Genomic DNA, 114,586 nt, shown 5'->3' with positions numbered 1-114,586 from the left:
TTCATAACCAAGTTTTCCATTGGCTTTGTCCAAGGTTGTAAAGATGTATGAGGGAATACAATTATTTTAGTACATAGTATAAAATGCTTTTGAGCATGTCATAAAACATACTGAGAGAAATGTAAGTTTCCTAAAAATAAAAACAATAAATAAACTCAGATGTAGGTATAAAGCCAGCTAGTACTGTATATCTCAGGTGTTACAGAATTTTAATAAGGGATTCTTTTGAAACTTAAAGTGACCTTTCAAAAAAAAAAAATATCAACTATGTTGGTTTTTGCATTTTCTTTGACATCTAAATTAATTTATGACCTTAAAGCTGCAGTCCGGCGTTTTTCCTCTTTGTCGCCATCTCTGTTCGAAATCTGCAATTGCAGTCATTCGCAGAATTATCAACTTTACGTGAGTTGTACTTCAACACCCTCGACACGGCATGGCGCGGATGAACACAATGTTTGAGGAGAGTGTGCAGCTGTCAGTCACCGCGCCGATGTGGATACTGGCATTCAGAATCACAGATTATTCTTTTTGGAAGTATGACCAACATAAGAATTTTCACCGGAAAATGTCATCTGAACTAGTAAGAAACATCCACTTTTGTTCTGGTTCTGACATTGCAGTAAATCGCACTGATTAAATCTAACAATTGCTTATAAGTTATCATATCACGCAAAACCGTGCAAATTATACTTTGTTCTCAAATTGTTAATGTTAACAACGTAAGCAAGCATTGCGTGACTACATGTAATGTCCTTCCGATATGTATCCTTGTTTTCGCATGGGCCGGTTGCAGTCTCTTTTTTTCTGTAGCCACTCCGAAGTCCGAATGAAGTTATTTGCATTTTACAGCGGGTGAATCTGTTGTCACTGGTGATTGTCGTTTGAACCTTTCTGGATCCGCCATCAAATTGATAAGTTTAATTATATCAAGTGCTGTGAGAAAAGGCTATAAATCTCCACCTCCAACATCCTCACACCCAATATAGCCTACTAGCCGAGACTCCTTCTTTATGTGTGCAGATGTGACGTAATGACGCAAAGACATGCACGAATCTCCCGCGGAAATCCACCAGTACCACTGGAATTAAAAACATTATTACAAGCTTACCGTTTTGAATCGAGCTAAGGCAAGCAGATAGTTTTGAACACTGGCTGGTTATATATTTTCTCAAATATGTATTTTGGATAATTTTTAACCCCAAAAAAGCTACGGACTGCAGCTTTAAGAACAAAACAACAAATGCAAGTGGTTATTACTTAATTGTGTCATCTTGGATAATTTCTTACCACACACACTTTACGTTTTGCCAAATGTTAATTATTATATAATAAATTTGCATTCCTTATTATTTGTGTGTATTTTATTTAAAGTACATATCTCTGACCAGCAGAAATGAGTCATGCAAAAATGTATTTTGTCAAACGTCATACCCGTTTGCATGTTAAAGAAAAACAAAACTACACAAAAGCAAACATCAATGCAAAAAACTCTCAGGTCATTAAGTATTTAATATCTGTATTAATACCTCCCTATTAATATCATATTAATCATTTTCATAAAATATAATTACACACCTGAGAAAAAAAAAACATTTTAGTCAAGTGATTTTTTTTGCTTATTTCAACAATTAAGAAAACGAAATATCCAGATTCATGGTGCATCCTATTATCTTATTATGTTAATTTTATTTTATTTTTTGTAATCATCTTTATATTCTACCAACACCAACACCTCTACCCAATGGTATGTATTGTTTCTGTCTTATTAAAGGATGAAATGAATTGTGTGTTATGAAAGCACTGTATAATAGAATATATTATATGTCTCTAGTGAAAGAATAAGGGTGTTGTGTAATATGAAAAAGGACAACAAGCTCCCGCTAGTTGTTGCTCCAACTTTTATTTAACATAAGTGAATGGATAATCTGTGATTTACCAAGGTTATCAAGGAGCACATTAAATAAGCACTGATGTGATGCATAAATGATGAGGGGGCTTTAGGGACTGGTTTAAAAGAACTGTGTATTTTAACGTAAATCATGTGTTATTGTTCTGCAAAGAAAATAAGATTATATGATATAGATGTGTGCAACATGAAAATGCAATGCGATACAGACTTATTATAATGACAGATGACTGCTACAAACTTCAACACTGTGAATGATCAGGTCAAACATTGTAGATTGTTTCTGCTCTCTCTACCTGTCTTACAATATTTAAATTCAGTTCATTGAGATGTCTTATTCTAAACAAAAAATAGCTGAATAATATAAGACTATGGTTCCCATCCCATGTTTCCTGCTCATTTGAATGGTAACAGCATAACATTCATTTAATATTGTTTTGTTTTTTCTCGCTATGGAGTTTTATATTCTTTCTGTGAAAGATCTTGTTGCCTAAGTTGTGGCAGTTCAGTTTGTGTGTCATTATGTTCAGTGTTGAGATGTAAAACTACTGTTGTGTTTATATTTTAAGATGCCAAATCTCAATATGTAAATTAAAATCCCACTACATGAATAAAAAAAAGCTTCCTTGTTTGTCTTAAGCAGTACTAAAACCTACCTTTGTGTTCCTGTAGCTAACGGATTGAGTACAGTTTATAGTTTCTCGTCAGTACTACTACAATCACACTGAACAGCTTCTTCACCTCTTCAGATCTGATACGATGAGCTTCATTTTCCCTTTTCACTCAGATACCCGGCTAAAATACATGCAGAAACTATGATCAAAAACATTTAACCAAAGCAGAAAAGTTACTTTAGCTTTAGAATTTTAGCTTACCTAGTTTCTCAACTGCTTCCACACAGATACTTGGATACATGCTCTGTGAGTATGTAGCAACAATCACATACAGTGCAGTTCTCACCAATATCAGGCCATGTCCTTCCTAAACAAAGAAAATAAAGAAAAATCAGTGAATGAAAAAGTGATGATGTGGTTATATACAATTCATATGCATATATTTTTTTTTATCTCTGGATTTATTAAAGGTAGGGTAGGTAATTCCAGAGAAGCTAGCAATAGCAAGCTAGCTTTGAAAGCATCAGATTCCACCCTTTCTTCAGAGCGCTCCCAAAAGCCATGCCTCCTCTAAAAGACATGAGCGAGCAGAGCAGTCTGAGGATATGAACAGTTCCAGGCAGAACGTCACGGGTTGCCATCTCTTAATTTTGAAAACTGAGCTTCCCAAGTGGATAAATTTTGAAAACGCTGTTTTTGCATTGTAGCGTGGACTGTGAAAACGAAAACTGAGGCATTTGAAAACAATGACGGATGTTTAGTCATGTGACGCATGTTGAACCGATAGATATGTGTTTATACCGCTATTGTGCCTGTAATGTGGTATTCACTTTCACGCTGTTGCTAAAGATATGTTACTTTGTACCATCTTCATGTCACAAATTTACTCGCAATTGCTGTCCTGCGGCAAAACATGAGAGCAGTTGCGGGGTTTTTTAGACCAAACATACAATGTTGACTGAGTGCGACCTGGACGCATCAGTGAATGGTGAGATATTTTGCTAAATAAAATGATCCTGCCAGAAGAATAACATGAGATATTGATTGTCTTTTTCCGTCTGTATCATCTCAGTGAACTTTTATGCAGTAAGGTGAATTGAGCATTTTCTGACATCTTAGTGTGAATTAGAAACTTTTGGAAAACGCTTGGAAACGCCAATATGGATAGAGAGCGTTTTGAAATGAAAACACCATTTTCAAATATATCCGGTTTAATGTAGACGTAGCCTCAGGAGGAACTGTAAAAGGCGGCTGCTGTTTGTGGCACTCGGGCACGGTCTTGTCTACAATGACGTGATGTCTGCGTGGGCAGAGGTATGGAAATACATGTTGAAAGGACATAGTATTCAGACCGAATGCAATGATTGGGGAAAAAAAAAAATGGTCCTGAGACTTCCACAGAAGATATGTTTAGTGTTTAGTATAACAGTACACCAGTATAACAAAAAGTATTTATAATTTTTTTTTTGCCTACCCTACCTTCAAGATATATATATATATATAAAAATTATACATACCTCTTTTTAATTTCCAAATTAAAGTTACTTTTATGTTTTTTGAGGGTTGTAAAGTAAACAATTGGGAAACCGGAGTTGTTAATATAGCTGCTAACGTTACTGTCCGGAGACAGCAACAAACAAAAATGTGTTATTTTGAGCAGGTTTAATTAAACATGTAGAGTATATATAGTGTGTTACTTACACATTTTGTATATATTGAGTGTTTGTCAGCACGCACGCAGGTGTATAACTTGTTCCTGAAATGGAGTCCTCTCTGCCTCGTTACATCCAAGTGTTTGAACGAGTCTATCAACATCTGTGTTTGTTCTGGACAGACCTGTTTGAAGACATTAAACTGATTCAACTAAATGGCCTATTTGTCCTTAACAAATATTATAGATAAAACTTCAAATAACATGTTTATCTGTTAGGAGTACCCAGACTTGCAGTAAACTTACTGTAAAATTGGACGCAGCCGTTAGGTCGCCTGTTTTAGCCACAAGTATCACTGCACCCTCTACATGTTTCGTGTTAATGAGACCCTCTTCTAATAACTTTGGAAATGGGTTCATATTCAAATTACTTCAACAACAGTCCCCAAAATGTTTGTTAGCTATATGTCGAAAACTCAGCGGTTCGGTCACCCTTAACAACCGTCGGACTCATGAATATGAACAGAAGCTCCAAGGTTACCAATAAACATTTGCGATCCCTAATTAATATTCATGAGTGGGCGTTTGAATATGTATTTTATAAAGTAAAAAATAAACTAAATGCTCTTAAAGTTGATAAAATATGTAATCTGCTTTGAACAAAATCACCCATTATTCTTAACATTTTAAATTATTTTTATTTGTATCTGAAACCTGATTTTTTTGTGTGCATATTTGTGCTTAGAGGCCTTTCGTACAATACAATACTAGAGCTTTTTCCCTCCAAAACGAATACAATGAAGAACAAAACCTAGAAAGAGAGAGAAATGAAAAATGGAGTGGGAGAAAAACAAACATTTGCAGAATATTCAACGAACTTTATTACATGTATATTTAAAACTAAAACAAATAAACCTAAAACAAATAAACCTAAAAGACAAACTCAGTGACTCAGCCTCTTGAATGAACATTCATACTACTTCAACTTAGCAAAAATATACAATATTAAGACCTTATCTGAATGCTTTATGGCAATCCAGATATACTGGGCACTGGGCAGCGTAAAATGTGCAGATAGTCCAAGACGCATAAATTAACATAAATAAAACTCAGTCAAGCACACACAAATCAAGTTATTAGAACTTTAACCGATCATCCCTTGTTAATCACATCATTTGTACCTTCGTAAATTAAAAACTAGTAAGCTCTGCAAAATAAGCTCCTTTCTTGTTACACAGACAAATAAGCTGTTATAAGATTTTAAAGAGGATCAATTTTCTGGTGCAAATTAATTCTATAACGGTGAAGTTAAATGGAAGAATTGGCAGGTAAGATAGACAGATAATGAATTAAAACAACACCACTTGGTTAAGTGTTCCTGATGAAAAAAATTCAAGTTAAAAAAAAAAGTTCTCATTAACTTCAGATCTAGGCAAATTTCGATTATAACAAACATAGCTTTCAATACAGCAATAAAAGACAGTATATTTGAAGCACAATATAGGTCCTGAGATATCTCTGCATCCAGTGGTAAATTATTTAGGCAATAAAACAAACCTCAAATTTTCCTTTTCATTCCTGTCACTTGATAAAAAGCTAAACTTGGCAAAGTTGTGAAGGCTAACTTGTCTTCCCCATCATCACATATTCATTAGTATGTTCCACAGAATTAGAGAGCATCTTAAGGCAAAGGTCAGTCTTGATCTCGAGTTAGTGGTGAGACGCTGTGCTTGAAATGCCGTTTTGAAGGGTTATTTTCTCTCGTCATTTGGGAGCTTTGTGGTCAAACAGCTGCAGGTCAAGCCGAACCCAAACCTCTCCAGTGGGAACTTCGTGAAGCAGCAGCCTCCTGGTGGACGGACCTTTATTCTCAAGCTCTTTCTTAATAGTGGCTACAGGTACTTCAGTGCGACCTAAGAAGTCTATAGAGGGAGAAAGGGAAGTGGAACAATGACAGTTTAGGAAAAGTGTAATTATACATGTTAAAATATTAAGAGATCCGTTTAAGACTAATTAAATGATATAATTTAAGAAACAAGTCTTATACTCGCTATTTTTATACTGACCATCTGGTAAAAATTGCTCCCTCTCATATATCGTAATGCAAAGGACATCTTGATACAGATCTTTAATGTGAAACTGACAATTGAAGTTCCACTTGGGGTTGGGAGTGTCATTGATGGTTCGGGAAGTGAAGCCCTGAGAACCCATGGTCACTTCACAATATGAATTACTCTTTCCTAAAAAAACAAACAAATACAAAAATGATTAATATACTATAAGATGTTATGGAACATTAATGCATATATTTAGAATATATATATACATATATATGTTTTTTTAATGAAATCACCATTTGGTTTGGAGGATTTTAGCTCCGTTGCCTCCAAGACGGTGACAAGCAGGCGACCAATTCCACTTGCCTTCATTGATCGAGCTGTAAAAAAGTATAAAAACATGAACTTGGGCAACCTGCTGTAATTATTGTTTACATTTTTAAGACCATGACATACACTACCGTTCAAAAAAAAAAAGTTTTTGAAAGAAGTCTCTTATGCTCACCATGGCTGCCTTTATTTGATCAAAAACACAGTAAAAAAAAAACCCAGTAATATTGTGAAAAAAAAAATCATATAATTTAAAGAACATTTCTATTTGCTTATATCTTAAAATATAATTTATTCTTGTGAAGGCAAAGCTGAATTTTCAGCAGCCATTATTTTCCAACAGAAATCCTTCTAATACTCTGATTTGGTGCTCAAGAAACATTTCTTATTATTATCATCAATACTCAAAACAAATGTGCTGCAAAATATTTTTGTGGAAACCATGAAACCCTATTTACAGGATGAATAGGAAGGTCAAAAGAACAGCATAAAATAGAAATCTTTTGTAACATTGTAAATGTCTTTACTGTCACTTTTGATCAATTTAATTGCATAATTAAGTATTTATTTCCTTAAAAAAACATTACCCAAACCTTTGGACGGTTGTGTAAATAGTAAGCGAGTAGTCATATTTAATGTTCCCAAAAATTGTTTTTACACTGATAGGCCTTTTCCCGTTTTTTCTTCTCCGTCTCAAGGAATCCTTCTGATGCTGTTTTGATCTTCTGAACCCATGCAGTCCTAGCAGGATATTAGGCAGATGTTAAACATTTTGTGGCATAATGAAAACTCATGTATAGTTTCCTAGAAGCAGATCCAATAATTTGCATTAAAATTCTGTCAGTTACTCTTGCAGTGTAATTTCAGTAGCGAAATTATCCCCCCCCCCCCTTCTCGTACAGTGTGCCGATAACAACATTCCATGAAAGGTTCATAAAACATCCGATGTATGCAGTAAATAGTGGATTGCTGATAAGGCTGATAAAAAGAGTGATCGCTGAAACTGACCTCTCGTTAATGTTCTCGGTCTTCAGTGTGTACACACGATCTATGTGGGAAATGTGGAAGACGGGCTCATCACTGGACGGATCTGACGGAAGCTTCACCAGAACTTCATTGAGGAACACAGGCTGGGAACACAAATATACACATTAAACCAGTGTTTCTCAAATGGTGGGTTGCAACCCAAAAGAGGGTCACAAGTCCGCTTTGAGTGGGTCGCAGAGTGTGACAATAAAAAGAATACTACTCTATAGGGAGGAGTGGAAGCCTACCGTCTTATACATCTTGTACTGGGTGTTGGATTTGGGGCTGAAGAGCTTGTCCGTTCCTGAGGATGTGAACTGCCTGACAGCTTGAGTAAACAGCAGAAAGTCGTTGAACAGAAAGGCGTATAACTCCTTATTGCTCTTGGTCTTAAACACCTTCCCGCTGTGCAGCAATTTACGAGGACCCAGGCAGTTGGTTAGAGAGTTGAAGGTCAGATTCTAGACAAGTGACAGAAAACAGAAAAGTAAGAAATCTACTTCTACCTTCAAAGCATTATATATGAAAATCTAAGCCAAAGTCTTTCAGCCAATCAGCCCTCAGAATATTTTACACTACCATTCAAAGGTCTAGGCCAGTAAGATTATTAGGGCCCAAGCCTTGAAAAGGCGAAGGCCCTATTGTTTTCCTAAGGATTATTATTTATTATTATTATTATTATTATTATTATTTTACTACCTTTTGGGCACTTTTGGGGGCCTTAACGTGCTCGAAAACTCTTGAAACTTTGCACACATCTCAGAACCCGCGGCCATCAGGGCCGGGCTGAAGCTGGTACCCGGGCGTGGCAGGGGGGCTCGACAGCGCCCCCTGGAACGGGGTTTGAACACTTGGTCCATAAATCAAACACGCTTGCATGTAATAATATGAAACTCAGTACACATATAGATCTCATCGGTTCATATATACTTCATGCTCTTACTTTTTACCCCAGCCCAACAGGAAGTCGGCTATTAAGGGTTGTTTGGAAAACACATGCAATGGAATGTGAAATACTCCTCCTAGAGAATTCAAACACACGGCACGAAACTCGGTCAGCATGAAGTCAAGACACTGAGGATGAAAAATTGCCAGGGGATTTTTGATATCTCGAACGGTTTGGCCGTGGCGAGTAAACGAAATTATGGCGAGAAACGTGAAACAGGAAGTGTGTTATAACTACTGCATACATTAACTAATCTTGATGAAACTTCAGCAGTGTGTTCGTTGTAAGAGCCCGATCACATGGATGTGACTATTGTGAGTCAAAGTTATAGCGCCACCAACTGGCAGCAGGAAGTGTGTCACTTTCAAAATGCTTTTAAATCACCCTCTTATTTTTACCCGATTTGCTTCAAACTTCATGTGCATAATGTAGACACACGCCAGATGTAGACCTGTGAAAGGATTATTGATATCTTAGATACTGTTGCCATGGCAATGCATCAAACATTAATATTCCTTTTTTTAAGCTTTTTCATGCTTTTTTATGCTTTCGGGCACTTTTGGGGTTCTTAACGTGCTCGAAAACTCTTGAAACTTTGCACACGGGACAAAACCCGCGGCCATCAGGGCCAGGCTGAAGCTGGTACCCGGGCGTGGCAGGGGGGCTCGACAGCGCCCCCTTGAACGGGTCAGACAATTTGGTCCATATATCCAACACGCTTTACCCTATTTGCTTCAAACTTGATGTGTATAATGTAGACACAAGCCAGATGTAGACCTGTGAAAGGATTGTTGATATCTTAGATGCTGTTGCCGTGACAACGCATCAAACTTTAATATTCTTTTTGGATACTTTTGAGATTCTTAGCGCACTTTTGGGGCCCTTAACATGCTCAAAAACTCTTGAAACTTTGCACACGGGTCAGAAACCGCGGCCATCAGGGCCGGGCTGAAGCTGGTACCCGGGCGTGGCAGGGGGGCTCGACAGCGCCCCCTGGAACGGGGTCCGAAAACTTGGTCCATAAATCAAACAGGCTTTACCCGATTTGCTTCAAACTTGATGTGTATAATGTAGACACACGCCAGATGTAGACCTGTGAAAGGATTGTTGATATCTTAGATGCTGTTGCCGTGACAACGCATCAAACTTTAATATTCTTTTTGGATACTTTTGAGACTCTCAGCGCACTTTTGGGGCCCTTAACATGCTCAAAAACTCTTGAAACTTTGCACACGGGTCAGAACCCGCGGCCATCAGGGCCGGGCTGAAGCTGGTACCCGGGCGTGGCAGGGGGGCTCGACAGCGCCCCCTGGAACAGGGTCCGAAAACTTGGTCCATAAATCAAACACGCTTGAATGTAATAATATGAAACTCGGTACACATATAGATCTCATCGATTCATATATCCTTTGTACTTTTACTTTTTACCCCAGCCCAACAGAAAGTCGGCTATTATGGTTTGTTTGGAAGCGTATGCCCCTGGAATTCGATATACTCCTCCTAGAGAATTCAACCAATCGCCACGAAACTCGGTCAGCATGAAGTCAAGACATTGAGGATGAAAAGTTGCCAGGGGATTTTTGATATCTCGAACGGTTTGGCCGTGGCGAGGAAACGAATTTATGGCGAATAAAGGAAACAGGAAGTGTGTTATAACTTCTGCATACATTAACTGATCTTGATGAAACTTCAGCAGTGTGTTCGCTGTAAGAGTCCGATCACATGGATGTGACTATTGTGAGTCAAAGTTATAGCGCCACCAACTGGCAGCAGGAAGTGTGTCACTTCCTAAAGGCTTTGAAATCACCCTCTTATTTTTACCCAATTTGCTTCAAACTTTATGTGTATAATGTAGACACACGGCAGATGTAGACCTGAGAAAGGATTATTGATATCTTAGATACTGTTGCCGTGGCAACGCATCAAACTTTATTATTCTTTGTTGATGCTTTTGAGACTCTTAACATACTTGAAATTGCATGAAACCCGACAGACACATCACATTTATTAGACAGTAGACATGTGCAGAGTTTCAGAAACGGGCATGGTGAGAGCAATTAGAGAATAATGTTTAAGTTTAAAAACAGCCAGAATGGTTGTTTAGTCAAAAATTTTTTTTTTCCAAATCATACATAGTGTTATACTGCCCTCTTGTGTTCAAAATCAGGTAAAAAGCGAAAGTAAAATAAGGACGTCTGCACAATTCATTAATAATGGTGCAGAGTAGAGTGAGCTTTTTCAATTAATTCCTATGGAAGTAGGAATGAACTAAACAACGTTCGCTCTGTTCTGCTCGTCCCTCACCGTGGGCGCGCAGAGTTATGAATGCCCGTGCAGCCGTGAGCATTTTAGTTTCATTTTAAAATTAGCGCCATTTCGGGGGACGTATTACTTTAATTTATTTAACAAAAACACAATGTTGTGTTTTATTGCGAGTGTACACAAATATAAGTAAACACTTTGACGTTTGAATGATGTCCTGTATGAAGAAAATGACGGAGTATGTTTCACTGTTCAATCGCGCTGAGCCACCCAGACCCCCACACACACACTGACACACACACACACACACACACACACACACACACACAAACACACACACACACACACACACACACAATAATAAAACATTCAACCTAACATATACAAATTACACTGCTATGTTGAAATAGTCAGTAGTACAATTTGTATCATTCACAGTAAGCACCGCTCCACTGTGATTTTTCCAAGCACATTTTTGCACAAGTGAAGAGGATGATTTTTTCCGTCGATATTGGAACGTGAGTGAAGTACAAAGCCTGTAATAAAGAATAGTTTAGCATCCAAATACATCGCAAATGTTGCAACATTTAGATTCTAAAGAGAGATTTACGTGAGCCTAACACCACTTACTTTTACTTTTGTTTTAAATTATTTCGTTTTGGCTTTATTATAGTAATTTTTTTATTCGTGTTCTGTTCTGAATATCATTAAATTTAAAGGATTTGTTGTGGAATATTTTGAGTGTATAATCAAATAACACTAAACCGTCACTAGGTGTCGCCAGGCGACCGTCTTAATGAGCGGGTCATTGATTCATTCGTTCAAACGATTCGTTTGAACGACTGAGTCATTCATGAATGAGACAGATGTTTATGGATTGGTCATTGAATCTTTGAGTCAACCAATTTGTTCAAAATGCTGAATCATTCAGTAATGAGAAAACACGTTGCTGTGAGATGCAATGGTTCTGCTGTGATCTTTGTTTAACTATTTTCGCTGCTGAAACAGAAGAACAGTCAATATTGCATCTAAAATGTAAGTGACTTGACACGTGTGTGTGTGTGTGTGTGTGTGTGTGTGTGCGTGTGAGTGCGTGCGTTTTGCTGTGTTGATTGTTGGTGAGATGATGCAATGATGGGGTTTTGTCACTGACCTAATAAAAGTGTGGGCTAAGAAAAAAAAATCTCTCTCTTTCAGAACAATATATTTGTTTTCCTTGGTCATTTTCTCTCTCTCTCTCTCTCTGAGCCAATATGGCAAGCCGTTTTAACATTTAATCATTTTAACCTACTAGTCTCTAATTTCTTGCTACTAGTACTTTTTTTAGATACTAGTATCTATTCCATTAAGTACTAGTACTTATTCATTAGCGACTAGTGCTTAATCTTTAGTACTAGTGCCTATTCTTTAGATACTAGTGCTTATTCTTTAGATATTCTTTTGAATACGTATTAGTAGCTAATGAATAAGTACTGGTATCTATTTAATAGGTACTAGTATCTAATGACTTGGTACTAGTATTTATTGAATAAATACTAGTATCTATTAATAGGTACTAGTATCTAAAAGGTCATTTTCTCTCTCTCTGAGCCAATATGGCAAGCCGTTTTAACATTTAATCATTTTAACCTACTAGTCTCTGTTTTCATGCTACTAGTACTTATTTTTTAGATACTAGTATCTATTCCATTAAGTACTAGTACTTATTCATTAGCGACTAGTGCTTATTCTTTAGGTACTAGTGCCTATTCTTTAGATACTAATGCCTATTCCTTAGGGACTAGTAGCTTTTAAAAGATACTAGTACTTATTCATTAGATACTATATTAGTATCTAAAAATCAGTCAAAAGACAGTCAAAGCAGGGTTACGTTTTTGCACTTCGTGCACAATAACCCTAAAGGCACCAGGGTGGCGGTGCCACCGGCTTTTTATATATATATATATATAAATATATAAATATAGCTGCGAGCAGCGATGAAGGGCCAAAGCCGGCGGTACCGCCACCCTGGTGCACCAGGGTTGCGGTGCCACCGGCTTGGGCCCGTAATCGCTGCTCGCAGCTATATTTATTATTATTTTTTCAAAGAAATTATTTATTCAGAAAGTATAAGATAAAAGAGATTTACAATGTTACAAAAATTCTATTTTATTTAATACTATACTTAAATATTAAGTAGCATAACTGTTTTCAACATTGATAATAATAATAATTATTAAACGTCTGTATATTCAGACGTCAGCCTATGATCGATCTTGCAAAGCATGTTTTAATCATCAGCGACTTCTTGTATCAGAAAAAAAGATGATATAGAAACCATTTCAAATGTCACATGACTAAACGGCGTGCTTTCTGACCTCTATGATGCCTTCACACTGCACATGTGATTGGATCCACTCCAGCCTGTCGGAGTTCTCCTTCTCCCTGACGCCCTCGTTCACCTGAGAGCACAGCAGCTCTGCCTTTTCCAAAGCCTCTAGCAGCTGAATATGGTCCACATGAGTCTCTGGAGTACTTTCCAACATCTGGACACAAATACACACACGTATTGGTTAAAAAAACACACTAATCATTTGATTTCACTATCAATATCTAAGATGAGAGCTGTAGAAAAATAAAACGTTATTTTCACAGTACTCACATTTTTAATATGGAGAGGGTAGCGAGTGATTCGTTGCATAGGTTTGAGTAAAAAGCTGGACAAAGGCATTCCTTTACAACGGTAGTCTGTTGCAATTTTCTGAAAAAATATTAAATAGTGAGATTAACTAGGTACATTTTTTAACCAAAAATTCAAATTGAGGTTTTATTAAGTTGGAATAATAACCTCTGGAAAATCTAAATTAAGTTTTTAAATGAAGATTTTCAGGTTATTTTATGTGTATTTTAACATTTGTCTTTTTAGCCGTTGCAAGTGAAGTATGTGTGGCTACCTTAAGGAAAGTTTTGAAGTCTGGCTCCTGGTCGGTTCTCTGTTGCAGCAGCGCGGCACCATTCAGCTGGCAGCTGCAGAAGCGGATGTAGGCCTGCATGTGTGACAACTCAGAGGCCAGGATGTCCCCGATCATGTGAACAGGCATTTTGTCTCCTCCGGTATTTTTCCTTGTCTTCAGGGCCCTGCCAATACACACATCATGCATGATACGCTGCACACTGGAAAAAGAAAAACTATTTTCAAGTTAACCTCACATACTTGTGCATCTTGGAGCTGCACTGGATAAGCTCCCTCCAGTTGACAAATATCATGTTCATTTCAGCCTCAGTGAGACGGCCTGATTCAGACATGGGCTTGTAGAAGACCTTAAAAGAGACAAGGAAGTAAATATTTTATCATCCCAAAAAAAAAAAAAAAAAAAAAAAAACACATTTAAATCAAATATGACACAAAAAGCACTGCTGCGTGATTTTGCAGTCATAAAAAGTAATGTATTTAAATAATTCTTATTAAATAATTTAAAATTAGGGGTGTGCAAAAAAATCGATTCACATTTGAATCGCGATTCAATCTTTACCGATTCAGAATCAATCAATCAACATTTCAATCAACATTTATTTATACAGCCCTTTACAACACTCAAGGTGAACCAAAGTGCTTTCCAAAAACAACAACAACAATACAAAGCAAAATATAAAAATAAAATATATAATCAAGATATATAATAAATGTATGTCACAAAGAAAACAAAGAAAACAAAAAAGAAAAGAAAAGAAAACACAGAATGACTCAACCAATGCTACGATACAAAAGCCAATCTAAATAAATAAGTCTTAAGCTTCGCTTTAAAACGGCCTAAATCTGTGGTTATTCGTAAGTCGGCAGGTAGCTTGTTCCAAAGTCTTGGCCCAGCTACAGAAAAGGCCCGGTCACCCCAGAGTCTGTACCTTGTCCTTGGGACTTCCAACAAGAGTTGAGTTGTTGATCTAAGATTCCTGTTTGACTCTCGCAAAGTTAGCATCTCAGTTACGTAAGGTGGAGCAAGGCCGTTGAGAGCTTTAAAAACAAACAATAAAATCTTAAAATCTACTCTAAAAGAAACAGGAAGCCAGTGGAGTGAAGAAAGAATAGGAGTTATATGCTCACGTTTGCGTGTATTAGTTAAAAGGCGAGCTGCTGCGTTCTGCACCAGCTGAAGGCGCCTGAGCGAGGACTGTGAAACTCCCACGTAGAGTGCGTTACAATAGTCTAGTCTTGAGCTAATAAAAGCATGAATAGCTTTCTCAAGATCCGAACGATTTAAAAATGGTTTGACCTTGGCCAATAGGCGTAGTTGAAAAAAACTTGCTTTTACCACGCTGTCAATTTGTTTGTCAAATTTAAGGCTACTATCAAAAGTCACACCGAGATTTCTCACAGTCGGTCTAAGTTTTGAAATTACTGTATTTGGGTCAGCGTTTGCAGACTCGCCAAATAAAATATATTCGGTCTTATCTTCATTCAAATTAAGGAAGTTTTTTCCTAACCATAATTTAATGTCGTCAATGCAATCAATTAGTGACCCAGATGCATCACTATTTGTTGGACTCATCGGCAAATAAATCTGCAAATCATCAGCATAGCAATGATAAGCTATGTTATGCCTGGCTATGATGGACCCAAGGGGCAGCATATAGAGTGAAAATAAAACTGGTCCGAGAATAGAGCCTTGTGGCACCCCGCAGGAAAGAGAAGTAGTAGAAGAGGACGAATTCCCAATCACTACAGAATAGGTTCTATTAGTCAAATAAGACGAAAACCACTGAAACGCAGTACCCTTAATGCCAACATAGTGATTAAGGCGAGACAGAAGGATTGCATGGTCCACTGTATCAAAGGCCGCCGTGGGATCGAGAAGCACTAAAATAACGGGGCTCTTAGAATCAACAAACCGGGCAATATCGTTGTGTACCTTTAACAGTGCAGACTCAGTACTATGGCGCGATCTAAATCCTGATTGAAATTTCTCAAACATAGAGTTATTTTCTAAAAAAGAATGTAATTGGAAAAAAACAACTTTTTCTAAAACTTTTGACAGAAAAGGCAAGTGAGAAACTGGTCTGAAATTAGACAGAATTGAGGGATCCAGATTCGGTTTTTTGAGAAAAGGCCTAACCACAGCATGTTTGAACTCAGCAGGGACAGATCCTGAGCTAAGACATTTATTAATAAATACCAACAAGAAAGGCCCAACTGTGCTAAGAACCTCTTTTAGCAATTTAGTTGGAATAAAGTCCATGGGACAGTTTGTACTTTTCATTTGTTGCACTACTTCGTTAAAGAATGATAATGAGACTGGCTCAAACTCTTCAAGCACAGTGGAATGAGTTGCCGCAACAACTGAGTCAGTTGCAGAGCTATTAGTCGTAAGTTGTCTGACGGACTCCACTTTATTAATAAAAAAGCTAAGAAAATTCTCACAAGTGGAGACTGAGGCATCCGTCAGGGAACAAGAAGGCGGGTTTACGACAGAATTAATTGTATTAAACATCACCCTCGGACAATGCCCACTATTAGTGATAACACTTGACAAATATTTGGATTTTGCTTCCCTTACGGCCCCTTGATAATCAAGAAGACAGCCCCTTAATATTTCCAAGGACACATACAATTTGTCCTTCTTCCATCTCCGCTCAGCTTGTCTACAGCGCTGCCTAGCGGTGCGGGTGGCATCATTTATCCAGGGATCTGTTCTTAGCTTAGGAGCTCTGTGTTTATAAGGGGCAATAACATCTAAAATTTCAGAACAGGTAGAATTAAAAAATGAAAGCATGCCATCAGAACATATGGAATAATCAGATTCACTAAAGACATAACATTCAGAGTCCATAAAAATATCCGTAAATTCTTCAGCCGTTGAGGAGGTGAGAATACGACGATAACATGGCAAAACACTAGACTTACTGGCTATTGAAGGCAGGACTGGAAATTCAACAATAACAGGGAAATGATCCGAGATAGCAGTCTCAGATATTTCAGTAAGGGAGATAGAGAGCCCATAAGACATAATAAGGTCTAGATTGTGTCCCATAAGATGTGTGGGTCGGTCCACCAGTTGATTTAACTGGAAAGAGGACAAAAGTCGTTTAAACTCGGTACCCAACAGATCAGACGGACAACACACATGGATATTAAAGTCACCACAAATAAAAATTTGGTCGTACTTAGGGACAACATCAGCTAAAAATTCGGAAAACTCTTGAATAAAATTCTTATTGTATTTGGGTGGACGATAAACAACAGCACATAACACAGGGCATGTAAACTCGATTAAAAATAGCTGTAGTTCAAAACAAGAATAATTATTTGTAGATAAAAGTCGACATTTAAATTTGTCCTTAAAAACAGAAGCCACGCCTCGAATCGATTCATAGAATTCCAAAAATCGATTCATTTTTTTTTTTTTTTAATGGCGTGCACGGGTGGAGTGGCAATCGGATGAGTCGGGACTTTTACCAGTGGTCCGGTAGTGTTTCGAGGCTGCGAGGGCCGGTCTGATAAATAGTTATACATTGCAAGTTCTTGCCGCCCGCTGGTCAAACTGTGCAGCCTCTCTGCTCAACCCGTGAATAAATGCATCGATCCGCAGATCTTATGTTTGAGTTCTGTAGATCTGTTGCCAAGCGTGTCCGAGGTTACGGGTTCTAAAACCACACTCGTATAGTGTTTTCTCTCTCTCATCAAAACCGAATATGTTCATCACGTTTGTGAGCATTTTATTTTGTGATTTTACCGGAGTCTCCACAACGGCGATAGATTAAAGCGCGCGTCCGAGTGAAGACTGCGCGAGCCACAGAGAACACTGTATCCATGACACTGATAGCAGCGGCAACGAGCGCTCAGCTTGATTTCAAAAACAACAGATCTCTTATTTAATAGCGAACTAAATAAATGCTCTGCTAGTTAACTGGAGATACCCGCAAATTACGCCTATGAACGACTTCACTGGATCTAAACAAATCAATCTAACCATAGATGTTACCAGTAGCGGTGGCTTTTTTTTAATCTATTTAAAATAATTTCGCAAGGGTTCTATCGACATTAGTATATATTTTTAGGAAGTTCAATGTGCCCAGTCGAGTTCACATTTCAACAGTCAGCCTGGTAGCTGAAGTAGTCCTTAAACCACATTTAGCATAATTGTTTGTTTGATCTGACTACAGCACTTTAACCCATTTAATCCCACCGGTCACAATAGTGACCGTAAAAAAATGTTTCATTTCTAAGGCTATAAAAATGTTACTGAATGATCTATCAGTGCATTTCCAACAGATATTGAAATAATAAAGGGTCTCAATGAAATATGTGCAGTGTCACATGTTTACTGTAAATTGTCACATGACCAGAGCTGTTTATTTCCTGTTTGTGCCAAGAGAAGAGGATGGCAGCAAGAAAGCTCCCAAAGAAAAGATCAGTAAAGCATGTTAACATAAAGATAGGACTTAGATTTTTGATACACATCATGTTTAAGGTGTCTAGTATTGATATATGCATTGGCAATTACTCAACTTTGTTTAATGTGGTCATAGAACTTACAAACATGTCACCGGCAACAATAGTGACCGGTGGGATAACCCATTGTATCTACATGCTAATACACATAGGCTAACTGTTCTACCTTACTTTCTGCTGCTACCTAACTTTCTACCTAATTTTACACACACACACACACACAGACACAGACACACACACACACACACACACACACACACACACACACACACACACACACACACACACACACACACACACACACACACACACACACACACACACACACAAAGACTAGCTAGCTAACTAATTCTACCTAATTTTACACACACACACACACACACACGCAATTACAGGTAGGCACACACACGCACACCACACACTCAACACACGCACCCCGCACACACCACACACCCCACACACACGTACACCACACAACCCACACGCACCCCACACACACGCACCCCACACACACGCGCACCACACACCACAGACCCCACGCACCACACACCCCACACACACACCACACACCCCACACACACGCACACCCCACACACACACACACACCAGACACCCCACACACACACACCGCACACGCACGCACACCGCACACCACAGACCCCACGCACCACACACCCCACACACACACCACACACACACCACACACCCGCACAAACACACACAAACCAGACACCCCACACACACACACACACACACACCGCACACCCCACACGCACGCACACCACACACCACAGAACCCACACACACACACACCAGACACCCCACACACACACAACGCACACGCACGCACACCACACACCACAGACCCCACGGACACCAGACACCCCACGCACCCCACACACACACCCCACACACACACCACACACCCGCACACCCCCCACACACACAAACCAGACACCCCACACACACCCCCCACACACACACCACCACACATCCCACACACACGCACACCCCCCACACACACACACCAGACACCCCACACACACACCGCACACCCCACACGCATGCACACCACACACCACAGACCCCACACACACGCACACCACACACCCCACACACACACACCTCACACCCCACACGCATGCACACCACACACCACAGACCCCACACACACGCACACCACAGACCCCACACACACACACACCAGACACCCCACACACACACAACGCACACGCACGCACACCGCACACCACAGACCCCACGGACACCAGACACCCCACACACACACCACACACCCCACACACACACCACACACCCGCACACACACAAACCAGACACCCCACACACACACACACCGCACACCCCACACGCACGCACACCACACACCACAGACCCCACACACACACACACCAGACACCCCACACACACACAACGCACACGCACGCACACCACAGACCCCACGGACACCAGACACCCCACGCACCCCACACACACACCACACACCCGCACACCCCCCACACACACAAACCAGACACCCCACACACACCGCACACCCCACACGCACGCACACCACAAACCCCACGCACACCACACCACAGACCCCACACACAAACCACACACCCCACACACACCACACACACACACCAGACACCCCCCACACACACACACCGCACACCCCACACGCACGCACACCACACACCACAGACCCCACACACACACACACCAGACACCCCACACACACACAACGCACACGCACGCACACCACAGACCCCACGGACACCAGACACCCCACGCACCCCACACACACACCACACACCCGCACACCCCCCACACACACAAACCAGACACCCCACACACACCGCACACCCCACACGCACGCACACCACAAACCCCACGCACACCACACCACAGACCCCACACACAAACCACACACCCCACACACACCACACACACACACCAGACACCCCCCACACACACACACACCCCACACGCACGCACGCACACCACAAACCCCACATGCACACCACAAACCCCACACACACACGCACGCACACACACACACACACACACGCACACGCACACGCACACACAAACACACTGCACAGGTCCTATAGACCTATATTCAGTCTCTCCAATGGTTGATACAACACATTATCCCACCGGTCACAATTGTGACCGATCATAAAACTCACTTTTTCACACACTTTTCCAAGAAAATTAAAAAAAATTATGATTGATTGTTTCAAAGGGATACTAATGACACATGATTTGGATATTTTTATGTCTGGAAGTTTTATTTTAAACTTGAATTAAATGTAAGCTGGCCAAACCTTGGCACTTTGCACTTTTTAGTTGCAGAAGTTTTTATTTTTGTATGAAGTCATATAAAGTAATATCAAACTACATTTAATTTGCTGTGTTTTTTTTCTTTTAAATTGTGTCTACTGCAATCAATCACAGGAAAAAGTAAACTACATTTATATACTGCGAATCGTTTTTTGAATCGAGAATCGTTTTTGAATCGAAAATCGATTTTGAATCGAATCTTGAGACAAAAAATCGGTATCGAATCGAATCGTGACATTTTCTGAATCGTGCACCCCTATTTAAAATAATTATTTAATAAACCTAATTCTTGTATAATACCATTTTATAACACTATTATTAATTATTATACTTCATTATTACACTGCTTATGATTTTTTTAAAAGTCATAATGAAAGACCATGAACTGCAGAAAATGCTTAATATTATTCATAATAATTTAATTAATAAATAAACAAGTATAGATTTCCTTAACAAATATACTAAATAAATTATCAAAACATATGACAATTAAAAAAAAAATATATATTTGTTAAATAAAGCTTTGCATCATTTTGGTTTACTCTTTTTGATATTGCGGCACAAACTAAAACTGTCGGTGCCTTTTTGGTAAATTGCTTTTTTTACATTTCGAAAGTTGCTTTGGATAAAATGTGAATGTAAAATAGATGATTGTGTACCTCTAGGACCAGCTGTAGGTCTTCTATGTATTTCTCCTCAGTTTCAATGAGCTCATGGATGTAACCTTGCCGTTTCCTCTCCTGCGGGCTCGTTGAATCCCAAGTGGTCTGGTCAGCACACCCTATAAGAAAACCGTACAGGTGAACTCACCCAGACGCTTGAAGCCCAAAAACACAACAAAACACACAAATTGGAGGATCCATGAGATCCTTCAACAGTCTTACTCCAAACACACTCAAAACCAAGAAGAATAATGTCAGTCGCAGTGTATTAATGACACTCCAAACTGCTCCCGAGTGAATCCTTACCTGCTGGTGGTCTGTCCGTTTGACCATCCATGGTGTCTTCATCATTCACATCCCATAGCCGCAAAAACAGCAGTTTACCCCCTGAATGATCACTCATTTTCTTGAGCTGTTCTTAGTAAAACCTGCTCATTTACTGTTATGAATATTGCAAGCATGCAGGATTATTCATTCTGTTTCCACCCATAATACAACAGCAGGATAACCATAACTAGATGGCAGTGAAGATTAGCGAGATTAATTCTGTCAGTAAGTCCCCAGAAATTCATGGAGGAGGTTTCATATGAGATAATATAGCCAGTTTCTTTTATGTTTACTTAAAACTTTTAATTTGTTGATCATTTATTTAAGTCTACATAAAATGGAAGTTGCGTTAGTCGTTTCTTCCCTATTGTGATGTATATCTGAGTGAAATGGCTTCTCGAACAAGACAAATGTAGAACAGGACTGGATTTTTCCATCGATTGGATCATTGCATGGTTGTAGTTTGCTATTGCTGTGATCTCATGTGAGTGACAGGTTGTCCTGCCCTCGCATCATCAGAGAGGAGAAGAGATATTGCAAGAGGAAGTTATTTTGATTAAAGATTATGGAGGGCACATGAATTAAATAATAATCATAATAATAATGATGTGCACGGAAAAATCATTTATAATAAACAGTGCAATATTCCATAAATTGTCTATTTTGATTTCATGGTGACATTAACTTTATTTGTTTTTTATTTACTATTAATAATGATCAAAAAATACCATTTCAATACATGTTTATATTTTACAATAGATGATACAAGTTGGAATATTTATGGGCTATGTTTTTTTTGTTTTGTTTTTTAAATGTGTATCTGGAAGTATGTTTTTTTTTTTACATTGGCACTGAACTCTTATATTACAAAAATTAAAAGGGACGACGTTTATTTTTTTCAAAAGACTTTAATGTCTAGATTTCTTCAAATCAAATAAGTACAAGACCCAAAGTATTTGAAATATTTGAATAATTATTAACAACATCCAATAAAATGATATTAAGGCAAACATTCGTCCACAGTTTCACAACTACTTGCATAGCTTCCTGTATAATATTAACAAATCTGTATACAGAAGCGATTCATGCACAAAGAAGGCATAAAACGCAGTAAATATGTAACAATACCACCTAAGGTGAAAGCATTGTGCTTAAAATAGCAGCAGCAGCAGCAGCAGCAGAACTATAAACTATACCACTAAATACACCACAGACAGTAATACAAGTTGTCTTCGTTTTTACATTGATTTCAAACAAACTAAATACAAATAAAATGAATCAAAAGAGTGGAAACCATCTAAAGATTCAAAGTGAAAATGCCTCAAAAAAGTGACAGGTCTTTGTTCTTTAAAATGTCAAAGTGCCTTCAATAGCCGGAGATCAATAATACTAAGTTGTAAAATAACCAGAAAATGTATGTAAAGTGTAACATAAGTGTGATTGCGATGACATACAGAGGCACTTCCACACTTTGTAAGATGCCTTAAAAATGTAGCATCCCTTAAAATGACTGAGGTGCAACAGTTTTACTGTGAAGTCCTATCTTATAAATTAAGCTGCCACATATAAGAAACTTTAAAGCAAATTAAAATTTAAGAAAATTAAAAAAATGACCACCACAGAAAGACTCACTATCCCTCTACAAATAGGTTAGGATCGGTCCAGACTACCATGCAATTGAATGAGAAGCCTTGTTTTAGTTTAAAACAAATGAGATGGGTAAGGAGAGATAAAGGAGGGTGATTGGGTGAGTAAATGGTGGTTTCAGCAGGACCACCTCCACTGTGAGAGGGGGATAGTGGGTCTCTCATGGGCGAAGGGAGGGAAAGGTGTTACCACCCTACAGAGAAGGACACAAATGAGAAGAAAAAAGTGGAAGGGGAAAAGAATGTGTGACAAATGAATGTAGCTAATTTTGGAGAAGGGAAAAGAAAAGTCTAACATTAGATACTACATGTCCACCTGTAAATGACTGGAAAAAATACTTTCTACTATAACCCCCAAAAATAAAATGAACCAGAAAGGCACTATAAAATAACACTATTGATAATTACACTAAATTATAAACTAATGTCATTGTAATAAAAATAAAACTGTAATACACTGTCATAAATACAATACAAGCAGCATAAACTGCAACAATATATATATTTTTTAATAATATGAAGTATGAATAAAAGCCCAAGTTAACTTTCAAAAGAAACGTAAAGGCAATCAATAGCTTGCACAATAATTCAAAAACAGTCTGTTTATGGGTCTCTACTTACACTGCTGACTGGGGTCAGAATCTGAGGTGGTCAATTTCACATAGTTGGTAGGAATCAAGCCTGTGACCCCATTGAGTTCTCCTTTCCACCAGTCAGGATCGCTTTTGTCCAGCACATTGATGATTTGACACTTCGAGAAGCTTAGCTCGTCCTCGTTCGCTGCGGTGTAGTCGTATATGGCGATGACTTGGCCGACTAGAGAGAGGAAGGACAGAGAGAGCTATAAGGAGAGATACACAGAAATAAATCAACCCTGGATATTTTGTGCTGTTTCTCACTAGCAGCAGATGCAGGTGTAGATTTGCCGCTGTTTGAGCCCAGGAGCTTGACATGCGAAGCAGGGAACCAGCCCTTCTGACGCTTCTTCCCCCTGGCCTGAAGAGACAAAGAGACCATTTTTAGCTGTCTGTCTATCAAAGTAATTTTTTTATTAGTTTGTTTGCAAAATACATGTACAAAAATGACAATTATCCAGTTGGGGACATATCATGGAAATACATTTTAGATGTCTTATGACTTAAACTGCGATTTTAGTACCTTGATTAACGTAAGTGGATTTCAGGGGGGTAAATGCTACAAAAGTGTGGAAAATGACTCATTTAATGTCTGTGCATAAACAGCTCACTCACCTGCAGTTCCCCGAGCCACCAGCCGGAGGGGTTCTTGGTGAGGATGAGGATGAGCTGGCCAGGAGAAAGATTTAACTGCTCTGCTCCTGCAGCAGTGTGTGCAGTGGTCACCTGGGCCACTTCTACAAACAAAATAGCATGCTATAGGTTTAGATCACTATACATTAATTACTATGATTTTAATGCTGTCATAGAACGTTACACTGTTACCCACCTGGTTTCTTCACTAGCATTCCAGGTTTACCAGAGAGACTTGAAGTCTAATAAGAAAATAAAATAAAAGTTATATCACAACAAACAACATGTATAAATGCCAGTATCCCTGAATATAAAGATTAAATTACATCAGTCTCTTTTGGCTTGACGTAATTGGAGGGGAAGACTCCTGATCTGTCTCCGATGCTGCCTCTCCACCACTCCCCTTCTCTCTCTGATACCAGGACGGTGTCTCCCTCAGTGAAGGTCAGGTCTCCACGCTCGGGGCTCTCGTAAGTGTACAGCGCCACGTATTCTGATGACGGGACAAACATACAAACATGGTTCACAGAAACTCAGGACAATGCTGATGTCCATATATATCATAGGTTCTCAAAGTGCGGCCCGCGGGCCAATGGCGGCCCGCCGAAACATTTCTGGCGGCCCGCGATAACATCTGTAAAACTGTTAAAACTATTGCTTTGAAAAAATGAATATCTCCGTTTAGTTGTGTTTAGCGGCATCCATAGGCATAAGCGGTAATTACATGGTCCGACCGACCGATCGCACTTGACCTCACTCCCAAGGCCACCAGGAACAGTGGTTGTCTACACAGGAATAGGAATCGTGGCCAACCGAAACCAGCACCACAAATCCCATTGCAATTTAAAAGGGTATGTTGACCAAGTAATCAATATTCAATGTGACTTAATAATAATCTTAACAATGTCAAGCTTATTAATAGCCGCGTTTCCATTACCTTTCAAAATGTTCGCGGGCGCGAACACTTGCATTTTCCTATCAACAGTGGAAACAACTTAAACTAGTCTATCATTTCTGGTCATACAGAAAATAATAATCCATTATTCGCAACTACTTTTATTTGTGTAAACTCATAACAAGAAAACGTGCTTTTGTAAAATAAAATAAAACAATCAGTAGCCTAGGCTACTACGCGCTTTCATGATCTCCGTGAACTGGAGCGCGAGAACTGAAACAAAATATAGCCTATGTAGGCTAAAGCTTAAAATGTGCACTTTTAAACAAACAAACTCGAATCGAAAGCAAATACCTGATTATGTAATCCGTATGAAAGGTGGATTTCTCTCTAAAAGCGCATCTGCTTAACAGCGGAGATGGAGATATGTTTTTAGCCGACACTTAGAAAACAATAGTTTATTAATAAACAATTAAAATGCCTCGCTGTTTTTTCAGACGCATTTATTATCATTAGCCTATAACTCACCTATAAATCAGGCTAGATCAGACACGTACAGGCTATGGCTCTTCTCATTCATCACTGCGGGAAAAATATAAATTCCAGGTTCTAATTTGGCCTTAGAAAACCAGTAAAATCGACATGTTTTCCATATTAATTTGTGAATATTTAAAATGTTTAATAAAGGGGCAAAAAGTCATTTAAACAAAAATCTGAAAAAGTCTGTCGATATTTACTTTTTTTGCGCAGCAGTTGGTGAAGAAATTAAAAATTTGTTCAACTTTGCGTTTTAAAAAGACAACAACCGTTCATTTTTCGTTTTTCAGTTACGGGTTAATAAAGATAGATAATAATATGCAAATCTGCAATAATGGAAACGCGACTGACAAGCAATGATAGAAATGAATGATGATGATGACTTGTTTGGTAAGCTTCTATTTTAAAAGTTTCTTTCTCGCCCCCCCAAAATTTTCACAAGTTTTGCCAGGTTTAGCCTCAGTTATGAATTAAAATGTGTTTATTGCAACTAATGTAAACTGTAGAGATGCAACCTGGTCATTAAAATAATTTCAAATGGGATTTTCTTTTCAGTTTTTTTTTCTTCGTTTTCTCCCCCGCCACTTTGGCGGCCCTCAGTTCAATGTTGGGTTCCTAAATTGGCCCTCACCTATCAAAACTTTGAGAACCCCTGATATATATATATATATATATATATATATATATATATATATGTCCATATTCACAAGCATAACAGACACAAAACGTACTGGACATGAATATATATACACACACTCACACACAGGAAATTAATGTTTGGGCTGCCCACAAGAAATGTTTAGCCACCGTTTGGGGTCAGTGATTTTTTAAAATTTATTTTATTTAAATCAATTTATATTTTTCAGCAAATATGCATTAAATTGCTCAAAAATAACAGAACAGACATTTATAATTTTACAAAAGATTTCGATGTCAAATTAATGATATTCTTTTGGAAAAAAAATTCTTACCTTCATAGTTGGACCCATCTGCTGAATCAGATCCATCAGTAGAACTATGGAGGGGAAAGAAATAAACATCAAGAACCAAACAAGATGATCAAATGTGACCCTGGACCACAAAACCAGTCTTAAGTTGGACGGGTATATTTGTGGCAATAGCCAACAGAACACTGTATGGGTCAAAATGATCGATTTTTCTTTTATGCCAAAAATCATTAGGATATTAAGTAAAGATCATGATCCATGAAGATATTTTGTAAATTTCCTACCTTAAATATATACAAATGTTATTTTTGTAAGTGGATGCAGCACAATCGCCAACAGAAATGGAAACCTTTAAAGACGATTTTCTCAATATTTAGATTTCTTTGCACCCTCAGATTTCCGATTTCAAATAGTTGTATCTCGGCCAAATATTGTCCTATCCTAACAAACCATACGTCAATGGAAATCTTATTTATTCAGCTTTCAGGTGATTTTAAAAAATGGACACATAAGACTGCTTTTGTGGTCCAGGGTCACAAATAGTGTTTCAGTGTCAAACAGTGAAAGTGAAAAACATCTGAATTAGTGTCTTTGCAGGAAAACTGGCACCTCAGGACACTGGTGAGTTTTAGTATGCAAAGTTTGAAAACAACATTCACATTAACACTTTCCACAGACAAAGTACACGAAACACTCACAGCTACACACCCATCTATTATGTCAAAAAAAAGTAGCAACATCACAACCAATTTAGAATGGTGTGTGTATTTACTCTGCTTGTGCGTCACTGCCACTCAGCACTGTAACATAGGTTTTGGGGAACCACCCCTTAACCCCACTGAGTTCTCCCAGCCACCAGTTCTCCTGCTGCTCCAGAACTGTGATCACATCATTTTTGGAGAAGTTGAGATGGTTGTCCGTCTTTGCAGTCCAAGAGCACAGAGCCTGAGCTTGCACATTCCCCACCACCTGAAAACATGCAGCAAATGTCATTGTATTCCACTACAAGGAAGATGTACCTTACATAAACACTATGTGGTAATTCTTAAGGAATCCTGCATACCTGACCATGGTTGGAAGAGGCAGAGCCTGTGGCATGGGTTGGGGTGAAAGCAGAGTTCAGCCGAGATCCACTCTGTCCGTCACTCAGTTTACTGGTGAAGAAGGTGTTTTAGAAAATTCCACATGTTCTACTGTCACGCTCAACAAGACTTTGAAATTAAACAGAGCATCTCTATGAAATCTTTCACACAAAGTCCTTATTTCAACTGATAGTTTTTGAATTAGATGTCTATTTTTGAAATCAAAATAGCACAAATATTGCTTTGTGAAAAATTGTTTGGTAATATTTTATACTTTCAGACTTGGTGTGAACAGGTCTTGTACTACAAATGAATTTTGCCTCTTTCATATGAAAGACATGCAGTTTGTAGCTGTGAATGTTTTCTGTGATGGTTCTGTAGGCACATGCACTTTGTCTGTGAATGTACATTGGGAAAAGTTTGTAGAAATGATTGTGCTACAGGTGTACCATAAATGAAGCATTTGAACATTGTGAGGTATTCAGATTGGAGGCCGCACCTGACGGAAATGGAGACCTGTGGCTTCAGGGCTTGTTTGGCCACAGCCGGAGCCTCAGATTTGGCCTGCTTCTCCACGTAGCTCTCAGGGAACCAGCCCATCTTCCCTTGCCGACTGCCGTACAGCCAGCCCTGCTCTCGCTCTAAGCTCTCATCCACCTAAACAAACAAAACCTGCTGAACAAACTCTAACTCTTATGCTGTGAACATCAAGCAGTTTCAAAGCAACCTGCAGCCGAACTGCTGAGACCATACATCATTCAAGGATCAGCTGAAGACACACCTCTCCTGCAAGCACTTCACCACACCCTTTAACCAATGCACTTACACACATACAAAAAAAAAAAAAAACTTATTTTTCTTCTCTACATTTCTTCTGTCAAACTGACCTCAATTAGGTCATCGCTTTCAAAGGAGAGCTCATCATCGTTTCTGGCAGTGAAGGGGTAGAGGGCTTTAAATGTCGTCAAAGCTGCTGATCTTCTGTGCTGTGTGCCAAGAGGATGTTTGCTGCCTGAAATCACGAGGACATTCATTCAAATCACATCAGAGATGACTCGACTAGCCACGCTAGTTGATTTTAAAACTCATGGTACACTTTTTTTTTTCTCTTACCCTTCCTCTCCTCCAGGCCACGCAGAAGAGCAGCAACAATGTCTGATTTGAGAGTGGTCTTCTTGTTCTGTTCTTCGTCTCTCAGCCTCACAGCTGCGGCCTCTTCCTCCCGCTGTTTCCTCTTCCTGTCCTCATCCTGTTTCTTTTGCTCCTCCTCCCGACGCCTCCTGTCCTCCTCTTCCTGCCTTTTCCGGTCTTCCTCTTTTCTCTTTTTCTCTTCTTCTAGTCTCTTCCTCTCCTCTGCATCTCTCATGGCAGCCTCCTGTGCACGATGTCGCCTCCTCTCCTCCTCCTCACGTTCCCTTCTTCTTTCCTCTTCTCGTCTCTCCTCCTCTTTCATCTTCCGCTCCTCCTCTGCCCTTTTCCGCTCCTCACGCTTCCTCTCCTCCTCCTCTAATCTCAACTCTTCCTGCCGTCTTCTCTCCTCCTCCAGTTTTTTTCTTTCTTCCTCCAGTTTTCTCCTCTCCTCCTCCAGTTTCCTCCTGTCTTCATCTCGCCGCCTGCGGTCCTCCTCTTCCTCCTGCCTCCTTCTCTCCTCAAATCTCTGTCTCTCTTGTTCTCTCCTTTCTTCCTCCTCCTCCCGGGCCTTGCGCTCTCGTTCCGCTTGTTCTTTAGCAGCCTGTAAACGAGCTTGTCTCTCCCTCTCCTCTTCCTCACGAAGTTTGGCATCTCTCTCCTCCTGTATTTTCCTCTGTTTCTCCTCCTCATCACGCCGCAGTTTCTCCTGCCACTGCCGCTCCTTCTCCAGTTTGATGCGTCTGCATTAGGAAAGAAATTTTGCCTGTGAAATCCTGAATGCTTTTAAAAGGCTCTGTAAGTGTGAGTGTACTATGTGAAAGAATTTCTTACTTCTGCTCTTCCTCTTCTCTCCTCTTCTTTTCCAGTTCCTCCTGCTTGCGTTTCTTTAGCTCTCGAATCTTTTCTTCCTTAATGTTGCGAAGTTTTTCCAAAGCAGACTCTTGCATCCTCTGGCTCTCTCGGAGATCCTGATAAACAAACCACAAGATCATGACACACTGAACTCAATTCAGACAATTCGTGTAGCAGAGAGCCAAAAAGTCCTTAAAGTTAAAATGAAATCAAAATTTACCCAACTTAACACTGGTATCAGGTTTTATTTATTGGTACACATTAGCATATTTTTGTATTCATAATCTATAGTAAAAACAAGATGGTTTTCGTCTGAAATTACATTCCCTTTTTGCTGACGTCATTTAGACCATACAATAATATTAACCAATAGCCAAATAGTTATTTAGGCACTTGCATAGATGTCTGGCTCCATTCTGGTATGCAATTTCTAATTTTCATGTTCCAATTAAATTTTTTCCAAATCAATTTTTAAATATCATGTTTCAATTAGAAGTACGTTACAATTGAAGGATTCAAGGGGGATTTGACATGTATTCACACTGACTTTAAAGCCAGAATTTACTCCAAAAAAGGGTTATTTATAGTTACCCACAACTAAAACAAAAACCATAAAAAAACATTTCTGTACCTAAAAAAAGTTAACTAAAATAAAATAAATATAAAAGAGATAAACTTATTTCAGTTAGTTGTCAAGGAAATATTTCTCATTCTCATTTAGCTTAACTTTTAATGTACTAAAATAAGTAAAACTGAAATCAAATTAATAAAAACTATACAAACATTAAAAAAAACGAATAAAAAAGACAAAAACAAAATTACTACAACAAAATAAAAACAGATTTTTTTTAAAAAACAAAAGTGCAAAAAAGCAAAATATTAACAAAATCTATAAAGTAGTATCTCAATGATACTAAAATGACAAACTGACTTTTTAATAAATATTACTAGTCCTAATGTACACAATTCATCAACATATTTCTCTACCTCTGAAATTACTTCCAATATAAAGATCACATTGACAGAAAACATTGTTAATCATATAACATGTTTCTATTCAGTTTGATTCTTATGTATAAAAACCGAACATATATTATTTCTGTTTCACTAAGAAATGAGTCACAATATGGAAGTAAAACACACTACAAATGGAAATTTATATTGACTGTAATACATGCCTAATCATTTGTGCAGTAGGGCTGGGCGATATGACCAAAATCTCATATCACGATAGAAGTCATCTCATATCCCGATAACGATATATATCACGATATACTGTAAAACTTCAAATAATAGCCCGGGCTTTTATTTTCCCAAATCGCCGAACTGCACCGGCTTGTATTTGAGGCAGGCGTCTATGAGACAGGCCTTTCATTTAGTGTAGGCCTAGAGATAACGAAGATTACGTTTTATTTATAAATGTGTTTAACAAATCCGTTAATCTAAGAATTAGCCTAGGCTACTTTATTATGTCTAAAGGGGGTCGCTCACCGGACGAGAAGCGCGCGCGCCGTGTCTATAGCAACTCGAGGTATCGCACACAGGACACGCGCTGTCAGTTTATGGCCAGCAAATTGTTATGTTTAAGGACATTATGGAATTAAGATCATGTCTGTACTATGTTATGATAGTACTGTACAATTAAATACAATCGTTGCTTAGTCTGCAGTCTGAACACTTTACCTCAGAGCGTCCGTTAACTGAATGAATTGGGAATATCACCTGAAAATCCGATAATAACAGCATCAATTTGAATTCAACCAGCTGATTTCTGTAAATGAATGTACAACTAAATGTATGTTGCAGCACAGGGTGAAGTCAGTATATAACGATAATTGTACATTTAATATAACCATAGCTTTTAGATTATTGGCAGAATTAAAAAAAACGAAACGATGTGACAGCCATGGGCTGAACAATACATTACTGGTAATATCCATCGAGCCTATGAACTTGTTGCCCGAAACACATCAACAAGAAAGAATGAAGGCTATACCCTGTAAAACGATCTCCTTCTCTCTCCGGCCTCCGCTAACTCTGCTTGCGCTAACAACTCCGCCCAGATGCGCGCAATCTGCACCACAGAACTGGTTTAAAACAGACGATCTGACGGGTTTTAGAAGATTAAATACAAACCGAAACTAAAAAACAGACCAGGCCTCTATTTGAGACTGGCGTTTATTTATCCAAACCACCCTAAAATGGTCAATACAACAAATAGAAAGTTAACCAAACCATCTAGCCCCTCGTTTAGGAACGAGCTCCTCGGTTTGTTCTGGCTGGTTCTTCTCCTGCTCGGAAACACCCGGTTCTGTCACCCCTTCATTCATGCTGTTATTCACGTTTCTGCCTGCATCCCCATGGTGGCGTGAAAGATTGCAGTCATCCAAATTTTTGCCGTAAACAATGTTTTTTTGCGACACCACGATATAAACGATATGGCATAATATGAAACGATAGGCTTTTTATATCGTCCATCCGATATATATCGTCATATCGCACAGCCCTATTGTGCAGTAAAGAACCATTAGTAATGATCTAAAGGTGAAGCTGCTACAGTAAGAATGAGCAGGAGGAGGGAAAAAGAGATGTGCAACCTTCAGAAGGAAGAAGAGATTGCTGAGGCAACTCAGTAAAGAGAGCAGGCCTTTAAGCATGCAGTCATCCATTTCCTCAAACTGCAGCGAAAGCCAGGGAGAGACAGACAAGTAGACAGACAGACAGAAAAGCTCTACAGCTAGTGATAAAGACACAGGGACAAAAGCATAGGGGTTATTCGCATTAGTGTCATCAGTAGCAGTCTATATGCTGTTAGCACTGACTATAGAAATGCTACAATCGCTAAAGCTGGGGAATTGTATATTTTGTCAAGTTAAAATCTCCTGTGGTTTAATCAGTTTTGTTCTGTTCTGATTGGTTCACATGAATGTGTTAATCATGGCTGAGTGATATTAATGAAATTACCTGGATTTCTTTCTTATACTGATCCATGTCTGCTAATTTTACTGCAGTCTCTTTCTCCAAAGTATTAAGCTGTTCTTTAAGCTTTCGACAGGTAAGATCCTTCTCTTCCATATTCCTCTGTAAAATCTTTACTGTTGCAGCTGCAACATGGAGGAAAAAAACAGCAGAAACATTTAAACAAATTGTTGATGCTCTTAACAAGGTTAATGTTTTTTTGTTGTTTTTTTGTTTTACAATTCAACATCATTCATGCTCACTGCTCAATTCCAAATGCTTGTATCAAAAACATTTTTTTTTTTAAATAGCAATAAATGGGGAAAGGGGGGGGGGGGGGGGGGGGGTCAGAACAAACATATGATTGGCCAATGTATCTTACTAGGGAGGTTGTTGAGACTCAGGCTGCGGAGTCTGTCACTGAGTTGTAGCTGTTCTGTGGTTGACTGTGCCAACTTTCTCTTAAATTCCTGGGGGTAAAAAAAAGAAAAGTAAGTTGTAACGATTACCGCCATGCTCTTCTGAGGCAGCCTACATCTAAAATTGCATTATATTAAGAATCAATAAAGATTTTAGAGTAAATGAATAAATAGAGATAATTTTTATTATATGAAGAGTGTGCGCTGGTATGGACGTAGCACTCAGACCTCTAACTGTTTCTGCAGAGTGTTGATTTCAGTGATGCAGGAGTCTCTTTTCTGGTTAATCATTTCCAGCTCGTTTTTATGGATTCTCTTTTTGCCTTGAGCATCTCGGAGCTTGTCAGAGATTTGTTTCTGCTTGTTGCCCTAAAAGAAAAAAAGAAAAAGGGACGGAAAATAATTTATCAAGTATTCTGTCCATATTCCATTTTAAAAATAAGGAATTATTCAGTAATTGTGCACAGTAGAAATAGTGTTGTTAAATTTAAATCTCATCCCTAAAGCCTCACCACAGCCTCCAGCTCCATCTCCAGACTCCTTTTCTTGGCTCGGAGCTTGATGATCTCCTCCTGCTCCTCGCTCTTCTGGTTTTGGAGCTCCTGCTTTCTCCTCTTCTCCCACTCAATCTGTCGTTGACGCTCCAGCTCCTTCTTGGCTGCCTGTGAGGACCATCACAGTAGTGGTCAGTAAAAAGTCTGTGTTTTTTTATTTCTATAGATTACTAAAACATACTCTGAGACATGTACATTTGGTCTGAACCGGACACATTTTCACAAGGTCACCCCCTCACCTCCTTCCTCTCCAGCTCTCTGAGTCTCTCCTCCTCCCTCTGTCTCTCCAACTCTCTCTGTCGCTCCAGTCTGAGCTCCTCCTCCCTCTTCCTCTTCAGCTCCAGCTCTCGTGCCTCCCTCTCTCTCCTCTCTTGCTCCTCTCTGGCCTTCTGTGCCCTCCTCTCCTCCTCCCTGCGTTGCTGCTCCAGCAGGGCCAGTCGGCGCTTCTCCAGCTCAGCATTTCCCATCTCCATATTTTTCTTAAACTTATCTTCAAAAGTCACTAGATACACAGAACACACATTTCAATTATTAAAGTGAACTGGAATGTTCAAGCAACAATTTTGCAGATATATGGCATTTATATACCGTTTATAAACCGTTTGGTAATTAATAATGACTTTTTACATTTTATTGTAGGTTAAGTGTCTAAATAATATATAGGGAGGAAGGGAGGGCTACTACAAGTAAGTTGGATGTAAATCACACCCAGTAATGAGCATAATTCAATATTTAGGAAATTTAAACTAACTGTTTGCATATCCTACAAAAATCAAACAATTATTATACAATTGGTGTGCCTAATTAGAAGGCTTCTGTTTTGAAATACGCTGTGTAAAAGCAGGAGGATTTTTTGTAAAAGAAGCGAGTCATAGATATTTGTATTATGTAATAATGGGTATGGTGTAAAGCCGTACAATTGTTCCTTGATTTCTGTGGAGGCTCAGATTCATAGAGGTCCTCAGCCAGAGTTGCGTAAATCGAGGGAGTGGTTCCATTCAGAGAGCCACTTAGCTTCCCCCTAAAGGTTCATATATATGGAGAAAGAACATTGTTAAAACAGCTTAAGCAATTCATGCATTCATAATCAAAGTTTTGTATATAATAAAGATTTCAGCCAAAAGCAGAATACAATCTTTTCAGCAGTACCTCAGTGATGGGGGTACCAAGTCTGAAGGAAGTGCCATAGGCAGCGCCTGTCCCATTTTTGCCATGTCTACCAGATGCATGGCAAGAATAAACTCATCAGCCTTCAGTTTGCCATCTTTATCCACATCAGCCAGATTCCTGAGAAAAATAATTACTTTCTTTCTTTAATTACTTACTTTCCAATAATTCAAAGTAAGATTTGTAAAAAAAATGCTTCATGGAAATACTGGGGAATGAAAACACCTACCAGATGGCAGCTAGCTGAGTCTGAGTAAGCAATGTTGTAGCCATTGCAGTTCTAACTTGAGGACCTGCAGAAAAAAAGATTAAAGAAAGAAAATCTTAATTACCATATTCATAGACATATGTCTCTGCTTAACTTAAACAAATCCCTTTTAGAAACTGTCTTTTTTATAGTTGTTTTTTTTACAACCAGCTAGTTGATACTGTTGCTGTACTAACATAACTGGTCTGTCTAGCTGATGGATATTCTTAATGTGACAACACTGGAATCCACTTAAACCGCCAACATATTACCACATCTAGAAACTGTTCACACACATTGAAAAAATAAGCGCTCTTCATAAATGATGTGTAACAAAACAGCTTGCCCCTGAGATGTAGGCAGTGGAATTAAACTTGATGCCATAAACTTGTGAAAACGACCCCACAAAGTCATGCTTTACCCACTTCCTCATTCCTGAAATTCTCTAGTAGATGTGTCATTGTTATGAGGTATGCAAGTGATACTCTCATGTGCTATGCATATGAGCCACAAGGGTGTGGATTGTCATCTTACAGCACTACTACAGTAGCCTTCAGCTGAAGTCTCTACATCAGGTAAAGTCATCAAATTATTACAGTAATCACAGTGGCATTTCAAATGTTTTGTACCTAGGCATCATTAAGAGAATCTACAGTAATTTAGTACTAGCTGAACTATCCCTTTGGCAATTCTTAGCACACCAGTAAGACAACTGACCATTTTTTTCACCCATTATAGATTTGATGATTCTTTGAAAATCAATTACAATGAAGTACCTGTTAGATAACCGATCATTTGCTTGTCCAGGCTGTTAAACTGCTGCCTGTATTTGAGCCGTGATGCCTGTGGGACGGCCCAATCAGAAGGGCCGCCCTTAGGAGAGTTGCTGGCCAACGAAAAGGAGGGGGAAGAGTTTGAGCTGTAGACATAAGTACACAAGTCACTTTGTGTGTGCAGAGAGTTTTATATACACATTAAATGGATTATAAATAGACTTAAGTCCATGTGTGGAAGTTCCTGACCTGCTCGAGCCCAGGTCCAGCAAAGATGGAGTCTTGTTCATTGGAGTGGCAGAGAAGCCCAGTGGAGAAGAGGAAAATGAACTTGACAGCGGGAGAGCTACGTAAAAAAAAGCAAACAAACACATCTGTAAGAAAAATGTAGACTGTGACACTCTTTAAAATCTTCCAGAACAGAGTGTACAAGCCATTAATAAAGGAATATATGATGCAAGTCAAAATACTGCAATATTCTTCCGGTGATCAAAATCAGTATATGCCACTAAGTCAACATTTTGAGACTGTTTATGCATTAAGAGCTTCTTGGTAAATCTCAGTCTTATAGGTACAAGCTGAGCAAGTCATGACACAGGAACACTGAAGCAGAATAAATGCTGACTTCAGTAAGAGCAAAGAGAGAGATCAGGGTAATTTCACCTTTAGCACACTGAACACTCACAGAGGTTCTTGGCTTTTCAGCATTCACAATGACACAACATGTATGGATATATACACTACTAAAGTTTGGGGTCTGTAACATTTTTTAATGTTTTGTAAGAGTCTCTTATGCTCTCCAAAACTGCATTTATTTGATCAAAAACACTTTAAAATGTTACAGCATTTCTTACTGGAGGTGAGTGAGATGGGGGTCGGATGTAGAATGGCAATAGGTCCGTTAGGCAGGGCTGGAGTGCTGATGGTGGGAATCACTGGCATCGACAGACCTGTGCCCATCATGGGAGTCATGCCTGGCATGGGGCTCATAGTGGTCATTGGTATAGGGGTCAGAATGGGCACGTTGGGCATCATGGGTACATTTGGCATAGTTCCCATTCCTGAAAAGGCACAAAGGATAACGTTAAACAGACATAACACAACAAAATGTGATACATTCCTTTAACAAAGTGCTTGTAAAGTTTTCAAACCATTCATTCTTATAGCAAGACCTCACTAGTTTAACTCTAGCAAAATCTCATTTTTACAAGCACGAATTCAGGAGCTACTTCTCAAATCTCACAAGTTGTAGACACGTTTCTCTAGTTCACGTTGAAGGTCATGGTTATAGCCATCTGTTCCACATTACATCTCAACTGAATCTTGTGGCCATCAAGCTGTGCACCTGCTGTCATAAAAAGGACTTTCATGAGGAATGAGGTTTTCCCCGCAAATGGGGAAATATCTTTCTACACTTGTGTAGCATTGCTTAACTCTAAAATCTTCTAATAATGTTAAACTTAGCATTAAACAGGCTTTTGTTATTGTGCCTTTAAGACTTGAATGACCTCTACATAAATGACCTCCATAGAATGCGGGCCAGGTTGCTGAACACTGAATGTTGATGTTTGAACAGCATTCATGTGTAACTGCAGACAGTCATGGTAATAGAAGAAAAATTTGGCCTGTTCTGTTTTGTGGTACTGAGTAACAATTAGATTAACATAAATAATCTGTAATTACAACAACAAGATTTTCATTTATGTTACAGTGCAAGCGTGTTATAATCCCAATGCCCTCTCAGATCATTGCTCTGCTGGTAATAGTGTAGTTTGGCAGCGCACCAAGAGGTGTTGCTGGCATGGTTGGAGCTGGCACAGGTGGCTGCTTCATGATGATAGGCAGAGCTGTAGGAAGATTCTGTCCCTGCAGTTTCATCTTGATCAGCTTCATGGCTATAGAAAACTCCAGCCGGTCCATCCTACCATCTTTATTCATATCAGCCAGGGTCCTGCGATCAGAGCAAGATTTTTTTCATTAAAAAAGCAGTTTTATATATTTACTTTTAAACATATTGTGCATAGTCAGGATTTCTCACCAGATCTCAGCTAGCACAGACTGAGGAAGCCCAGATTGAATGAAGAAGTTTCGTGCCTTCTCCCCTATACACAAAAATTAATAATAGTAACAGTTTTAGTAACAGAAAATAAATTCATATGCAAATAACATTAATGCTTGTAAATAAAATGTAGCCTTTATATCAAAAAGTTTTGCATTTTAACACAAGCAAAGGTTCCCAAGCACATACCTGTAACGAAGCCCTGCACTGGCGAGAGGGTGTCAAACTTCTGATCATGTTTGTCCCTCTCCTCTGGGGTTATAGCCCAAATACTCCGACCACCTTAAAAGAAAAGTAGACACAAAAAGAATGAGGTATATGTGAGAGAGAGGTAGAGAAGGAGAGAGAGAAAAGAGAGAATTAAACTACTAATAATGCAGGCAACACCACAGTGATGCTGCTGACAGAGTACTCTAGTATCAGCAAGTACATTTATATGCACAGTACAGTTAGCTTTTGCAGAGTCAGGTTGTTTGAATGATAAATACGTAGCACATCACTTCTGTCTTTCACAGCAAGCACACAACACCAAGCCCTCACAATTTGAGTCAGACGAAAACATTTAAATGACTTTATAAAAAGACAAATTATTACTTTAGTCCGACTGAAATTGAACTTTTAAAGTGGATGTAAATCACTCTGATATTTATTGAAACTGAGTTAATAGACATAACAATAGACATAACACACTTTTAAGTTCAAAAACATACACACTCAACAAATACTCCATTTAAGTGTTTTTCAAGCTTAAAGTCGGCATGAAATCAAATTTGACAAATCTTCTTTTTATATGTAATATTGTAGTATTTATTATAAATGATTTATCTGTGCACTTCATTATTTTTTTAAAATTCATGTACCCTTATAATCTTTAATCAAATACATTACCCTTCCCTCCCCCCTCGGCCACGTGCAATGGCGAAAGGGTGCTATCGGTGCACCGCCTCTCAGAGAAGATACATTCAAATCTGCCTCCATTTTGTTTGCAACGCCCAACCTCCAACAATCCAATCAATTCCCGAAGGACGAAATCAAGCCCCGCCCTACATTTTTTTCTAATTTCAGAAGCCGTTTCACTCGGATATACGTCACAACAAGGAAAAAATGACAATCTCAACTTCCGTTTCATGCCGACTTTAAATACAATAAGCAAGCTTGAATACAATAATTAAAAATTATAAATGCATTTTATTGAAATGTCATTCCATGTGATTTTTTCTTCTTTTTTTTCTAAGTAGTATTTGCATTTGCACATTTCTGTGTGAGCAGTTACATATATTCCATTTAAACAATTTTGCAAAAAAAAAAAAAAAAAAAAAAAATAAAAAAAATTCTCTGCTTTACAAAATAACCCTTAATCAACCACACTAATTTATTTTTAAAAAAATAGTGAGCTGTCATTTTAAAGCTGTATTCCGTAACTTTTCTGGGTTTAAAATTATCTAAAATAAATTTGAGCAAGTACATAACCAGCCAGTGTTCAAAACTATCTGCTTGCCTTAGCTAGCAACCGACAATCACCAGTGACAACTGGAGATTCACCCGTTTTAGAATGCAAAAGACTTCGGAGTGGCTACAGAAAAAAAGAGACTGCAACCGGGCACATGCGAAAACAAGGATAAATATCGGAAGGGCATTAAATGTAGTCACGCAATGCTGATGTTGTTAACAATAACGGTGATTGACAGCCGCACATTCTCCTCAAAACATTGGATTCATCCGCGCTGAGCCGTGCCGAGGCACAACCCACATAATGTTGATAATTCCGCGAATAACTGCAATTTCAGATTTCGAACAGAGATGGTGACAAAGAGGAAAAACTACGGACTGCAGCTTCAAATGACATAATGAAGAGGAAGTGACATCATTTTACTGAGTTTTACTGTCACTTTACATTCACATTTTGATTCGCCATACATAAAATCACTCCATCACATAACATAGAAAGAAACATTTAATTTTTTTCTACCAACAAGTCATTGTTGACTCTTGATTGCTAAGGATAACAGGAAGGACAGCAGCCATTTTGGACTAAAAGTGTCTGAATATTCTAACAAATAATTTTTAATGATTTTATCTTGAGATAGCAAAAAAGAAAATCTAATAGACCATTTCAAAATAGACAGACCATAATCATAGAGAAATGTACTTTAAAACAACCGTTCTCAAATGGAACAGGCAGACATGTCGAAGAATGACTCATAAACGAAACTTTAATAAACAACATCCCTTGAAAGATTTACAGGGTGATCCGGTCCTGCTACTCGAATTTATGTCTAAATGCACTGAGAAAAAATATAAAAAATGTATATATAAAAAAATAAATACAAAACCCAAGTCAGTTATTAAATAAACAAAATCAATAAGCAATGACATGACTGTTTCACAGATGGGCCGCAGAGCGGACGGTCAGACCCGCTGGTGTGTGATCATGCTGCAGTGTCAAAGCAGTGTAACTCCTGCTATACCGATGCACACACTGCAAATATGAACGAGACATGATAAATGGGAAAGACTCATGTTCTAGTGCCATTATGGGGCTAAAGGTTCTCTGTGCGTGCGGGCGCGCACACACACACTCAAATCCTGTTGGTTCGGACACGTGGGTAAACACACACACATAGAAATATAAAGCAGAGCTCTTACCATTCATGGCTGCAGGTGGCAGGGATATGAGGAGAGCGGTCCTGATCTCCTCGTCTCAGCTGGCTAGCTCAGTCATCTGCACCACACACACAGACACACACACACACACAGAGAGAAAGACGAAATGTCCACCCATTAATAATGCAGGCAGGGGAGTGCAGGGCTGTCGCTATCTCCATCCTGCACTCTTAGACTGAAAGAGAGAGAGAAGAGGATGTGTGAAGGAAAGAGGAAGGGTGAGAGGGAGGGGATGAGAGCTCCAAAGTCCCCATACAAATGCTTTCAACAGAATAATGCTCTATGTGCAGTATCTTAATAAACAATGACACTTTTATTACACCATTTATGACTGACTGCATCACTATCCTCCTCCTAATGACATTAGAAACTTATTTCAAAGGCTATCCAGTTCATGCTGGAAGTGTAATGAGAGTCATACTTTGGGAAGTAATAATAATTCCTCTCAGAAACAAGAGTTTAAGAAGGTTAAAGTATGAAGATGCTCAAAACCAATTAAAAACACCTTAAGCCATAGTCCTATAATGACATGTCCTCTAGGTTTATCCCTGTAAACCTCACGTTGTTTGATAAAATCATGTACAACCCATGCAAATTTACTAAATAAATGTGGTTCTTCTATACTAGTAAATGTCAGTAGTGGGAGTCTGCCAAGAACTCAATTAGCCTGACATTATCTCTGCACACACACAAACTCACACACTCACACAAAACAAGCACTAAGCCACCATATCTACAGATCAAGTTGGCCAATGGCTGATAATTATATTATATAGGACTGATTTGGGTCAATAAAGACCAGTACTGACATGATGGACGATAATACCGTATACGTCTCTAATTCTATATATTGATATATAGATCTTATTTACATATACAAACACATAACACATACATAAATAACACAATCTTAAAATCATTTATATATCATGTATAAATATGTACACTACCGTTGAAAAGTTTGGGGTGAGTACGATTTTTCTATTTGAAAGACAACAACACTTTTATTCAGCAAGGACATATTAAATTGATCAAGGATGAAAGTAAAGACATTCAAATGCATGTTTTTTTTTTTTTTTTACTTATTATTAATCAAAAAATCATGAAAAAAAGAAGTATCACGGTTTCAACTAAAATATTAAGCAGCATTTAATCAGCATATTAGAATAATTTCTGAAGGATCATGTGACACTAAAGACTGGAGCAATTAGGCTGAAAATTCAGCTTTGCCATCACAGGAATAAATTACATTTTTAAAAATTATAAAAAATAATATTTTAACAATATTAATTTTTTTACTGTTTTTGATCAAATAAATGCAGCTTTGCTGTGCATAAATGAACTGTTTCAAACACATTTTAAAAAATCTTACCGACCCCAAACTTCTGAACAGCAATGTATAAATATGCATTTGGTTTATAAGCTTATATGCAAGCTTATTTGTGTTACAGAACCCTGTACAATACATTTTTTCTCTTACTTATAAGGAAAAAGGGCCACACAAAACTACTAGTCTATTTGTTAGAATACTAAAAGGCTGTCCCCATATCCCTGAGAAACACATCTGACTGGGGGCAGGTAGACATGATGATTGATGATGCAGCCTAATTACACAAGACTGCCCTACCACAGACTAGTCAACTATAGGCTAGTCACTCAGAACACCCACTTTATGAACATTTGTAGTTTTACACACCCCAATTAAGTGGCCAGCTATAGGCCAATCCAAAATGTCCAAACATCAGTCAGTCTGACTCTGGCTATATATACAATTACCATCACTAATCATGACACTCCTTTTACACACTAGTTGTATATCAGAGCAGATTTTGAAAACAAATCATGATAGCAGAATCAGTATAAGCACGTATAACAGTGAGAAAGTTGCTGACAGGAAATGATGTGTGGTAGTAACGTGGTAGGGCTGTGAGAGCAGGTCAGGTCTATAGATTAGGAGAATGTGGTCAGACAGGACAAGCTTCCAGAAGACTGCTCGGATGGGGCATGCTTGTCATTTGTGTCATATCACTCGCTTTTCTCTCACTCTCTCCCTATATGACACACTGGCAGTGATGGCAGCGGTTTCTTTTTGTAAAGATCGAGTGATTTTTTTATTTATTTGAATCTATATTTTCATGATGCAAATCTCTGCTAATGTTTGGTATGATGTTAGGAAATGGTAGCTACATATGGTGTGTATATATATATATATATATATATATATATAAAATATATATAGGCTATATACACTCACCGGCCACTTTATTAGGTACACCTGTCCAACTGCTCGTTAACACTTAATTTCTAAGCAGCCAATCACATGGCGGCAACTCAGTGCATTTAGGCATGTAGACATGGTCAAGACAATCTCCTGCAGTTCAAACCGAGCATCAGTATGGGGAAGAAAGTTGATTTGAGTGACTTTGAACGTGGCATGATTGTTGGTGCCAGAAGGGCTGGTCTGAGTATTTCAGAAACTGCTAATCTACTGGGATTTTCACGCACAACCATCTCTAGGGTTTACAGAGAATGGTCCGAAAAAGAAAAAACATCCAGTGAGCGGCAGTTCTGTGGGCGGAAATGCCTTGTTGATGCCAGAGGTCAGAGGAGAATGGCCAGACTGGTTCGAGCTGATAGAAGGGCAACAGTGACTGAAATAACCACTCGTTACAACCGAGGTATGCAGCAAAGCATTTGTGAAGCCACAACACGCACAACCTTGAGGCGGATGGGCTACAACAGCAGAAGACTCCACCGGGTACCACTCATCTCCACTACAAATAGGAAAAAGAGGCTACAATTTGCAAGAGCTCACCAAAATTGAACAGTTGAAGACTGGAAAAATGTTGCCTGGTCTGATGAGTCTCGATTTCTGTTGAGACATTCAGATGTTAGAGTCAGAATTTGGCGTAAACAGAATGAGAACATGGAACCATCATGCCTTGTTACCACTGTGCAGGCTGGTGGTGGTGGTGTAATGGTGTGGGGGATGTTTTCCTGGCACACTTTAGGCCCCTTAGTGCCAATTGGGCATCGTTTAAATGCCACGGCCTACCTGAGCATTGTTTCTGACCATGTCCATCCCTTTATGGCCACCATGTACCCATCCTCTGATGGCTACTTCCACCATGTCACAAAGCTCTAATCATTTCAAATTGGTTTCTTGAACATGACAATGAGTTCACTGTACTAAAATGGCCTCCACAGTCACCAGATCTCAACCCAATAGAGCATCTTTGGGATGTGGTGGAACGGGAGATTCGCATCATGGATGTGCAGCCGACAAATCTGCGGCAACTGTGTGATGCCATCATGTCAATATGGACCAAACTCCCTGAGGAATGCTTCCAGCACCTTGTTGAATCTATGCCACGAAGAATTGAGGCAGTTCTGAAGGCAAAAGGGGGTCCAACCCGTTACTAGCATGGGGTACCTAATAGGGGTGGAACGGTACATGTATTCGTATTGAACCGAAACGGTACGGGCGTCACGGTTCGGTGCACGAATTTGCACGGAGAATACACGGTACAAAAAAAAAAAAAAAAAAAAAAACTCTTAAATAGCGATAAATTTCGCTCTATTCGCTTTTGGTGTGACTGTGAACGCAGCAATGAACAGGCTGCGATCAAGATTGCAATGCGATGAACAGTGTGTGAGTGTGCGTGTGCGAGAGAGAGAGAGAGAGAGAGAGAGAGACAGAGAGAGGCGTGCGTGCGAATCGCGCGATCGAACAGTGTGTGTGTGAGAGAGAGAGAGAGAGAGAGAGAGAGAGAGAGAGAGAGAGAAAGAGAGAGAGGGAGAGGCGCGGGCGCGAATCGCGCGATCGAACAGTGTGTGTGTGTGTGTGTGTGTGTGTGTGAGAGGCGCGGGCGCGAATCGCGCGATCGAACAGTGTGTGTGTGTGTGTGTGTGTGTGTGTAAGAGGCACGGGCGATCGAACAGTGGAAACATAAAAACATACTCCGTCATTTTTTTCATACAGGACATCATTAAAACTGCAAACTGTTTACTTATATTTGTGTACACTCGCAATAAAACACAACATTGTGCTTTTGTCACACTCTAAACTCTTGTCAAACTGTAACCTACAACTGTTAACAAAAGTTTTTAATGGTAGTATTATTTTATACGGAAATCAATTATTTATAATTCAGATGAGAATAAAGTTAGGGTTAATTAAAATGAAGGAAAACAAATATATTGATCTGAAATAGCAAATTAATTTTAAATTCATTCAGGTACAATTACCAAACATACCTCATGGTCTTTTCGTCTTTTTAATAATTTAATTAATAAACTAATTATATAAAACTACTGTCAGTGCACTACAAATAAACTGGTTCTATGCCTTTATTAATAAAACTTATTTAAAAAATACAAGGCTTTAAGACATTTATAAAAAAGCCTTCTGCATTTTTGTTTTGCTATTCACTCCATTGTCCCGAAATCGTACCGAACCGTGATGTCTGAACCGAGGTATGAACCGAACCGTGACTTCTGTGTACCGTTCCACCCCTAGTACCTAATAAAGTGGCCGGTGAGTGTATATACAGATGTGCATACAAATGTGCTGCTTTATATTTTTTGTGGAAACCGTGACAATTATTTTTTGATGAATAAAACGTTTTTTATTTATTTGAAATAAAATTTGCTTGTATCATGATTGTGAATGTCTTTACTGTCAAAAGGAAACCACACAAAACCACTGTGTTTCTGAGTGCGTCAAGAGACCAATAGTATTTCATTGAGACTTTGCATGTGATTTGCAACTGGGGAAATTTTGCATAACCTGATTTATAGCGAATATCCAATATCCAGCTCTTTAATGGGAACAAAACATTTCCCTCCCCATTTTCCTTGTCAATAATTGGTTTCAGTAATTGGTACTGTGTGAACTCTTCGGAAATATTGAATCACCGACAAAGCACAATGTAATTTTGTCATTCTACCTTCACCCACTTTATACGAATGACGTGCATGACGTGAGAGATGGAAAGATAGACTGTGAGGTCATTGCGGGCTATGTCCTACCACCTCCTGCCTCCACCCTGTGTGTGTGAATAACAACCACAAAGGAACGAAGGAAGTGCAAAGGAAAGCAAAAACGAAACAGGATGTCAAGAGGTCACAAACAATGTTGTACAAATGCTCTGGGCCCACAGTCTTGTGGTCAGAGTGGACATTAAGCCACATTAAGACCAACACACCCTGTCTTGTGTGTCAGACCTTTCACTTTTGTGCTTGCAGAGGAATTCTCAGTTCTCTGAAAATGAAAGCATTGATTGTAAAAAAGAGCGTAGAGCTTTGATCGTGAAAAAAACCCATCCCTGGCAAAATTACCAGAGATGCTGAGGGTGGTTGGTACTGATTTCATTTCCCTAAACAGTTCTTTTATATTTGTATTAATTGATTAAATTTCAAAATAAACATTTTTATGCTGTGAAGCTTTAAAACTTTTTTTTTTTTAAATCAACCATCTACAATGCCAGTAAATCACTCGCATATGTGACCTAATTTCACACTAGGCAACAAAATTTTTTTTTATTATTCACAGGCGAGTGAAATCGTACAATTTACTTGTCATTGACCTGAGTTAGCAGTCAATGAAATGATATCGGTGCTAAACTTATTTTTTGCCTCTGAACTTTACCATGACTGGTATCGATATTTGATACTATTTGATACCATTTGATACTGTACCACGGGGAAAACTGCCATTTATATCGCCATACAGATAATTTGTTATTATCTCATAATTGTTTGATAATTTGGTTAATTTTGTTGTAATAGTTTACACAGCACAGGGAGGCTTCATTTGAATCGTTGAACTACATTTACAAAAAAAAGACAAGTAAACAGTCAGTAACAAAATGAGAACAAATAGCCTAAACAAATTGCAAATAATAGCAAATATAAATACAATAGAATAAAGTGACAAATTAAATAAACACAGCTTTAAGTTTTTCAGGTGGGTCTAACAGTAGTATTCAGGAATGAAATACAACAGAAATAAAAGTAATCAAAGGTAAAATAACTGGATGTTTTTCATTGTAAAAAATAAATAGGCTACAGATTAATGGAGGTGAAGTTTTTCAGTCAAGAGCAGCGAGTGATTTTCTCTGTCTTGTGTTCTTTGATTAACATGACAGACACCAGCAGGTTTATTAGGCTGCTGTCACTTAAGAGCTTATGCACGGATCCAATATACTTTTACACAACATGCGTTTTCTCTCAACTAGCCTAATCTTCCAAAACTGACAGTATTTAACTGAATACTCGGCAAGAAGGGCATTTTGAATTAATTATGTATGTATTCGACCATTTAAGCGCAATAAGCCCCGAAAAAGAAGTCAATTTGGTACTCGCAATCTGTTTCAGAGGCGGCTTTATGTGCGTGTCACTTATCTAGATCAGTGGTGCACCCGCTTTTGGTGTTATCGTGAAACATTTGCGAATGAGTAAAATTATGCAAAATACAAGCACTATTCAACCAGAGTGAATGAGATGAGTGAGTGAGAGGAGGCGGGTGTGTCACTTCGTCGTCAGAGAGAAGAGAGAGTGAGAACGCGCAGCTGGTATCGGTGTATCGATACTGCAGAAAAGGAGAATTGGAAGTTTCAGATATTTCAGGGGTGTAACAATACATCGATATGGATTGATGCATCGATCAAACGTCTAACGATACGATGCATCGATGCCACACGTAAAATATCGATATGAGGTACCTTTATTTTGACACTCTCCACATCCTCGCGTAACGTTCGTCTAAGCATTTCCGCCAAAGCACACATTTTCGTTTACTAACCATACGGTCTGCCGGTGTGTCTTTGTGTGTCCTCAGCGGTGTGTCCTCAGCTGAAATAGACGCCTGACAAGATTGACTTAACCCTAAACATGTTGTCACTAAAGCCGGTATTGTCCACTGTCAAGGCATCGCGAGTTCATGTTTTACAGCACTGCAGAAACCGACAAGCACCCTCCCGATAAGTCCGTTTTAGCGAAGCGGCTTTTTTTTAAAGTTATTATTACTTAATCAAAACAACCCAGCTGCAGTTTCATTGATAGTTATGTTTTTGCAAATTAACTCTTCTTTTGTAAATGTCCCAAATGAGAGAGAGTGTGCAATTTTCAAAGAGCTTAATTAAACGTTCATGTTATATATTTTGGTTGCATTTGTGAGTTAATAAAAATGTAACTGGTTGAGTAAACTTGGCACATAATATCTAAATATCGATAAATCAATAGATATAGCCCTGAATCGAATTGAATCGTAATCGTTTCGCAGAATTTTCACAGAAACTGTCCGATTTACACCCCTAATGGATACATATCGAAATATCAATTTTTTTGACAACACTATTAGTATGTTGGTTTCTTGTATTGTGTCTTAAAGTGACAACAGCCTAATATTCCTGCTGTCTGTGTTTAGAGTTAATCAAACAACAAATCCCTCACTGCTTAACTGAATAACTTTTGTAACTTTATACAGTGAAGAAGACCATGCAGTGTTATTTTACGTTAGATTACTTTATTCAATGTCTGTACCTAATCTGCATCTAAAGTTAGAGCTACCATAAAAGCACTGTTTATTTAATTTTTATCTTGGTTCTATTGTGTTTATTTGTGCTATTGCTTGTAGTTTGATTATTTGTTTTATACAGACTGTTTAGGCCTACTTGTCTTTAATAATGTTTGAAATGTATATTTTATATTTATATTTTATATAATATTATATTAAAGGTACAATATTTTCATTTGCATTGTTCTTGCATTCCATGTAAAAAGCCTGGTGAGTAAAATAAAAAAAAAGTACTAGCCAATGGCGTCTCAAGCTTCGATGTGTCCGTAGAGGGTTGTAAATGCAATTTTATTAATAATTTCTGGGGATTAAAATGTAACCCATTTAACTAGCCTAAATTACATTGATATTTTGATACTAAGATTTCAAGTCCCCAGAGTTCTACATTCTGAGAGACGTTGTCTGATGGCTTTATGCGCAGAAGGTCATGCAGGTGACGTCAGTGAAGCCTGAACAAACACACACACAGCTGTCAAGGAACATACACACTGTACATAAACCACCCTACTAAAACATCATTGGACCTTCTTAAAGACATCAGGGCTCAACAACAATTACTTGACATTTTTACCTGCCTTTTAATTTCCCTGGTTGTACTACAAGTATGATTAAAAAAACAGTGTTATTTTAGTATTATTTAAATACTATTATAGTAGGCCTATTTATAAAAAAAAAATTAAATAGCTTTTATTTATATTTTCAGTTTTCAATTTAATTTCTGTTTGTTTAGTAATTTTGTTATGAGGTTTTGTTTTTTATATTTCTATTTAGCTTTAATTTATTTTTATTTCCGTTTTAGTAATTTTAGTACTTCAACTTATTTAATTTCAGTTAGCCTAGTTGCCAAGGCAACATTTCAAATTTTTAAGTTAAGTTTTTCATCTAATATTTAATTTCAGCTATATTTAAATTAACAAATACATTTTTAACAGTGCTATATGCCATATGCTCTCAATGTCAGATGCAGAAAAGTTAGAATGCTTTCAGGACCTCAAGGCTAGATTATTGTAATGCTCTACTGGGTGGTTGCCCTGCACGCTTAATAAACAAACTTCCAGCTGGTCCAAAATGCAGCAGCTAGCCTAGATAGTGTACTTACTAGAACCAGGAAGTATGACCATATTAGCCCAGTTCCGTCAACACTGCATTGGCTCCCTATTAAACATTGCATACATTTTAATATCTTGCTAATTACTTACGAAGCTCTAAACGGTTTAGCTCCTCAGAACTTGAGCAAACTTTTAATGGATTTTAGTCCTTCACGTTTATTGAGGTCTCAAAATTCTGGCCAGTTGAGAATACCTCAATCAAAATCGACAGTTGGTGGTAGACCCCTTTACTATCTAACACCGAAACTCTGGAACATTTTTCCTAGCATTGTTCAGGAGCCAGACACACTCTGTCAGTTTAAATCTTAAAAACATCTATTTAAACTAGCATAACACACTATCATATAGGCTGAATCAAGTAGGTCAACCAGAACCATCCAATGTGTTACATCGTAAGAAGAATTGCATCTATCTATGCTAACATTAGTCTGTCTGTCTCATCCTTAACCCTAGGTTACCATAGTCAACCGAATCCGGGCCTTATCCAATCAGACTTGAACCTAGACACGACCACAACGCAGCCCTGAATGTCAGCAAAGGCCATGTCAACTAGGCAATCCCCTGTTAAGACCTCGTCGACACGAGAGCCATCGGCACAGATCCTCAGCAAAGACCACGAGAACCAGACAAGTCCATTGCACAGACCCCGATGGCCAGCTTCATCTCCATACCAGCATGATGAATTCGATCTTCAAACAGAAGGAAATTGATGAAATATTTTTTTATTATACTAATCCACAATCTGACTTCTGACTTGTGAACCAGCCTGTAATTAAACCACACCATGTTGCTTCGTTTGGCTAGAGTATAACTGGTCCCCAGACTGAGCCTGGTTTCTCCCAAGGTTTTTTTCTCCATTCGGTCACCTGATGGAGTTTGGGTTATTTGGGCCACTGTCTCCTCTGGCTTTCTCAGTTGGGTACACTTTCAACAATATTATTGATCTGACAGCACTGACACTATCTGATGAGAACTGAACAGAGCTGGACGATGACATCACTGTTTTCTACAGAGCTTTTTCATAGCCAAATTTAACTAATTTAATAATTAATGCTCTTTAAAATGGAACTGAATCAACTAGTGCTGGAACAAGGTGTCGACATTATCAATGTAGTGTCGTAGGGATGAACACTGATTATGTTCACCCCTAATCCCTGGTAATGCGTCGCTCAAAACAAAATTGTAGAGCAGATGCTAATGGCTTGTATGGCAGCACCACTTAATACAAGCCTGTACATTTTCAGGACACACAACTGCATTCAGCGACAGACAGTATCAAAAATGCCGATTTCCATAACATCGGGAAGTTGTAACACAATTGACGGGAGTAATTAAAGAGTCCAATCGAAGCATAAGTTCATCCATCATATATTTTAAACAACCAACAAGGACTGTTTAAATGCTTAGTAACAGAGTGCAGTGAGTATGTTTGAGCTCACTGTAGCTCCAGTGGATCTGCGGATGAACGCAAATCATTTCTCCATCTCCATGAGTAAACTAAACTTAATATACAGTTCACTGTGGCTCTCACATTATATGACGTGGCAAACAAGTAGTTGTGCAGTGCGGTTCCGTTCATTCTTGTGAGTGCTGAAAATGTGCAGGTCAATACGGTTATAGAATAGGGTTGTCACGCACGCTCGTAAAAAACAAAACGCTGCATGAACGCAACCGTACGCATGTACGCTGTATAAAAAATGACAGGGGATTAGGGATGAACATAAACAGTGCGTAATCTAACTGATTGTATCGACGTGTCATTCCAGCACTAGCACTAACTTCAGCTGAATGACACTTTTTCTTTTTAGGGCTGTTTTACAACCGAATTGAACTGTTACTTTGCATCATTGAATCATTATTTTCCTGTTGATCAATGTAAAGCTGCTTTGAAACAATCTGTTTTGTATAAAGAGCTATAAAAATAAAGGTGACGTGACTTGGCTATATTAGGCTGCTGTCACTTTAAGACCTAATGCACGGATCCTATTGACACAAATCCGATTTTTTCCCAACTCTTTACATTCACTTAAGTTTTAACCGACTGCGTTTATGTAAATACTAGCCAAAACAGGCATTTTGCTGATCGCATGCAGTCTGGGAGGCGGCTTTCTGTGCGCATGCTTCGGGTGTATGATAGTTAGGGCTGGGTCTCATTAAAAAAGATTAAAAAAAATTACGATACCTTGACGATACTTTTTTCGATTCCAATTTTATGAAATCTGTTTTAACAAGATTACATGACATATTACCTAAATAAATAAAAAACTTTGGTTTTATTTTTCCAATTTGTTGACTTTTTTACAGACTCAAAGACTGTAATATATGCCGGAATATATGCCTCGCGCTCAAGCACATCCAACACTTTATTTTCTCATTCATGCGTGTTTCTTTATCGCTTTAATGTGTCAATGACTAAGCAGTCCCACGGATATATAACGTTTTGCACAGCCAGTGTGCCTGCTGGGGAATGGATTGCATTGCAATGGATTGCATGCTGTTGCATGTCGACGCAATTTAGGAGATTCGCTCTTATTAAAACACTGTCATTATTAAAGTACTGGTACTAGTAAAATGAGGAATCATACATAGTTTTTAAAAGCAGGGTATCACAATAACTTTCTAGTACCAGTATATCGTGCAACACTACAATGATGCCCAACATCCCCAACTGTTTCTTTTTCTAAATGACCAAATTTTGGAGTTCTTTTCCCAGCAGGCTCGAACACAGTAACACACTCAGAATGGATCGGTTCATTAGTCTGCTTAGACAACATGAGCTGTTTTGAGCATTTGTGATGAAGGGCAGATAAGGTCCTAGCAATGAAGATAAACATGAAAAATAAGTGTGATCTTGAACAACTATGTAACCCAATCTATTTCTAATGTAAAATATGAATTGGTAATTTGGTAGATAAGCATAATGCCTGTGGTTAACCGCAGAAAATAAGTCTCTGATCATTCACCTGAAATTAGAGGACAAAAATCAAGTCATTATGGCTTAGTTAGGCTAATCATTTCCTTTCACTGACCCCAGGTTTGCAAGGACATTTCTTTAAAAACTGAGGGAATTAAAGAAATCAACTACATAAATAGTAACTTAAAAGAGTCATAATTCAAAAGCTCAACATTTACGATGTTATAATGTTATATAATGTTGTTAACAGCACAGGGTAACAGCAGCTTATAAAGAGAAATGCCAGGTGCAAACTGATCAATATGATAACCAATCTATACTACAGTACAAAAATGATGACAAATTAATAGGAACCAATGAATGGATCTGAAACACTGACCTGCCTCATGAATATCAGACAGAGACACTGACTATGATGCCCAAAAATGCTGTCCATACGCATTACGTTTTGAAACAGCCATCATCACCATCATCTAGATCATGTTCCAGTCATTGTCATGTATGAATCATTGTTGAATTATAATAACCCAGATAAAAGTAAACAAATCTCGTTCCTTTTTGTTGTTGAGCTCCACTAACGTTAGATATTACACTGCTCATAGAGATTCATTTTTGCATGAAATGCAGACAGACGAGTTTGCCACTTGTCCGGCAGGTTTGTGAGAAGAATGTACCGGTATGTTTGAAAGGACTTTGAATCGGTTCTTTAACATGACTCACAATGAGCTCTAAATAATAGTAATATGAAGCTCTGAAGGACTTTGAAGAGTGTGAAACTGGACACTTTCTCAACTCATCACACACAACTAAGTTACTGTAAAACCAAATGATAACCACCAGACATTATATGTAACATAAATAATATATAATATGTGTATTGTAACTACACTATAGCCAGTTATAAAGTATGATTTAAAGCACATAACATTAAAGCGAGCATTCATTTGAACAGTATTACAGGAGGTAGGCTACTCACATTACACAACAGCATTACTGACTTTGCGAAATCTCCTGGGAGGAAAACATATCCTTTTCCATTGTCCTCTGCATTAAGGTGACGATAATCGGCTTTCAGTGTTTCTTTAAAGATTTTATGTAGTGTTTTATTGAGAATCTTTGACAACCTGTTGCTGTACGCTGTCATACAAACAACATGGCTGACGACGGGATGTGCGCGAGCGCTGAGCGCAGAAGAGCCTTTAAGAGGGAGGGGCTGAGTGTGGTTGTTTCAATGACACTCTGCTGCCCCCTCACTAGCTAAAAAAACATCACAGTGAGGCCCATTTTCTTTCTTTCTTTCTTTCTTTCTTTCTTTCTTTCTTTCTTTCTTTCTTTCTTTCTTTCTTTCTTTCTTTCTTTCTTTCTTTCTTTCTTTCTTTCTTTCTTTCTTTCTTTCTTTCTTTCTTTCTTTCTTTCATTCAAAGTAGACTCGTCTTTATTGCCACAAGACACGGCTCATGAAAATAGTTGTAGCCTACACTGTAAAAATGTCAGGTAGGTTCAGCTAATTATTATTAAGTAACTAGTTCCACAAATAAAATTAAAAAAAGGAAATTGTCTCCGACTTTAAAAAATATGTTTGCTCAACTAGTTCATTCAACTAAAATGTTTCAATCAGGATTTACTATTTGGAAATCATCAATTTATTTGAATGAGTTATTGTATTAATTATTCATAATTTTATGACGAGGTTAACAAATGTATTAACTGGTGTCTATCAATCAGACAAAAACACAAATCAAAATAATCTGCATTTATACTATTTCCATACAAATTAAATTTATAGCTCCACATAATTTTTCATAAGCTATTATTTAATCCAAAGTTATTATTGCAAGATAAAATTGGTCTTATGAGGAATAGAGCAAAAATAGAAAAAAAATTACATACATTCAAAAATACTATTCTAGAATACAAATACATATATTTTACATCAACATATTTTATATTCAATTGACCTACTTAAACACAAATAAATAAACAAATAAATATTATTTTCAATCATGTCCCAAATAGATCATAATCTAAACCTTAATCATGATTATGGTGTCCTCCTGCTCCTTTTCACCGCAGCACAAATTAATTTTTAGAAAAGAAAATTCTAGAATGACTTATTGCTAATTAATTAAACCTAAACCTTAAACCTACAGAAAACAGTAACGTAAATAGCAACATAAAGACTAGTGTCTAGTCAGTCAAAGTAGGTAAGTGTGTTATTCTCACTGGTTCAGAGGAGAGAAGTACATTTAGAAAGAAAGAAAGAATGAAAGAAAGAAAGAAAGAAAGAAAGAAAGAAAGAAAGAAAGAAAGAAAGAAAGAAAGAAAGAAAGAAAGAAAGAAAGAAAGAAAGAAAGAAAATATAACATTTTCAATGAAACGCCACACGAGGGCGCACTTTACCAGCATTACATTGCTGTTTTCCCTTTCCAATTATTTTTCCTGCTAAATAAATAAAAGAATGAACTACTTTACATATAGTTTTTCTCAGTCTCTTGGTAAATTTAAATTTCTCAGGTCACAACTGAAACTTTCAAAACTGCTTGTTCAATGTCAGGAAATCACCTTCTCGATCTTCATTTCATTAGTAAAATAAGCTCTGTTCATTTAATAAAAATTGATTAATCCTAAATAGAATTGTTAAAAAGCAATTCACAATTAATTAATTCAAGTTAGGCTATGCTATTAGCTATTGTATAAAAGTTCATCTGGAGCTGGCGTGAGATCCACAATCCAGATCCGCCTGATGCTCCAGATTCCATGTTTTTGAGTTTGCCCTGAGAACCGATTCCCCAGAAGAAAGTTTGAGAAAGCGCTCTTCCAGAATCCTTTGAATCATGAGGCGGGATGTCAGGATGTTTGCACTTTGCAGAACAGGTTACAACACCTGACTGGACAAGAACAATTCACACTTCTAAAGGACAAGTGGAATAATTCAAATATAACAAACAACTGGATCTTTCCCATGAAAAATGCCGTTTCATAAGAGAATAGTGGAGCCCCGGAGCCTGGGCAGAATAAACAGAGGACGACTGGGAGTTAACAGGGATGTATTTATTTCCCTGGATGCTGTGAACTGTCAAACTTTGATCAACATCCTCCGTCAGCTGTCCGACCTGTCACGGCACGCGAGCAGCATGTTTGTGGAGATCCAGACTGAAGCAGAGCTGGTGATCAATAAAGCTTCTGCGCTGCAGAACAGACTGGATTCACTGCAGGACACTGTACGAAATCTCAGCCATAAGAGGACCACGATCCGTGAGTTCATGCCCTTCATGTAGTATTCAACCACAATGTGGCAAGCATATTGCTTAACAACGAACTTTTATATTCAGGTTATAAAACTTATTTTTAAACGACTAGTAAGCAATCTAAAAGTGATTATTATGCATACTATACTATTAACTATTCATACATTATTCATACTATACTATTAACTATTCATTAAATAAGGAGGCCTACTTATTCAAATGTGTGATACAATCTATTCAGTTATGTGGAATAGATAGCCTAGCCTAACTAGAAACAATTATAGCTAAATAAAGAAAATCTACTAAAAGGGGTGTTACACATGAGTGCACTTTAATCTAAGAAAAAATCATTAATATGCAAACCACAAATTGCAATACCTGTAATTCAATGGCAAAACTGTGCAATTTATCACCAGTACAGCAATGGAATAGTTGCTACTGAGACAGTAGAAAATAAATAATAAACTAATTGAATGTAGTTGCTACTAGATTATTACTAGTATGTAATGAATACCACTATGAACATGAATAAAAACAAGTACTATTAAGATAAAATATATGTGAGTTAATTTTAAGGAATAAATGTTAAAATGGCTTGCCATAACGCCAGTGCATGATTCCAGATCATTAATTCCAAATTCCTATCTAGATGCTTGGCTTTGACTGGATGTGGAATTCAGGCTTGTAGTGTTGCACTTTTATCTCATGGCACCTGTGGTTTCCCGCTGCTTTTCACGCTCTGATAGTGAATTTCTTCTCCAATTAGAACAAATAAATAGTTATGTCAATAATAATGGTTGGGACATCGATCATTGAGGTCTTCTGGTACCTGTATCCACCATTGGATGAGCATGTGAAGGCGGTTGTCGTTTTGGTCATAATGGATTATTTTGGAATGTATTTCTCCTACATATAGTGTAAGTCTGGTTGATGATAATAAGCATATATTTTGTCATTCATTACAATATCAGTGTCTCCAATGTAATGCAATCCTTGAATCCTAAGGATTTGACCAAGTTGGCAGTAATGAGTCTTCTTTATCTCCTTTTTCTCATTGCCTTCTCTGCGTCCACATATTTCGGTGTATCTCCATGGTCAATATGTTGCACTTCTGTTCAGCAATTCCCTGCAATGCTTTCACCTCCAAAGAAAACAATGGGTGTTTTCACTGGCTCTGCCTCCAGAACTAAGCCCAGAGTAAGGTGAGTGGAGTGCAGGAAACAGCGCATAAGTGGATACATGTGTGCTCCAGACGTCCAGCCCTGGACGATATATTAAAAGGTACTAAGAAAGAAAAAGAGAGTAATTTCTTTGTCTGCTGCATGCTGACACAGAATCTACGGTCTACAATAGAAAAAAAACTAAAATGATCAGACAAATGACAAATAACATGAGGCTAATCTTCAACAGAAATAGAAAAATCATATTGATCTCACTACTGATTTTCCAGTCCATTTTTGAATAATTAAAACATATCCTACAGGTAAAAATTGTTGATGTTGATATTGATATTGATCTTATGCAATGGAATTGATTGAAAAGTATAGTTAGAGGCAAGGATGCAACAAAATAAGACTGAGGGTGACCAAATGTCATCATAAAATCAAAATTGACCCTATTTACTTTTTTTTTTATCACACATTACTAGTCTTGTGGTGAGCAATTTATCAGTGCAAGTTAATATACAAAAAAAAAATTGTTTGTCATGGTAATCTTTAATCAAAATCAGAAAAATAAATTACGCTCTGGAATGGCACTTCTTCTCTGATGATGTCAGTTTGACAGCTTTGGTTGAATATCCTTAAAATCCCGCCTTCAATATTTTGTTTCACTTGGAAATACATCACAACACTGAAGTAATGTCAGTTGCAACTTCCGGTTCACAGCGACTTTTAAGTATCAGTTGAGAGGAAAAACAATATTGGATGACCATTATTCTGAATGGGATATTCTCCCACAATGTCTATGGTGGTGATGTCAACCAAAGCAGAACAATATATTTCATTTTGATTAAAGAATAAATACATGCATTAGGTTTTAATACAACACAAAATTAAACATTTTGCACAAACATTTTCTGGGATTGTTTCAATACACCAGTCCCCCTTATTTTGTTTGTTCTGACAATAGCAACTACAAAGCATAGTATATTTACTGCTGGGTCTGAAATGTATAAACCACACACATATCGTGTCACAATATGCAATCCAGCTGTTATATTCCAACCCACTCCTCCCTCCTTCCCCCAGAAAGCTCCTCCAACCCATTCCTCAGAGTTCGTCTGCAGGGGGAAAGCATGTCGAAACCAGATGTTGGTCCAGCCCTTATGAAGTCTCTCACTGACACTGTGTTTTTATCACAGCCAGATGAATGCACACCCTCTTTCTTTGTCTATTTATGATATTTCCCTCATTATAATTGGGGAAATATCTTTTTTTCTTGCTGTATGTGTGCTTATATTCTTTCCAAATTGCTTTTCCTTTTCCCTCCTACTGTCTTTCTACAAAAGGAATAGACGTTGACCTGTTGTGTTTTTTTATTTTCTGCTCAAATGGGGAATAATTGAATATAAGCAGAGAGCTGTGAGTTCCTAAGAGTTGAAAGCTGGAACCTTGGTTAATGATTCTATTCATAACCATGAAAATCTGGTATCAGTTGAGAATCCTCTGAAGTCCATATTGAAGGAGATACGGACTGTTGCAATCTGATATATAAAATCTGGCCTGCAAATGGTTGAATGCTTAATATTTCAAAATGGCTTGACCAAAATACTGGATAGTTGTCCAACAAATGAATCATTATTGGATCAGGAGCATTTTCTTTGAATATCTTTAATTTATTTACATCGATAAACTTCAAATTAACTTACTAGTTAGAAGTTCAAGTCTTTAATGAATGCAATCGAGTTAAAATAGCAATACTCGAGTCTCTCCATGATAACAACGATGCAAAATTCACACCTTGTGACTAATATTTTTGGTGCATTGTAGATTTATACTTGAAAAATGCAGAGTTCATATCAACTATTAGACTGCAGATGATGAAGATTTTTAGACTTTAAGACAGTTTAAGTTTACATGTACTTTCACAATGTATCTTGTTGAATATGTTTTTTTTTGTTTTTGTTTTTTTGTTCAGTGACTAAAATACAACTTGTGATCACTCTTCTGTTTCTCTCATATGGGAAAGTTTTGCACTCTTGACTGTTGTGACATCATGTTGTTTAGACAGTTGTGTCACATATCTCTCCCATCCAGACAATAGATGACTTACTGGAACTGCTGTAAAGTCCATCTTGGTGGAACTTGTGGGCTTGTTTTTATTTCATGACAGATTTTTATGGACCCTCTGGACTTACTGTTTCCTTTCCTTTTTGTTGGGAAATGGTTCTCTGTGTAAATGGCTTCGTATTTTCACACCAATTACTTCTTTTTTCTATTTTAATTTAAAGGTACAATATGTAAGAATTTTGTATCAAAATATCCAAAAACCACTTGCACAGTTTTACGTATATATTTCTTTCAATTATGTACTTACATTATCCTAAATGTTTCCAAGAATTTGTAAATTCAGAGAAATTCACAATTTTAAATAGTGCCCGTCCCTTGTCGCCTGTCAATGACGTAATATCCGCGTTATCCCTGGTTTCCGCTTGTACTGCCATAGTAACCATGGCGACAGATGTGGACAACTGCGTAATGTTTAGTGGCACACTGTTGTTGTTTCGTTCAAACATTATGTATCATGGCAAGCAGACTTTGGGACAAAAGGAGAACTAAAACGAGGATCAATATGTGTGGACTCGCATGTGGCGCTGATATATGATATGACGCTTATGATGGAATTGTCTGAGTCCAATATCAAGCCTCTGTGTGTCATGGTTGGTTGCAGCAAAGAAAGAGTAGAGGCAGGATCTAAACAGAACACTCACATTTTTTAACAATACTTGACTAAACTGAAAACACACAGGAGTAAAACTGCAGGAGAATAATTTTAAGTACTATTATTAGTTTATAAATCTTTAAATGGCTTAGCACCAACTTATTTAACTGAACTACTGACTGAATATAAACCTGCAAGATCACTCCGCTCATCAAATCAGGCTCTATTGTGTACCCCAAAATCGAGGCTCAAATGTAGGGGAGATCGAGCTTTTTACATCGTTGCCCCAAGGCTTTGGAATACTTTACCTATTAGCTTAAGACAAGCTCCATCTCCTCTGACTTTTAAATCCAGACTTAAAACTTTTTTATTTTCGAAGGCTTTCGATTAACACTGTATCTTGTGTTGTAAATGATGTGATCTTATGTGATTTTTAAGTTTTTCTTATTATGTGTTTTAATGTTGTGATTTTGTGCTCTTTATGTTCTTGTGTGATCTTTAGGTCTTTTTCTGTCATTCTGTCTCGTCTGTTGGTTATTCTTTAAATGAACTTAATTACATTGTGGAAAGCACATTGGTCAACAGCTGTTGTTTTAAATTGTGCTATACAAATAAATTGTCATTGTCAATAACAGTCAACTCAACATAGATGAGAATGGACAAAGAATGACTAAAACTAATGGCTATAAATACACAGAAACCAAATAGCTAAACAAGGAGCAGGCGAATCAAATCAATTAAACAATGAGTTGCTATGACAACAAATGAAAACATGCTAAGAAACCATGAGCTGTGTCCCAATTCAGAGGCTGCATCCTTCGAAGGACTCTGACTTGAGAGTCTGCATCCTTCGAAGGCCAGAAAGGTTGGAACGAGCATTGCTAAATAGGAGGATCTTGCCTACTGTGGATTGTTCTTGTCACCTAGCAACTGTGACAGCTGCCATTGATGAGTGGCAGTAACTTTTGTACTGGACTTTTTTAAAAAGTTATATTAAACTGTCTGAAAACAAAACAGGGTTCACAAACTGTCAAAATATGTTTCTGTATATAATAAAGAGTATAAACTATATATAATCGCAGAAAGATATAAGTCAACATTTACACCGTGTTAAAAGTTTTTTTTTTTTTTACATTTTTATCATTAGATATTTGAGTAAGTTAAAACCCAATACTTGGCAATATTTCTCTCAAAAAAAATCCTGTCATCACTGGCGCGCAATGAATTCTGGGGTAGACAAGGCCGCGAAGGATCCATCTCTTTTTTTCACAGGAAACGAAGGACGCATTTGGAGGCCATATTTTAATACGGTTCAATACAGTTCATTTAGGATACAATTGATCATGTTTAATTTCGTTCTAGATATATTTCATGTAGTACTCTAGCGGTCCAAAAAAGAACAAGCATAGTTTAGCCAGCCACACACTCCATCGCGTCTTCTTCAAATATATAGGCTATTTATACAAATAACATCATAATTTTTACATCTGATCATGGGATGACTGATTGGCTTGTTCAGATAAACCCTCAGCTATAAATATGTACAAATTTTCATTCATTTGTAATAGGCTATCTCTAATTTGTGAACTGTTGTGTTTTTACACCTGCACATAATTTAGACTTTTCTTTCTAAGATTTACATGTGAAAGGCCAGGGTTTCTATGCCACTGTTTCACATTTTATTTCTTGCTGAAAGAAGTTTGATTTTTAGTAACAGTAGGCTATTTATGAGCTGGACTAAAAGCATGCTTGCTGTGAAAGGCTCTAGTGAGTAGATCATGTCTGGTGAGATTTTAACTTTCTCAAAGAATCTAATTTGATGGAACGAAAGTAGGAGGTCTAATATAATTACAGTAATGGAAGGAGAATGGCATGCAGGTACTTCTTACGTAGGCCAAAGAACTATGGGAACGAGGAGTAATAATGTAAGAGATGGCAGAGTAGTAGTGCAATAATGTGGTTCAAGTTTGATTGCACTTCCATGCCTCTGATGTAAAGGTGTATTTGAGTTTACCATGTCAGAATCTAATGATCCAGCAGACTTTCCTTTTTAAGCTGAAACTTTACTGTGCATTCAGCGTCATTAAACTGACTGGCCTGACTGGCCTGCTTCTGCCTTAACAATAAGTGTCTTGTGCTTGGACGAAGCGGCCCTGAACTTACATCCAGCTTGGCATTGAGAGCAGTCTCTGTGATTGAAGAGCTTTTGTTATTGAGTTTATTTAGTCATGGCAGAGTTGAGTAAAGTACTCTTACGGGTTAATGCCAACGTGAATCACAGAGGTCAGGGCCTAATGCTTTCATTTAGATTAATTCTAGTTGTTTTGGCCTTTAGTCCCCATTTTCAATGCAGAAGCCTCTCAGTCTCTCCTGTTCCAGATCATTTGCCTTCTCATGGCCTCAGTCCAACTTTCTGCCGAGGCCGTTTTGCATGACTAGCTCAAGATAACATTGTAAGATGTAAAAGCTGGTTGTCAAGCTGGTTATGACAATCCCTCTAAAACCAGCCTGGCAGACCAGCAATCTTAGGATAGTTTCTTTTCCCAGTAGAGCTTTTTTCATTGTTTAATTTTGAAATTGCTCATTATGTTTTGGGAATTCCTAAACTGTAGGCTTCAGCCTAGACTGAATTCTAGTTATTGTTTTCCAAGTAATGGTATCTGTGAATTGTTCTTCTTCAGCACGTGGGTGTCTTTTGTGTAGATTCCCCTTCAGTTTGCCCTTCACTTCAGACTAATTAAAAGATCTCATGGGGATGTGGAGAAGTAGGTCAGTGTGGGATGCTTATTCGGGCTAAAAAAGAATTATGATTTTCCTCCTTAGTGGAAAAATCCAGCACATTCCTAAATCCCTCAGTCGTCCAGCAGATTCACACCTGGAAGTCTGAAACCGAAGAATCGCCCCCCTGCCTCGGTGGAGTTTAACCAAGCTTGAGTTATTGCTTTCCGACAATACTCCCATAGCATAAACACACACAGGCATAGACTATCCAACTTTGTTACAAGGTGGTCTTATCAAATGTGCCTCACACAGTAGCAAATATAACAGAGATGTTTTTATGAACATTCTTTTTCCTTGTTTATATACAGATAGGCTTCATTCCTCACAAGGAGCTGTACAAATCTGAAGGCCAGTATACTGTATATCAACAGGATTTTTGAATCCTGAATCCTCACATTTTATCGGAAAATTTATTTCATCATATGCCTCATATGTTTTGGCTTTTGACATGGTTGAGAATCTACGTTTTGTATGGCCCACCTGTATACCTGTACTGTCCACCTCATGTTAATTTCGATTTCATATCTCACAACTGTATTTCTCTATTTCTTTAAAATATTACTGTAAGATTTCACTATGATATACTATGCTCTGGTCAAGCTTGCTGATGCAAATGGTGACCATATGTAAAGTTTGTGGTGACAGCTGTGATACTGGAATAACACAGATATGATCATTTAGATATAAGAGAGAGGATGAGTGAGATACAAATGTGACAGACTTCAGGATTTCCTCTGGTTTTGTGAATATTTCCTCTCTGTGACGTCTCTCTGGCTGAGACTATAGAGTGAAAGGAACCATATAACAACTGGAATGGCTGCTGCCAGTAGATGAAGAAAATCTGTTAACAAGTTTCCTATTGAACTTGAAATTAAGTACATTCAGCCTATTGTAGACTTTGGTTGGCCTATATAATTGAAAAGCCACTTGTCTACAAGGCAAAGTGAAAAGAACTCTTCAAGATTATGTCAAGTGCATGAATAAACTTGTTTAATACTCATTGGGATGGTCTTTGTTTATCATTTATTGAAGATTCAAGCCGTTTTGCTAGATGCATATACAAATCAAATCTAATTGATTATTTAAAGGCTTTCAAGTAGGCTCTGGGCAGAAACACCTAAAATCATCTTCATCTTAAAGTTTGTTTTATCGAGGAGGCCAGAGATGTGTGTGGGGGCCCATCTGATTGTTTGAGAGACTTTAGTTTAGAGGAAAACAGCAACAGATGAAAATATAAAGGCTTGAAACAAATATGTTTTATAAGTTATATAAAATTAAGCCAAATTTATTTTATTGTGCTCAGTAGAGGTCAAATCATAAATGTATGGCTACTGAGAAGGAAAAATGTGAAAGGTCGTAGGCCTATTGTTTTCAGAGAATTTATATATTTTTACCCCTTTTCATCCAATTGTGAATGCCCCCCCTCCCTCCTTGTTTTAAGCATAAACCACACTAAATCAAATCGATTATTATCGACAATGAAAATAATCGACAGCGAATTTGATTATCGATTAGTCGCGTCTGCGCGCTGTGATCGGGAAACTACCAGCCAGTCACATCGGAATAACACATTTATATGGACAAAACGCATATGGAAAATAGCGGAGGACACAGGGCGAGCTGCCTCGAGAAAGGTACATGATCCAAGTTGTCGAAACATGAGAATGCTCTATTAATAAGCGCTTCAAACAAAAGTATTTAAGCATTTACCGCGTCTTGCCCTGTCGTTCTTTGACAGATGCGTGTGAGTCACACGTTTAATAACAATAACATTACGATGTCCAGCAATCGATTTAAATAGTACATTGGGTTTAATTGGTCGTATAATGAGATGTAATATATGTTGTTAGTGGCGAGAATTTTCACGTGAATACATGAACCGACTATTGTAGCCTGTGCTACTGTACGTCAATGGTCCAGTGGCTCAACTTCATGCCAAGCGTGTCAGAGGTTCTGGGTTCTAATCCGCACTCGTATAGTTTTTTTTTTTTATCATCAAAACCGATTATGTTTATCAGTGGTTGAATATCAAGCAGGGACACGTTTGTGTGCATTTGTTTTGTGATTTCACCGGAATGAATAGAGTAAGAACCGCGTGTCCGAGTGAAGACAGTGCGCGGCGTGTGCGCGAGCCACAAGAGAACACTATCCGCGCCACTGATGGCAGCGGCAATGAGCACTTTGATCACTTGATTTAAAAAACAACACATTTCAGCGCTAGAACGCCTCTTATTTAACAAACGAACGAAATGATTGCTACGGGCACGAGTAAGTGCAGTGCCAAGTTTGACGTTGTTTGGATTAGAAATTCAAAAGATATCGTTGAATATAATCGGAAATAGAAGCACACTTTTAAGTTGTGGTTTAAAAACAAACATTCTGACATTAGAGAGGTTTGTGGTTTAAAAATAAACATTCTGTCAGCTAAACATTAAGTCAGCTACACTGTTTACTTCTGAATATTGTGGTTATTCAATGCCGCGAGATGTTTCAAAAGTGGTGGGGGACAATATCGACCCTGGCAAAAAGTGGTGTGGGACACCCTATGAATGTAATATTATTATATGTTCCTACGAGTGAATGTGTTCCTCATAGCCTCGTTAACATTTTGTGCGTTAGTTTTTGTTTCTTATCATATTTTATTTAGTCGTTTTAATTTCTGCTTTAAAATAGTAAGCAATCAGTTGTATTTAGGTTTAGAATGTAATGTTTGTATTTTAAAACTTTTTGTTTGTTGCTAATGTAGGCCTACAGCATCCTGCATACATTCAGCATTCACTAATTGTTTATTTGTTTAACCATACTTTAGCCATATTACACATTGTTGAGGACAGCATTGGGACAGGATTTGCAATAACATTGTTTAAAATAATGAATTAAAATAAATTTTTAATAAAAAACATTTTTTATAATATTTTTTCATCCGATTAATCAAAAAAATAATCGACAGATTAATCGATTATCAAAATAATCGTTAGCTGCAGCCCGCAACAAATTTGTCAGATAAATGTATTTTGTTTTAAGTATTTAGATCTTTTTATTGGAAAACAAGATACAACTGCTGATTATTAAAATTATGTTTTGCACTTTGCAGTGAAAATTACAATAAACACATTATATTATAGTATAGTTTGTAATGGATGCATTGTAAGGCAATAAATATGTATATTCCATGGTATTGATGAATGAAGTCACATAATAATTTAGGCTATAGAAACTGTTGTGACCGGTTTCCAAAAAGAGCTTTTTTTTTTCTTTCTTTTTTTACAAAAACAAACAGAATCAACCCAGAGAAACAAAACAAAGGTGGATGACAGGTAAAAGTAGGGGCTCGGGGGTAAATTTGTCAGTTGAGGTCATTAGTTATGGTTTAACAAGTCCCCTTAATGTGGTTTTAATGGCTTATTAGTTTGCCAAGGCCATATGACTGGACTTTATGGTTGAAATATGCGACTCCACTGCTGTTGCTGCTCCCTTTTTCCAATTTAATCCTAATTGAAAACATCTGATCCTGGGGTTGTTTAGTCCTGCTTTAGTGAGGAAAGTGCCTTTCAAAATACCGCCAACATAAATTTTTTGGAATGTGTATGTGTGGATGGAAGGAGAGATTTGAATTCACTGGTTTATTTGGGTGGAGTCGACCAGCTCATAAGTAAAACCGCAGTTGTGGTCTGTCTGGAAGAGATTGCATTTCCATTTCATTTAAACTTTGCAGTCTGAGCACACACTCATTGTAGAGATTCCAATAGTTACTGAAAACCATAAGCTTTATTACATTTTATTCAATGCTTCTTTATGCACTGAAATAGAAATCCAAACTAACTGGATTTGCTTTTATTTGTTTATATGGAAACCTTCTTGCCAAAACTATAACCTAAAAACAAAATTAATATTATTCTTATTTAAAATGGATGTTGTTATTGAAAATTATATCTAAAATTGTATAATTAAAGTCAAGGACACTGATGTGTTTTGTAGCAGGGTTCCCTGTCTGTCCCTGAAGGAAATATGGGGCAAAATGGTACAAAAACACTGACCAAGAGTGAAAATCTTGTGTAAACAGGAAGGTAGCTAAGCGTGTCGGATAAGCTTCTGAATCAGGTATCTGTTACAGCTCTGGCTTGATAGTTTTATGTTTCCCTCTCTTTATTTTATCATGCCTTATCTTATGTTTTTAAAGGCTTGAATATCATCCCTGAATATGAGGAAAGGCTGCCTGTTAGGGACGTAATGATGTCTTGAGTTAGTGCTTGGGTGACATTAACAAATGTATTGGCTAAAATGAAGTATTTTTTTAGGCAAATATTAAATTCAATGTTTGGGTCTATAGCGCCCTCTTGTGGCTGAAATATGATGTCTGCATAGTCCTGATGTAAGGTAGATGATTAGCAGCTAGACATGGTGTACTTTTATGTTCTCTGTCATAAACAGAAAATATTCTAATAGTGCCTAAACTAATTAGCTATATTATTGTTTCAGGTTTTTATTCTGACATTATCGGAAATTCCTTCAGCAGCAAACAGAAACTAGACATTAATTATCCATCTCAGCATACCAAGAGGACATAGGCTAACCAGTGTCATTGATTGAATAGATGTAAATACAATTAATGTATTCATGTGAATTAATCTAAGGAATTTTAAAGCCATCATCAATTTATATGCATTACTGCTGAATTATGCAGTACAAAATCGTGGCATTTAAGACTTTGGAACTGTTTTGGCGCCATCACAGAGTGTTTTAGGGTCAGCATGTATTCCAGATTAATGCCATGTAAAGCAGTCTGGAACATTTGGATTGCTCTTGATGTCAAGGCTTTTGGGAAACATTTGACTATGGGCGAGCTGATTATGCCAACTGGCTCACATGTTCTCACCATATCAAACATTCATCTTATTGGTGGCGCAGATATGGGTCAATAGGAACATATGACCTAAGAAACTTTCCACCAGCAAAGAAAAATTATTCATTTAGATGAAGTTCACAAATGTAACTAGTTGATTTAAATATGTTAAAAAATATATTATTTGTGCAATATAAATGTCACTCTGTTTTCTGCACCCCCCCCCCCCCCCCCACCCCCCAGAATATAAAAAAACAAACAAATATTGTCTTGATTATAGTTCAAACCCTCATACAGTAAAGCAAATATTATTTTACAATTGATTCAACAGTTGCACATCATGTGCATAGCCAATAACATATTTTTGAAAAATTCAGTTTTTTTCTCCGTATTTTTTTAGAACAAAATTGGAAATAACAACAAAATGACTCATGGTTTGGTCATGGAGTCAGTAATGACTCAAACTGCTAATTCATGAGCAAATCTATGACTGTTACATTCAAATTCACTTTTGACTTATAAACAAAAACTGGTTCAAGAGACCTGACGAAAATGCATGGGCTTACACTGTGTAATCTCTGCTAGATCTTAAATTATTGCTGCATTTATTTTTGTCATATTAGCGACCATTTTAGTCGCCGCTTGGATCTCTGAAATGCATGTTTTATTGTGGCATTAGCTGATTTATGGATCACATAAATATTTAATTTCTCTGTAGTTTTGGGCCTCCTAAAAATGTATTTATGCCTCAAGAGACTCTAGAACAAAGAGAGATTGATGTATATTTTTCTTCCCGAAAATCTAATCAGAAAGTGATGCATAGTACCATCAGTGCAGCTTATCAGTCACTAAACAAGTAACATTAAATGTCTTCTTTGCTTTTTAGCCTGTTCTCTGCTGTATTTTCATAATTATGCTTATAATTATGATAATTAATCATGCATAATTCATTATAAGTCAGGTCTAAGAGCTTGTCACCTGCAAGACACTCTAAAGCAATTAATCTGCTTTATCTATTTATAGGGTGCGTGTGGACCACGCCATAAGTGTTGCCTTTTGAAGATTAGACAGAAGGAGTTTGAGAATCGTGTGGTTTAGCCAGGAGCTGTTCAGTTCAATATTACTTCAAATCGCCGTGTTCATTGAGCAGCATAACAGATGGAGTTTATTTTTCTCCACCTGAAGAAAGAGCATGCAAAAACCCTGCTGGAGCAGAAGCAGCCGTGCTGGAGGAGCACATGAGTATATGCACACACACACACACACTTGCTCACGCCAACGCACCGACGTGTCACAGCTGGGGAGCAGAGGAAGTTCCTCACTTTCTGTCCAAAGTTTCGCTTCGGACTTCCTGAGACTGCACTTTACTTGTTTGGAGTCAAACTCATTTAGACAAAGAAAGAAGAATGTATTTTTGGAGCTTAAAGGCATGTTGAAAACCAGCACTGCTTGTAGTGGAGCGTATGAAGACAATTTCAACATCATATTTTGAAGCATGGATATTCCAGAAGGACCCGCCCTTGGTTTTTGCAAGCATGTTTATTATAAATCCCTCCATGTTAGAGTGATCTAAGCTGCTGTTTGCGTTTCTTAAGGAAATGTGGGCCATTTGGAGACGTGCCTGACACTTCGGCTCAAGTCAGGCTTTTTGTTGGCGCTGATTCTGGGAGATGTGGGGAGAGAGGAGCTTTCTGAGGTACAGGGGAGAGTGGGCAGAGGGCAAAAGTCACCCTATACCTCGAACCCTTGGTGGCCTGGGTCTTTCTTCTCTGTCCGAGCAGCGTGGACACTTCTTCCCCTGCCACAGAGAGCAGCTGGATGCTGATGATGAATATGATGAGTGGGTTTATGCACCTCTTCATTGCAGAGGTAAGTAGAGGACACTCATCTTTCATTGTGTTTGTCTGTTTGTGATAGTTCCGTAATATAGCCTTTAAAATACAAGAGAACTTCAGCAGGATGTAAAACTAAACGTTCCCAGCAACATGATTGTATTTACCTTGTGATAGTGTGGGATTTCCTTGTGAGGAGTCCAAGATTAACAGTTTGATTGAATTAGTCAAGCCATCTGATTTAATCTCAGTCCACAGTCAACACCAGCTTTTTAGTTAAAGTAAAACTGAAATAGCATTGATAACGGTTAACTTTACTGCAATGACCTTCTAAGTTATTGTGCTTGAATTCGGTTTGATTTGATAAATGTTGCTTGAGGAAGCTACATCTGTAGATATGAATCTGCTTTCAGGTCTATTTGCACTCATATGCTATAATCAGAATCACTAACTGCTATCAAAATGCATCACACAAAGCATGTTTTGTGTGTTTTAGCTATTAGTCTAAGCATTAGCGGCAGATGACAGTATGTAGGACAATGACCTTTTATTTCTGTAGCAAACAATTGAGTCGAGGGGATTTGGCTATATTTAACTTTGTGTGTGTCAAAAGCCGTTGATGGCAGAACTGCTGACAGCTAAGTTAAAAACAATCAATGCTCTGCAGCGCTGCAGCTGAGGATGGAGAGAGAAAGAGAGAGAGAGAGAGAGAGAGAGAGAGAGAGAGAGAGAGAGAAAAGGAGGGGGTCTCCCTGACTGAGTCAGTCTCTCTCTCCCGCAATCTCTCCACCTCTCTGTCCTTTGTCCTGGAATAGTGTCAGTCCTGTGGAACGGCAGGAGTATGTTGGGATTGGATAACACTTTTCCAGGGCGCATGAGCTGGCTGGTTGCCACCGTGTGTGTCTGTATACGTGGGTGAAACCGAGGGAGGGGGTTACAGATAGTGTCTATGAACCTGTGAGTGTTTGTGCTCTGGAGGGACGGGGGGCTGTGTGAGGACAGTGCGCTCCAAAACTCTTGACACACTTCCCAGAAAATACCAACACACAGTGGGAGAGGCAGGAGACCATGTTCTGTCTGAGAGGTAAGTGGCAGACCTTCAAAACTGTAGGAAAGAAAGACAAAGAACTGCTAGGAGGCACAAGTTATTGCAGTTTCATAGTGTAACAGTTCCCTGATGAAGAAGGGGGGGGTTAAGCTCAGCTGTTAGTTAAACGTCCTGCACAGTTTCAAAGCGCTCCTCTCTCCTCTGGTTCCTTTGTTTTCTTGCTAGGAAGTCCGGCTCGCAGGCTGCCGGGGGAAAGAGTGGGAATATGTCAGAAAAGTTACAGTGACCATGCCAGACTGAGAGTTTTGAGGTGATGAGAGAGAGGTTGTTTATAAGGAAGGAGGAAACTTTTATCTGATCTGTCTTTCATGTGAGCTCTACTGAGCAGTGATTGTATGGCATATTTTTCTTTAGAAATGCAAGTTTGAGCTGCAAGTGTTGCAGCTTTGTCATTCTTTGTGGTTTTGTCTCCGTGCTGGTATTTTGTGATCCTCATTTGACCTTTAAATAATGTATACAATGCTTGGTGTTTGGTTGAAAGGAATTGCACAGTTATAAATGGAAATTAGTCATCATTTGCTCACCCTCGTTGTTCCAAACCCGTATGACTTTGATCAGCGGAACACGGAAATGTTTAAGAAATGTGCTGGTCTCTCTTTGCCGTGGAGTTATGATGAATGAGTACATTTTTAAGCTTTAAAAGTATCATAAAAGTTATTTTATTATGTTATTTTTATCAGTTTGGACTGGAGCTTCAAAAATGCATCTTTTGTATTAATCTGAATAAAGAAAGTTATAGAGGTTTGGGACAACATGAGAGTAAATGATGACAGACTTTTTACTTTTGGGTGAACTATTTATTTAAGAGTTTCTTTTTTTGTTGAATTATCACTCTTGAATTTAGTAGCTTTTTGTTTTGTGATGTGTGTGTTTGTTTTGGATGGATGATCTGGTGGCTTGTGTTTTTGTTCACCCTCTTTCTTTCTCCCTTTTCTTTTTACTTGTCTGCTGTTTTGTGACTTTTTGTTATCCAGTGTATTCTTCATATCAAGCATAAATAGCACGGTGACCTGATTTTCTTTGCCAGTGGTCACCTCTTTCATTCACCAGTGACCTGAAGGTCATGTTTTGAATGGTCACATTGGTATTTTGGCTTTATGTCATGGCTGATTAGTGCCAGTGATTTTCAAAGCGACTTTTTTTCAGTACTTTTTCTGACCTTTGGTAGTATTTTGATAGCAGGGTCAAATGAAAGTAGACTAAAATTGGACATTCATTTAACAATTCTCAAGCTATGCTGAGAAGGTGTGTTGTCTCAAGTGTTGTATCTCACCATCTGTAAGGTTTTAGGTCAAACATTCAGCTGTACAATATTTTAAACAGTGATTTGGTATCTTGGTTTCAAACTACAGTACCTGTACTTAAATTTAAATTTAACCCACTTAAATTAAATTCTATCCCAAAACTATGCTTTAAGTGAAGGCATTTTTTCATGCTCTCACATTTTAATTTTATTTTAATGGAAACTATTTTATTTCTTGTAATCTTTTTGTCATAATTGTCTTATGGTTTAAATTTAGCTGAAAAGTCAATAATAATGGCAGGTTTGTCACAATCCCTATACTGCTATTGGGGCATGTTGTCACAAAACTAAATGTGTGTTAATTAACTTTATTTTTTTAATTGTGGACTTGAGTAAAAAAGTGTGACAACTAGCCTCAGTCTCCCTACTAAACTTCATTACCTTACTTTCAATCATTTATGTTGGCTTATTTGGTTCAATTATGTGTTTTCTTTCAGTATTTTCTTCAACTGATGGATTGAAATAGATATGTAATTGATAATATCCACTAAACTGGCTTCATTGTTCAGAGTTGTTTACAAAAATCTGTTGTTTGCAGCAGCACCATGAACTTGGATGCATTCATCCTGTAGCTGAGGGCTTTTTTGCAGGTTGAGACAGGCTTCTGCTTTAAAGTCAAGCTCCAAAACAAGTGCATTCATATCACACCGGCAGCGCTCCTTCTCTTCCCATAAAAACCCTTGTGGATTTTCCTTTTTAAGCTAATTGTAGACCAACACACTGCACACTTACATCCAAGTACGTCTGCTCTCGTAAAGTAAAGCTGCTTTATGGAATGACTACTGTTGTCAGAGGTGTAATCGCCGGGTGCAAATGCATGCGGTGACCCACAACCCACAGGCTTCTCTAAAAGTGTCACATGATGGAGAAACGGTTTTGCAGCTCCCTAATGAACAGCTAAAAGAGCATTCTGTTAGTCAGCTGCTCCTCAGGTCTTGAATAAGATCAACGTCCTTCTGTAACTTAAATGAGAAGTGGAGACGACTCGTGGGAGGCAGGGATGGGTATTTTGTGGAGTGTAATTTACTTTAAGAGCCTGAAAGCGCTCTTCTGTGTAAGCTTTTTTTAAATAAATGAAGCTTCCTTGACCTAGATAAATGTACCCGCCTCCATCTCTCCCCATTTTACTCTTTTCCAGAAGAGCCAAAGCAACTGATTGGATGTAATCCAATTATTGTCTCGCTCATTTTTGCGATCCAACCCAAAGGACCAATCATCCCATCCTATCTGTTCAAGTAGGAGGATTTTACGTTGTTCTTGCTTGCTTTGGATTGAAGATGTAGAAGTCTTATGAGCATCTCAGCTGTCAGAATGATGATTTTTCCAAATCTCAAAGTCATTATCCAGGGTAATTGTTAAAACACCTGGATTTGAGTCTCATGCGAGCATGAATGTCTCATTATACACTTTTTCCCGTTTCACACAAGGCATTCACAGTTCCTGTGACAGTTATGAATCGTGAACATTAGCCAGGGTTGGCTTTGAGCCTGAAGAATGATGGCCATTCCACATATGTCAGCCCCTCATGAGGGTCTCAGTCACTAGGCGTGTGCAGAGCCGACCCTCCCTTTCACATTAGTGGAATTCTGAGTCTGATCCCTGTAACATCGTGTTTGGCCTGCACATATTTTGAGGGTGGAGATAAGCAAAGAAAGGCCATTCTTCATTCATAAACGCCATAGCGGACGATTCTAAGATGGAACCGTTCAAGGGAGTTACGGTAATGATTTTAATGTTGAATCAAAGTCTCTGGATGTTTTGGCATTCTTTAAGATTCTGTGGAAAGAATGAGGGGCATTCAAAACATTAAGAGATTGACAGATGGGAATATTTGGAAATGTAGCCCAAAAGCACCCCTTAAAGCTGAAAATGGGTTCCTCCTCTATGATGCTTCTTTGTAGGAGTGTGTGATACACAGCATCTGCACTCCACAGATGTCTTTTGAAATCAAGTTATTTATTGGTTGGAAGAATGCTGTGCACTACTGTGTAGTAGTTAGTTACGACATTGAATGTTCACATCAAATATTTCACAATACTGTACTGTACTGCATGTTGCAGTCTAGCTGGGAACACTGGTGGTCTGAATGCTGGAATTGAGAGAATGCCATTAACAGCTCTAAGTTGGTATTCCAATAACTATAGAGGGAATTTTTGCACATGGATGTATAGCTGGCTATATATAAACAAGTGGTATCTGAAATATGTGCATGTGTGCGATCTCCTTTTGGTTTTAATGACATAAGCATATAAGCTGACATAAAACCCGATTTGAGATTAGGGATGTAACAATCTTTAAATTCTGGCCAATGAGATAAGCCAATAATAATTTTCATGTCATGGTCGATATTGAATTTTTACAGTTTTTTTCTTCTAAATAAATAAATAAAACATGAAAAACTAAAACCCAATCATTTTAAATGCTACATGAATTTACAATGGTTTAAAAAAATATTCATTTTGAAGATTTAAAAAGTAACTTTATGTAAACAGCAAATGTATCTATATGGAAATCTTTTTTTATTTTACACCATATTTTTATTTTTGTGTAAAAAAGTTTTATTTCTGGTTTTAAATAAATAAATAAAAAATCCTCTTTGTGTTTTCAGATTTTTAGACATTACCTTATTTCCGGTACACTTTTTTGGGCTGTCCCAGACGAAAGATGACCAATTGTGGCGATATCTGTGGTCGTGTCAGAACTTTAGCATGATCATCTCACAGTGTGGTACTGTATATACGCAGGTGCTGTGTGTATGCTTTTATTCACTTGTAGTATACAGGATATTAAATGATGGGCAACTTCCCACACAACAGCTCTGTCTGATTAAAGTCACGTCCACTGAGTCATGACAAAGGACAGAAATTACCCAAATGGACACAACAATGGAGCCGTGCACACTGAGTTGTGCACACTGTCTGCTCCAGCAGGTGCCTTTGGCCGAATTACAGGGGCTCCATAGCAACCATTGTTGAAACCCTCCAACCTTGTGGTTTTTGCACCCAAACAAGCAGGGGTTCGGGCAGTGCAGACTTGCAGCTAGTGGGGGCGCACAATCTCTATTCAGAGCCACTGGTTTGTGTGATTCCTTGGAGGAACTAATCTCAGGGGCTGTTTACACATCGTTTTCAACTAAAATGGAAAAAGTTTATGTGTTTTGGACGTTCATTTACATGACAATGGCGTTTTAGGGGCCTGAAAACGCAAACTTTTGGAAAGGGGTTTCAAAGTGCAAGTTTTTGAAAACAATACCATTATCTACCGTCATCGTCTCCGTGTAAACTACAAAAACGATGACGTCATGCACATGCTTATTACGTGTTCAGTCTATTATAGGCGTGTAGTGTTTCTTTACAAAATGACATCGCCAACTACTGGCCTGACCTGCATAATGCAGCATCCGGGTAAACGGGGCTCGTTTTGACAACGTTGTCATCTGTACGTGAAAAACGCAAAGGAGAAATTTTTCTGTTTTTGTTACATCATTGTCATGTATACTGTCCTAAGTTTACTTTCTTCTGTAGAAGGAAAACAAAATTTGGAAGAAAGTGGGATTATATTAGGTTCACTGTAAAGTGATCAGTTGACTTAACTTAAAAAAAGGGAGGAAACCTGTTGCCTTAAAATTATTGGAACATAACTTAAATTTTTCAATTACACATGAAGTTTATTAACTAATATTTTAAGGCAACGGGTTTCCTCATGCACTTTTTTAAAGTTAAAGGTGCATTGTGTAATATTTAGGAGGATCTGTTGACAGACATGCAATGTAATATTCACAACTATGTTTTCGGTTGTGTATAAAGACCTTATATAATGAACCGTTATGTTTTTATTACCTTAGAATGAGTCCAGGCATTTTGTGCCGACATGTTTCTACGGTAGCCCTAAATGGAAAAACTATTACAGAGCGTGTTTCGTCACTATGTTGTTCTTCGTGCAAAGAAGCTAGCTAAAGTCAGCGAATAAAACACTGACACAATGATGAACAAGTAACAATAATTTTAGCAATGAAATGACATATCGTGTTTATCGTTTTACTGAATAATTAAGTAAACTTCATTTCTTAATTTATCTTTGTAAAGAAACCTTATTGCTTAACTGCTACTCGTCTCAGACGACGACAGCCACCGTAACTTCAGTTGGTTGCATTTCGCAACCTCACCACTAGATGCCGCTAAAATTTACATACTGTACCTTTACAGTGTAACTGATCACCTTTTACAGTGTTGCTAAGTATGTTTAGCTGCCTGATTCTCTTGCTCTTATTCATAATGTACACAAAAATGTATAAACGTCCTGCCGTTTCATATTTCTTCTGTCACAAAAAGTACTAGATTTCTGAAACTCTGGTATCTCTAAGCTTAACAATTTTGCACTGCATCTTCACAAATGCTTGATAACTGTTCATTCAATTAAGTGGATCCAGATGCTTTGCAGACCTCACAAACACATACTTTACTTCTTGTGAAAAGTCTCCACGTCACAGCGTAAACCTCATTGAAATGTGCGTGTTACTCATTTAGGTTAACACAGAGCCCAGGACGGACATTTATGCAAAATTTCCTGCCAGGCATGTTAAACGATAGGCCTACATTTATGTGGATGTGATAGTGTTTCTGTGAAAAGCTCTCTTTGGGCCAGCGTGGTGGTAGTATGTAAGTCTAAGCTCTTGGCATGACAGATTCTGGTTGCAGGAATTCAGTGGCGGTTCTAGAGGGGGGGCCAGGGGGGCCCGTGCCCCTGTGACAAAAAGCTTGGCCCCCCTTGTGGCCCCCCTAAATGTGGAGTTTGAAATAATTTTTACAAAACTGTTTTTTGCTATCGTTGTATGCGTATTATTTTTTATTTTTCTATCTTTGTGGATTTGCATTTTCACGTGACAATTCGCATCACATTCGCGGGAATCGCGGCAGAATAACGCCTGTCTCCTGCACGCGAGAGAGGAGAGAAGAAGAAAGTTGGTAAATGTCAGTTCAGTTGTAAGTTCATTCTTTATGTGCGTATGGGGTGTGCGATGTGTATTGTCTATTATGATATTGTAATCGTTGTTTTAACTATGTAGCCTACGAGGCACTTTGAGCTGACATAGCATTTGTCTATCGTCCTTTCACTGCTGTGTGCAGTTCATATAGGCTATGTCCCCAAATTAGTTTTTGTCTTATATTTATATCATATTATGTTCTTATATTAGAATATCACATCAGCAAGAGTGCCGTTTTCCCGTGCACAATTGCAACTGTGATATTTATGTTATACAACAGTTAAATTAACAATAAGTTAACATTGGGAGTTACTTTTTAGACACAATATTGTTTGTTTTCCCTTTATTTCGCCGACTAGAATTTCATAATGAAACCGTAGCAGAGTCTCAATGCAACACAGCGATGATTTATTGACTGAAATCCGCGTTTTGAACGAATCACTTGTTCTTTCCCGAATAAATCGGCCGTTTGAACAAATCGTTTGAATGAATGAATCCCTCTTACAGGGACTTGCCGCCACCTACTGGCGGTTTTAGTTTCATATTTAAAGTATCCTTTAATTAAAACGTTAAAATTAGAAATAATTTCATATTTAAATATTGATTTTAAAAAAATCTCATAGCTTTATTTATGCAATTGTAAATGGAGTGTAAATATATTAATGCCACTTCTGTGTCACCTCTGCACTGCAAAGATGGATTTTGATTGAATTAATTAATTTGACTGGTAACAGTGGTACTGTATAATTATTGCATAATTAAGTATTATTGTATAAATAAGTATAATTACTGTATAATTTGAACGTTAGTATTTGACATAAAAGGTGATGCATAACTCTAAATAAGTTTAGAAAAAATGTCCATATATAGGTGAAAATGCCCCTGGAAATCAATTTAAGGTGGCAAATATTGCCCCTTAATTAAAAAAATTTATTTCTGTCACTGCTGTGACAGAAATAACCCTAACCCTAACCCTAACCCTGACCACTGCATAGAATATGAAAAATATTAATATCTTCGTGAGTCAGCTGTCAACAACAGGCCTAAACCAGCCATGGCACCAGCACAAAAACACAATCAGTAAAATATTATCTAATTATTAACAAAATGTTGAAAATATTGAAATATATTTTTGTCAATATTGCACAGCCCTAATGTACGGTATTAATTTTGATTTCTTTAGGTCTTAAAAAGCCTTAAATTTGACTTTAAAAAGTGTGCAGGAACCCTGTAAACGGTTAGACATATCAAGTCAGTTATTTTCAGTAAATGAATTAATAAGCTTCTTGGTCCCCATTGCTTTTGCTCTATAGTTCTCAAAATGAAGAGAAAGAAGGACATCATGTCTATTACAGTTACTGTGACTAATACTGAATATGTAATGCAAATGTAAAAATATAATGGAAATGCAAATACATTGTTGAATGATTATAAACACGGTATTTTGCCTGTTAATGCCTGCAGGAGTGCAGAAAATGATATGACAACAATAAGGTCTAAATGTAACTGGCCCCTCTAACAGTACAACTGGCCCCAGCTTGGCCCCCCCAGTTGAAATGGGCTAGAACCGCCACTGCAGGAATTCTCATCTGGTCCAGTTCTCGCCTTTGGCGGTCATCCAAAGAATTGAGCTCAAGGGTTTGGATTAGCCTAGACCACGGATGGAGTTTAATCAGATCTCATCACGATAATATGCATGATTATATTATATACAGCTTGTCCATTCAAAGTGCTGAAATACAATATAGGAGTGTTTTGTTGATCTATTTGGGTGACGGATCATTTTCCAGCCCCAGAGTTTTCACCCATCCTGGGGCTCAACAAATTATCTGGACTTAGACAGTTGCATTTGCTAGAGATAACCAAGTACAATACCCTTTCTGTCTGACTATCTGTTGGTCATACTGTATTTCACTCCCTCTCTAATTCTCATGTTTTCTACTCAAACAGCTGTGCAAGTGACTCCAGATGGTTTTAAGAAGATAGGAAAGACTAGTGCTGATCATTTATTAGCTATTTTAATTATTTCTTGCTATTTATTTATTAATCTGAAACTTTGATTTCTTACATTTATATGCACCTGTTTTTTTTTCAAAACAGGTGATTCTGCAGAGGTTTGAGATTTAATGTCCTCATGTCAATCTTTTTTGCTCGTTGTGACAATGAACATTTTCTCTATTTATGGATATGACGAGTTACATATGTATGCAGTTTCTAAAATATAAACACTTAGGCTTACCATAGTGAATCAGGGTAAGACAAAAACACGTTTGGAAGAAGGATTAATGATGTATTTACTCATTATTTAAATTTAGTTAATTCTGAACACAAAACTTACATAGTGAACCTATAAATTACATGACACAAAGGTTGGGGTGGCTTGTAACACAAAATTGCACTTATTTTGAAATATTATTTTAAATTAAAGAATTATATTAATACTTATTTTATGCCAACCCGCATTAACCTCTTCCCTCGACTAAATTTTAAATATTTTATTCTAAAACCGCAAACAGGTTAGTATAATTATCAAGCAAATGCATAAAACATAGACAGCATATGTGCTTTGTAGTTACAGTTGAAGTCAATGGGAAATATAGTGTTTACAACCCTCCTCATCTGCTCAACCATGGCATTTCTACATTTCAAGTGCCTTGAAACACACAGCATTTTCAATTTGTTGATGTAATTTCCACTGAAACAAGAAGACAGGGCGGAACATATCGTTCAGCTCCTCCCCTTTAAAAAAAACAGCCAATAGCGTTTCGTTTATATCACATCTCGGCCAGAGTAGTTGAGCTCAGTAAAGCCGCAGTTTCCTACTAATTTCGAACCGTTTCTCCTAATCTCCTCGATATCGCTTTAAAATATAGCATTCTGTGCAGAATTCAAATGGATACGTTTTCTGGTATGCGCCGACTCGTGCATATGATGCGCGATATGGTGCTATCATTTTCATTTCATGGGGACTTTAAAGTGAATGTTTTGAGTTGTACCACCTTCTCTCAGGTGACCATATGTAGTACAAAGCCTGCCTTCAGCAGCACTTGATGTGAAGGGATAATCCTGGTTTACAGATTAGATAAGGCAAGCTAACTTGAGTAGTGAAGTATTCCCTCAGTCTAATGCTTTAGGTAGTTAGTGAGAGGACAACACTAGACGTGTTTTCTCCGATTCTTGTGACGAACCTTTGATCCTTTTGTTTATGGTGAACTCAGATTTACTCTTACAGATATTTACCAACTCTGGCATGATTAGTGACTTTTGGAGACTTAATATTTGTAGTGGTTTCTCCGGACACCTAGTTGTATGAAAAGGATGGATGTGGGAACCTGTGGTTGAACGTCCCAAGCTGGGGACGATAGTTGAGATACTTTTGTCAAGCACAGGATGATTGCATACGTAGACTGTCTCTCCACCGAACCAGCTGTGAAATGCTGGAATAGGACCTACTACGAGGACGAAGATGAACTTCTTCCTCTATATACTCGTAAACTGAACCTCCAGCCCAAGACGGAGGGCAGCCTTCGCCGCAGACTCCTCACCTCCAAAATTCACCAGCAGCAGGACGCCCTATGGGCGCCCAAATCCTGGGCAGGTCCACCGGCTCGAAAGAGCGCCACACTGCAGGGCCAGCCCAACTACACCTTCAGCCCGCCGCGCAACGACTTGAGAGGTAGCACTTAAAATCTAGTTTGCTTTTGTTCATCAGAGGAGCTTTTGTTTTGCAGCTTAAATGCAAAAGCTGGTGCTCAATGATTAATTCTCTCACTTTATAATTTCTGTTGTCACAACAAAGAATAGCTGGTGGTATTAACAGGTGTTAAAACTTAAGAACTAGTCCCTTGAAACTCTGATGGGTTTTGACAGGTTTTTGGTGGTGAGTAGTTGAAGCGCAGTGATTAAAGTATAGTTTAATGTGTTGGCCAGTTTGAAGGTTGGTGTCTGAAGTCTGGTATGAGGCAGGCCATGACAAGACTAGTGCTGGGATACACAATAACAGCAAGTGTTACTGAACTAAAGAGAGATTTGTAGATAATCTGGTGAGGAGAATACAGGAATGTTCGAAGAGAAGTTCTTTCAAACAATTTAAGTTGTCTTTTAGCTGTCTTGAGTTTAAAGGGATATTTCCCTTTGGTCATCATTTACTCACCCTCATGTCATTATAAACCTGTATGACTTCTTTCTTCAGAGGAATACAAACGGAAAGATGTTGGAAAATATACTGACACTTCCATATGACTGCAATGTCAAAAGCACCAGTAAAGTCAAAATGATCTGACTCAAAAGAATGATTCTTTCATGAATCAGGCCAGTGATATTTTAGTATGATTTATCTTTTATTATAGGCTAGTGTTTATTTTGAATTAGCTTTTCTTTATAGATTTTCGATATAAATGTCAATATTCATGAAGTTTTAGTAATTTTGATATGTGCTTTTGTACGTTTTATTAGTTTTGTTGTTGTTTGTAGTCATTTTAGTGCCTCAGCTTTAACTTAATTTATTAGCTACCATGCCAACAATTCCAGTTTTTTATCTAATATTTAAATGTTATTTCAGCATTCAGCATTAACAAAATAAAATTGTAATAGTTTTAGGTAACAAAAACAACACTGAATCAGGCATCTCATGAAGTTTTTCAGTGATTAACAACATAATTGTTTGTCTGTTTTTCACACAAAGTTTTCGTTTAACTTGGAACATAGTTTACAATACCACTTTTATGATGCGTTTGTGTCCTTTTGAAGATTGAAAGCTTCTGTCATCATTCATTGTAATTCCATTAAAAAGATATTTCGAAGTTTTGACATGAGCGAGTACACGATGACAGATTTTACAGATGAACAATTTACTTAAAATTTGTGATTCTTTGATACATTTGCAATCTGCATTTACTGTACCCTGTACAGAAATACCTCTTACTGTAATTACAAACTAAATACACACTGTACTTCTGCAGCCGTAACAAAGTTGTCTGATTTCCCAGAAGCTAGTTTTATCAGTGGGCCAATTCGCTCAGATTAAACCCAGTTATTTAAAAGACTTATCCAGAACTAAATATGTACATTTTGCATGTAATATTAATCCAGAGGCTTGTTTAGAGCAGAGTTTTGGTTTGGGCCTTACATTTGAGAGAAGAGTGTGTAATGTGGACTAAGCCTCAGGTTCTTGGCAGACAACATAGCTGATTTCTTTGGACCGTGTTAAAATATCATGCAATGCAATCCAGGCAAGCTGCTCCTTACATCAGATGTGGAGACAGATGTCTCTGAAAAACCATATGTGACCTATACAGTCCACTCCAATCAAAATTCAGTTCTTGATGCTCTTTGAATAATTCTCAAATCATGCTGGAGACCATGATCAGGTATCACACAAACTTGTGAAGTTCACAAAATCCAGGCACTACTGTTATTAAAGCAAAAATATGATTGTAAATACTGTCTATATTTATTATCAAATCAAATGTCCTTGTATTATAATGATGGTTTGTATTTGTGTTGAGGCATCCATTTGTTTTAAAATGCTTTGTTGGATTCAGCTTCTCTTCAGACGCGTACTAGTTTAGCACGCACTTATTTAGCGAGGTGGCCTACAGTCCATACGGTGTGGTAAACACTTCTAATGCGGTCTAATTAAGGTAATTACTTTTTAAATAGGCTTTGTGCTACACACAGCTGCTCAGGGAAGCACGTACATGACTCGCACACACAATCACGCACACCTCTTTCTCCATGAATGTCAATACAACAGTAGGCCTACAGTGAACTTTACTTCCTAGTGTTATGTTTTTGTCATCATCGTTTTCCCAAGAGCCCCTCCCTTCCCTCCTCTATTCTCCATTGTTAGTCCATTAAAGGCTGAGATACTATGTTGTGCCACAAGATGGCACAATTCTTTTACATTGCAGATTCTTCAACTATTCAGTGTCATTATTTATTTTCAATTTGAATGTTAATTATTTTTTCCTGAAGTAATAAGAAAGGATTCGGACCTCTGTTCACCCAAAAATGAAAATGATTTCACCCTCGCCCTCACTGTGGAACACAAATCGAGTATTTCTGCAGATTGCTGTCTTCCATACAATGGAAGTGAATAGACACTTAGGCTTTCAAGCTAAAATAAAAATAAAAAAATTAATTAATTTACACTACCGTCCAAAAGTTGGTGGTCAGTAAGATAAAAAAAAAAAAAAAAAAAAACTTTTCAGAAGAATTTTCAGCAGTCATTATTCCAGTCTTCAGTATCACATGACCCTATGATGATTGCATATACGGTTAGTGTAAGGGGATATAATATACAGTTATAGTACATTACAAAAACCATTACGTCTTTGGGAAGTCCCCATAAAACATGGAAAACTGTGTGTGTGGTTTTACTTGATTTCTATTTCATCATAAAGATATAAATGTGAACAGTCACTCTGATTGGCTGTAGCTTATGGCAGTCTCTGATTGGCTGCTCTGTCTATACAAACCAGTGATGATTAGTCAAGCCAAATAGTTTGTTTGAAGCCTAATTGAGAAGTGTGTCACTGAGGAATTTATCAGGAATGTATCATTTCTATAAAATGACTTCAAATGCAAAACATCTAAGATCAAAACGTTGATAAGTCTGGGATGTTTGGGGAAAAGTCCCACATTGTCTCTCATGTCTGCACATGCAGTGTCCACAAATTTTGATTTTGACTTGCCAATATGGCTCATAAAAAATGGCCACTACAAAACTCAGATTTTGTAATAAATACAGCTATTCATAAAAAATAAAATAAAAACATGAATCACCATATTTAGTATTCAATGAGATGAGTATAGCAGAGAATGGTTTCTTTATGCCAGGTAGTAAAAATACCATCCCAAATCCCAATATGGGCTCAGTAGTCTCTGCTGATGTGCTATAGAGGATCATATTTCTCATTGTGCTGGAGCTGGCCCAGTTTTCTGACACAGATATTGGCACACTTTGTAGCCGATGCTGGGGCAGTCATGTTACAGATCAATATGCCACATATGTCTGAGCAGACAGAGTGGCTAACTGCTGTATTATTTATCAGGCCAGTGTCTGGGTCTGACTTTTGTAATATTTGAATGCTCCTCACTTAGAAATCTGAATGTCTGTTCTTCTTCGCTGTTCTCTAAAGGAGAGAAATACTGTATTGTTCACCACAATAATTTGGGTGATCCATAGAAAGAAAGATCATTGTCAGTCTAAACACATGTATATTCTATTCATGTTTGTATATATCCATGTTGTCAATAATATGTTTATAATACATGTGTAAATATTGTGTGTGTGTGTATATATATATATATATTAGTGCTGTCGAATCGATTAATTAATATAATCGAAATTATACTTACTCAAAATTCTGTATATATTAATATAAAGATTAATATTACTTAAAATCACCCTTTTGCCTCCATGCATTTCCTTTACACTGATTAGGGGGTTCATATGACAAAAGAAATCATATAGTAACATCATAAAAATCACCCAGAATACCCTAGACATCACACGAGAACACACAAAAATCAAGTTTTTCACAGCTAAGCACCACTCACATTTTCCTCGGACAATGTAAAAATCAAGTTAAAAAAACCCCGATCAGATGCGGTATAAAGTGCATCCTTAATAAGGCAACTTAATGTTTATGTATTGTGAAAGAATGATTGGTCCGTCTTGCTTGAATGGTGATGGTGTTTTATGAGCATGTTGTGTGTGTAGTTAGGCTTTTATTGGGGCTGGTTTGCTTTGTGCTGAGCTAAGAGTTTCTTTACGTTCTGAGCCAGTGTGCTGATCACACTTACAGCTAGAGGTGAACCTGTGGCTCTGCAGTGAGCTGACGCTGACCTTCTTGCCATCAAATGATCACAGACGCCATGCTTAGTTCAGTAGATGACATATCTTTACATTGTCTTTAATCAGCAAAGGAAATTTTGGATGCTTGACTTGCAAGTCAGTTAATGTATTGCTTTCCATAGAAACATGTAAAGAAGCATTTACACATCAAGTGCCCTTGTAAAATCAGCAGTTCCTCTTCACATGCCCCACTCAGGCAAATTGTGTGTGGGTCTTGTTGATTTAGAATGTAGTGCTCTTGTAAGCCCTTGATGGATTGTATCACCAAATTCACACACAGCTACCCAAGCAACCATAACCAGGTCATGTAAGAGTCAGGCACAGGCTTTTATGTGTGTAATAACCAGAGAAAGACTTGCAGTCAGACTCGGATTCTCTTGCATATCTTTTTATTTTGTTTACTCTGTTTTACCATACATACAATCTTTTTATTGTTTAGATTTTGTTGCCATGTGTACTTTGTAATTATCATGAATGTTAGTAGATAATATTATTGTATTTAGATGATCATATAGGCACTCACCCATAAATAAAGCAGTAAGTTGGTGGCAAGAGCAATATGATAAATGGAATGTATTAATGATGATAATCACTATAATCAGTTCTTCCACCAAGTAATGTAGTCCATTAGCCTAACTGTTTGATGTTTATGAAGAAATCTAGCAATGTTTGGCCATGCAAATATATCAGCTATTTTGCAGTTTAGAGGCAAAATTTAAATGTAACAGCCTTTCTGAGGAAAAAAGCACTTAAACTGTAAAATAAACTCCATTAGCACAATACTAGGTGCTTGCCAGGGCTATTTCTGCAGCTGATAAGGTGTTCTCAGTGGTTTTCAGATCGTTGCTACGCAGTTACTAGGGTGCAACTTTGTATGCTATTTTTGTCCCTATGCTACAAACACTTTTCTTACTTAGTTTTTTTGTTTATTTTCTTTTTTGTAATGTCTCTCAGCTATCTCTTTTTCTACAGATACTGTCTTTTCCTTCAAATCTACAGCTTAGTGCAAGTCTATGATTTTTCTTTTTTCACCCACTAGATGAAAAACGTAGAAAAATAATATTACACATTACACACTTGTCTGTGTCAGTTGCTCATGAACAGTGAGCATTATGGTATATTTTCTTTCTTTCTTTTTTTTGACCATCTTGTAACATGACACTAGATGACATCATGCAGTGATTGCTGATTCATAAAATATGTTAATACCAGTTTCATGAAGCATCAGCATTTTTAGAAGTAACATTTTTACATTGTGATCAATGCTCACATACTCAGTTTAATTCTGTCTAATTGTCCTGCATGCTTGTTTTTGCCAGTGAAATGTGGGCAGAGGCTGTTAACCTGCAGACACTGGACTGAGTGGGTCCATTGTGTGGACCGTAGCGTGCAGGACGAATGATAAGGGCTGTTGTGCAGGTGTGGGCACTCACGTGACTCGCTTAATCACTGAAGTATCTCTTTCCTCTACTGTTGCTAGGGGACTCATTTCTGGATTCGCTCTAATCAGCCATGTTTTTGTTCACTATGAAGGGAACGTAGGTAGTGGGATGGCTGCTTTGATTAAAGGTGATAGAACAGACTAAGCTTTTCAACAACTATTATCTCGCTTATGAATACATGAATATGAGAGTGATTGCGGTGAATATTTATTTGCATTTGTTAAGGCTGTTTAATCAGGGAAGATTCTGATTCAAGATTTAATAGTTATTGCAAATACTGGGGATCTTGCACTGCTGATCTGCAAAAGCATCATGCGGTAAATTGATTTTAAATAGGGATGCACCAATATGTACATTTAAATTTTCAAGCAGATAACAGATATATTGGACAAACTTTCACAGTGTTACAGGTGCATAACGCCCTTGCACATTTGAACTAGATTTTGTACATATACATTATACATTCAAGGCAAAGCCTGTCTACAAACCCATTCCTCATTAAAGTTCAAGTGCTTTGTCTGTTTCCTTCCTGTCTTTTGTAGTATATTACGTTTTTCCGTCTGTCTGGCATTTTCACACAGCGACACACAATAGCTGAGATGTCTTTGAGGGAGTCCACACACTGCTGGAGTTTTGTTTAGAATCCCCATTCTGTCTCATTATGGTCCTATTCATTTCTATTGTATCAGCACAAATGCAGCATTAAAACCACAACTGGACTATATTTGTATATCGGTGCAGGTCATTAAGAGTTGTTTTCTGCATGCAGTTTTCCATATGTTCTTTGAGTATGTGGTGAGTGAACAACAATATTGCATTATATAGGGGTATATTAGTTTAGCTGTTGTTGATCTTTTCAGGCTAGTGTTTAATGGGCATTTCTTTTGGCCCTCCAGCTGCTTTACATGGAGAGGTTTGTATTCTTTAGTTAATGTCTTGTCTGGGCCATGGAAAGGAGAAGTGCTATAGTTTATGTGTGTGTATATGAGTTTGTGTGTTTCAGGACTGGTAGTGCTGGAAACCATTAAACACAATAGGATCAGTCAGGCATAACGTTTTTAGCATTTTAGGGGGCTGTTTCCCAATCTCATTATGAGTGTGCCCTTTAGCTGAGCCAGGGTGAGCCAACGGAATACACAACATTAACCATGAAAAAGACAAGCGAAGCAGCTCTAGGATCAGTTACTACTAGTGCAGGGAACTGAGAATTTATTAATTTTTTTCTCTTAAATATCAGAACCAAATGATGGTTCAGTTAACGCTTCTCTCAGACACATTATTCTTAATGCGGATGGAACATTTTATTAAAATACTCTGACAGTGTTATACTATTCAATTGCTACTGCAACATTAATGATTCCCGAATAAATAACTCTTAACTGATGGCCAGGTCTTTTTTTGTTAATCAAACATGTACAACTTACAGCTTTCTGTTATATTGTATTTAAGACTTAGTTTGTTTGCTGATATGACAACATGTAGTTAAAGAGGCCTTTTTTAAAAATAAAATATTTTACCACATTTTTTAATTATTATTTTGTACTGTTTAATATGCAGTTAAGACGTAAAGACCTGATGCCCCTAAAAAACTGTGAAAGGTTATTAAATGTCTGTTAAAATCAGAATGAAATGAAAATTCATTACTAAATGCAAGTAATGACTTATTGAGAACAATTAATCTGTGCATTTAAAAAATACCTTGTAATTTTTTTATCAAAATGTCATGATCTTCTGGAGAAATTGAAACCCACCCCTTTCTTTCAATCCAATGCAAGCTCACATAATTCAGCTGTTCTGCCTTCATCCAGTTAACAACCGATGATCTGTTTAAGTCAGATGTATTTCATAATACATAAAAAAGACCTGTCATTACTTCTGTTTCATTGCAACTTTAATACACCATTTGCAAGAATTGTTTTAAATTTATTAGCCTAATTATTAAAATCATCTCAGATGGCAATTGAATTGCATTGTTTTATTTATTTAATTTCAAAAGTATTCTAAGAATCATTCATGGAACTGTTAACTAGTAATTGTTGAGAGAATCATTAAAATTGCATTACAGCATTATAATGCTGCTATTTTAAAATACATTTCGCACAATATTTACACGACAATTCGCCCGGAATTAAAAATGGTTTATCATCTATTGACAAGGCTTTCAGTAGAATTGAATTTGACATTAGTGGTAACTACCAAATCTGTTTATTAGCTAAGTGGGCAATTAAATGTTTTACCACTGCTGTAAAGTCACTCTTACAAACTGTTACAGAATGCTTCAGATTTTTGTACTCAATTCTTATCCATAAAGTGCATAAAAACCGGGACAGACATTTGCTGTGCTACTGAGTGGTCGTCATGCTCTATATAATGGTGGGTAAGTTGGATCAGTGTCAATGCATCATGGCCATCTGTGTGTCATCTTAGTGTGCTATGGTGAACAGAGGGCTCTAATTTACAGCATCACTGATTGGCACACCAGCATTGGTAAATATGAGGTCAAAATCTCCTTTGCACAAGAAACCAAACTTGAAGGTCTGAAATCGCATACTTCCCCACTATATATACTGTACAATACACTGTAAAAAAATGACTGTTGGTTTAACTTCAAAAAAGTAAGTTTTCTGGTTGCCTTAAAATTTTGAGTTCATTTAAATTAAAAATTTTAGTTAATACAATAAAGGAGATTGTTTTGATAAAAAGACACTTAAAATATGTTATCTGAACCACATTCATTATCCAAGTTGATTTGACAAAAGATAAAACGTTGCGATAACAAATCATAAAAAAACGTTTTACAGTATGGGCGAAAAATGACAATATATGTATGTCCAAATTCACAGTACTCATAAAAGAGTATAGGTAAAAAGTACCTGGATGACATAATTTTTTCAACGAGATTCAGACGTGTGCATACGATGGACACTACTATCCCATGAGGCCACAGGAGAGTATTTATGAATGGAGGTGAAGCGACGCAACTGACGCTGTAAGGTCACATGAGAATGACACCATTGCGAATGTAGTGCGTCCGGATTACATTCATACTATATAGAACATAACATTTTTAGCGTTCGTGAAGTAATTACTTATTCAGAAAAAGTACCTACTCAAGAGAGTATGCGATTTCGGACGCAGCCTATGTCTTCTCTGCCCCAAAGATTAATGACAATGTCATAGACTTAAAGTGATATCGAAAACATGATGTGTGAACTGAATCTATATGTAGTTCTGACCAACCTCATGTGAGAAAATGCTGAGTGGCCATTCAAAAAAAGGATAGCGAGAGAGAGAAAGAAATCACACTTGCTTCAACTAATGAAATACTGCAGCAGTGAGCCCCTAAAAAGGAGCTGGGTGGGTAACCACCACCTTAATCTCTGCTGAATGCGCTAGGATCCTTTTCAAACTCGTCCTGGGCCCCCCAGCTCAAAAGAAAAAAAGGACAGAGCAAAAGGAGGAGTGGCAGGCGCTGCAGCGGTGTAGAGAAACACAATAGTCAGTGATCCATAGTGTATGGCATGGATCCAAGTCGGTTATACCTCCACAGCAAGGCAAGGTGAGAGAGCCTTAAACCTATGCAATGCGACAGAGAGACATGCACTATAGCTAGAGACACAAGGAGGGGAGGGGAGACTCACAATTGATAGCCGGACGAAGAGAGAGAGAGAGAGAATGACTCAAACAGCAACTGAATATCGTCTAGGGTGGGCAAATGTGTGTGAGAGAGAGTGATAGAGAAAGGGAGAGATAGAAGAGGAGGGGGAGTGTTGCATGCTGTGCCAGTCAGCGTAAAATGAGTAAAAAGAGAGTGTCGTATGGGTAGTGCCGTTTTTCCCTCCTTTCTCTTCCTCTTCACACTCACTCACTCCAATGGTGGACTAATACATCCTTATGCACGTATCTCTCAGGGGATCGATCGCCCGTCACAATGGTGTTCATCGGGACTACTCTTAAATCTGTCATTAAGTACTTCAAAAAGAAGGGTAAGCTCCTCAAATCATGTTTTGGGTTTCTCTTATCACTCGTGCAGCTCAAGGTCAAGTAGACCGAAGTAGTTTTGGGTGTGGGGTTATTCATCACTGCTGCTGTGTTTGCATGTATCTGATTCAGAGCGCTGTGCTACATTTGCTTGCGAGTTTCTTTTTATAGTGGGGCATCAGTCTCTTTATAGTGACCTTGTTCTGCAACTTTGAATGATTTTTATTGGTGATGTAAAGCTCTGATGCCCTGTTTTGTTCATTTTTTTTATATTCTACCTTTAGTGTTCACCAAACGATGCAAATTATTACAATTCAATTTAGAGAGATATATTTCAATTAAATTATATAGGATTGTAATGTCCATATGACTTCAGCTGAACAATGACACTATTTTCTTTTAGAGTTGCTGTACAGCCGAAAATGGATTTTCCCGTTATCACTGTAAAGCTGCTTTGAAACAATCTGTATTGTATAAAGCACTATATAAATAAAGGTGACTTGACTTGAATTATTGTTATGAATTATATTACTGTAAAAACTGTACAGTTAAGATTAGATTACACTAATACTGTACTTACTGTATTTACACATTTGAATTAGCCTTGGGGTATTTTCCAACAGAGCCATTGACTTTTTGGTGGACTAGTGAAATCTATCTCCATGTGTTTTGAGCTCATGACCTAGTACTCTCCCATGACCTCTTGCAGAGGAAACTGATTGTGAATAATCTATAATCACTGGCATACTTTTTTGTATGGAAAGAAATGCATTGATAAGGATGACCTGGTTAATCTTACCCAGAGGAACTTGGGATAATTGATCGTTTAATCTGGGTTGTCAAGGCACCAGCCGGAGACATGTATGTCTCCAGTGTCTTTAGACGCAGTGGTGCAGAAGTGTTTGATTGGCCCGGCCCCTCGTGCAGTTTTTCTTGTGTTCTCTCTGATGGAGCCTAAGAATCCTCACATGACTTCAGCTCCCAAATCTATCTCATGTGCCCAATGGCTGTTTTTCTTTCTGTTTGAATTGTATTTCCTTCTGCTGACATCTGAGTTGATTAGTTAAAACCAATTTGACTAATTTTCTAAATTTTATCTGGCTAATACCGATAAGCCAATAATTGTTTTATTGGTATGACCAATAGTAAAATTCTGTACTATTTTGTTGTGTAAAATATATCAATAAAAGTAAAATACACAAAACTTAAAAAAGTGAACTTGGGTATCATTATAATTGAAAGTATGAAGATGGATTTTTATATTGAGATTTATTTATAGAAATGTAGCATTTTTTAAAGATTAACTGTAAGTGAGTGTTAAGTGTACAGTGGCTGGGTACTGTATATGCACCCCTAAATAGTTCTAAAAGACAATGTTATTTTGGATTATGCTGTGGAAGAGACATGCATTCCTGGTCACATATGTTGTGTCCCCAAACGGGCATCTTGGTCAAATACTGTAGCTTCACCACAAAGACCTTGCTGGTCATGGTAAACCAGCACTAACCAGCATAAACCAACCTGGACCATCATGGAAGTTTGGTCAAAGCCGGTCTTTCCAGCCTATATAGAGGGTAGAGCAACAAAAATGCATAGTCTGCTTTAATCTATTGTCTGCCATCAGTTATTTAGGAGAAAAACACTGTAAATCTTTTCACATCTTCCAGTCTTATAATCCTAAATAGGATTGTTGTAGATTTTTTACACAAACAACTGATCTTCTTCCTTCAAACATTTCAAATTTGAATGTGTCCTTGTTTCTTTTCCCTCTAGCCGTGTCCAGTCTCGATGAGGAGAGCAAGTGGTCGGTGCACTACACAGCCCCCTGGCACCAACAGGAGAATGTCTTCCTGCCAGGGTCCAGACCAGCCTGTGTCGAAGACCTTCACCGCCAGGCCAAAGTCAACCTGAAAACAGTCCTCAGAGGTCAGGGACAAAAAACACAGTACTTTCCTTTTTTTTTTTCAAATGTAAAACACATTTATAATATTCTGAACATTACAACACATGATTAGTTATTTAAATAGAAATCCCATAGAAGATTCATAATTGCTCCATATAATCAGCTAATGCAAAATGCCCTCCAGCAGAATACCTGATTTCTGTTACAGACCATTGCTTATAATGACGATAACATTACCACTGTGCAGAAAGTTACATTTATTTTTAGAAATTATTATATATAAAATTAAACTATTACTCATTTTAAAGTTGCCATAGTCTTTTCTTCCTTATTGTGGCATATATCCAAGATAGTAAAACGGCTTCTGGAATGAGAAAAATGTAGGGAAGGATTTGATTTCTTCCTTCGGGAATTGATTGGATCGTAGGATGGATTGTGAATTGTGTTTCATGTTGTTTCTGAAACTTCCTGGTTTTATATCTTTGTCTTGTTTTTGGTTTATGTTACTTTGGATCAATTAACTCCCCACAGGGATTTTCCTGAACCAGCTCCTGTAGAGCCTAATGGCATAATGTCATCATCATTTGACCTTCTGCTGCACTTTGGTATATTATCCTATACTAGAGAACAACATCACTTCCTTTTGTATCTGGAAACCAGATACATTTTACTTTCATGACTCTTCTTAATTTCCTTCATTTGACCTTGTTGTTGCCTAAATAACTAGTCCTCTGAGGTGTTCTGGAATGCTAATGTACCGGTGTGTTTGTGAGCTGTCTTGGCCCCAGCGGGGGCAGCAGGTGGCACACCAAATGTCTGTTTTCCCTCTTTTCCCAGTGAGTTTTGGCAGGGTCATTGCTGTTGTCCTTCTATTTGTTATAGTTGTGAATTATTTATATTATATATATATATATGTATCTAATTTACATTAATTGACCACCCACATCACAGCTTTTTAATGATTTTCCTCTCACCCTCTGAATCACAATGTGACAATTAAGAGTCGACTCTGCCACTGCAGCTATACAATAACCTCTTTGTACCTAACAACATTATAGGTTTTGGAAACTAATTGGTTAATGGTTACCATGCGAAAATCAGTTGCTTTTATCCACTGATACTTTCACCAGTATAACCTTTTTCTTTCTAATGAAGATCAGCACAAAATTAGATGTTTTCTGATTGTCTATGGCGCTACAACAGAAGAAAGTTAGTCATACGGGTTAAATTGGAACCATAGAATTTTCCTTTTTTTTTTTTTTTGCTGATCTACTAATTTAACGCCTTCTTAGATGGTAGACGTAGCTGCTTATAGAAACGTACTAAGAGGTTAAAGTATTTGCTATGGGCAATGAACAGCATTTTTGTGCATGTTGCCTCCAGTAAGATGAGAAATGAGAGGTAAAATGAAAGAATTGAGGTGAGAGCACAAGTCAAGTCCTCTTAGTTTTAGGATTAAGACGACATCCCTCACACGTGCTCTGTCTCTCGCTCTTTGAGCTACTAACATATTAACCTGCACTAGCCTCTACTCACTATTCATAGCTCAACATGCACAGATAATTATAGTTGTTGACTCCAAGGGAGTTTAACTGATTGAAGTAATATTATAAGCCTCCTAAAACAAACCAACACACTTGTATACTATAATAGTGTGCTTCTGACAGTATGCAGCATGAGAAACACAAAGCTTATTCCTGCGTTTGGTGATGATTCACTGTGCTATAAAAATTCATGTAATTTAATTGAGTAATCTAAATGCCTCGGTCCAGTATACTGTGTAAGACATATATAAATATACTTTTAGAATGTAGGCCAAGCTGTTCCTAATTGCATTATATGTTGTTTGTAAGCTTGCTGACATTACAGCTTTGTGTTACTGAACTGTATAATCACCTGGTCAGTGCCACATACTGCCACATATACGTTTTTATGTTTAACATAGACATTTACAGTAAATTCATATTTATTTACTGCATGTAGTAACTAAAAAATCGTTTGCCATGAAAAAAAATTCTGTTTTTCCTCTCTAGGCCTCCTTCAGTGAAATGCTTTCCTGTGCTTACATATTACAGATGATAAGACGCTGAGATATTGTGCATTTTGGGCATACTGCAAACTACACTGGATGAGGTGTCGTGTCTTTCGTGATTTAATGCAGGAAGGATTAGGTGATTACACTGAGCTCTGCAAAAAGACAAGAGAGAGAATGGTTCATAGTGTTTCTCAGCAGGCACTCATTATGAAGGTGCCAGAGGAGGTGATCAGCTGAAATAAATGGATATGTCAGTGGCATTAGGTGGAGGTGAAGACCCCCTGCTCAGGCCATTCATAACCCGACAGTCAGATCTGACATATTCAGGTTAAACTCTCAGTCCTCCTGCAGTAAAAACTGACACTATTTTATTTGGTTGGAGGTCTTGTAGATATCTATCTATCTATCTATCTATCTATCTATCTATCTATCTATCTATCTATCTATCTATCTATCTATCTATCTATCTATCTATCTATCTATCTATCTATCTATCTATCTATCTATCTATCTATCTATCTATCTATCTATCAATGAGCATACGTCCACTTATCAGTCTGTAATTGCCCTCTCTCTGCACCGAGGGCAAAAGGACACTGTGGCTCTGCAGTGGTTCAGTAATATGCTGAGTGTGATAGAAGACTCATCAGGCTTTGTGGAACTAAAAATGTCTTCATTGCACTGTGCTTATCGGGATGCATTCTATGCTGGCTAAAAGTACATTAATCATTCTCATTTGCTCTCGTGTTTTATCTATTTAAATTCTGTTGATGTGTCGCCAGCTGTTTCTTCCTTCCAACTGGAGAACATAAGTACTGCAGTTATTTTTTCTGAAGAAATACTTTTTACATTTCCTTTTTATTGCTTCATTTAGTTCCTGTCCCTACTGGGTGATTTTGTTTTAAGGAAATAAAGTTTTGATTTTATAGCCACTTTGATTAATAAAATATTTGTTTAAGCAACCTGTGCACAAGCATGTAGTATGACTTGATGTGTAAATGCCAGGGTACCCCCAGGATCCTCCAACTTAAATTCAAGGCTTTTTAACTGTTACTAATGTAGGCTAATTCAAAATGTATGCAGCGTTGAGTGCACCTCGCGCTCCACATCATAGCAGAAAAAGCGATAGCGTGCGCACCCTTACTATGGTTACTAGGCAAGTGAGGTACAGAACAAGATAGCCTAGTTTAATCCGCTGTGGCCACAAATGACAGAATTTAAACCCCAAATAAGAGCTTTTCTGTTAAAAGAACATATTTTCTACCCGGTCTTTTCAATAGTATCTGGCAACCATGCGCGCGCGTTCTCTCTACACTGCTGAAGAAGCGCGGATGATCTGAAAACACAGACAAGCTGGAGTTCAGCGATCTTTATTTAAGATTTTCTACTTAAATTCAAGTGTCATTCAGTCGGTCTGTGTTCTGTCACGAGCCGCTTGCGCTGTTTGTGCGACTAAATCTGCGATCAAAATGCAGGCTGATATCCACCAGTGTTCATACGAGCAAGAATGCAATGTTTCCCGAATATCCACACGATTTCAAACGTGACATTGATTTTATACAACAGTAAAAAAAGAAAAGAAAAAAGGGTAACATTAAGTGATGTACTACATTGAAAACAGCATTGTCAGGCTTGCTCTGTTTTGCAGTTTTGCAACGAAATATGTGGCTTTGAACGAATCGTGAGATTCAATGAATGAATGACTCAAAGTCAAAGACTCACTCATAAAGATAGTGAGTTACTGCCACCTACTGGCGATTTTAATGTTTTTTAACATTGCAAATTTATTGAACATTGTTTTATTTAAAGCATTATTTCTTTTTTTCTTTTTAAGGTATTACAAAGGTAAAAAATGAAATGGAAAAATGTATTAAAGGGGGCAAATCTTGTCCCTTAATAGAAAAGGTGTGACTGCACCAGGGGGTACGGCACTCTAAAACATTGGAGAACCAAATTATGTAGAACTGCACAAGTGCTACTGCTAAAGAGTGCAATGTCAATAATTTCTCATAAGCTTAATTGAATTGGCCTAGAGAGAATAATTATTATTACATTTTCTGTCTAAAGACTACATAGCTATAAAATAACTACCAAAAGTAAAGTAACTGCAGTTTGACTAAAAGTTGACAAAAAATGCAAAGACTTTTCGTCAACTACAACTATAAAAAACAGGATGACTCAAATGTGATTAAGACCAATAAGCATTTTCGTAAATCAAAAATGGCTGCCAAAATTAACACTGGCCTACATACACGTGCGCGCTACAATGCTGTTGCGTATGTATTAAATATGACTGATAATTTAAGTAAAATGTTTTATTTAATTCAAGTAGCCTCCTTGTACATAATTAGTTTCTAGGGTTTAAAATGCATACAGATTTGACGTTTTCCCCTCATACTTCTGTTGGAATGGGTACGAAGTTGGCATTGAATTTCATTTGAAATGGTATTAAAAAGGTCTTAATTTTGTTACGGTATGAACTTAATCCTAGCAAAGGCAAAAAAATATATAAGACCTTTGTAACGAAATCCAAGACTTTGTATAGCCTACTAAATTCAAGGCTTTTAAGGCCTTAATTTGAGATGATCAAATTCAAGACTTTTTCAAGGCTTTTAACTTAAGACCCGCGGGTACCCTGAAATGCTCGCTATAGGCCTGTGATCTGCGTTAAATGAGCTTTGCACACTTATTACCACAACAAATTGTTCATGATTGGATATGCTTGCCTCTCCAGAGTGCGACAAGCTCAGGAAAGATGGCTTCCGCAGCTCCCAGTGCAACTCCCAAAGCCCTGCCTTCTCTGCAACCAGCCTTTGTGAAAGTGTGCACCTGGATGAGGAGAAGACAGAGAAGAAAAAGAAGGTAAAGCCTGACCTTAACACAGATTTGGAAAACTGTCCTTACCTTTGCATTCACATGTATGCTGTTACTAGAGAAAAACAACATTTTTTGCAATATGTTATATGCAGTATGGAATGCAGTTTATAATCGATCTCACCAGATTATCACCAAAATCCTGTTGGCTTTTAATTATATAGGTCAAGCTGGTATTCAGGCTTTGTTTTCAAATCTGAGTTGACATGAATAAAAACAAGAGCTCTAGTTAATTTCAAAGATTTTTTTTTCTTGTTGTTAATTGTTATATTGTATAATGAGAGCTAAGTATGCTCACATCAGTCACATGTCCATGATGAAACAGACAAAGGCCTGGTTTTCTCCCTAAATACTTAGGAACATGATTTGGGTGTCTTGTTTTGCACTGCCCCCTAGTGGCTGTGAGCTTGCTAGCAGTGTAGTCCAGTCGTTCACCTATCCGCTACAATCAATGATCAAACTAGAGAGTATTTGTTCCATATTCTGTAATACCAAAGAAAAGTATTGTCTCACTTCACTTTTGTTCCTTTATTTTCCACAATTTCTTTTCTCTCATCAAGCGGTTTAAAGTCCTAGACTGCCTATCACAGTCTTGCCTGTCTCTCTGCTGTCATTTGAGATCTTGGAAAAGAAAGGTACCTCTCTCACTGCAGTTGCTAGTCAGTGGTAGCACTGTGCTGTGTGAAGGTTGGCTTCAGATCCTAACAAGTCCTCATAGCGTCTCCATATACAACCTACTAGTGCTAGTCACCCGCCGTGAGCGTTTTTTCCCCCCTCAGCAACTTAGAGACATTGAGTATGGTAATTACACAAATTAGGCATAATTAATACATAATTAGATTGTGTATTTCCCTCGAGCAATCTTGCAAATTTATAAGAACGGTTTAGGCAAAGCAGAACAAAAGAATGTCTAATATGTGTTTTGGGCAAAAAAAAAAAAAAAAAAAAAGTATCTTGACACATTATGGTTGAAAAACCTGGCTGTAACACTGATCTCAAATTAGCATGAATAATTTAGAGAGCAGCTCTCCTCCATTCAGGGCTCCCTTGGGCTTATTGCTCAGAGAAATATTTCAGTCACACAATGTGAGGGAAATGCACTCCAAGAGTCTTTTTTACTCTGCTCTTTTTGGAAAGCACTTAATTGAATTAACAGTAGAAATGACCAAGTATCAGACAATACCTGTCACTGGGCATTGGCTAGGCTATCATTCACAGAATCCTGATCTCACTAAATCAGTCTGTTTGTGTTGTGTTCAGGCTTCAGATTCACCTAATGAAGAGGAGAAACTCGTGTACTCAATGCCGCCTCAGACCCCTTTGCTGGATTACGGCTCTGACATGGACATCCAGAGAAGCTGGACCAACTGTCTACCTTTGCCTACTCCTGAGGAGAAAATGAGACTAGAGTCTCAGTCGGTGGCCACTGATGTCATTCCCATCAACATTACAGGTACCTCCATTGTTAAATCATGAAGTAACACTTGACTTTAACAACTCTGTTGATAATCACATATATATTTTTTTAGGAAATACTTATTTTACGAGAAGAATTTATGACAGATTTAAGATTAGGAGAGTGGGTTCCTCTAATAATTTCAGTTCTTCTCAGCTGCAATTAGGGATACACCAATATTAAAACTATGGCCAATATCACTTAGTCAAATATTATTTTCACGCCATTAAGTGGGCATATTCTATACTATATATTTTGTCTAAAAGAATTTAAAATAAAACATTAAAAACAAAAAATCATAATAAATGCAACAAGTGAATTTAGGCATCACAACAATATAATTTAAGTAAAGTAAAATAGATATTGATTTGTGATCAGTGTTATTAAATTTTTTGTGTTTTTAAAGATTAACTTTAAGTGAGCATTAGATGACAGCAAAGGTAATCTTAACCCTCTATGGTACGCATTATGGTCTAACCATGAAATATTTTTCAAATAAGTTTTTATTACATGAAATAGCTTCAATCTTTTTGGATTGCTTAGGGAAACATTGAAAATGGTCAAAAAAGTAGTTTTTCTATAAAATTATTATTTTCTTTTCTATTTAATTGCACATTTATTTTAGAAATTAATAAATGTATATACTTGGAACTCATGCATACCAAAAATAAGTAGATCCCTATTATTTAATCCCTATCATTCCCAATAATTTGGCTAACTCATCCTCACTCTCATCACATGGAAGAGCTAACTCTGCACCCTTTCTGTAAAATATTGCTGTATTCATTTTCTGAAAAGAAGAAATCAATTTGTTATTTATACATAAATACAACTATACTACAATAAACACTTCAAATAAATAAATAAATAACTGCAATCATATTGTTGATGCTACTATCTATAAAAAATCCCAATAGGGAAATACATTACTGCAATTCCACTGTGGTACAGCGTTGCCATATGGAAACATTGATATTTTCTCAATTTTACAGTAAAACTATGTTAGACAAGGTTGATTTTTGAATAATACAATCTAATTTACTTATCAAAGATGCTGCAAAAAAAAATCCCCCTTGAGAATTAGGTTAATAGAGCAATTTCTGGAGCACTTCAACAGGTGTCTTCCGTGTGAGGGTGACAGTGGGAAAGAGAGTTTTGGAGGGACATTCAAATGTCATGTGACTTAAAAACAGCACATCATTGGCTACCTAAAGGCATGCCCTTTCAATTAAATTGTATTTTTTTCTGAATAATAAGGAAATGAGTAGAAATTAATTGTTGCCATATGGCAATGCCGTAACATAAATTAGAAAAAATAGGAAAAACGAGCATGCACATAATATTGACCAATATATACCCAAAATGGACAAAATACTGATAAAAAAAAAAAAAAAAAAAAAAAAAATAATAATTTGTAGATATATCGTGCATCTCTAACTACAATATAGTGCTGTGAACTCTGCATGAGGCATACCATTAATGAACACTGGTTTTCTATGTTCTTATATCTTTAGGAGAGAACTTTGACCGCCAGGCCAGTTTCCGTCGCTCCTTAGCAAACACGGATACCATAATACGAAGACCCAAGAGGGTGCAAAGAAGGAAGACAATAACAGGAGTTCCTGACATTATCCAGACTGAATTAGGTATGATTCCTATTCATATAGCATTCATATACGTCACACCCTTCTCAGCCAAATTAAAGGTGCACTTAGTAATTTTTCCCACATTAAAAGTTTTACACATGAAGGAATGAATAGTACTTTTTAAATAATGGTTAAAACAATTTCCTACAATTAGTCCAGTCATATCAGTAGCCTAATAAGAGTTGTTGTATTATACATTGAGTGTTTAACCTCATAGGGGCTGACATGACCTGTTACATGACCTGTACACATTAAATCTGGTAAATTACCGTAATTACCAGAATAACTCCTCAGGTGAATACAAAACTGTCCTGTGCACACAAGCAATGGTGTTTTTACCGATAAGATCCCATTCATATTTCAGTACCTAAATACTATTAAACACTGTAATGTGATTGTGAATCACTGGAAATTACCTATAAACGCTACGCTGTTTTCTTCATCCACCTGGATGAAAAGCGCTTTAGATTCACTATCTGTCCAAGTTGACAACATTAATTTTTTGGTGACAGGTGCAAAGGGATGATCACACAGAATGCAGGTTTGTTCTTAAAAACATGAGATGAATAATAGTTAGTATAGTACAGAAGTTACTAGGCTATAGTACAAAAAAGTAACTGCAGAGCTGCAGCGCTGATGAATGGAAAAAAAGGCAGGGTTTCGAGCGTGAGACATGGCGCAATTAGTGGTCAGACGTCCGTCTAGCGCATATTTACATAGAAACAGTTAAAAACAATGGAACACTGTAAACAGCTCCTACAGAGCTTTATGACTGGCCCAAAGCATACTTCTTATGACAACACATCCTGCCCTTGTACAATCAGACTGGTAATTTACTGGTAATGTAAAGCAAAACTTCTCATACAGGAAAATTGCCAGCACTGATTTACTGGTATTTCTGAAAAGTTGATTTACCGGTGATTTACTAGTAAAGACTGTATGTGTGAAAGGCTACTGTTTGAAATTTTTGGTGGTCGAAATGCAGGGTCGAAATGCAGTGGTCGACTAAGGCTGACTGTTAGTAAAGAACTAGACATTGGTAATTGAAAAAGGTTTGCTTTTTCAGTGCGATGCTATATTTATGTCACTAGGTGTCAGTACAGTCCAAGATGACTGCCATGTTAACACAACACTAAAATAAAATTACTGAATACATTAGGTTAACGTAAATGTTGGAGCTTAAAATTCTATAGGTTTATATGAATTAGTATTATTATTATTTAAAATACTAAAATATATAGTATATTTCTTTATTGTATTTTAATCCTTTTTTGATATGTATAAATGTTTTGTTGGAATAATTAAGAAAGAAAATCAAACAAACAAACATTCACCATGCATCTATAATTCCCATTACTGTTTTCTTACAGCAAATAAAGAACAAGCTGACTCCAGAATTCATTCCATGTGTATGGCAGATCAGTACTCCACCCTCAGTCGAGTGGGAAGTGTAAACTCCACCCTGAGACGCTCAGACACCCGAGACTCAAGTTGCCAAACAGAAGAGTTGAAGGTTGTTCCTCCCTCAGTACGCAGAATCAGAGCACAGAGAGGCCATGGAATTGCCGCCCAAATGGCCAGCGTCTCCTCCTCAAGCAGCATTTCCACCATAAGTGACTGTAATGGTATTGGCTACACTCAACTTAATGACAGTGATCAGAGCTTTCGCAGTTTGCCACGACAAGGTTCTCGCGTCTCGCATCAACACTGTGAACCAGAGTACAACAGCTCCCCCTACAGAATGAATTCTGGCTCTATAAGCTCTTTGTCCTACCAGTTTGACATGCAGCATGGCTCTTCATCATCACTGCAAATGCTGTCTGACTCCAGAAGCAATACTTTAAACAGCCCCAAGCTTGCTGAAAATCCAAATTACCAAGGCTCTGATCAAAATAATAGCCCAAGCTTGTTCAGTCTCAGTGGTGCTCTACAGAACTCCATTCTTTATGGACACAAATGGGCAGAGGATAACCAGATACAATCACCTCATTCTTTAGCCCAATTGCTTAGTTCTCCTGAAGCCCCGTTGTCAGCTGTCTCCTCCTGTTACGAATCCACAGCTTCACTCTGTACAGGGTCCCAGTGCAGCACACTTGATGGTAGAAACTGCAGCAGTCCTAACTGTGTCCGCAGGGATTCCAACTTCTCAGAGAGCAGCAATCAAAGCTGCAGCACACTAACCACTGACCAGTGGACATATGAAGTTTCTCCAAAGGACAACGTCACCTCAAGTTGCTCCTCACCTGTTAGCCATATATACAACAGTGAGGAACATTCTCCCAGCAAGACGGACACAAGCTCATTGTTCTCTGTTGACAATGAAGGTTACTACACCTCCATGCGCCTGGACTCTGGTTTGAAGTCACATAGTCATGGCTGCATCAATAAAGCAGGGGATGCAAGGCACAGTTTGTACGAGTGCAAGGACCACCACAGCGAAGGTGACCATGCAAGTCTGCATAGCAACCGCTCACTGACACGTAGCATTTCCCTGCGGAAAGCCAAGAAGCCTCCACTCCCTCCTGCAAGGACTGACTCCTTAAGGCGCAAGCCCCAGAGGAAGCCTCATCACAGTGGTTCGGTGCTTAGTGAGCAGTTTATCTCCAGTCTCCAGCAGTCCTTAGAGCTTAATCTAAAAACTCATAGTTCATCTTGCTCCGAACAGACACCCTGTGGTAGATTTGAAGACCCTTGGGTGCTCAGACCCAGAAGCCAGAGCACCATAAGTGCAGCAAGCAGTGGGATGTCCGCACCAGCTGCTGTATGTCCGGTCACACCCACACACAGCGACAGCAGCAGTCAGCGCTCGGACTATGCAGAGTCATGGGACTTCTACATGGATTACCCTGGTCCACGGCCCGACCAGGGTCTCTCGCCCCAAATCACAAAATCTGCAAGTGTTGAAGAGAATCAAGGGGTCATTGGCAATGTATCCAACAACACTGGATTCCCATCGTCCCACTTCAACAATAGTGGTATTCAGTCAAAATTGGCTTCCTCACCTGATAAGGTTCATCGCCTGACGTCACCATCAAGTGGTTATTCAAGTCAGTCCAACACTCCGACTGCAGGCACTCCCGTTACTTCTCTAATAAGAGCAAAGTCTCCGGCAGGGAGGCCAAAACCAAAAGTGCCTGAAAGAAAGTCCTCCCTGCGGTCTTCTGTGTCATCCTCCTCTACATCCCTGTCCTCCAACACATCAGATTCTATCAGGAACATCCCGCCACCTCCACCTGACATGACTTCTGAATCATATGGGTCATCCAGCCCTGCGTCTTGCTCTCCAACAGCACCTATGATAGACCCAACCCCACCTCTACCTGACGTATCCTCTGCCTTGGAAGAGAGACATAATCCACTTTCAGATTCATCCACAACACCTGAAGAATGTGACTTTCTTGATTTCCCCCCTCCCCCGCCAAATGTTTTTGAATCTCTGTCAAGCAATGAAGGTACAAATAGTCCTTCACCTCCTCCACTTCTTTCTCCCGAACCATCATTGTGCACTTTATCTTCTCTTCCTCCTCCTCCACCTCCTCCACCATTACTTAAGATGAATCTTAAAACTCCAGCCATTTTGAAGACAGAGAGTTGTCTTAGACCTACGGAGGCTGTAGAAATTGAAAAAGGACTGAACAATCACACTGGAGGGCGAGAGAAGAGACAGAAACCAATAATCACTGCCCAAGCTCTTCAGATGGTGCATCTACGACCTGTCAAGCCCAAACAAATAGAAAATATCTTTCCAGCAGTCCGTTTTGATAGTTTTGATGACCAAGCACATAACTATTCTGAAACAAACTCAGGAAAGTCTCCAGAAAGTGAGACTACAGAGCAAACAGCAGAAAATGCCATTGAAATATTTGAACATGAATATTCAGTGAACAAATTTATACAAGATTTTCCTGAGTCATTTAATGGCTCTATACCCCCTGTCCCAGATGAACATATCAGCAATACTGGGCAGAATGTTCCAGAGTACCTTTCTAAGACATGTGCAGTTTTATCTACCAACAAGCTTCTGCAGTGCACAAGCTCCACAGCTTCTCCTCAAAGTCCTCAGCTGCAACAGAAGCCTCCAATATCACCTAAGAAGCCCAATCTTTCCCTTATTATATCACCGATTATGCACCCACCTGTTTCTAATGTATTCAAGCTTCAACAGGTTCATGAAGCACAAGAGACACTTGAGTCATGGCAAGTGAATGATACATCTCCAACAAAGACAGTAAATTTGCAGGCAGTTCCTTTAGACCTTGAGGTAGGGGAAGAGAGTGACTCGGACTCTTCAACCCCTGCGATCAAAAGCAGACTGTCTCTCAGTAGTGAGCTGTCATCAAACAGTCTCCAAGACCTACAACTCTCTGATCTCATTCTTCATGAGCATGACCTCAGCCTGAGTGATAAAGACTTTGGGCTCTGTGATGATAAAAGCACATCCGATGATGGTTCAAGCAGCAGCTCAGGATCCATAAGCTTTAAAGAGGACGAACATGAGGAAAATGGTAAGGGCTTCTTTTATTACTAGCTTAAAACTAAGAATTTAAGTTTATGTGTATTGAGGATCACTCTAGTGTTCCAAACCAATGATTGTGCCAAACGATCGTGCATTAGAATTTACTATTCAACTTTACATCCATCAGCAGAGCCATGTGTAACTGCAATTTGTGTTGCATGAATTACTAGACAATATTATTTTTATTAGGTTATGGATCTAAAATAAAAAGTTAATTGGTTTGATATATCAACACATTCAATAGTTCTAACCCTCCAATGCATCCCCATTATGAGTGAAGGCACAGTTCCTGTTTGTTCACGTGCTACAGGAATGACTACAACTCTATGATTGTTTATGCGTTATCTGTTATAATAGTTACTTTTGAATCAGCTAAGAAAGTTGAATGAGAGCCCTTGAGTGTGTGATGGTTAGCAGGTTTAGACTGTAATATTCTCAAGCCTCTTTAGTGCTCACCAAAGTGCAGTTATTGCACAACAGCAGGACTTCCAAAAGAGTGTGAATAATTTAAAGAGCAGAACATGTCTGATGCATCATGGGTTTTATGCCTTTCCGATTTTTCACTCAGTGTAGGCTCAGTCTTCATTGTTTCTTCCCACTTTGAGAGGTAAGCTGAGTGTTTGTTTGTGTGTGGGCTGTAGGTGCCGCGTTCGACTCGAGCTCTGAAAGCACATCTGGCATTAACACTATAAGAGAGGCTGTGGAGGAGATGGTGACGCCTGTTCGTCCTCGTACAACAGAGGACCTCTTTGCTGCCATCCATAGGTAATGTAATGTGATGGTTTTTTTATTTAGCCAGTAAAGCCTGCATAATGCATGCAAGTAAAAAAAAAAAAGTTTTATTTGTATAAGTACATTAAACACGAGCATACAAACTGTTGAAGGCTGTGCTCAAAAAGGTAATAATAATACGTTTATCAGTCAACATAAATTAGGGTTTTATTCATTTGCATAGAAAGTATTATTGTATTACGTTTGTATTGACCTATAAAAACATGTGACAGTTTATTCAGAAAAGGTCAGAATATTCAACCTCCCCTCATTGTGTTGTCCAGGATAAACTTCGTTTTGTCTGATAAATAGAGTTGAGCAAATTTCAGAACTGGCTCCCTTTTGAAATGTGAATTGAATTGGTCAAACCACACAGGATGTTCAATTGAAATTTTGAATTATTTTGAATTTTGAAATTTTGGCAGGGAGAGGATGACAAAACAGATTTTTTATAATATAAATAGAATTACATACTTTCATATTATACAAATTTAGCCATCCAACTGATTTTATTTTATGCCATAGAGCATCACAAAATAAAAATACTTCATATAGTGTGAATGTGATAAAATGTTTTTTTATTCATACTGAAATGAAATACATTATTAAAAACTATACTTATAGTCAACTTAATGTAAAGTTACATGAATTTTTCAATTTCATTAGATTACATACTTTAAATTCAAATTTAATTTGAGGCTTTTGAGTTTGCTACAGTACATTAATTCAAATTCAAGAATTGAATTGGAATTTAATTCAGTTCTGACTGGAGCTCAACCCTGATAACGCGTAAATGAGCCTGTAAAGTTATTCATTCTCTCATCAGAAGTATTAACATAATTACATAAATTAATATACAATATATAAATCATATATAAATTATATAATATAATTTTAAATGTATGCAAACACATTTTTAATAAAAGAAATGTGGGTGGTAAATCACTTTTCTGTAGAAGTCCTTTCAGTATTTCTTTTTATTGAAACATTATAAATTTACAATGTTTTATCTTGGTATTTTTGATGGTCTATACAACATGTATTATACTGACTTTTATGACAAGTTGTGTTCTTTTAATCACTCAATTTTAATATTGTTGGAGTTGTGTCATGTGCTCATGCATTTTTGTTGAATCGTTTGTCTAAATGTGTCATCTGGAGCAGTCTACGTAGACAGAACATGAACATCCAATAACAGGTGTGGAGTAAACTGGCAAGTAACGTCATTGGCTGGTGTTGTGTACCTGTAGTTTGGCTAGGGTCAGATTACACCCATAATCCAGTAGCTCCTTTAAAATAATTAATTATCCTCTTTTTTGCCCTCTCTAATCCCCAAGCTCTGTTTCATGGTGTTTGTATTGTGGTGTCACACCTTTTGTTAGTTTAAAAGTTAAATGGACTGTGTGTATATGAAACAACCTGAAACACACTGTGAAAACACAGAGCTGTGAAGATTATTCTGGTATGACTGTAGCATAGAGTTTCAGGACAGAACTAAAAAGCACATGATGCAGTTTTATTCTAAGAGGATTTGTCATCATTAATTTGTGTGAATCAAAGTTTAATGCCTAGAAAGATCTGACATTCAAGTGCTCCTAATAAACAGCCTAAGGGAACGTGATGGGCTAACTTTTAAGAAATCATGAAGGTAGATGTGGAATTATTTTTTATGGGTATAGCAGAATATAAAAAGACATTTATCATAACTCCCACAAGATATTTAAAGTAATAAGAGGGTAGTATCTTTTTTATCTTTATAGTTGAAATGTGGAATTTTTCTATCAATTGAATTTAAAAAATGACTCCCCGTATCTGCCATTCGTTTGATACCCAATGGTCCTGCTCCCAAACTCACGCCATTTAATGAGCAAACCCGTTCAAACCTGTTCAAACCCACATTTGTCCACCTACGTATGGCTTACTTAGTTTGCGAAGGATATTAAACTGATGAAGGAAAAAGTATTATAACATCAAAAAATGTACACAATCCACCTCTACCAATACCTCATTTAATGTTATCTGATGACCTTCAGGCCTGAAAATACAATGCTACACATTTGTATACATATTTATATATTCATTATGTTGAATCACTTCTGAATTATTTAACCTAACATTTTTATCTCAGTAGACAGAGGACCCTGTCTACAGCCCTACAACAAATGACAGTCTCATGTTCACTGATTTATAGATCAAAAATGCTACACATGGAAATTGCTCACTCGTGGTTTCAACAACATCAACAAGAAGACATGCAGTAACCATGCCAAAGGCTTACCTGAGAACCTGTCCTTCTGTCTTTTTAATCCCCAGGTCAAAGAGGAAGGTCCTGGGCCGTGGCGACTCTGAAGAGGAACGCTGCCGTAGCCTCCCCCCTTCACCACCTGTCACTCCAACCGGCTCCTGCCCCAGCCTACCTTCTTTACCACGTCATACAGGCTCCATTCAGCGCAGCCTGCGGCGCTCAACCACAAGCAATGACAGTTTTAAAGCTCTGCTACTTAAGAAGGGCAGCCGCTCGGAGTCCAGCTTCCGCATGTCAGCCACTGAGATTCTCAAATGTACAGACCCTCGTTTCCAGAGGGCTAATTCGGAGTGTGCACAAGCTGACGAACTGAGCATCTCTCCGACAAGCAGCAGGAGAGCGCCTGAAGAGTGGGCACGTATGGAGGGAGCCTTGCCCCGCCTCACCACCGGACTAACAACCCTAAAATATGGGCGTTCAAGCACACCACCTTCCGCAGCCAGCAGTCGGTACAACAGCCGCTGCCGCATTCTCAGTGGGCCAATGACTGCCATCTGTGAAAAAGAGGGAGAGGTGGCCGAGTCTACAGACTGCTGCATTAGCACTGAGAGTCATTTCACCCTGCCTATATCCTCCAGCAGCACGGTCTGTGCTCAAGGCAGCACTTAGGGCTCTCAACTCACCCCCAACTGCCTGTAAGAGATAGTAATCCATTCAATATGAAGACCGTGGTGGTCTAAACTCTGGCTGGAAGGCCATGCTTGTGCTGGCCGATAGCATTCCCCAAGGAATTAGTGAGAAGAGAGAATGGGGGAAGTTTCTGTAATTCTGTAACCGTAGTTTTGCTCTTTTCCTGAGAGTTTTGTCTTTCTTAAGAAATTAGCGTTCTTTGAAAAATGTTATATTAACAGAGGTATACTGGTTTGATCAAAGGTTCTTAGCTCTCAGTATGAAGGTTAGGAGTTGGTGGTAAGTTGAGGAAACAATGAATGGAAGCAGAATGTCATTGAAGGATTTTGTGTTGAATGGTCCATGCTGATGCGTTTCTGCATCTGTGAAAATGGAAAGTACTTAACCAAAGTGAGCACTGAAACACTGAATGCACAGAAACCGCATCCAGATCACTTTTGTGGCGTTGGTGGTGTCAATTGTATTGGCATTATCAAGCATGATAGGTTTTGAAGGGTGGTACATGACTGTATGGTTATGGTGAAGTTGCTAAAGAATGAGTGTGGACAAAATGGAGATTTTTAATAAGTGTTTAGAGAGACTGGTTTAAAATATGTATATTTTACGCACCTTTACATTCTTCATTTCTTTTTGATTGTGTCGAACAATCTTATGTTAGAGCAATGAGAGAAATGGAATTTTATCTGAACATAAAGTTAAACAGTTAATGCAAGTACATTTTTAACTATCTGTTTACGGTTAGACAATAATAATAGTTCTCTATACTTCAGTGTAAATAAACCAGCCTTCACAAAAGCCAGTTACCAACCATTCTGGTTCATATATAGAAACTGAAAGCTTCTATTTAGGTCATGTTTCTATTTACTGTAGGTTCTTCAAACGCTGAGAAATTCCTTGCCTTTGCCTGTCTCACATTTGCCCAATATGACAATTTGTACATTTTCATGTTTCTTATTTCCAAAGGGAGGTACTGTTTAGTCTATTTACTGTACTACGTGCACCTGAATGTTCTTCTTCCCATAGTACTGAACACCAGCAGAATGGTAGTAGAGAAATGGTAAAGCCCCTGTAAATGCCATGTGAGATGCAAGGGTTTCTGTGAAAGAAATAAAACATGGCATTAATCTCAAAACACCACGTGTTTTCTGTGAAATATATGCAGTATTTATTTCTGATCTACTGTATCAGAGCTTCATATTTACAGGAGTGACTGCAGTAGTAGGATGAAACACAATCCATTGACGTCATAAAGGTAATCACATCTGATTGCTATCATCCTTGCTGAGATTTACAGTGTGGACAAGGCCAAAGTGTTGTCTGGCCAAATATAGGACTTTCTGCATTCTGCTCCAGCACAGAAATGTCCACACTGCCGTAATGATGACAGTAATTTGTTGTGATGTTGTTTTTAATCATAAACCTATGAATGGTAGGAGCATCAGTTTTTTATTATGGAATTATGGATTACCCATTAAATCATTTAATTTATTTATTTGGTCAATTGAAGTTAAGCACATCTCCAAACGTCAGGACATGTGGGCTGTGGGCCAGTGATGCAAATAGACTGCAGACGTACGTGATCCCTTACGCAATTAAATCCTTTAGTATAGATGCAACAACCTTAGTCTTGAGACCGAGCAGTCACTGATGTTGATGGATGTGGAGCAACAGAATCAGGAGTTTTTTATACACTTTAGCAAGAAGACATTTCTGCTTCAGTAGCAAGGGAGATTTAGCATTTCTAAAACACAATTCTATTGGCTATTAATTGGCCTATTGTCACACTTGAGTTCATAACTCAACAAGGTTCCTGTACGAAAAGGTAAGTTACTGTAACTTTAGTCTGACAAACTGAGAGTATTGAATTGTCTTATGTGGCGATCCAAATAAGTAATTTAACTGGGAAAATTGTTTATAATAATTTAATACTGGGTAAATGGCTAAATTCAATGGCTATCTATACTAGCTATGGACGTGTGTCCATAAATATGCAGTATATTCCTTTTCAGTATCGTCTCAGGAACTGGAGAGAGGAAAGAGATTAACTAATGGCATACATGCATCTCTTGCACTTTAACATGATTAGCTTCTGGAACACAGAATGGAAACCCTGTTACTGTATTACTATTTTATTTGAAATGCAAAATATTACAAATCTGTTCTTGCTTAGCCTATTAAGCAAAAATGAGCATTAAAATTGTGCAATGATCACATTTTACTCTTTTTTTAAATAAAGTTAATTATTTAAAGTCAAGCCTACTAAAAAGACCAAAGCTATAGCCTACTAAATATTTTTTATAAGGCCTATTGAAATATTTGTTTACATATACTGTTCTAAAACATTTAAAATATTTACATAAATAATTTGATAGCCTATATATTTTACATGTTCAAGCAAGTTCAAATTCCCCATAAAATAGGCCCTACAGTCATATTTGTGAATTTTGAAACCGGTGTCTGCTTTAAAAACGTACAGTACATTTACAGACAGGTAAATGTGATAATTCATATGTTTGATTAATTAATTATCTCCTTAGTAATATACGTTTAATCACATCTAAATAAAACAGTCAACTGAATGAAAAGAGTAGCTATGGTTGCTTATTCAGACAAGACTATAGCCTAGTCGTGGCAGGTTAGAGCCTAATCAGCCTATAGCCTACATTTTGTGAAGTTTTTAACGGTTCTCTACCAGTATTTACGTTTTCACTGTTTGTTTTTTTCTGTTGTTTTGTTCTTATTTACTAATTTTCCTAATCTAATTTAACCCCGTAGGACAACCATAGCAAACACAAATGGAAATTCTCACACGGCTGTTCCCCTACACGAAAACGGTTGCAGGACTGAAAACAGCTTTAACCCAAGTCCTGAAGTTTAGGGAACCGACGGCGGAGGCTGGTAGAAAAGCCACTCATCTTCCATCCGTTAATATCCACCGAGAGAGCCAAACATTTCGCGCGCAGCTCCGCGCCCCCTTCACATGGAGCGCGCTAAAGCAGAGGCGCAGCTCACGCGGGCTCATTACAGCGCAGTTGGCGGGAATTGTGTTTCAATTAATGTCTGTAACGGTCGCTGATGAACGGAGTCTCATTAGTAGGCCTACATCAGCAGCACCGAGTAAATGCGATGGATTGAAATCCTCCACTTCGTGTAAGACTTATCGTGTGATCCCAAAAGAGATTTAGACTTAATTTTCTTTCTTTTCTTTTTTTTATGAGACATTTTTAGACTCTAGAAAATTGATTAGAAGAAAATTGAAGAGATGCCACTTGGTGTCAGTAATGAGTCGTTTATAAAATAAGAATATAGGCTAGAAATCAATAGGCTACAGGCAGGGGTGCCAAATCCTCCTGGAGATCCTACGCTGAGTTCAGATCTATCTAACCTTGATCCAACACACCTGTCTTATCCTCCTGAAGATCTTAACTAGCTTCAGTTGTGTTTGATCAGTTGAAGCTGAACTTAGCATGAAGGTATACAGGCCTAGATCTCCATGAACAGGATTTGGCATGGACAGCAGGCTATCTACGGTAATTCTTGATGAAAAGGGCTAACTGCTTTATTTTAATTTATTAAAGGACTGTGTTGAACTGTTAAGATTAATAATCTGTTAATCTAAACACAACAACAACAACAAATATGACTTTGATTTTTAAATTTTGACTGAGCATGTATTTTGACTTTTATAGCCTTACAAAAAAACCATTGTTTGCCATGGAAATGTATTTATTGTAGCCTACTTGTTTGTATTTTGTTGCCTATTTAGTTTGTATTTCAAACTAATGTATTAGCCTATGTATAAAATACCAATAACACTTTACAATAAGGTTCATTAGTTAACAACATTAGTTAGCATGGACTAATAATGAACTGCACTTATTCAGCATTTCTTTGTTAATGTTAATTTCAACATTTATACATCAGTTAATGCACTTTGAACTAACATGAACAAATAATGAATAGCTGTTTTTTTATTCACTAACGTTAACAAAGATGAACAATTACAGCAAGTGGGTTGCTCATGGTTAGTTCATGATAGTTAATACATTAACTAATGTTAGCCTAACTATGAACCTTATTGTAAAGTGTTACCAAAATATCTAACATGTAACCACTCACTGTGTTGCAAAATCTGATTTGGGGTTGACTTGATCTGTATTTACATTACAGTTCCTCTGTCTTAATTTCTCGGAACGCTAATAATAATTAACATCTTAAGAAATAAACACAATCTTACGGAAGCCCTGAACCGTAACGTAAAAAAAAAAAAAAAATCTCGAACTATTTCTAGGCTACTTGATTTTTTTTTTTTTTTTTTTTTTTACGTTGCAGTTCAGGGCTTCCGTACAATCTACAAATCAGAAAAAACATGGCATAGCTTACAGTAATTTTTAACTCATCCTGCCAGGTTGTCCTCTAGACCCAGGATTTTCAGCAATGGGTCCTCTGGTCCATTGAGAGGACATTGTCACTAAATTGTTAATTATTTCCATATTTATAAATAAAAGATTTGTTTATAATTGTCAATATTATTATGAAGTGCTTCTGAGAAAAAAAAACAGGGTAGGTCTGTAACAGTTAAGGAAATAAAAATAAACATCAGGTTTTACCTCTAATATAGCCTATATACCACTAACAGCAAAAATATATTTTACACACCTATGGGCATATTTTACTGTGGCAAATATGCTTACTATGATCTACACTCACAGACACTTTTATTTCAGTCTTGATTCTTCAAAATGAGTTGCCATTTCAGACCCACAGTTAATAGGCATATTTGTTTGGAATAGCATTTGAAAATAGTCATTATTGCAAGCTACTTCTAATAGTTAGCGTTTAAAATGTGAAACAAATGTACAGTGAGTGTGTTTTATTTCACTTTTGTGGATACAGAACCATTTGAAACTGATAGTTTACAATTCACACCCGGGTAAACAGTATATAGGCAAGCCTTTACCAGATGAAGTGTCAGAGTCAATGCCCATTGGTGCAAAAATGGGGTATGCAGTATGTGCAGTGCATAGGGGTGCCACTGTGCCCCATTCTTTGAAAATCTCCTTTAATGAAATTTTATATAAAAAAAATATTTGTTAAAAAATTATGAAAGGAAACGTTTTTATTTAACTTTTGTTTAAAGCTGCAGTCCGGCATTTTTCCTCTTTGTCGCCATCTCTGTTTGAAATCTGTAATTGCAGTTATTCGCGGAATTATTAACTTTGCGTGAGTTGCACATCGGCATGAAACAGCGCGGATGAACACAATGTTTTGAGACTGCGAGTCTGTCAGTCACCGCGCCGATGTGGAAACTGGCATTCAGAATCACACATTCTACTTTTGGAAGTAGGCCTACAGTATCATATGACCATGACAACATACGAATTTTCATCGGAAAATGTCATCTGAACAAGTAAGTAACATCCACATCAACTAAGGGGGGAAAGCCTTGCAGTAAATTGTGCTGATTAAATATAACGATCGCGTCAAACCTTTCAAATTATACTTTGTTCTCAAATTATCAACATCAGCATTGTGACTACATTTAATGTGTATTATGATTACCCTGTAGTTCAGTTTCTATTTCTGTGCAGTCTAATTTCTAATTGTCATACCAATAAATTAATGTTTCTTTACTGGTTTTCTTTGAGAAAAAAAAAAACAAAACAAAAAAACACGTATCTGTAATCCGATGCATATTTAAAACTATATATAAATTCGTAGGAGGCCGGTTTGGTTTGCTTGGAGTAGAGGTGAATTGCTCCCTCTCATAGCTAGCACAAAATATTTACCATAATAGCTAAACGAATAAAGACAGGAAACTCCGTAACTGTGTGAATTAAGCGAACAAGTGTGCTACTGTTACACGATTGAACTATTGAAATGTCTTACCTGTCCTAAAAGAAAAAAAGCCGTCTCTGCGTCCGTTTTGAACCGATGTTTATCCTTGTTTTCGCGTGGGCCAGTTGCAGTCTCTTTTTTCTCTACCCACTCCGAAGTCCGAATTATTTGGGGTTTTACAAGTGGTGAATGTCCAGTTGTCACTGGTGATTGTCTTTTGAACCTTTCTGGATCCGCCATAAGTTTAATTATTTAATGCTGTGAGAAAAGGCTAAAAATGTCCACCTCCAACATCCTCACGCAATATAGCCGACCGGGACGCCTTCTTTATGTGTACAGATGTGACGTAATGACGCAAAGACATGCTCGAATTTCCCGCGGAAATCCACCAGTACCACTGGAATTAAAATCATTATTACAAGCTAACCGTTTTGAATCGGGCAAAAGCAAGCAGATATTTTTGAACACTGGCTGGTTATGTTTTTTTTTATTATTATTATTTTGGATAATTTTTAACCCAAAAAAGCTACGGACAGCAGCTTTAACATTTTACATTATTTTATTATCAACCGCTCACCCTCCGACTTTATTAGCGTCATCCAGCTATGTTATTCCTCGAACAACCGCTGAAAACAGCTATGGCTCATCCAGGTTACTGAAGTCAGCAGCGCAACGGGTTTTCTTCGTGGAAGTTTTGCTTTTTTGTGAGCTAATAAACTATTAAAACTCAGTCAAATCAATTTTTTGTGTAGTTATTTAATTATGTCATCCATCCAGTGTTGTGGACTCACTCTCTTCATACAAACGCAGCTGCTGCCGTTTTGTGACTGTTTTGTACACTGTTGGATATAAAACAACAAACAGGTACGATATTTAAATTTTTTTTTATCTCAAATCAATATCTCTTATCCCCATAATTATTTATGTGGCGAAATGCTGTGGTCCTATATGACTGTACCGGATCCCTTAAATGTCCGTCTAGTCGGACTTGCT

General features: G+C 37.7%; 3 protein-coding genes across 12 annotated transcripts; 1 reads left to right on the top strand and 2 right to left on the bottom strand.

The window, feature by feature from the left end:
- Window positions 1–2,551: 2,551 nt before the first annotated feature.
- pfn4 (profilin family member 4) lies at window positions 2,552–4,729 on the bottom strand. Its single transcript, XM_056266330.1, has 4 exons — window positions 4,478–4,729; window positions 4,222–4,356; window positions 2,782–2,887; window positions 2,552–2,701 (listed from the first exon to the last, which is right to left on the bottom strand). The coding sequence occupies exons 1-4, from the start codon at window positions 4,589–4,591 to the stop codon at window positions 2,673–2,675; spliced, it is 384 nt and encodes a 127-aa protein (XP_056122305.1). The 5' UTR covers window positions 4,592–4,729; the 3' UTR covers window positions 2,552–2,672.
- Window positions 4,730–5,722: 993 nt separating this feature from the next.
- On the bottom strand, window positions 5,723–53,532 carry itsn2b (intersectin 2b). Of its 3 annotated transcripts, none has more exons than XM_056266396.1 (39): window positions 53,331–53,532; window positions 40,735–40,810; window positions 38,278–38,370; window positions 38,068–38,131; window positions 37,814–37,980; window positions 36,884–37,090; window positions 36,279–36,375; window positions 36,033–36,175; window positions 35,239–35,302; window positions 34,992–35,129; window positions 34,760–34,863; window positions 34,082–34,344; window positions 33,801–33,950; window positions 33,517–33,657; window positions 33,252–33,339; window positions 32,876–33,015; window positions 29,891–30,027; window positions 29,042–29,799; window positions 28,816–28,940; window positions 28,428–28,585; window positions 27,910–28,000; window positions 27,619–27,815; window positions 26,871–26,914; window positions 24,794–24,960; window positions 24,664–24,709; window positions 24,450–24,571; window positions 24,099–24,195; window positions 23,821–24,015; window positions 21,224–21,345; window positions 13,986–14,092; window positions 13,726–13,909; window positions 13,434–13,532; window positions 13,150–13,317; window positions 7,833–8,045; window positions 7,567–7,688; window positions 7,217–7,299; window positions 6,525–6,608; window positions 6,238–6,411; window positions 5,723–6,093 (listed from the first exon to the last, which is right to left on the bottom strand). In XM_056266396.1, exons 2-39 carry the CDS (start codon window positions 40,739–40,741, stop codon window positions 5,936–5,938), a joined length of 5,517 nt encoding a protein of 1,838 aa, XP_056122371.1. In that variant the 5' UTR covers window positions 40,742–40,810; window positions 53,331–53,532; the 3' UTR covers window positions 5,723–5,935. The 3 variants fall into 3 exon arrangements, with proteins under 3 accessions (XP_056122371.1, XP_056122372.1, XP_056122373.1); XM_056266397.1 differs by lacking the exon at window positions 53,331–53,532 and adding an exon at window positions 52,734–52,755; XM_056266398.1 differs by lacking the exons at window positions 27,619–27,815; window positions 27,910–28,000.
- A 1,653-nt stretch (window positions 53,533–55,185) lies between these two features.
- On the top strand, window positions 55,186–107,748 carry nhsl1a (NHS-like 1a). 8 transcript variants are annotated; one of them, XM_056266342.1, is made up of 10 exons: window positions 79,698–80,011; window positions 91,393–91,545; window positions 96,292–96,419; window positions 96,992–97,066; window positions 97,692–97,884; window positions 99,402–99,533; window positions 100,904–104,038; window positions 104,691–104,814; window positions 105,985–106,018; window positions 107,134–107,204. In XM_056266342.1, the coding sequence occupies exons 1-9, from the start codon at window positions 79,726–79,728 to the stop codon at window positions 106,013–106,015; spliced, it is 4,257 nt and encodes a 1,418-aa protein (XP_056122317.1). In that variant the 5' UTR covers window positions 79,698–79,725; the 3' UTR covers window positions 106,016–106,018; window positions 107,134–107,204. The 8 variants fall into 8 exon arrangements, with proteins under 8 accessions (XP_056122311.1, XP_056122312.1, XP_056122313.1 ...); XM_056266336.1 differs by lacking the exons at window positions 79,698–80,011; window positions 105,985–106,018 and adding an exon at window positions 55,186–55,609 and having other exon boundaries at window positions 107,134–107,748; XM_056266338.1 differs by lacking the exons at window positions 79,698–80,011; window positions 105,985–106,018 and adding an exon at window positions 68,452–68,977 and having other exon boundaries at window positions 107,134–107,748.
- The last annotated feature ends 6,838 nt before the right edge of the window (window positions 107,749–114,586 follow it).

This window comes from Rhinichthys klamathensis, unplaced genomic scaffold, assembly GCF_029890125.1.
Source record: "Rhinichthys klamathensis goyatoka isolate OS25496 unplaced genomic scaffold, OSU_Roscu_1.1 h1tg000247l_1, whole genome shotgun sequence".
Classification (NCBI taxonomy): Eukaryota; Metazoa; Chordata; class Actinopteri; order Cypriniformes; family Leuciscidae; genus Rhinichthys; species Rhinichthys klamathensis.
Note: the sequence above shows the minus strand (reverse complement) of the source record. Positions and strands in the feature narration are given on the sequence as shown.

Coding starts and splice junctions, on each gene's coding strand:
- pfn4 (XM_056266330.1), bottom strand. CDS start 4,591: ATGAACCCATTTCCAAAGTTATTAGAAGAGGGTCTCATTAACACGAAA. Junction 2,888..4,221: donor ACTCAATATATACAAAATGT/GTAAGTAACACA, acceptor TTCTTTGTTTAG/GAAGGACATGGCCTGATATT. Junction 2,702..2,781: donor GGAAGCAGTTGAGAAACTAG/GTAAGCTAAAAT, acceptor CATGTATTTTAG/CCGGGTATCTGAGTGAAAAG.
- itsn2b (XM_056266396.1), bottom strand. Junction 35,130..35,238: donor ACTCAGCTAGCTGCCATCTG/GTAGGTGTTTTC, acceptor TATTTTTCTCAG/GAATCTGGCTGATGTGGATA. Junction 6,412..6,524: donor AAAATCCTCCAAACCAAATG/GTGATTTCATTA, acceptor TTGTTTTTTTAG/GAAAGAGTAATTCATATTGT.
- nhsl1a (XM_056266336.1), top strand. CDS start 55,324: ATGCCGTTTCATAAGAGAATAGTGGAGCCCCGGAGCCTGGGCAGAATA. Junction 104,039..104,690: donor GGACGAACATGAGGAAAATG/GTAAGGGCTTCT, acceptor TGTGGGCTGTAG/GTGCCGCGTTCGACTCGAGC. Junction 104,815..107,133: donor CTCTTTGCTGCCATCCATAG/GTAATGTAATGT, acceptor TTTAATCCCCAG/GTCAAAGAGGAAGGTCCTGG.